Source organism: Ahaetulla prasina, chromosome 4 (assembly GCF_028640845.1).
Source record: "Ahaetulla prasina isolate Xishuangbanna chromosome 4, ASM2864084v1, whole genome shotgun sequence".
Classification (NCBI taxonomy): domain Eukaryota; kingdom Metazoa; phylum Chordata; class Lepidosauria; order Squamata; family Colubridae; genus Ahaetulla; species Ahaetulla prasina.
This window is the reverse complement of record NC_080542.1, coordinates 29,981,000-30,125,178: the sequence shown is the minus strand read 5'-3', so window position 1 is coordinate 30,125,178 and position 144,179 is coordinate 29,981,000. Positions and strand designations below refer to the sequence as shown.

At 37.7% G+C, this 144,179-nt stretch overlaps 6 protein-coding genes across 6 annotated transcripts in view; 4 read left to right on the top strand and 2 right to left on the bottom strand.

Annotated features, from left to right (window-relative positions):
* The window catches only part of LOC131198144 (vomeronasal type-2 receptor 26-like), a 10,446-nt gene extending 2,734 nt beyond the window's left edge, over positions 1-7,712 (top strand). The window contains exons 3-6 of the mRNA XM_058182649.1: positions 1-230; positions 968-1,195; positions 5,221-5,347; positions 6,811-7,712. The exon at positions 1-230 is cut by the window's left edge and continues 532 nt beyond it. Of these exons, the coding sequence (XP_058038632.1) occupies positions 1-230; positions 968-1,195; positions 5,221-5,347; positions 6,811-7,712 (1,487 nt within the window). The remainder of the gene's footprint in view (positions 231-967; positions 1,196-5,220; positions 5,348-6,810) is intronic.
* A 32,368-nt stretch (positions 7,713-40,080) lies between these two features.
* LOC131198143 (vomeronasal type-2 receptor 26-like) lies at positions 40,081-52,313 on the bottom strand. The gene is made up of 5 exons (XM_058182648.1): positions 52,083-52,313; positions 50,381-51,229; positions 49,353-49,580; positions 41,952-42,093; positions 40,081-40,982 (listed from the first exon to the last, which is right to left on the bottom strand). The coding sequence occupies exons 1-5, from the start codon at positions 52,311-52,313 to the stop codon at positions 40,081-40,083; spliced, it is 2,352 nt and encodes a 783-aa protein (XP_058038631.1).
* A 7,285-nt stretch (positions 52,314-59,598) lies between these two features.
* Positions 59,599-69,406, bottom strand: LOC131198142 (vomeronasal type-2 receptor 26-like). Its single transcript, XM_058182646.1, has 6 exons — positions 69,395-69,406; positions 68,618-68,743; positions 65,623-66,465; positions 63,438-63,656; positions 62,492-62,618; positions 59,599-60,497 (listed from the first exon to the last, which is right to left on the bottom strand). Exons 1-6 carry the CDS (start codon positions 69,404-69,406, stop codon positions 59,599-59,601), a joined length of 2,226 nt encoding a protein of 741 aa, XP_058038629.1.
* A 7,409-nt stretch (positions 69,407-76,815) lies between these two features.
* Positions 76,816-88,377, top strand: LOC131198141 (vomeronasal type-2 receptor 26-like). The gene is made up of 6 exons (XM_058182645.1): positions 76,816-76,958; positions 78,703-78,994; positions 79,898-80,737; positions 83,409-83,636; positions 86,560-86,686; positions 87,476-88,377. The coding sequence occupies exons 1-6, from the start codon at positions 76,816-76,818 to the stop codon at positions 88,375-88,377; spliced, it is 2,532 nt and encodes an 843-aa protein (XP_058038628.1).
* Positions 88,378-104,731: 16,354 nt separating this feature from the next.
* On the top strand, positions 104,732-112,845 carry LOC131198140 (vomeronasal type-2 receptor 26-like). The gene is made up of 5 exons (XM_058182644.1): positions 104,732-104,893; positions 107,814-108,677; positions 109,754-109,981; positions 110,665-110,791; positions 111,944-112,845. The coding sequence occupies exons 1-5, from the start codon at positions 104,732-104,734 to the stop codon at positions 112,843-112,845; spliced, it is 2,283 nt and encodes a 760-aa protein (XP_058038627.1).
* Positions 112,846-143,228: 30,383 nt separating this feature from the next.
* Positions 143,229-144,179, top strand: part of LOC131198138 (vomeronasal type-2 receptor 26-like) — an 11,853-nt gene continuing 10,902 nt past the window's right edge. Inside the window, exon 1 of the mRNA XM_058182643.1 lies at positions 143,229-143,470. Within this exon, the coding sequence (XP_058038626.1) occupies positions 143,229-143,470 (242 nt within the window). The remainder of the gene's footprint in view (positions 143,471-144,179) is intronic.

Here is a 144,179-nt window from a genome sequence, read left to right as displayed (position 1 = left end):
GATTCCAAGAATTTCTTCACACTGTAAGGCCATCTTGGGCAAAAGAAGACAATTTCATTCAGAATTTTTGGGAGCAGGCATTTGACTGCCCATTACACATTTCTGGTATAAATGAAGATAACAAGGTATTGTGCACTGGGGATGAGAAGTTAGAGAGTCTGCCAAGAATATTATTTGAAATGAGCATGAGTGGACACAGTTACAATATCTATAATGCAGTCTATGTTATGGTACATGCTTTGGATGTCTTACTCAAGTCCAGATCCAGATGTAGAAATGCTATAGGAACAGAACAAGTAATATTTCAGGATTTACAACCATGGCAGGTATTTTATTTTATTTCTAATACATTGTTTGTTTAATTGCACCATCATGTAGTGGGAAAGGTGGTTCATATAAAGCTATTTACAATGATATTATACAGCATTGTTTCACCAATCAATTTTGTTGGCTAAAAAAAGACTTCCTCTTGAAGAAAATAAAAGCTTTTACATTAGTAATTATATAACTACTAGGGTTACGCATTGTAGATGATCCATGTGTGCAATGAGTACAGGTCACTTTGTCATGGAATTTGAGAAACACTATTTGATTATCCATTCTGATGTGCATTCAGATTATAAACATATATGATGATAATTAGTTTGGTGTGATGGTTAAGGCACTGGTCTAGAAAAAAGGAGAAATTTCTTCTACTCCTAATTAGGTACAAATCCACTTGGTGACCTAAGAGCTAGTCACTCTCTCTCAGTCCTAGAAAGAGTGTAATGGCAAACCAATTCTGCACATCTTGCCAAAAAAACTGCAGACTCTGGTCCAGATAGCAGTCAACACTGATTTGAAGACACCCTCAATCTTCATTTGTATTTTTCAAAACAGGATAGTTCAAGCTTGAAATAACTTTCTGTATTTGTTTGATTTCAAAATTTTGCTGTTAATTTCTTTCATTTTTTAAACAAATATATAGTTTAATTCTTTCTTGAAAAGCATCGTATTCAACAACAGTATGGGAGACACTATTGCATTTGATGAAAACAGAGAATTGATTACGGGTTTTAATGTTGCAAACTGGATTACTTTCTACAATAATTCCTTTTCTCGAGTCAAAGTTGGAACATTAGAAACTCGGGCTCCATCAGGCAAAGAATTAACTCTTAATGATGATCAAATTGTATGGCACAGAAGCTTTAACCAGGTGAGAAGAAGCTGAAGATTCTCAACCAATAACAAAAGTAAGACACCCTTTGGAGCAATTGTCAAATATAATTGAAGTAATTGAAGAAAATGATGGCTTTTCAAACTGATGAGGTATAACAATTTCTATATATGCAATTGAGCACTGATATGAAGTTGGCAGGTTTATGGCAAATGTTTCCAATTGTGCTTGGGAAGCATAGATTACCAATGTCACTACTATAGATAGTTCTAGATTTATGATTGGTCACTTAACAATCTTTCAAATTTAAAATAAACCCGGTCCGTGGTCAATAAGGCTCCCCTGATTTGTGACCTTATTCAGAGGGAGTCCGCGGACTTTATGGGCATTACGGAGACCTGGTTGGGCACAGAAGGGGGTGTACCCCTGGTTGAACTGTGCCCTCCGGGTTTCCGTGCATTCCATCAGTCGAGGGCCCAAGGTAGGGGTGGGGGGGTGGCGGTTGTGATTAAAGAAAGTCTGGAGCCGAGGGAGTCCACTGTTCCTCAGATAGCTGGTTGTGAATCCCTCCTTGTGAAGTTGGGTCACCGGAATCAGATGGGGCTGTTGATCACATACCTGGCTCCTTGCTGCGTGACTGCAGCCCTACCTGAGCTACTAGAGGTGCTTGCTGGCGTGGCGGTTGAGATTCCCAGACTTTTGGTCTTGGGGGATTTCAACTTGCCATCGGCCGGCTTGTCGTCAAGGGTGGTTCAGGAGTTCCAGGCCTCCATGACGGCCTTGGACTTGATTCAAGTAACTGATGGCCCTACACACATTGGGGGAGGCGCGCTAGACCTGATTTTTATCTCTGGTCAGTGGGTAAATGATCTGGATTTAGGAGATATAGTGAAGAAACCGGTGTCATGGTCAGATCATTTTCTTCTTCGCCTAGACTTTTGGACCGCCGCTCACCACCGCAGGGAGACGGAGCCAATGCGTTGGTTCCGTCCCAGGTGCCTGATGGACCCAGAGAGGTTCCTGATGGAGCTTGGGCCGTTTTCTGAGGATCTTACTCACGGCACGACTGAAGAACTGGTTGCGGCCTGGGAACGGGCCGCGGCTGGGGCTTTGGACCATGTCGTGCCTTTGCGGTCTCTGACCCGGCATAGATCTCAATTGGCTCCCTGGTTTTCCGAGGAGCTGAGAGAGATGAAATGCCGGAGAAGATGCCTAGAGAGTACTTGGAGGTCTAGCTGTTCCGAGGCTGATCGGACACTAATGAGGTCTTTTACTAGGACCTACCTAGTGGCAATGAGGGAGGCGAAGCGTTTCTACATTTCCACCCTCATTGCATCGGCAGATAACCACCCGGCCACCTTGTTTCGGGTGACCCGTTCCCTCCTTCATCAAGAGGGACGGGATGACCCCTTACAAGAATGAGCTGAGGAGTTTAACGGTTATCTATATGATAAAATCGTTCAACTTCGAGATAGTTTGGACCAAGATTGCAATGATCCATCCGAGATGACAGAGAGGCATCTTGTGGAGGTTATTTGGGATGAGTTTGATTCTGTGGCTCTCGAGGACGTGGACAGGTTGCTGGGGAGGTTACATGCAACTACATGTTCACTGGACCCGTGTCCTTCCTGGTTAGTGCTGGCTGCTCAGGAAGTGACACGAGGCTGGCTCCAGGGAATTATAAATGCTTCTTTGGTGGAAGGGGTTTTCCCCGCTGCCTTGAAAGAGGCGGTGGTGAGACCTCTCCTCAAGAAGCTTTCCCTGGACCCAGCTATTTTGGGAAATTATCATCCAGTCTCCAACCTTCGCTTTGTGGCAAAGGTTGTAGAGAGTGTGGTTGCATGGCAGCTCCCCCGGCACCTGGAGAAAGCTGTCTATCTAGACCCATTCCAGTCCGGCTTCTGACCCGGTTATAGCATGGAGACGGCTTTGGTCGCGTTGGTGGATGACCTCTGGAGGGCCAGGGACAGGGGTTGCTCCTCTGCCCTGGTCCTATTAGATCTTTCAGCGGCTTTTGATACCATCGACCATGGTATCCCGCTGTGCCGGTTGGAGGGATTGGGAGTGGGGGGCACCGTTTATCGGTGGTTCTCCTCCTATCTCTCTGACCGGTCACAGACGGTGTTGACAGGGGGGCAGAGGTCATCCTCAAGGCGCCTCACTTGTGGGGTGCCTCAGGGGTCGATTCTCTCGCCTACCCTGTTCAACATCTATATGAAGCTGCTGGGTGAGGTCATCAGTGGTTTCGGGGTGAGTTATCATCTGTACACTGATGATACTCAGCTGTACTTTTCCACCCCGGACCACCCCAACGAAGCGGTCGAAGTGCTGTCCCGGTGCCTGGAAGCTGTACAGGTCTGGATGGGGAGAAACAGACTCAAGCTCAATCCCTCCAAGACGGAATGGCTGTGGATGCCGGCATCCCGGTACAGACAGCTGCATCCGCAGCTGACTGTTGAGGGCGAGTTAGTGGCCCCAAAGGAGGTGGTTCGCAACTTGGGCATCCTCCTGGATGGACGGCTGTCCTTCGATGAACATCTGGCGGCCGTCTCCAGGAGGGCCTTTTACCAAGTTCGCTTGGTCCGCCAGTTGCATCCCTTCCTTGACCGGGATGCCTTATGCACGGTCACTCACGCTCTGGTTACGTCTAGGTTGGATTATTGCAATGCTCTCTACATGGGGCTGCCCTTGAGGTGCACCCGGAGGCTACAGTTAGTTCAGAATGCGGCTGCGCGAGTAGTAACGGGAGCCGCTCGTGGCTCCCACGTGACATCACTGCTCCGTAGTCTGCACTGGCTTCCTGTGGTTTTTCGGGTGCACTTCAAGATTTTGGTTACCACCTTTAAAGCGCTCCATGGCTTAGGACCCGGGTACTTACGAGACCGCCTGCTGTTACCCTTTGCCTCCCACCGACCCGTACGCTCCCACAGAGAGGGTCTCCTCAGGGTGCCGTCCGCCAAACAGTGTCGGCTGGCGGCCCCCAGGAGTAGGGCCTTCTCTGTGGGGGCAGTGACGCTCTGGAACGAACTTCCCCCTGGCCTGCGTCAAGTGCCTGATCTTCGGACCTTCCGTCATGAGCTCAAAACATATTTATTCATTCAAGCGGGACTGGCATAATAGTGTTGAATTTTAATTGGGTTTTCTTAATATTTTAAAATTTTAAATTTAAACTTTTAATTATCAGCCTTTATAATTTGCTATGTTTTAAATGTTGTTTTAATTGTATATATTCTGTTTTTTATTTTGGCTGTACACCGCCCTGAGTCCTTCGGGAGAAGGGCGGTATAAAAATTTAATAAATAATAAATAATAATAATAATAAAATGGACTGAAAAATAGCTATTTATGACCTGCTGCTACCTCCCTTGGGCATATAGCAACTGACTCAGATTAATGAACAGATGTAGTTTCCCAAGGTTACATGACCATGATTTGAAGAGTTTTTAGCTGGTTTCCAGCAAAAAAAAAAGCACATTTGGAAGAATTGATTTCACAATGAACAGGCAATTGAATTAACAGCCATGAATCACTTTAAAAAGGTAAAAGTTCCCCTCGCACATATGTGCAAGTTGTTCCCAACTCTAGGGGGCGGTGCTCATCTCCATTTCAATTTACTTTACTTTACTGCCATTTTAAAAATGGTTGCAAAATCAAATTTTTCACATAGTATCCTTACTTTCAATAGCAACATCTTATGACTGAAATTCTACACCCCATTGTGGTTGTAAGTCAGGGACTAGCTGTAGTGCCACGTTCTGTTTTTAAACATTCTGGCCTCAAAAGAATTTGGATTACATTTGATGATGTTCAGAAAAATAATTAACTAAAGTATTCATTAAGAATAATCCGAACAAGAGTAATCCTATGAAAAATATAACTTTCTGCCCTTGCAGGTCCTCTGCTAGAACATCCCAAAAAGTCAATGCCAATTCCTTCCCATTAACTCAAGCATCCTCATTTTTATTTTCTTCTGCTTCTTCATCCTGGTTTTGGTTCCTGATTGGGAAAAATCTATTAACACAAATATTTTATTCTCTGATTCTCTCATACCTATTATTGTTCAGGTGCGTCCTCTTTCTTTGTGCAATGACCACTGCTATCCAGGCTCCAGCAGAAAGAAGAAGGAAGGAGAGAAATTTTGTTGCTATGATTGTGTCCCCTGTTCAGAAGGACAGATCTCTGATGAAATAGGTGGGACAAAAGGATGTGAGGACTTTGGCTAACTAGCCAGCAATAATTCAGTCCAGTGTCCTAATTTATTTAAGGAGAATCGTAGGAAAAACAGCAAATAAAATAAAATAAAATAAAATATCTTCTCTCATTCTATCTCTCTTTACCTTGCTCTGTCATTTATCTCCTTCCATGCATGTTTAAAAGTAGTTCTCAACTTACAATAATTCACTTATTGTTTGAATTTACAATGGCACCGAAAAAAGGGAGTTATGCCCAATTTTAATAATTACAGCTAATTCAAATTTATGATGGTTGGGATGTCTTGGGTTTTTGTGATCAATTTTTGTATCGTTCTGACAAGCAAAGTCAATAGAGAAGTCAGATTTACTTAATAACCATGTTACTAATTTAACAACTGCAGTGATTCACTTAACAACTGTGGCAAGAAGGGTTGTAAAATGGGGCAAAACTAATTTAACAACCGTGTCATTTAACAACGGAAATTTGGGGGTCTATTGTGGTCATAAATTCAAGACAATCTGTATATGTAACTAAAATATTAAACAATTTTTTAAATAATATTGTAGGGTAATCAACAGTGCACAAATGAACTTTAAAGGGATTCATTCATAGGCCAAGGTATTAAATGAATTGAGTAATCTGAGCTATATATTTATCCATTCACTGCTGAAGAATTAATCTTTGAGCAAAAAGAAAAAGATGTGAAACTTATTTGCACTGTTTAGCTATCGCTTTCCATTTAATGGAGTTGTATTCAAATACACACACACACACACACACAAATATACAACTGGAAATATTAAATTCTATCTCATGATCAAATTAATACAAAGGACAAATCAATATGTAAGATGTGATAAAAGCATAATTAAGTGAAGTATTATTCTCTTTACATATGCAATATCATAAGAATTTAGTCTTTTCTAGTAAAGATACAAAAATATTTTGTCTAAAAAATTGTTTGATCCATTAAATTTTTTAAATTTGGTTGTTCAGATTCTTTCCCATAATTTAGACAAAATAGGGTTCTCCAATTTCTAGTTCCACTCATTCCTTAAAATATCTTATCAAATTGATCTGTTAGTACCAAATACTTATAGTATTTATTCCTACAAACCTAATTGTGTCTGAAACTGCAAATATTACAGTTACTAGTCCAAACTGGAATTACACTTAAAGATCTATTAGTAAACCCCTTATTTACAAATGAATAGAAGAGAGATAACATTTTTATTTGTTTTTGATTTTCAATCAATGTCCTGTGTGCATAATGAAGGACCTCGGGGTTAAATTTGAACTGATGTATGTTTTTGAATTTAAAAATACCGCTATTCTCTCTTCAAAAAATAGATAACTTGTGTCAACATTAATTAATTAATTAATTAAATGTACTCTATACATTCTAGACTGATAAAAAGTTTTGTATATTGGAAAGATATCCTCTTTTTACCTTTTTGCAGATATGGATGTTTGCATGAAATGTCCAGACAATGAATATCCCAACAACATCCAAAATCAATGTATTCCCAAAGTGTTCTCCTATCTCTCTTATAACGAACCTTTGGGAATATTCTTTGTTACATTGGCTATTGTTTTCACTTTGATTACAATCCTTGTGGTTGGAATCTTTTGGAGGCATCGAGAAACTCCAATTGTCAGAGCCAATAACTGGAGCCTCACTTGTATCCTCCTCATCTCCCTTCTTCTTTGCTTCCTCTGCTCCTTCCTCTTCATGGGAAAACCTGAAAAGTTGACCTGCTTTCTCCGGCAAATGACTTTTGGCATTATTTTTGCAGTGGCCCTTTCCTCTGTATTGGCAAAAACTATGACCGTGATTCTGGCATTTATGGCAACCAAACCAGGTTCTGGAATGAGGAAATGGGTAGGGAAAGGACTGGCCAATTCTATTGTCCTTTTGGGTTCTTTCATCCAAATAGGAATTTGCACTGTTTGGCTGAGTATCTCTCCTCCTTTCCCAGATACAGACCTGCATTCCCTGAAGGGAGAAATCATAATGGAATGCAATGAAGGCTCAGTGATCATGTTTTACTGTGTCCTGGGATACATGGGCTTCCTGGCTATTGTCAGCTTTAACATTGCTTTCCAAGCCAGGAAGCTTCCCAGCAGTTTCAATGAGGCCAAGTTCATCACATTCAGCATGTTGGTCTTTTGCTGTGTTTGGCTGACGTTTGTCCCAACCTACCTGAGCACCAAAGGGAAATACATGGTAGCTGTGGAGATCTTCTCTATCTTATCCTCCAGTGCTGGTTTACTGGGGTGTATATTTTCCCCCAAATGCTACATCATTTTAATGAGACCTGAGATGAATAAGAAGGAATATTTAATAAGGAGAGAAAAGTAACTATCTTTTTGTATTTTTATTTAATGAAAGATTGTTTATCATACCTGAAGTTCATTTATGTAATTTATTTATTAAATTTATTAATTTAATTATTTTTTAATTTAATAAATTATTATTTATTTATTTTATTTATTTATTTTTGTATATTAATTTATCTTGATAGAATTTGGAAAATCTCTGTGACCTTAATTTAACTTTAACTTTATTCATACTTTTTTTTTTTTTTTTAATTTAAATTTTTATACCGCCCTTCTCCCGAAGGACTCAGGGCGGTTTACAGCCAGATAAAATAAACATTCCTATTACAAAATAAATACTATTAAAATACCACTAAAAAACTTATTCAATTTGGCAATTAAAATTTAGCAAATAATAAAACCCATTAAAACCCATTAAAACCCATCGATAAAACCCAATTAAAACCCATAAAAACTAACCCAGTCCAGCGCAAATAAATAAGTGAGTTTTGAGCTCATGCGAAAGGTTCGGAGGTCCGGAAGTTGACGAAGTCCTGGGGAGTTCGCTCCAGAGGGCGGAGCCCCACAGAGAAGGCCCTTCCCTGGTGTCGCCAGACGACACTGTCGCGCTGACGGCACCCTGAGGAGTCCCTCTCTGTGAGAGCGCACGGTCGGGTGAGAGGTATTCGTAGCAGCAGGCGGTCCCGTTAACCCGCCCTATGCCATGGAGCGCTTTAAAGACGCTCACCAACACCTTGAAGCGCACCCGAAGGCCACAGGTAGCCAGTGCAGCCTCGCGAGGATAGGTGTCACGGGAGCCACGAGGGCTCCCCCTATCACCCGCGCAGCTGCTTCCTGGACTAACTGCAGCCTCCGGATGCCCTTCAAGGGGAGCCCCATGTAGAGAGCATTGCAGTAGTCCAGACGAGACATCACAAGGGCGTGAGTGACTGTGCACAAGGCATCCCGGCCAGAAAGGGCGAACTGGCGCACCAGGCGAACCTGGTGGAAAGCTCTCCTGGAGACGGCCACAAATGATCTTCAAAAGACAGCCGCATCCAGGAGAACGCCCAGATTGCGCATCTCCATCGGGGCCAATGTGACTCGCTCCCGACAGTCAGCCGAGGACTCAGCTGACTGTACCGGGATGCCGCATCCACAGCCACTCTGTCCTTGGAGGATTGAGCTGAGCCTGTTTCTCCCCATCCAGACCAGACGGCTTCCAAACACCGACAGCACTCGATAGCTTCATTGGGGTGGCCCGTGGAAAAGTACAGCTGGGTGTCATCAGCGCACAGCTGGTACCTCACACCAAGCCACTGATGATCTCACCCAGCGTTTACATAGATGTTGAACAGAAGGGCGAGAGAATCGACCGCGGCACCCACAAGTGAGGCGCCCGGGCGACCTCTGCCCCTGTCAACATCGTCTGCGATCGGTCGGAGAGATAGGAGGAGAACCACCGATAAACGGTGCCTCCCACTCCCAATCCTCCAACCGCGCAGCAGGATACCATGGTCGATGGTATCAAAAGCCGCTGAGAGGTCTAATAGGACCAGGGCAGAGGAATAACCCCTCATCCCTGGCCCTCCAGAGATCATCCACCAACGCGACCAAAGCCGCCTCAGTGCTGTAACCGGTCGGAAGCCGGACTGAACGGGTCCAGATAGACAGTTTCCTCCAGGTGGAGGGGAAACTGATATGCCACCATACTCTACAACCTTCGCCGCGAAGCGAAGGTTGGAGACCGGACGATAATTACCTAAAACAGCCGGGTCCAGGGAAGGCTTCTTGAGGAGAGGCCTCACCACCGCCTCTTTCAAGGCGGCCGGAAAGACTCCTCCAACAAGGAAGCACTCGTAAGCCCTGAGCCAGCCTCGTGTCACCTCCTGAGTGGCCAGCACCAGCCAGGAGGGCACGGGTCCAGTAAACACGTGGTGGCATTCAATCTACCCAGCAACCTGTCCATGTCCTCGGAGTCACAGGGTCAAACTCATCCCAAACAACATCACCAAGACCGCCTCAGATACCCCGCCTGAATCGCCACAATTTTGGTCCAGACCGTCCCTAAGCTGAACGATTTTATCGTATAGATAACCGTTAAACTCAGCACGCCCCGCACGGGTCATCCCGCCCCCTGGTGAAGGAGGGAGCGGGTCACCCAACAGGGCAGCTGGGCGGTTATCTGTCGACGCAATGAGGGAGGAGGCGAGAACGCGCTTCCCTCAGTGCCACTAGGTAGGTCCTAGTATAGGATCTAACTAGTGTCCGATCAGCCTCTGAACGGCTGGACCTCCAGGAACTCTCTAGGCGCCTTCTCCGCGCTTTCATCCCCTCAGCTCCTCGGAGAACCAAGGAGCCGGTTGGGATCTGCGCCGGGTCAGAGGTCAGAAGGCACGACACGTCAGCCCCAGCCGCAGCCCGCTCCCAGGCTGCAGCTAGTTCCTCTGCCGTGCCGTGAGCCAGACCTCAGGAAGTGGCCCAAGCTCCGTCCGAAACCTCTGGGTCCATCAGGCGCCTGGGACGGTACCATCGTAATGGTTCCGCCTCCCGCGGTGTTGGGTAGCGGTCAGAAAGTCCAGGCGAAGGAGAGAGTGATCTGACCATGACAAAGGTTCAATGACTATTTCCTTTAAGTCCAGATCTCTCAACCACTGACCAGAGACAAAATCAGGTCCAGTGTGCCACCCCGATGTGAGTGGGGCCATCCACTACTTGAGTCAGGTCCAAGGCCATGGAGGCCAAGAACTCCCGAGCTACTGTCGATGACGAGCCGGCAGATGGCAGTTAAAGTCCCCATGACTAACAGTCTGGGGTCTCCACTGCCACCCCGCAAGCACCTCCAGGAGCTCGGGCAGGGCAGCTGTCACGCAGCAAGGAGCCAGGTACGCCACCAGCAAGCCCATCTGACATCTATGACCCCACCTCACAAAGAGGGATTCACACCCGGCCATCTGCGGTACAGTGGTCTCCCTCGGCTCTAGACTCTCTTAATAGCAACCGCCACCCTCCACCCCTACCCTGGGCCTCGGCTGATGGAATGCACGGAAACCCGTGGGCACATCTCGACCAGGGCACACCCCTTCAGTGCCCAACCAGGTCTCCGTGGCGCCTATAATATCCGCGGCACCCCTGAATCAGATCATGTATTAGGGGCCTTGTTACCACGGACCGTGCGTTGCATAACATCAGACGAGGCCCAGGCTCTGAGGGTCTTGACCATCCGGGAACGGGAAAAGTCAGATCGGGCACGCGATCGCCTGTAAACATCGAACGTGACCCCTATGTTGATACGATCCCCTTCCGCCATATCTGCCCCTCCCACTTACCGTGCAAATAGACTCACCTCACACAAAGGAACACACTCCCCCATAACCTCCGAACCCATTTGATAGTCGCCACGAGCATGCGCTGGAACTGGTTTCCCACCCGACGGGCTACCCCTCACCCACCCTAACCCTCCCACCCCACCCAACACTACCTCCCTCCAACCCAGACCCGTCAGTTCCTACCCCTTAAAATTCCCATTAAAATTCCCTTTAAAACCCTATTAAAATAATTAATTAAAATCCCTGAGTCTCCTATTTTGGCATGCCATCTCGGGTTCCAAACCCGTCCTCAAGATGGACCTCGATAATGTGGAGGCCAGACCCGCAGAGAGGGAATCTCGAGGGCAAGAAGGTCAGCCGCTGTAAATGTCCGCATGATAAAAGTCCGGCAAACGGACCCATCCTGGACCTGTCAAGATGGAAGTTGACGCACCAGGAGTTCCGAGTAGAAGACAAGACGGGATATAGGTCTTGGGCGGTAGATGAACAAACCGCCATGATTAAGTCAGAGCTCCAACCCCTCTTCTCCAGTCCCGAGGGGTGGTCTGTGGGCACAAAGGGGGGGGGGAGAGGATATAGTCCTACAATAGTCAAGCTAGGATTGTCCAGGACCATCCTCAATTCCCCCACTGGGGACCAAAGGTCTTCAAACGATCCCCTTGCAGCCAGCCCATGGGCATCCTCAAAGATGGTAAAAAAGGTGCCTACATGGCCCGTGATCGTCCTTCAAGTTGACAAAGAGGACGAAACACGCGCCTAGTGGGCCAAGCTGCTCCACCGACGAGGCATCTCTCCAAAAGTCCGGGGGGGGGCAAAGGACGCAAAAAGCCCCCACTGACGGTCTATAGACGCCCCCCAGGTGGTAGCGAGGGCGTCCCCTGGACCCGTGGACAGCCTTCAAGATGACAAAGAAGGCGACCATCGGGCCTCTTTGTGGCCGCTAAGCCTGGCCTCCAGCTGGAATAGGCCACTCACCCGCCAGGTTTGCTGGGTCATGCCACGAATCGCGAACCCAGTCAACCACCAACAGGCTAGGCCCTGGCCAAGCCGGTCCAGCCAGGCCGCCGCCACCGCGTCACCGACACCGACTCTTCCGCTGCCGGGGAAAGAGCCTCAGGCCAGGCCGCCGCCGCCGCCGCCGCCGCCATGCCTGGATAAGGGCCAGGCTGCTCCCACACCGCACCGCAGACGAGGGGGACAAAGGGAGAGGCTCTAGGCCCTCCCAAAGCAGGGCCAAGCCAGGCCGCCGCCGCCGCCGCTGGAAAAGGCCGCCGCCGCCGCCGCTGGAAAAGGCCGCCGCCGCCACTGCCGCCCAGCCAGGCCGCTGCCGCTGCCGCTGCCGCTGCCGCTGCCGCTGCCGCTGCCGCTGTTGGAAAAGGCCCGGCCGCTGGAAAAGGCCGGGCCGCCGCCGTCGTCACCGCCGCCGCCATCGTCGGCCGCGCCGCTGCCGCTGTTGGAAAAGGCCCGGCCGCTGGAAAAGGCCGGGCCGCCGCTGGAAAAGGCCGGGCCACCGCCGTCGTCACCGCCGCCGCCATCGTCGGCCGCGCCGCCGGAGGGAGAGCGCTCCGGGACTCCTCCCAAGGGAGCCCGGAGACGCCCCGCCTCAATTTGCCCAGCCTCTGACTCCCCGAACTCTCACCTACCCGGGCGGGGGGTCCAAGCTGTCAAAAGGACCCCCCCCCACCCGGTCTGGCCCGAAATAGGCCCGTCGCCGCATCAGCTGTTCAGCGGTGCGGCCGCCATCTTGGACATGCGCACATACTCAAACTCAATATGGAGAAAAGTTCTTAAAAGGAGATAGTTTTCAAGATCGTAAGATGCATGTGTCTCATCCAATTTAATATGAATGATTATATGAATGTGAATTTTGATGAACATTATTATTTTTATTTTTTTTTGCATTTATATCCCGCCCTTCTCCGAAGACTCAGGACGGCTTACACTATGTCAAGCAATATCAAATATCAAAATTATCAAATGTATCCATATATTTGAATCTGAAACAGTTACAATGTATAAATAGGGAAATTGTATATGGTCCCATTGAATATTAAAGGAAAAGTTTTGGAATATGTTCAACTTTTGTATGTTTTTCATTATGGTTCAGTAATGGGGTGATTTATGTGACCAGATGCCTAATTTGGCTTTGGATTAATGGGAATATCCATGCTCTTTTTGTCTCATAATATATATATTTTTTTTGTTTACATTTATACCCCGCCCTTCTCCGAAGACTCAGACTAATATTGAAATAAAGTTTTTTCTAGAAAATATAAAAATGAATAAGAGAGAAGAATGAATTTGATCTTTAGAGCACATTGTTTTAAATTTCAATAATAGATACTAGAAATTTTGTTCTGAGTTAAAATATTATCATGTTGATAATATGGAAAACTATATTGGTTCTATTCTGAACACTCTGAGCAGAAAAAAAATTGAAATTACCACATCTTCTGACTGAAATTCAGTTATTTTTAATGTAGTACCCAGGTTAAAGAATAATTTGGAATTTAAGTATTGTAATTGAGAACCAACAATCGGAATTTGAGTAGGGGAAAATTATTTTATTCCAACTATTAGACTCATAAAAAAATTAAAAGATATGTGATTTGTGTATTATTGCAGTTTTTATTGCTGAAACTATAACTCATTTTCTCAAAAACAATGAAGGTGTAATGAATAGAGAAGACTTTTTTATATTTAAATGTCAATAGTTTTGAAAAATGATGTCTTACATGTTTGTTATTGGAAAAGATGAGACAAAGTGGCTCAGTGGCTTAATGATGCTGGAGATGGTCTCCAGAATTATCCAGCGATTTGAACCCTAGCACTACATAGCAGGGTGATTTCCTATTACTTGCTTCAGCTTCTATCCACCCAGCAGTTCAAAAGCATGTTTTATGCAAGTAGATAGATAGCTACCACTTTGGTGGGGAGAAGAACTGGCACTTTTTTCAGGCTGTCAAATTCATGACAGCTCTGAACCTTCCTGTTTGCACTGCCCATTTGAGGCACAGCTCCAGGAAGGGAGGGGGTCTTGGGTGATGCTGCAGGAAGAGCTGCTTGTCTTTCTCTCTGTGCGAAGCCAGCTCGCCCTACTGTAATGCACTTTGGGAAGTATGCAAGCATGTAACCCACCTATAACAGGGTGGGTTACCTTGACAAGCAAAACTAGTACTCTGCACTTGCATTGTGGTCTCCTTGCTACTGTAACAATACCATATGCTAACTACATTATTTATACTTTATATAAATGACTTTTGCGATCATATTATAAGCAACTGTAACTTGTAACTTGTAAATGGATCACAAGCTTCCTAACAAACAGGAAGCAGCAGGTGAAGCTAAGCAAGATCACATCAAATACCTGTACAATTAGCACAGGGGCCCCCCAAGGCTGTGTGCTCTCCCCACTTCTCTTCTCTCTGTATACCAATGACTGCATCTCCAACGATCCATCTGTTAAGCTACTGAAGTTCGCAGATGACACAACAGTGATTGGTCTCATTCGAGACAATGACGAATCCGCATATAGACGAGAGGTCGAATGACTAGCCTTGTGGTCCAACCAAAATAATCTGGAACTGAACACACTCAAAACCGTAGAAATGGTGGTAGACTTTAGGAGAAACCCTTCCATACTTCCACCTCTCACAATACTAGACAACACAGTATCAACAGTAGAAACCTTTAAATTTCTAGGTTCTATCATATCACAAGATCTAAAATGGACAGCCAACATCAAAAACATCATTAAAAAAGGACAACAAAGAATGTTCTTTCTGCGCCAACTCAGTAAGCTCAAACTGCCCAAGGAGCTGCTGATTCAGTTCTACAGAGGAATTATTGAGTCTGTCATTTGTACCTCTATAACTGTCTGGTTCGGTTCTGCAACCCAACAAGAAAAACACAGACTTCAGAGGATAATTAGAACTGCAGAAAAAATAATTGCTACCAACCTGCCTTCCACTGAGGACCGGTAAACTGCACGAATCAAGAAGAGGGCTGTGAAAATATTTCTGTAATTTTATGGGGTGTAATGTTATTTTAAATTTTCTGGCAAATTTGAATCACTTTTTTAAGGGTTGTTTTAATTATGGTGTATGTTTCTGTTTGTATTTTATTTGCCTGTTCACCGCCCTGAGTCCTTCGGGAGAAGGGCGGTATACAAATTAAAACATTATTATTATTATTATTATTATTATTATTATTATTATTATTATTATTATTATTATTATTATTATTATTATTATTATTATTGTTATTGTTATTGTTATTGTTATTGTTATTGTTATTGTTGTTGTTGTTGTTGTTGTTATTATTATTGTTGTTGTTGTTGTTGTTGTTGTTGTTGTTGTTATTATTATTATTATTATTATTATTATTATTATTATTATTATTATTATTATTATTATTATCCAGACCCGTACGGCTTCCAAACACCGGGACAGCACTTCGACAGCTTCACTGGGGTGGCCCGGGGTGGAAAAGTACAGCTGACTATCATCAGCGTACAGTTGGTATCTCACCCAAAAGCCACTGATGATCTCACCCAGCGGTTTCATATAGATGTTGAACAGGAGGGGTGAGAGAATCGAACCCTGCGGCACCCCACACATGAGGCACCTCGGAGTCGATCTCTGCCCCCCTGTCAACACTGTCTGCGTCCGGTCAGAGAGGTAGGAGGAGAACCACCGATAAACGGTGCCTCCCACTCCCAATCCCTCCAACCGGTGCAGCAGGATACCGTGGTCGATGGTATCAAAAGCCGCTGAGAGGTCTAATAGGACCAGGGCAGAGGAATAACCCCTATCCCTGGCCCTCCAGAGATCATTCACCAGCGCAACCAAAGCTGTCTCCGTACTGTATCCGGGCCGAAAGCCGGACTGGAACGGGTCTAGATAGACAGCTTCATCCAGGTACTGGGGTAGCTGACTTGCCACCGCACTCTCTACAACCTTCGCCGTAAAGCGAAGATTGGAGACTGGCCGGTAATTCCCTAAAACAGCTGGGTCCAGGGAAGGCTTCTTGAGGAGAGGTCTCACCACCGCCTCTTTCAAGGCAGCGGGAAAGACCCCCTCCCGCAAAGAAGTATTTGTAATCCCCCGGAGCCAGCCTCGTGTCACCTCCTGTAGCCAGTACCAACCAGGAGGGGCACGGATCCAGTAAACATGTGGTGGCATCAGCCTACCCAGCAACCTGTCCATGTCCTCAGGAGTCACAGGGTCAAAATCATCCCAAACCACCTCAACAAGACAGGTCTCGGAATTCTCGTCTGGATCTACCCAATTTTGATCCAATCCATCCCAAAGCTGAACGATTTTATCGTATAGATAACTGTTAAACTCCTCAGCACGCCCTTGTAGGGGGTCCTCCCGCCCCTCCTGTTGAAGGAGAGAACGGGTCACCCGAAACAGGGCGGCCAGACGGTTATCTGCCGACGCAATGAGGGAGGAAACGTAGGAATGTTTCGCATCCCTCAGTGCCACTAGGTAGGTCCTGCTATAGGACCTAACTAGTGTCCGGTCAGCCTCAGAACGGCTGGATCTCCAGACACTCTCTAGGCATCTTCTCTGGCGTTTCATTTCCCTCAGCTCCTCGGAGAACCAAGGAGCTGGGTGAGACCGACGCCGGGTCAGAGGCTGCAAAGGCACAACACGGTCCAAAGCTCCAGCCGCGGCCTGTTCCCAGGCCGCAACTAGTTCTTCAGTCGTGTCGTGGGCCAGGTTCTCAGGAAACGGCCCAAGCTCGTCAGGAACCTATCCGGGGCCATCAGGTGCCTGGGACGGAACCAACACATTGGTTCCGTCTCCCTGCGGTGGTGAGTAGCGGTCCGAAAGTCCAGACTTATAAACTGTTTCAACTCCTACCCTCAAAATGACGCTATAGAGCACTGCACACTAGAACAACTAGACACAAGAACAGTTTTTTCCTGAAGGTCATCACTCTGCTAAACAAATAATTCCATCAACACTGTCAAACTGTTTACTGAATCTGCACTACTATTTATCTTCTCATAGTTCCCATCACCAATCTCTTTCCACTTATGACTGTATGACTGTAACTTGCTGCTGGCAATCCTTATGATTTATATTGATATACTGACCATCAATTGTGTTGTAAATGTTGTACCTTGATGAACGTATCTTTTCTTTTATGTACACTGAGAGCATATGCACCAAGACAAATTCCTTGTGTGTCCAATCACACTTCGCCAATAAAAAATTCTATTCTATTCTATTCTATTCTTTGCGGATGATGTAAAACTATTCAACACCACTGACAATACTGCTACTCTACAAAAAGATCTTGACTATGTGTCAGAATGGTCAAACAATTGGCAAGTCCAAATCACAACCAACAAATGCTCTGTCTTACACATTGGCAAAAATAATCAGAACACAAAATACAAGCTTGACAGATACGGCCTAACAGATGACCCTCACTCTTTCAAAGACCTTGGAGTACTCATCTGAAATGATCTAAATGTCAGAGATCACTGTAACAGCACTGCTAAAAAAGCATTGAGTTGTTAACCTACTCTTGCATAGCTTCTTCTCCGGTAATATTGAACTGCAAACTAGGGCATACAAAACTTTTGCCAGACCAATTCTTGAATACGGCTCATCTGTCTGGAACCCACACTGCATTTTGGACATTAATACAATTGAACAAGTCCAGAGATTTCACAAAAAGATTCCTCTACTCTTCTGCTCACAACAAAATACCTTATGCCACCAGACTCGAAATTTTGGGTTTAGACAACTTAGAACTTTGCCGTCTTCGGTTTGACCTAAGCATAGTACATAAAATCATCTGCTACAATGTCTTACCAGCCAATGAATACTTCAACTTCATCCAAAACAATACAAGAGCACCCAATAGATACAAACTCATGGTAAACCGCTCCAAACTAGACTGCAGAAAATACGACTTCTGTAACAGAGTTGTCAATGCCTGGAATGCACTATCTGACTTTGTGGTTTCTTTCCCAATCCCCAAAACTTTAACCTTAGACTGTCTACTGTAGACCTCACCCCATTCCTAAGTGATCTGTAAGGGGCATGCATAAGCGCACCAACATGCCTACTGTCCGTGTCCTAATGTTTTCTGTTATTCATATCGTTTACATGTATTTATAATTATGTTTACACTTGTATCTGTCATAAAATATATGCTCGACAAAATAAAACAACAACAACACTAATAATAATGTTGCGTAGATAAATGGAAATTTTGAACTTATTAGACCTCAGTATCCTGACTTTGCAAAAAATCACCTGACTTGGAACTGCCTATATAGTCAGATGTTACTTTAACAGTTCTTAGATCCTTGGTTAGGACTTGAACTGTTAAGTATTTACCAGTCCCAGACTGTGAATCAAATTGAAGATTAAATCTTAAATAATAATAATAATTGGAAAAGTTATCTTCCTGGGAAATAACTAACCAAGTTGTAAGACTAGGTTTGATGGTCAAAATACCTATGAATTTAAAAATCTACTTACAATCAAAGTATGCTTTGGTTCTTTTTTAAGAAAAATATTAAAAATATCTATTTGAAATATAGTTAAATTAGAATTCAGTTAGAGAAGGAAATCATACCTTCATTGGAATATATTTTGTATACTTCCAAAAAGTTCAATATACAGTAAAATAACAAAGTTTCAGGAGTTTTTTTTTTTAAATTTGGGGTCATCAATTCTAAAGTGATATGTCTTTCAGTTTTATATTTATTTTAAGAAGCTTTTAAATTAGATTAAAAATATAATCTCAATATTTCTTTGTTTTTTCTTAGATCCACTAGAGGTGATACTAAGTATTTTCTTTACAATTACATTTCCACCTTTATACATCTTTGACAAATTTTTATATGTTAAATACCAACAATAGATCATCCTATTGAAATTTGACTATTCTATTAGACACATTTTTTGAAATCCATATAATATTAATATAATATTGATTCTTGAAACTTAAATTGTGACTCCAGACCTGTACATAGCCAAGTTTTTAAACTTCATGAAAAGCCAAAAGAGTTAGGGCTATTCTAATCTCTGAGGGGAGACTATTCCATAAGGTGGGGGGCTGCAGAAGAAAAAGTCCTTCTTTGAGTTCCATATAGTATTTGATCTTTGGCTGATGGGACCTGCAGCATGTCAGATCTGCTGGATCTGATTGGATGGATAGAAACTGTTGGAAAAAGTCAGTCCCTAAGTAACATGGTCCCAAGCCATGTAGGCTTTAAATATGACCACCAGCATCTTGAATTACACCCAGAAGCACACTGGCAGCCAATGCAGTTCATACTGTGCCAGTATGCTATGTTGCCAGCACGTTTATTACTCATGCAGCTCCTTTTTGCAGTTGGTTTCTGAAAACTCTTCAAGGGCAGCCCCATATAGAGCATGCTACAATAATCTAAGCAGAAAGTTACAAGAGCAAAACAGCTGGTGAACAGACCCTCCCAGTTTCAGAATGGGTGCAACTGGTGCACTACCCAAAGGTATGGAAAGGCTATCCTTGTCACAGCTGCTCTTCAAGTCTGAACTATGATTCTTGAAGGACCCCCAAGACTGCACACTAGGTCTGTCCTGGGGTAATTGCCACTCCATCCAGAATTAGAGATGGAAGAACCTTGTCTCTAGAAGATTCAAATAACTATAGCCACTCTACCTTGTTAGGGTTGAGTCAAAGCCTGTTTTGCCCTATTCAGACCCAAACAGGCTGCAAATACTGGAATAGGACATTCACAGCCTCACTCAAGGGGCATGGAATAGAGATATAAAGCTGAATGGCATCTTAATATTGACTATAGAAGTAAAGGTTTTCCTGTCAGTCATGTCTGACTCTAGAGCACAGTGCTCATCTCCCTTTCTTGGCTGAGGAATAAGCAAAGCATTGTCCAAAAAACAATTTCTGGTGGAAATTAATTTATGTGAGTCTAGAACTTTAATACTGTGAATTTATGCCTTAATCTAGAATGAAGTGTTGTTTCATAAATAACTTTATAGATAAATTAATAAGTTTCTGTATAAAAACTGGTGTTTATAAGAAAGACAAAACTTCACTTTAAAAAGACACAATAGGCCAATATCATTATTGAATAATGACTACAAATTGTTTACAATGAGTCCAGTTGATAGACTGAATATATTTGATTTTAAATATTTTGGTAAATTCATTGAATTGAAAATAAAGCATCAATGGTTAAATTAAAAGACTTTGGTACAGTAGCAGATTTCAAAATTAATAAATAGAAGACAATGATGTTTATAGACATATGAAAATAGGAGATGAAAGAAAATAGATGAAAAAACAGCTTTTACAGTTGAAAAGAAAGTATAATATCTGGGTATTTTGGTTATTTATATAGAATACAGACTAACAGATCTGGAAGGGACCTTGGAGGTCTTCTAGTCCAACTTCCTGCTCAAGCAGGAGACCCTATACCTGGGGTTTCAAACTCGCGTCATCATGTGACATATTGGGACTTCCCCCCCCCTTCATTAATTAATGAAATAAAGGCATGGCATCTAAAGTCAAAGCAAATTACAGTCCCTATATACATGGATCTAGCCCATTTCTCAGGAGAGATGTGCAAAATATTGAGACTTGGAGAGGCCTTGATTATTTTCCCAATCATCAAAATTACAGGTTCCTTTGTTAGCATTACTGAAGATATTAAACTCTATCAACTCTATCGATTTTCAGAAAATCAGCCTAATAACAGGAGTGCTTGTATCTCTGTTCAAAATATCATTTGTTGGATTGTGTATACAGAGCTGCAATTTGAATCCTTTCTATTCTAAACCTCATAGGGTATTCCAAGCAGTCTTATCACCATTCTTCCAAAATTTCTGTAATTTTCTCTCTCTATTTCTTACTGTAATCCTCATAAATGGAAGAATTTGCTTTGTAAGACACATACTGGAAATTCTCTCCCTTTGTTCTAATTGCTTAGATCAGTTTTACCTTTACAATGTGGATAGATCATGGAAGAGAAATGAACAAATGAATGCCTTATTGGCTTTAAGAAGCAGTTGTCCATGCAGAATAACATTAATCTAATTTAAACACAAAGAGGAAAATTATCCCACTGTTATCTTCTTCCAAAGAAAGAAATGAGGCTATGAAAGTAATTTCTCTAATTTTTATTTTTTAAAAAACAGTGGCATTAGTTCAAAACCCATTAAACAGTTGGAAAAAGGAAGAAGCACAGATGAACAAAAATTGTAATCTGTTTGAAAGAAAAAATTCCAGTAGTGCATAAATTATATTAGAGGCAATACATATAAGGATAATCAAATGTGATTCCATGGAATTTAATGGTTTAGAGGTGGGATATTTTTCTGTATAGGAGTATCTAGTGTTTCTCAGGCTGGAAATTGTCAACAATAGGATGTGGGTAATAGCAATGATACCCCCTTGTGTTCCTGTTCTGTATTACATGCAAAACATGTGCTATGAATTGTACCATAACTGATGACCGACTTCCTATACCCCATCACTTTGCTCATCCAGGGGATGTTACCATTGGGGCAATTGCCTCTCAAGCTTTCTTCTTTCACAACAGCCCTTCCTTTACAAAAGAGCCCTCTCGAATGTTGATCAATGAAGTGATGTAAGGAATTTTATTTTTTTCTCTGCACTCTAGTAAATATCAAAGAGTTGGGTGAGTGGGGGGGAAGAGTTAAGGCACAGAAGTATAAAGTGATAAGTCTTAATTTTCATAATCATACTGATATTGGGAATTTTCAGTTAATGAGTTTGCTCTCTCTGAAGGATAAATATTGGTGACTGAACTTCATTTGGCTTCACAGATTTCATGAGATCCATATACAATTCTTCTTCTTTTCCAACTTTTGTAATAGTTTAGGATAATTTGTCAATTTGTCAGTTATTGGTGACTGAGAAAATCATAGCTATGATTTGTATTCACAACAACATGTGAAGATATTTGTGTTCATAATGAGTGAAATAAGCTACTGTCAGATATTAAAATTCTATGAGTCAAGAGAAAATGATTTGATAATAAGGCCACATGTAATATAAAAGAGTAACTTTTGGAAATAGATTCAAAGATAAACAGGTTTTCATTTTCTGAACAATGACTTCTCTGCGAGGATAACCTGTAAGGCTATCTTGAGCCTACTTTACATACAGCAGAGGTTTGTTCCCAACTTTACCTGTGATTTGAAAAAAAGTTTTATTGCTGCCATTGGAGGACATTTGACAGAGACCTCATCCATCATGGCCACAGTTCTTGCCAACTACAAGATTCCACAGGTAGGATCTTGAGATGGCCTTCTTGAAATATTGGCTTTCTTTAGTTCCTTCAGTTATTCAGGCTATTTTTCAGAATTGACTTTCACATTGCATAATCTGGGAGTACACTGTATTGTACTTTCAAGTATAACAAATAAACTTTAAGGATGATTAAATGTTTATAAACTTGGTGTTCCCCCCCCCAAGTATTGAAGATTGTTACATATTTCTAAAACAATAAAAATAGGAATCCAAATCAAGATAAAATTATAGTTAAAAGATGGAGAGGGAAAGAACAGAATATACAGGAGGAGAGATGGGATTGGCTCTTAATTCAATAACAATCTCTCCCGTTAGGGCCCCAAGTCATCTTGCAGAACCAGATTTTCAGGCCCGTATGGAAGGTAGAAGGGAGGGAGATAATATCACCTTAAGAGCAGGAGCCAAGGCAGAAAAGGCCCTTCTAGATACCTCCAGCTGGAATTTCCTGACTGATGGGACCCTTTCCTTTGCATCTTTTTAAAGTCAATCCCACCCTCTCCTTGTGTAAAATGAAGAATATCAGCTTTAAGTTATGAGACTCTTCTATGTTTTTGTATTAAAAATTAGAATTCATATCTGACCTATCCAGTGATAGGATTCAAATAATTTAACAACCAGTTCTCTGCCCTAATGATTTCTTCCAACAACCAGTTCACCGGGGGAGGGGGGAATTAAAATAAAGATTAAAACAGAAAGGGAGTTGCTTAAGGTTAAAATGTTAAAATGGTTATAAAATATTTGTAATTTATTGTGATGATGCTAGTGTAATATTGGAAGATGGAATATATGTTTGTTATCAAAGACTAGAGGTTAAAAATACTGAACTTGTTGGAAACTTCAATGTACCAGACTGAAAACCCACAAGAAAATATACCGGAGTGAGGAAGATGGACTGACTATATTTAGAACAATTATTGGATGAAGAAACATCAAATATTTTACGAACGAACATTTCCTTCTTTTTTGTTTTTCTTTATGGAGAAGGAGAGTTGAGGTTTTAGGGGAGGGATGGGAATTTATGGATAATTAGCTAAGAAGGATCTTGACAGGCTTGAACAACAGGCCCTATCCAACAAAATGCAATTCTGTGAAGGCTGATTGGTAGTTGTATAATTGAAGGAAGGGCATTACAACTGACAATTTCATCCTTGATGTAAATTACAGTTTCACATTTAGAGTGGTGCAATGCTGTTACTATTTTATATTCAAAGATTTTAATCTTAACTGACAGTTTGTGATCATCCTCTGTGTGTGCTTCCTGAAGTACCAGGACATTAATGGAATAATTCAAAAGGATCTTTGCCAAATATTCATTATTGGCTCTGCTGATGCCTTCAGTGATAAGCTGGTGGATGATTAATTTAGAGTTAAAAGTTCATGTATGTAATGCTAAGCCCCCAAAAGGACTATTTGATTTCATGCGTTTGTAATGACCATGAGGTGCAAGAGGGTAGTATGGCTATTTAGGTCAGAGCATTTTTAGGCAAATTAAATCTTGTTTTTCAAATAATTATTTTGTTTTGATGACCATTCACTCTATTTATATTTCACATTAAACATTTGAAATTCATAACCAAAGGAAAAACTTAGAAAAATCAATACTTGTACCCCCCCCCCCCAGTTCAGCGTCATCCCTTTCATTTTCCTATTGCATCTGTTGGAATTTTAGTGTTGTCTCTTCTGACACTCCTCCTATTACTCATTGAATTTTTGTAAAAAAAAATTCTTGTCTTTTGGACAGAATTCAGTTGAAAACTCTGCTGTTTAAAAGTAGAATAAAATAGAATTATTTATAGGCCAAGTGTGATTGGACACACAAGGAATTTGTCTTGGTGCATATGCTCTCAGTGTACATAAAAGAAAAGGTACGTTCATCAAGAATCATAAGGTACAACACTTAATGATAGTCATAGGGAACAAATAAGCAATCAAATCATATTAGGAAACAGTCAATATAAATTGTAAGGATATCAGCAACAAGGTTACAGTCATACAGTCATGTATGTATGTATGTATGTATGTATGTATGTATGTATGTACCATGTTTCCCTGAAAATAAGACCCTGTCTTATATTTTTTTGAACCCTGAAATAAGCGCTTGGCCTTATTGCCATGTACTCAAAAGCCTGATTGGGCTTATTACTGGGGAATGTCTTATTTTGGGGGAAACAGGGTATGCATACATGTATGTATGTATATATGTATGTAAGTAATAAACAAACAAACAAATAATTTCTATTCTATTTTCAAAAGCTATTGTTTTAGTAGAATATTGTTTAGATAATTTTCTGATCACTTCCTGATATATTTTCTGAAGTAAATCAGAAAATTCCCTTCTTTGCAGGTTGCTCTAATCATCATCTCCTCTCTCCATTTTTTCCTGCTTTTCTAGCAGTCACCATTAGAGTACTATAATACAAAAATAAAAGTGTTTCAAAGTTGCTCCCAAGGAATTCAATAAATTACTTAAGAGAAGCCAGTGCCTACTGCAATATTTCTTTGCTTTGTCACATGTCCATTATTAGTGATAAAAGGCCCCTCCTTTACTTTTGCATTTCCAACATTCATCTGAAATACCTTTAAATATTCTTGACAATTTATCTGGTGTTAAATACCAATGATACATCATCTTATAGAAATTTTCTTTTTAGTTTAAAGTAAATTTGTGAGAGTTAATGAAGTTAATATCTTGTTAATATCTTGAAATATTCATCTATTTCAAACGCATCTACCTCCTGCTGTTTGTAAAGATTAGAATAAAATTATGAAAAGACTTTTTGATAAATTCATTATCTGATATTACATTATTACCTTAACAAATTTTCTCAATTATTCCCTTTTCCCTTTCCTTTCTTAGTTTATATGGCAACTTCCTTGTTTATTTGTAAACTCAAAATGTCTTTGCTTCACATAATTCAATTTTGTTTCTATTTCTTGAACTGCTTTCATAGACAATTATTGTAACGATTTAATTTGATGTAAGGTTTTAGAGTACATAGATATCTTTTGCAATTTCTTTCTGTTTAATTTCTTTCAATATCTTTTGCATCTTTTCCTGGGATTTTTTCTTCTCTAGACAATTGTATTGAATAAAATAACTCTTCATAGCAGCTTTACTGGCATTCACATCTTAATACAGAATATTGTCAAAGTGAATATGAAAATAAAACCAGAAAAAATTGTTTTGGAGTTAATGGGAAAAGATTTGGAAATTTTTTGGGGAACTTTGCTGCTATATATGTTAACAGTACCAAGATTACTTTATGCACTTTGAGTTCCACAATGGATGAATGGCTGTAGAAATTGATAGAGTTAGCAGAGATACCCAAACTGACTGCTTTGATTAAAGACAAAAACAAATACTTTTGTTTCTACTTGGAAACTGCTTCTAGACTTTGTGGTCAAGGTGGGGGGAAAATGACACTTTGACTTTGAAGTTTTACCAATTAGATAGATTTGTTATAGAATAGTTTATACTATTATGTAAAAGTACAAAATTGAGGTTGTTGTTATTTTACTGCACAAAGAGAGTCAGAAGTCAATGCCTTTTCTTTCTTCCCACTCTTCCTACACTTTCCCCTTTCCCTCCCCTATCTTTCCTTTTTTTTTTTTGCATTTTTGTGTCTTACATTACTAATAAAGAAATAAATGAATATTTTTTTTAAAAAAAGATGTCAGTGCCAATTCACAGTGTAAAGGCAAGGCAAGTCCACTAGGCAAAGGCAAGTTAATGAGACCAAGGCATGGAGGCAAGTCTATGAGATAAAGACAAGTCCAGAGTTCAGGAGGCATGATCTGAAGTTCAAGATACAGAATCTAGTCTGAGTATCAAGGCAAGAATCATAATGGCTGATGAATACATAGCAAGGAAATGAATATTGTTTCCAGTGTTGTTTTACTCAACTCACTGAGCTAAATCGATCAAGTGAAGTGAGGCTAGTATGAGGCTAGTTCCCAGTGTGATCGATCAAGTGAGGTGGGGCTAGTGCCTAGCAGGTAGGCTGACTGATCTTCACTGTGCCTGTCTTCTTTCAGCCCTATGAACTCTGGGAACATCTCCACTGAGCAGCTCCTAAACTCAGCTGGCTATTTATCTGATTACCCCCCTATGTTTGGCCCCTTCTCTTCTAGAAAGCGGGGGGGCATATTGTGTTTCGGGGGTGCGCGCTCGCTGTTTAAGAGCAATCGCATGCTCCGCCCCCTCAGACTTCTCCCGTTCCCCGAGTGGCCAGATTCCTCAGAGCTTGGACCTTCGGCTGATGCTATACAATGCAAGGTCCGTGATGAATAAAGCCCCCTTGATTTATGATCTTATTCAGGGGGGTGCCACGGACCTTATGGGCATTACGGAGACCTGGTTGGGCACGGAAGGGGGGGTTCCCCTTGTTGAAATGTGCCCACTGGGTTTCTGAGCATTCCACCAGCCGAGGGCCCAAGGTGGGGGTGGGGGGGTGGCGGTCGTTATCAAGGAAAGTCTAGAACCGAGGGAGACCACTGTACCTCAAATAGCTGGTTGTGAATCCCTCTGTGTGAAGTGGGGTCATAGGATGCAGGTGGGCTTGTTGATCACATACCTGGCTCCTTGCTGCGTGACAATAGCCCTGCCCGAGCTGTTGGAGGTACTTGCCGGGATGGTGGTTGAGACCCCCAGACTTATGGTCATGGGGGATTTCAACTTGCAATCAACCGGCGTGGCATCTTCGCCAGCTCGGGAGTTCATGGCTTCCATGACGGCCATGGACCTGACTCAAGTAGTTAACGGCCCTACTCACATTGGGGGAGGCACACTAGATCTGATTTTTGTCTCTGGGCAGTGGTTGAATGATCTGGAACTAGGAGATCTAGTCATCTAGCCTTTGTCATGGTCAGATCATTCTCTTCGTCTGGACTTTCGGACCGCTACTCAACACCGCAGGGAGATGGGGCCAATGCGTTGGTTCTGTGCCAGGCGCCTAATGGACCCGGAGAGGTTCCTAACGGAGCTTAGGCCATTCCCTGAGGATCTGGTCCATGGCACAGCCGAAGAGCTAGTCGCAGCCTGGGAACGGGCCGCAGCAGGGGCTGTCGTGCCTTTGTGGCCTCTGACCCGGCGCAGAGCTCAACCAGCTCCTTGGTTTTCTGAGGAGCTGAGGGAGATGAAGCACCGGAAAAGACACCTAGAGAGTACCTGGAGATCCAGCCGTTCGGAAGCTGATCGAACACTGGTTAGGTCACATATTCAGACCTACCTAGTGGCATTGAGGGAGGCTAAGTGTTCTTACGTTTCCTCCCTTATTGCATCGGCAAATAATTGCCCGGCTGCCCTGTTTCGGATGACCCACTCTCTCCTGCAGCAGAAAGGTGCGGGACGACCCCCTACAGGGGTGTGCCGAGGATTTTAGTGCGTATCTACACAATAAAATCGCTCAGCTTCGGGACGGGTTGGACCAAAATTGGGTAGATTCAGGTGAGACGTTGGAGCCTTGTCTTGTTGAGATCGTTTGGGATGAGTTTGATCCTGTGGCTCCTGAGGACATGGACAGGTTACTGGCCACCACATGTTTACTGGACCCGTGTCCATCCTGGTTGGTGCTGGCCACACAGGAGGTGACACGGGGCTGACTCCAGGGGATTATTAATGCTTCTTTGTTGGAGGGTGTTGTCCCTATCGCCTTGAAAGAGGCAGTGGTGAGACCACTACTCAAGAAGCCTTCCCTGGACCCAGCCGTTTTAGGTAATTACCATCCTGCCTCCAACCTTTGCTTTGTGGCGAAGGTTGTAGAGAGTGTGGTGGCACGGCAGCTACCCCAGTACCTGGATGAAACGGTCTATCTGGACCCGTTCCAGTCTGGTTTTCGGCCTGGGTATAGCACAGAGACAGCTTTGGTCGCGTTGGTTGATGATCTCTGGAGGGCTCGGGACAGGGATTATTCCTCTGCCCTGGTCCTGTTAGATCTCTCAGCGGCTTTTGATACCATCGACCATGGTATCCTGCTGCGCCGGCTAGGGAGTCTGGGAGTGGGAGGCACCGTTTTTCAGTGGTTCTCCTCCTACCTCTCTGACCGGACGCAGACGGTGTTTATTTATTTATTTATTTATTATTTAAATTTGTATACCGCCCTTCTCCCGAAGGACTCAGGGCGGTTCACAGCCAGATAAAATAAACAATAATATTACAATATAAATACTATTAAAATACAATTAAAAAACTTATTCAATTGGCCGAAATTAAAATTAGAATAAATGATAAAAAACCCATTAAAAAACCCACAAATTTAAAAACTAATCCAGTCCTGCGCAGATAAATAAATGTGTTTTAAGCTCGCGACGGAAGGTTCGGAGGTCCGGGAGTTGACGAAGTCCTGGGGGGAGTTCGTTCCAGAGGGCGGGAGCCCCCACAGAGAAGGCCCTTCCTCTGGGTGTCGCCAGACGACACTGTCTCGCTGACGGCACCCTGAGGAGTCCCTCTCTGTGAGAGCGCACGGGTCGGTGAGAGGTATTCGGTAGCAGTAGGCGGTCCCGTAAATAGCCCGGCCCTATGCCATGGAGCGCTTTGAAGACGTTCACCAGAACCTTGAAGCGCACCCGGAAAACCACAGGCAGCCAGTGCAGTCTGCGCAGGAGAGGTGTTACATGGGAGCCACGAGGGGCTCCCTCTATCACCCGCGCAGCCGCATTCTGGACTAACTGAAGCCTCCGGATGCCCCTCAAGGGGAGCCCCATGTAGAGAGCATTGCAGTAATCCAGACGAGACGTCACGAGGGCGTGAGTGACTGTGCACAAGGCATCCCGGTCTAGAAAGGCGCGCAACTGGCACACCAGGCGAACCTGGTGGAAAGCTCTCCTGGAGACAGCCATCAGGTGGTCTTCACAAGACAGCCGTTCATCCAGGAGAACGCCCAGATTGCGCACCCTCTCCATCGGGGCCAGTGACTCGCCCCCAACAGTCAGCCGAGGACTCAGCTGACTGTACCGGGATGCCGGCATCCACAGCCACTCTGTCTTGGAAGGATTGAGCTTGAGCCTGTTTCTCCCCATCCAGACTCGTACGGCTTCCAAACACCGGGACAGCACTTCGATGGCTTCATTGGGGTGGCCCGGTGTGGAAAAGTATAGCTGGGTGTCATCAGCGTACAGCTGGTACCTCACACCGAAGCCACTGATGATCTCACCCAGCGGCTTCATATAGATGTTGAACAGAAGGGGCGAGAGAATCGACCCCTGCGGCACCCCACAAGTGGGGCGCCTCGGGGGCGGCCTCTGCCCCCGTCAACACTGCTCATGCATCGTCGGAGAGATAGGAGGAGAACCACCGATAAACGGTGCCTCTCACTCCCAATCCCTCCAACCGGCGCAGCAGGATACCATGGTCGATGGTATCAAAAGCCGCTGAGAGGTCTAATAGGACCAGGGTAGAGGAACAACCCCTGTCCCTGGCCCTCCAGAGATCATCCACCAACGCGACCAAAGCCGTCTCAGTGCTGTAACCGGGCCGGAAACCGGACTGGAACGGGTCTAGATAGACAGTTTCATCCAGGTGCAGGGGAAACTGATATGCCACCATACTCTCTACAACCTTTGCCGCGAAGCGAAGGTTGGAGACCGGACAATAATTACCTAAAACAGCCGTGTCCAGGGAAGGCTTCTTGAGGAGGGGCCTCACCACCGCCTCTTTCAAGGCGGCCGGAAAGACTCCTTCCAACAAGGAAGTGCTCGTAATCGCCTGGAGCCAGCCTCGTGTCACCTCCTGAGTGGCCAGCACCAACCAGGAGGGGCACGGGTCCAGTAAACACATGGTGGCATTCAATCTACCCAGCAACCTGTCCATGTCCTCGGGAGCCACAGGGTCAAACTCATCCCAGACAATATCACCAAGACCGCCCTCAGACGCCCCGTCTGAATCACCGCAATTTTGGTCCAGACTGTCCCGAAGCTGAACGATTTTATCGTATAGATAACCGTTAAACTCCTCAGCATGTCCCTGCAATGGGTCATCCCGCTCCCCCTGGTGTTGACAGGGGGGCAGAGATCGACTGTGAGGCGCCTCATGTGTGGGGTGCCGCAGGGGTCGATTCTCTTGCCCCTTCTGTTCAACATCTATATGAAGCCGCTGGGTGAGATCATCAGTGATTTTGGGGTGAGTTATCAAATGTACTCTAATGGCACGCAGCTGTACTTTTCCACCCCAGGCCACCCCAACGAAGCTGTCGAAGTGCTGTCCCGGTGTCTGGAAGCCGTGCGGGTCTGGATGGGAGAAACAGGCTCAAGCTCAACCCCTCCAAGACGGAGTGGCTGTGGATGCCGGCATCCTGGTACAGTCAGCTGCAACCACGGCTGACTGTTGAGGGCGAGTCGTTGGCCCCGATGGAGAGGGTGCGCAACTTAAGCATTCTCCTGGATGGGCGGTTGTCATTTGAAGAACATTTGATGACCATCTCCAGGAGAGCTTTTTATCAGGTACGCCTGATCCGCCAGTTGCACCCCTTTCTTGACCGGGATTCCTTATGCACAGTCACTCATGCTCTTGTTACTTCTCGCCTGGACTACTGCAATGCTCTCTACATGGGGCTCCCCTTGAAGAGCATCCAGAGGCTCAGAATGCAGCTGCGCGGGTGATAGAGGGAGCTGCTCGTGGCTCCCATATAACACCACTCCTGCGCAAGCTGCACTGGCTTCCTGTGGTCTTCTGGGTGCACTTCAAGGTGCTGGTTACCACCTTTAAAGCACTCCATGGCTTAGGACCGGGCTACTTACGGGACTGCCTACTGCCGGTTGCCTCCCACTCCCAATCCTCCAACCGGCGCAGCAGGATACCATGGTCGATGGTATCAAAAGCCGCTGAGAGGTCTAATAGGACCAGGGCAGAGGAACAACCCTATCCCTGGCCCTCCAGAGATCATCCACCAACGCGACCAAAGCCGCCTCAGTGCTGTAACCGGGCCGGAAACCGGACTGAACGGGTCTAGATAGACAGTTTCATCCAGGTGCAGGGGAAACTGATATGCCACCATATTTCTACAACCTTCGCCGCGGCGAAGGTTGAGACCGGACGATAATTACCTAAAACAGCCGTGTCCAGGAAGGCTTCTTGAGGAGGGGTTTCACCACCGCCTCTTTCAAGGCGGCCGGAAAGACTCCTCCAACAAGGAAGTGCTCAGAATCGCCTGAGCCAGCCTCGTGTCACCTCCTGAGTGGCCAGCACCAACCAGGAGGGGCACGGGTCCAGTAAACACATGGTGGCATTCAATCTACCCAGCAACCTGTCCATGTCCTCGGGAGCCACAGGGTCAAACTCATCCCAGACAATATCACCAAGACCGCCCTCAGACGCCCCGTCTGAATCACCGCAATTTTGGTCCAGACTGTCCCGAAGCTGAACGATTTTATCGTATAGATAACCGTTAAACTCCTCAGCACGTCCCTGCAACGGGTCATCCCGCTCCCCCTGGTGTTGACAGGGGGGCAGAGATCGACTGTGAGGCGCCTCATGTGTGGGGTGCCGCAGGGGTCGATTCTCTTGCCCCTTCTGTTCAACATCTATATGAAGCCGCTGGGTGAGATCATCAGTGATTTTGGGGTGAGTTATCAAATGTACTCTGATGGCATGCAGCTGTACTTTTCCACCCCAGGCCACCCCAACGAAGCTGTCGAAGTGCTGTCCCGGTGTCTGGAAGCCGTGCGGGTCTGGATGGGAGAAACAGGCTCAAGCTCAACCCCTCCAAGACGGAGTGGTTGTGGATGCCGGCATCCTGGTACAGTCAGCTGCAACCACGGCTGACTGTTGAGGGCGAATCGTTGGCCCCGATGGAGAGGGTGCGCAACTTAAGCATTCTCCTGGATGGGCGGTTGTCATTTGAAGAACATTTGATGACCATCTCCAGGAGAGCTTTTTATCAGGTACGCCTGATCCGCCAGTTGCGCCCCTTTCTTGACCGGGATTCCTTATGCACAGTCACTCATGCTCTTGTTACTTCTCGCCTGGACTACTGCAATGCTCTCTACATGGGGCTCCCCTTGAAGAGCATCCAGAGGCTCAGAATGCAGCTGCGCGGGTGATAGAGGGAGCTGCTCGTGGCTCCCATATAACACCACTCCTGCGCAAGCTGCACTGGCTTCCTGTGGTCTTCTGAGTGCACGTCAAGGTGCTGGTTACCACCTTTAAAGCACTCCATGGCTTAGGACCGGGCTACTTACGGGACTGCCTACTGCCGCCGTTTGCCTCCCACTGACCCGTGCGCTCTCACAGAGAGGGAATTCCTCAGGGTGCCGTCAGCCAAACAATGTCGGCTGGCAGCCCCCAGGGGAAGGGCCTTCTCTGTGGGGGCTCCTACCCTCTGGAACGAACTTCCCCCTGGACTTCGACAACTTCCTGACCTTCGGACCTTCCGCCACGAGCTGAAGACGTATCTATTTTTCCGCGCAGGACTGGCATAGAATTTTTAGATTTTATTATTGGGTTTTTAATTTTAATTGGGTTTTATGGTTTTAAATGTATCTTAATTTGGGGGCAAATTTGAATAAATTTTTTAATTATTGTTTTATTTATTTATTTATTTATTTATTTATTTATTTATTTATTTATTTATTTATTTATTTATTCGTATTTTTATACCGCCCTATCTCCCTAAGGACTCAGGGCGGTGTACAGCCATATAAAAACACATAAATATACAAAGTAAAACATTCATCTAAAAAACTTATTATAAAGGCCAAATATTTAAAATAAACATATAAATAATAAAACCCAATTTAAAACCAAATCTAAAATTTAGTCATTTAAAAAATTTAAAACCCTAGTCCAGTCCTGCGCAAATGAATAGATATGTCTTAAGCTCGCAGCGGAAGGTCCGAAGGTCAGGAAGTTGACGAAGTCCTGGGGAAAGCTCGTTCCAGAGGGTGGGAGCCCCCACAGAAAAGGCCCTTTCCCTGGGCGTCGCCAGTCGGCACTGCCTGGCCGACGGCACCCTGAGGAGTCCCTCCCTGTGAGAGCACACGGGTCAGTGGGAGGCATTTGGTGGCAGCAGACGGTCCCGTAAGTAACCCGGCCCTATGCCATGGAGCGCTTTGAAGATCATTACCAGAACCTTGAAGCGTACCCGGAAAACCACAGGCAGCCAGTGCAGTCTGCGCAGGAGAGGTGTTACATGGGAGCCACGAGGGCTCCTCTATCACCAGCAGCCGCATTCTGAACTACCTGAGTCTCCGGTGCTCCTCAAGGGAGCCCCATGTAGAGAGCATTGCAGTAGTCCAGCCGAGATGTCACGAGCATGAGTGACCGTGCATAAGGCATCCCGGTTCAGAAAGGCGAACTGGCGGACCAGGCGAACCTGGTAAAAGCTCTCCTGGAGACGGCCGTCAAATGATCTTCAAAGACAGCCGTCCATCCAGGAGAACGCCCAAGTTGCGTACCTCTCCATTGGGGCCAATGACTCGCCCCAACAGTCAGCCGAGGCTGCAGCTGACTGTACCGGGATGCCGGCATCCACAGCCACTCCGTCTTGGAGGGATTGAGCTTGAGCCTGTTTCTCCCCATCCAGACCCGTACGGCTTCCAGACACCGGGACAACACCTCGATAGCTTCGCTGGGGTGGTCCGGTGTGGAAAAGTACAGCTGGGTGTCATCAGCGTACAGCTGGTACCTCACACCGAAACCACTGATGATCTCACCCAGCGGCTTCATATAGATGTTGAACAAGAGGGGCGAGAGGATCGACCCCTGAGGCATCCCACAAGTGAGGCGCCTCGGGGCCAACCTCTGCCCCCCCGTCAACACCGTCTGCGACCGGTCGGAGAGATAGGAGGAGAACCACTGATAAACGGTGTCTCCCACTCCCAATCCCTCCAACCGGTGCAGCAGGATACCATGGTCGATGGTATCTAAAGCCACTGAGGGGTCTAATAGGACCAAGGCAGAGGAACAACCCCTATCCCTGGCCCTCCAGAGATCATCCACCAACGCGACCAAAGCCGTCTCAGTGCTGTAACCGGGTCGGAAACCGGACTGGAACGGGTCTAGATAGACGGTTTCCTCCAGGTACCGGGATAGCTGACATGCCACCACACTCTCTACAACCTTCGCCGCGAATTGAAGGTTGGAGACCGGACGATAGTTACCTAACACAGCTGGGTCCAGGGAAGGCTTCTTGAGGAGAGGCCTCACCACCGCCTCTTTCAAGGCGGCCGGAAAGACCCCCTCCTGCAAAGAAGCATTTGTATGCCCCTGGAGCCAGCCTCATGTCACATCCTGTGTGGCCAGCACCAACCAGGAGGGACACGGGTCCAGTAAACATGTGGTGGCATTCAACCTACCCAGTAACCTGTCCATGTCCTCGGGAGCCACAGGGTCAAACTCATCCCAAACAGTCTCAACAAGATGGCTCTCAGACATCCCACCCGGATCTACCCAATTTTGGTCCAGACCGTCCCGAAGCTGAACGATTTTGTCGTATAGATAACCACTAAACTCCTCAGCATAAATTATGATGTGAATAGGAGCTCATATTATAGAAATAGATTAAAATATTGTATAAATAAGTCTTTATGTGAAGAATTTATATCAGCAAATTAAAAAAAGACTAATGGAGTATAAATAAATGTACAATTGCAACCATGTTTTTTGTTTTCTTATGAATTAAGTAGATATGTGGTGGTAGAAGTTGTGATCCAGGGGATTAAATCTATTTTTAATAGGAAACAATATTTAAGCTCTGGGTTGAATCACAGGGTTCTTTGCGCAGTCTGAGATTGGTTATTTTCTTGAAAATGTTTCACTAACCTACTAGGTAACATAATTTCTACCGTGAGCATCCTAGATCTAAGATCAAAACATGCTAGAGAATTCCTGGAAGCCTAGGACTCAGACAAATTAGCAATCAAAAGACATATAGAGATAAACAACATCTAAATACCATTCAAAGGAGACAATAAAAAAACTGAAAAATCACACCATCTCATGACCAGCAATCAAAACCCATATAAACAGAGATTAACATCAAGATTAATATTAGACCAACAATTAAGCAATAAACAATATCACAATCAAGAAACTACCAACTCAGACAAATAATCATGCAATAAACATCAGCTTACTCAAGATATCATCAAGAGCATTCCCATTAACAATTGAAGGCCAATTGAAGAATTCATCTGTGCAGGACTGGCTTAGATTTTTAGATTTTTAAATTTAGATTTTAAATTTATAGATTTTTAAATTCACAGGGGTTTAGATTTGGTTTTAAGATTTATATTAATATTTTTAATATTTGGCATTAGAATAAGTTTTTTAATAGTTATTTTAATTGTATATAAATGTTTTATGTGCCTGTGAACCGCCCTGAGTCCTTCGGGAGATAGGGCGGTATACAAATTTGAATAAATAAATAAATAAATAAATAAGGCCAAACTACTTGCATAGAAACAGAGAGCATAACCCACTCCCTTCTCACACTGAATGAAGTATGGTAATAAAACACACATAAGAAAACAACCAATCTCTGAGAGCAGCAAGGATTAATTGTGAATTTGATGTGCCATGTGATAAAAAGGAAAAAAAAATCCACTCATTTCATGGACCCACCTTCTTCTTTTTCATATCAAATTGGCCTATATTGGGAGACTGGAATGGTATAATTATCCTCAGTTTGATGGCACTTCAACCAAAAAGATTAAATTTAATAAATGCAAGCTGCCAACCTTTTCCCTTCCTTCCTTCCTTCCTTCCTTCCTTCCTTCCTTCCTTCCTTCCTTCCTTCCTTCCTTCCTTCCTTCCTTCCTTCCTTCCTTCCTTCCTTCCCCTCCCCTCCCCTCCCCTCCCCTCCCCTCCCTCCCTTTCTGTTTTTTGGATTTAAATTCATGGAGGCAGAAAATGTTTCTACACGAGAAAACACATTTTTCTCAGAAAGAGATAAGTAAAGTTTTCAAGAATCAATACGATCACTTCCAATTATTTGAAATAAAAGAAAGCACCTGCCATGGTTTTAAATTATGAAATATAGACTGCAATATAGACTGCATTTTAAGTGTTGTAACTGTGGCTACGCATGTTCATATCGAATAATATATTTGGCAAGTTCTCTAACATTTCATCCCCAGTGCACAATAATTTCTTTTTTCATTTACAGTGGCCTTACAGTATGAAGAAATGCTAGGAATCCAGCTGGCTCTTTTGAGAAAACTGTGAATAATAGGGCACTATAAAAATTCTGCATATTCAAAAGTCTTTGAAATGGTAATATTTCATAATTCCAATGAGATGTATTAAGCCACATTTTACCCAAAAGTGGCCATGTGGTGAAATATACTAAAAAAATGATCATTCTCAGATTTTGCATGGACTCCATAGACTAAACACACTTTGACTTTATTATCAGTAAAGAGGTGGACATATCTTAACTCTACTGTAATTAACTGTATATATTCATAAACCTTCTGTGGTGTTCTAAGTATGAAAGCATAACAAATATTGCTGTGGAAAGCAACGGTTCAATTTTCATACACAGCAATAAGAAAAATACCTAGAGATGTGAGTCTACTTTTTGGAGGAGGTATATTAAAGAATATGCCTTGCATAATGATTTTGAGTCAAAATTAAAGATTAGTGATGAAAGAATCATTAATATGAAAGAGATGCCTACTAGAGAATAAAGGACTATTGATTTTGGGCAGATGTTTTGAAAAAGACTAAGATTTGCTTTGTTGGGATGAACTGCAAGGGGTTAGGGTTAAGGTTAAGGTTAGTATGGTAGTATTCTGTAATTCTTTGGATACAGAGAAGAGATTCTGATTGTAGTTGTATAACTGAAGGTTATATGAAGTGAATATGAAGTGCATTACAACTGACAATTTCATCCTCGATGTAACTTACAATTTCACATTTAGAGTGGTGCAATACTGTTACTAGAATTAGAATTAGAATTAGAATTTTTTATTGGCCAAGTGTGATTGGACACACAAGGAATTTGTCTTGGTGCATATGCTTTCAGTGTACATAAAAGAAAAGATACGTTCATCAAGGTACAACATTTACAACACAATTGATGGTCAATATTATAATATACTATTCAATATTAAATATACTATTTTATATCCCAAGATTTTAGTCTTAACTGACAGTTGGTGATCATCCTTTGTGTATATTTCCTGAAGTATCAGAACGTCAATTGAATAATTCAAAAGGATCTTTGCCAAGTATTCATTATTCGCTCTGCTGATGCCTTCAGTGATAAGCTGGCAGATAATTAATTCGGGACCAAAAGCTCATGTGTGTAATGCTAAGTCCTATTTATTCTCATGCACTTCTGTTTGCCAAGGCCATGAGGTGTAAGAGGTAAGTATGGCTATTTAGGTCAAGGCATTTTTAGGTAAATTAAATCTTGTTTTTTCAAATACCGTATATACTCGAGTATAAGCCGAGTTTTTCAGCACGTTTTTTGTGCTGAAAAACGTCCCCTCGGCTTATACTCGGGTCTATACGGCTTATACTCGAGTTTTTGGTTTTTAAGCCCTCGGCTTATACCGAGTATATACGGCTTATACTCGAGTTGTTTTTTCTCCTTTTTCACATTTTACCGACGGCGCTGGGAAGCCCTGCGGTGCAGTGAGAGGGGGCGGGGGCCGCCAGCCTTCTCAGCTGAGGAGGAGGTTTCAACCGGTAGGTGCCTCATTTCCCACCCTCGGCTTATACTCGAGTCCCCAGTTTACCCCAGTTTTTGGGGTAAAATTGGGGACCTCGGCTTATACTCGGATCGGCTTATATTCGAGTATATACGGTAATTAATTTTTTGTTTTGAGGGTCATTAGCTCCATTTATATTACACATAAACATTTGTAATTCATAAGCAAAAACAAAAACTTAGAAAAATCAATGCCTGTAACCCCCAGTTCAGTGTCATCCCTTTCATTTTCCTATTGCACTTGCTGAAGTTTTAGTGTTGTCTCCTGTGACATTTCCATTTGAAACTGCTATTATTCATTGAATTCTTGTAAAAATTTTCTTGCCTTTTGGACAGAATTCAGTTGAAAACTCTGCTGTTTAAAAGTAGTAAATAAATAAGTAAACAAATGAATACATTCCATTCTATTTTCAAAAACTATCAATTTAGGAGAATATTGTTTAGGGGTTTTCTGATCACTTCCTTAACATATTTCTGAAGTAAATCTGGTGTAATTCCTCTCTGCAGGTTGCTCTAAGCATCTGCTCCTCCCTTCATTTTTTCCTGCTTTTCTAGCAGTTGCCATTAGAGGATTATACTACAAAAATGAAAGTCCTTCAAAGTAGCCCCCAAGAGTTCAACAGTACCTACTTAAGAGAAGCCAGTGCCTACTTCAATATTTCTTTGCCTTGTCACATGTCCACTCTAAGTGATAAAAGGTCCCTCCTTTACTTTTGAATTTTCACCATTCATTTGAAATATCTTTAAACATTCTTGACAATTTATCTGTCGAAATAAATTGAATTCCAACAATGAATCATCTTACAGATCATCATCTTTTTAGTATAATGTAAATTTTGTGAGAGAGTGCGCAGAGGGTCAAAAATGGGACATATGATGTCAGGCAGGTGGATGGAGCCTCCCTCCGACGGCACTACCGGATTGCACGATCCAGATAACTCCAGTTGAATTTCACCACTGGATGAATGGCTGTAGAAGTTGATAGAGTTAGCAGAGATGCTCAGACTGACTGCTTTGATTAAAGACAAAAACAGATGCTTTTGTTTCTACTTGGAAGCTGCTTCTAGATTTTGTGGCCAGTGTGGAAAAAAATGACACTTTGATTTTGCGTTTTACTGATTAGATAGATTTGTTGTTATAGAATAGTTTATATCAGGGGTGTCAAACTGGATTTTTTGGAGGTCTGGATCAGCATTGTAGTTGTCTTCCATGGGCCACTCTGTGTGTGGGGAGATGGGACTTATGGCAGACAGAATGGATGTCTCCTGCAGCACCCTGCTGGCCAAAGTTGGGCACAGGGAGACCATTGGTAGCCCCTCCACACACCATTTTTGGCCTGGAAAAATTCATTCATTCAATTTTAGTTATACCATTTAGAACAAGGCTGTCAAACTCTAGTGTCACATTTTTGTCACTGATGTGACTTTTTTGCCTTCACTAAAATGGGATAGGTGTGACCAGTGCATGACATATCTGGCCATTGGGCCACAAGTTTGAAACCTCTGTTTTAGAAGTAGAAACTATTGAACATATTCTTTGGTACTGTCAGTTATACACTGCATCCTGAAATGCTCTAATTGCCTCCATAATGACCAGCAGTACAAGCAACTCTTACTTTCATATCCTGTATAATCCAGAACTAACATGTAAGATTGCGAGGTTATGTGTGGTGGCATACAAAATTAGACAAAGAATAATTAAGACCAACAGAACTTATTTGAGTAGGAATGATTTTGCCTCAGTATTCACCACTGGTCATTTTTAATGTCAGCTACTGTACTGTATCTTCCTAAAATTTGGTAGGAACTCTATAATTGACCATTTTGGGTTAGTTTTAACTAATAAGAATGAAACTAATAAGAATGATATATGTTTCTGTATATCACATCCTCATTAGTTATATTTGGATTATCTGGATATTCAAAAACTATTTTCTTCTCTTCTTTCTTTTTGCTTGTTAATGAACACAATAAAGCTTTTAAAATTTGATAAAAACAAAGAGAAATACATTTCAGGAATAATCTAACGAAGTTTTATTAAATACCAATTCAAAAAGACATTATGAAGTTGAATGTGCTAAAGATCCTAAATAATTATGCATTACAACAAAAAACAGAAATGGTTATTTTGCTTTCCTTATTAAATGTTCCTTATTATTCATCTCAGGCCTCATTAAAATGATGTAGCATTTGGGGCAAAAGATACACCCCAGTAAACCAGCACTGGAGGTTAAGATAGAGAAGATCTCCACAGCCACCATGTATTTCCCTTTGGTGCTCAGGTAGGTTGGAACAAACGTCAGCCAAACACTGCAAAAGACCAACATGCTGAATGTGATGAACTTGGCCTCATTGAAACTGCTGGGAAGCTTCCTGGCATGGAAAGCAATGTTAAAGCTGACAATAGCCAGGAAGCCCATGTAAACCAGGACACAGTAAAACATGATCACTGAGCCTTCATTGCATTCCATTATGATTTCTCCCTTCAGTGAGTGCAGGTCTATATCAGGGAAAGGAGGAGAAGTACTCAGCCAAACAATGCAAATTCCTACTTGGATGAAAGAACCCAAAAGGACAATAGAATTGGCCAGTCCTTTCCCTACCCATTTCCTCAGTCCAGAGCCTGGTTTGGTTGCCATAAATGCCAGAATCACAGTCATGGTTTTTGCCAATACAGATGAAAGGGCCACTGAGAAGATAATGCCAAAAGTTGTTTGCCGTAGAAGACAGGTCATCTTTCTAGGTCTTCCCATGAAGAGGAAGGAGCAGAGGAAGCAGAGAAAAAGGGAAACGAGGAGGATACAGGTGAGGCTCCAATTATTGGCTTTGACAATCGGAGTTTCCCGATGCCTCCAAAAGATTCCAACCACAAGGATTGTAATCAAAGAGAAAACAACAGCTAATGTTATAAATAAGATTCCCAAAGGTTCACTATAAGAGAGATAGGTCATCACTTTGGGAATACATTGATTTTTGATATTGTTGGGATACTGATTTTCTGGACAGTTCATGCAGATATCCATATCTGGTAAAAGACAAAATAATACATATTTCAAATAGATGACACTTTTTATCAACATACAATAAAAATAGCACAATTGATGTTGATAGTAATTACAAATTTTATAAAGGTAAGATAGGAATTCTTATTTTTTTTAGTACAAAAATATACAGGAATCATAACTTAAAGCTGAAATCTTTCATTAAACACAGAGATGGGGGAAGAGGTTGACTGAAAAATACAAAGCAAAGGAAAGTCTATTCTGCCCTATTAGATTTTTTTTAACAAATGATAGTTATTAATAGACTCTTTATGTACTTTACTATTATCTCAGTTTGGACTAGCAACAGGTGAACCTTAAGAGATATATGCAATATGATTGTAGAAAAAATATTATAAATACTTTAATTTGATATGGAAATTTGAGGAATGGATGGAAGAAATTGGAGAATTCAGGACTTAAGATCGTAAGACTACATTATCGTTATTGGAGAGGGAACTAGAGTAAAGTTTCATTGAAACACAAATGTTTCTTATAACCTATATATTAATTTTACTTTGAGATCACATTTCATATTTTCAATTGCAGATATCTTTTTGAACTATATAGCCATTACATGGAACCTGATAGCTGAATTATGGAAATGGATTCCCCGTTCTTTACTTTTTGTTTGGGGTAGAGATTTAATGTTCTTCAACATTGGAAGGATAAATATATAAATGAATCTATGGCTCAGATCATTCGATTCATTTAATACCAGATGTTGTTTTTAAATAATTTTACAATCCATTTATGCCCTGCTGCTTACATAGAATATATCATCGTAAAAAACTTCAGTTCAAAATGTTATATATACAGTGCAAAATAATCAAATAGATGCATGGGAGAGTAAGAGAAACTTAGTAAGAGTACTCATTATCTCTTGTTCATGTTTCGGTACTTAAAGAATTTCTGGGTTGAAATTTTGCTGATCAGTTAGCCAATGTCTTAACCTCTTTTTGTCCTACCTATTTTGTCAGAGATCTTCCTTTCTGGACAAGGTGCACAATCATAGCAGCAAAATTTCTCTCCTTCCTTCTTGTTTTTGCTTGAGCCTAGATCACAGTGGTCATTACACAGAGAGACAGGTAGCACCTTAGCAGAAATACATATGAGAGGATCAAGAGATAAAACACCTGCATTAGTTGCATTTTCTCAAACAAGGAACCCGCATGTGATGAAGAAGAAAATGGAAATAGAAAAACTTCAATTAATGGGAGAAAATAGGCAAAAAGTTAGATTATCACTGGATCTGAAAGCTTTTTTTTAAATTATTCCTAATGTATCCCAAAAATAACCCCTAAAGCTAAAAATAAAAACAGATTACCCATAACAATAAGAAAGCTACAATAAAAATAAATAAATCTCTTTGGCGTAAAAATAAAACTAGCTACATAGCCAACTTTAAAAACCACTACAAACCTTATGCCACCAGATCAAGGCCGAATGTATCAATCTCCATTGCAGACAGGAGGGGGAGCTGTTAAACTCCAATTCCTTCCAAGCCTCTACAATTTCGTAAATGCCAAAGATTTGAAATCCATCCCACCCTTAAAAGGGCCTAACGGGGAAGACTGTGATGATGAAGCTGTTAAGGCCAACCTCTTTAATACATTCTTCGGTTCAGTCTTTGCAGCAGCTACTGCCCACCGTTTTCCAGTTGCACTATAACAAAGTGTAACAACTTACTACATATTGACTTTACAGCAGTTAACGTTGAAATGGCACTACGTAACCTAAAGCCATCTCTATCTATTGCCCCGATATGCCTACTTTTTGAAAAAGCTTGCCACTGCCCTAGCTAAACCTCTAAGAACTATCTATGAGGTATCTTTCAGAACCAGCTCCTTGCCCAACTTATCGTCATTAGCCACGGTCATATCTATTTTTAAAAAAGGAGACCCTAGTCTAGTAGAAAACTACAGACCAATCTCAATGTGTTGCATCACCTGTAAAGTCATGGAATTGATTATATTCCAATCCATCACTGTCCACTTAGTAGCAATCAACCTGATTTCTAACAAGCAGTTTGGTTTCAGGAAAAATATGTCCTGTAATCTACAACTCTTACACTGCAGAAATATTTGGACCACATATCTTGACCAGGGTGAAGCAATAGACACAATTTATATAGACTTCTGCAAAGCCTTTGATTCAGTGGTGCATGACAAACTACTGCTAAAACATAGCTCTTATGGCATCTCCTGACCTCTGCACAAGTGATAGCCATGTTCCTGTCAAACAAGCAGCAAAATAGATAGGGCTCTATCAAACCTAGCACCAGTTAATAGCGATGTCCCCCAAGGCACTGTCTTAGAACCCACACTCTTTCTGCTTTATATCAATGACCTATGTGATCACATTAAAAGCAGCTGCATCCTCTTCACCAATGATGTAAAATTATTTAACACCACCAACAATGCTCCTGCCCAACAAAGCAACCTAAACTGTGTGTCAGAATGGTCACATAATTGGCAACTCCAAATCACAACTAACAAATGCTCTGTCCTATGCACTGGCAATAAAAATCAGAACACTAAATACAAGTTAGGTGGAAACAATCTCATAGATGACCCTCACTCTGTCAAGGACCTAGGAATAATTATCTCAAATGATCTAAGCTCCAGAGCTCACTGTAACAGCATTTCCCAAAAGGCTTTAAGAGTTGTTAACCTTATTTTGTGAAGCTTCTTTTCCGGTAACATTGAATTGTTAACTAGGGCATACAAAACCTTTGCCAGACCAATTCTCAAATACAGCTCATCTGCCTCGAATCCACACTGTATATCGGACATTAATATGATTGAGCAGGTCCAGAGATATTTCACGAGAAGAGTACTCCACTCCTCTACTCACAATAGAATCCCTTATGCCACCAGGCTTGAAATTTTGGGCTTGAACTGTGCTGCCTGTGGTCAGATCTAAGCATAGTACACAAAATTGTCTGCTACAATGTCTTACCTGTTAATGATTTCTTCAGCTTCAACCTCAATAGTACATGGGCAAACAATCAATACAAATTCAAGGTAGACCACTCCAAACTTGATTGCAGAAAATACAACTTCAGTAACAGAGTGGTCAACACCTGGATTACTCTACCTGACTCTCTTGTTACATCCTCAAACCCTCACTGCTTCAACCTTAAACTGTCTACCATAGAGCTCACCCCATTCCTAAGAGGTTCATAAAGGGGCATACATCAGTGCACCAGTGTGCCTACCATCCCTGTCTTACTGTCCCCATTTTTCTGTATCTACTTCCTTTGTTCATGTTCATGTTCATACAGTACTTATACTTGCTTGTACATGTTTGACAAACAAACAAAATTAAATAAAAAATAAATAAATGTTTCAAAAGATAAGAAAATCCAACATGAATGTCAATGTTCTATTTCTGCCAGAATTTTTCAATAAGTAGCCTAAATAAGACATTGCAGATATGTATTGATTTATGACTAGTTATTGAAGTCATAAGTCAAGGCATATGTGATCACATCTGATTTTACAGCTGTTTTTTTTTTAATTGAAAAAGTTTTACAAAATTCCCCCCATACCTTTTAACACAAGGCATAGTTAAAAATAAAACAAACATATGCTAAATTTTTTCCCCTCCCAACTCAATTATACTCCTACAATTCTCATCAGTTCCTAACTTCCCCCAAAACAATCAGAAATAATACATCCTAATCATTCAAAGGCAGTCTGATAACTCTTAGTCTGATATCTACTTTGAATATAGTCAATCCATTTTTTCCATTCCTTTAAGTATCTTTCTTGCGTATTGTCTTTCAAAAAGGCTGAGATTTTTGCCATCTCAGCCAAACTGGCAACTTTCAATATCCATTCTTCTATTGTAGGTCTTTTTTCTTCCAATACTGTCCTATCAGTAATCTTGCCACTGTTATTAGATTTAAAATCAATTTAGTCTCAATTACTGTACAGTGCGTAATAATTCCCAGCAGAAAAAATTGCGGCAAGAACTTTATCTTCTTTTTCAGAACATTTTGTAAAATCCACCAAATTTTTATCCAAAAGGCCTTAATATCCTTACAAGTCCACCAAATATGAAAATAGGTAACGTCATCACAATTACATCTCCAACATTTTGCTTGCATATCTGGATAAATACACGATAGTTTCTTAGGATCTAAATGCCATCTATAAACATTTTATAAAAATTTTCCCTTAAATTCTGTGCCTGCATGAATTTAACATTTCTAACCCAAATTTTTTCCCAAGTTTCCAATAATATTGGCTCCTGAAAATTTTGTGCCCACTTTATCATACAGTCCTTTACCAAATCCCTTTCAGAATCTATTTCAAGTAACACATTATACAATCTCTTTATATGCTCCTGAGACTGATTTCTAATTTGCTTTACCAAATTTTCCTCATTCTGCACTATACCAATTTTCTGATCTTCCTTCCATCTAGCACGTAGTTGCTCATATTGAAACCAAGTATAATTTTTCCCTTCTTCTTTTAATACATGCAGAGATTTTAATTGCAAATTACCTCTTTCAGTATACAAAAGATATTTATATGTAATCATTTCCTGACTCTGTTCTATATTTATATTTTCTATTGTATGTCTAGGACTTGCCCATATAGGAACCTTATAATTTAGTTTATAAGAGTATTTTTTCCAAACACGCAAAAAGAGCAGTTCTTAACACATGATTTTTAAAAGCCTTATCCACTTTTTTGTCATAAATTAAATATGCATGCCATCCATATAGCAAGTCATAACCTTCTATATTCAGAATTCTTTCCTCCGTTAAATTAAACCAATCACTTATCGCAGACAGAGCAGCTGCTTCATAGTATAATTTAAAATTGGGCATTTTTAAACCTCCCCTTTCCCGATAAATTATTTTCATTTTAACCCTCGCTTTTTTACCTTCCCATATAAATTTATTAATTCCAGTCTGCCATTCCTCCAGATTTTTATCTTTCTTAATTATTGGTATCATCTGAAAGAGGAATAAAAATCTAGGTAAAACATTCATTTTGATAGTAGCTATTCTCCCCAACAAAGATAATTGCAATTTTTTCCAAACAATCAACTCCTTCTGAACTTTTTGCCATAAAACCTCTTAATTATTCTTATATAATTTCACATTTGATGATGTAATATAAACCCCTAAATATTTAGCCTTTTTTACAATTTCAAATCCTGTTATTTCCTCTAATTTTTCTTTCTGTTGTCTGGCCATATTTTTTATTATCACTTTTGTTTTATTCTGATTTACTTTAAACCCTGAAACCTTCCCAAATCGATCAATTATTTCCAACAGAGATATACTTGAATTTATAGGGTTTGTTAAAGTAATCACCAAGTCATCTGCAAAAGCTCTCAGTTTATATTCATGTTGTCTAATTTTAATTCCCTCTATCTCCTTTACTTCTTGTATTTTATCCAATAATGGCTCTCGAGTTAAAATAAACAATAATGGTGATAAAGGACATCCCTGTCTTGTTCCTTTCTCAATCTTAAAAGGTTCTGTTAAGCTACCATTAATTATAATCTGAGCTGTTTGCTCTCCATAAATTGCCCTAATTATTCTTACAAAACCATCTCCAAATTGCATCTTTTCTATTAATTTAAATGAAAAATCCCAATGCAATCGATCAAAAGCTTTCTCGAGAAAAATAAATGCTGCTGGAATAAAATTTTTCTTTTCTAAATACTCCAATAAATTAACAATCTGCCTAAGAGTATTCCTCATCTGTCTCCCTTTTATAAATCCAGATTGATCAGTATGAATTCTTTGCTGTAAGATTAACATTAATCTGTTATCTATTATTTTAACAAAAATCTTATAATCATTATTTAAAAGTGAAATTGGCCTAAAATTCCCAGGTTTAGAACAATCCTGTTCTTCTTTTGGTATCAATGAAATAAAAGAGGTTCTCCATGAGGGGGGAATTCCCCCTCCTAATTGTATCTGATTAAATAATTCCTTAAGTGGACCTAACATCTCATCCTGTAAATTTCTATAACTTACTGTAAGCCCATCTGTACCAGGAGTTTTCCCCATTTTTAATTGTTTAATTATCAAAATAATTTCTTCAGAAGTTATAGGCCGGTTCAGTTCTTCCCTTTGTTCTAAAGTTAGATTTTTAACCTTATATTCCTTCAAATAATTATCAATATCCCTGTTCAATATATTATCTTTAAGGTATAAATTCGTGTAATATTCTAAGAAAGCTTTTTTAATTTTATCCTGTTGATATCTCTCTTTACCTTTATATTCTATTTTTTCTATAGTGCGTTGTTTTTGTTTTTTCCTTAAAATGTATGCTAACCACCTACCAGGTCTATTTGCATTACAAAAAGTATTATGTTTGGCATATTGTATATTTGTTGCCACCTGGTCAGCCATTATCATATTAAATTGACTCTGTAATAACTTTATTGCATCTTTAAGTTTTTGATCATGCGGATTATGTATTAATAATTATTGTTTCTTAGAAATTTCCTCTTCTAGATACCTACGCTGTCTTTGTTGCTTATTTCTCTGTCTATTATTAATATATATTAATACACCTCTCATAAAAGCTTTACTGGCATCCCAAACCATTTCTATCGATGTTTCCTTATTCAGATTATAATAAAAAAATTCTTTCATCTGCTTTTTACATTGATTTACATTATCCTGATATCTGAACAAATTTTCATTTAATCTCCTTGTTCTTCTGCCTTCTTTTCCATATTGCAATTCCATCCAAACAGGACTATGATCAGACAAACATCTTGGAAATATCTTAGTTTTCTTCACCCTAGAAAGCAAATCATTAGAACTTAATATAAAATCAATACGTGAAAAAGATTGATGCCTATCAGAAAAAAAAGTATAGTCTCTTTCCTCCAGGTTCCATAGGCTCCAAACATCTCTCAACTCAAAATCTTCTATCATCTCAAAAAAAGACTTAGGGAGCTTTGCATGTGCAGATATCTTTTTAGAGGAAATTCTCTTGTCCTTACATGTATCAATTACTCCATTTCAATCTCCTAATATAATACACGATTTGTAATCCCATAGAATCAACTTGTCATACAACATTCTGTAGTATTTTTCTTGTTGCTGATTGGGTGCATATATACCAAGCAAAAGGGTCTTTTTTGTTTCTAATATAAGTTCAATGGCAATATATCTTCCGTGAGTATCTGCCTCTATTAACTTGGCTGGTATATCTTTTCTCAAATATACCACTAAACCATTTTTCTTGTCCAAAGCTGAGGAAGCAAAATGTTTACCTAATTTTGAGTTTATTAAGTATTTATTATCTGATGATTTAATATGTGTTTCTTGTAGGCAAATCACATCATTTCTAAATTGTTTCAAATAATGAAATATTTTTCTTCTCTTCTGAGCTGAATTCAAACCATTAACCATTAACATTCCAAGTCAGAATTTTATTTGCCATTACTGGCCTCCTGAAGCTTTTGAACAATCAGCTGAAGATCCTCCTCCCGTATCTTCGGTCTTGCTTCTCCCACCACTTCTGTAGCAGAATCCTGACCTTTACTTTGAGTTTGTTGCTCCTTTTCTTTACGCTTAAGGGCTCCCCTCGTCACTCTTTGTTGTTGTGGTTGTTCTTTAGATGGTAACATCACTGGGGTCACCTCAGCTTCCACACCCATTTGTGTCTCTTGAATTCTTTGTTCTATTACTTCTATTTCAACTTTCAGCACAGTAGAAAGAAAATCTTTGGCCTTAAGCACAGTATCAATACTATATCTTCTTCCTTGATAATACACTGTCAAACCAACTGGAACTTCCCATCTAAATTGAATCTGGTACTTTTTAAGTTCTTGTGTAAAAATATAAAGTCCTTCCTATCCCTTAACAGCTGATTTTACAGCTGGTTTTATAATGGTTGTAATTTGAGTCACTATGGGTGTGAAATAAATCACATGGTTCATATTTGATTTATATGGTCAATAAGCGAATCAATTGTGTCAAACGTGCAGTGACAAACATGTAACTGTTGGTCTATGTAACTGGTTATAAAAGTGAATTGGCTGTTGAGGAACTAGAAATTGTAATTTGAGTGATAAGTAACCTGTTCATTCTGTTTTAAATAAAACAAAAATTAAATGTCTGAAACAATAACTACTTGTACCTAAATTGACAATTTTTCTCTCCCAGTCAAAATTGTAAGCAGCTTTCTTAAGACCTGTCATGGACACATCAGTGCTCAAATGTACATGTAGAAAATATTATACTTCATCATCTTGGAAAGCTCCAAAATATCAAAACATCATATTTTTCAACTATTTTCATGCATTTGACATGAAAAGAAGGATTTACCTTTGTTGTTATTTGAGAATCTGCAGTTTCTTCTCACCTGATTAAAGCTTGTGTGCCATACAATTTGATTGTCATTAAGAGTTAATTCTCTGCCTGATGGAGCCCGAGGTTCCAATGTTCCAACCTTCACTCGAGAAAAGGAATTATTGGGCAAAATAATCCAGTTTACAACATAAAAGTCTGTAATCAATTCTTTGTTTTCATCAAAACTAATAGTGTCTCCCATATTGTTGTTGAATACCATGTTTTTCAGGACAAGGTGAAACTATTTTTTATGAAAAAGAAAGTAACAATAAAAATTTGAAATCACAACAACTGCAGAAAAAGCTATTAAATTGGATATTCGCTTTGAAAAATACAAATGAGGATTCAGGATGTCATGGATGATGTTTATATTTTTCTGTGTGCATGTGTTTGCACATGGCACCTGCTTGCAGACGCATTCAAATCAATGTTGATTCCTGATGACTGCATGGAGAAATTCCTACAAATTTCTGAGGAATATTTGAGAGTTTTCCAATTGCCTCCTTTCTAGGGGCTGCAAGAAAGTAATTGATCCAAGATCACTAGCTAACTTTGAGCCTTAATGACTACACCAAACTGGCTCTCTTCATGGATAATCCATATTTCACAAGTACAGCCATTTCTTTCAACACATAGACATTGGATTCATTACAGAATACATTCATTACATTATAGAGTACAGGTTTAATCTACTATTCATTAACATGTTTAGCCCATTTTTCAAAACACTGAATGTATTATTATCTTCAGGAAGGAAATAAATCCTAGACAAATTATTGTAAGTGATATAAGAAATAGTGCAAGAGAATTGTGTTTGCATTTTTAATTAAAATTAGTGCTTGCATTTTTTTATACTAGGGAATACAACAACTAACTAAAAAGTTTTTCTTTCATGGAGGAAGAAGTCATGTTCCTTTCTATAGCATTCATTGGGGCAACAGTGCTATGAAACATCATTCTCATACCATTACTAGGGATGAGGGAAATATGATGGGCCAACTGCATACACAACATTTCTCTATTTGAAATAAAATAAACTACCTGCCACGGTTTTATATTATGAATTAATTGCTCTCCTTCCATTAAATGTCTATATCTGGATCTGGACTTGAGTAAAACATGCAAAGAATGAGCCACGATATAGACTGCATTGTAAATGTTGTAACTGTTACCACTCATGTTCATTTCAAATAATATATTTGGTAAATTCTCTAACTTTTCATCCCCAGTGCACCGTAATTTGTTATCTTCATTTACACTGGAAATGAATAATGGGCAATCAAATGCCTGCTCCCAAAAATTCTGAATGAAATTGTCTTCTTTTGCCCAGGATGGCCTTATAGTGTGAAGGAATTCTTGGAATCCAGGGGGCTCTTTTGAACGAACTGCAAATGACAGAGCACCATGGAAACTCTGCATATCCCAAAGTCTCTGAAATGGTAGTGAGTTATAATTCCAATGGGATGTAACAATCCACACTTTACCCAAAGGTGGCCATGAAGTCAAAGATGCTATAAAGATGATCATTCTCAGATTTATTATGGATGGTGGTGCTGCATAGATTAAACACACTTTGACTTTGTCGTCCATAAAAAGTTGATCATATCTTAACCCCATTGAAATCAAGTTTGCATATTCATCCAGATATGCCTTCTTTGGTGTTCTAAGTATGAAAGCATAACAAATATTGTTTTGGGAAAGCAATGGTCCAATTTTCTGTAAAAACATGTCTCCATAGTCATCATCCACAGCCATGATCCCAATCCAATTCCATCCAAAATGCTGAAGTAATTGAATAATACCAGTGTACTGATGGATTTCATTTGGGACCATCTGGTATAAGAATGAAAATATGTCATCATGGATTGGTGTAAATGATCCATAGGCAAGCTGAAATAATATATAGAAAATAATCAAAACCATTATGTGAAAATTTGAAATGTGTTCATCTTCATGAGCCATCCTGGTATAGTTGTTAGAATACAGTACTGTTGGCTACTATTGCTGGCTGCCAGCTGCTAGTAGTTCAGCAGATCAATTCTCAACAGCTGAAAGTTGACTCAGTCTTCCATCCTCTGAGGTCAGTAAAATGGGGACCCAGATTGTTGGGGCAATATGACTCTGTAAGCCACTTAGAGAGGGCTGGAAAGCACTGTGAAGCAGTATAGAAGTCTAACTGCTATTGCTCTTGTAACTAAGGCAAAAAGTTGACACACAAGTGTTGCTAGAAATTCATATATCTGCAATATTACCTTCAATATTACATCAGTTTAAAAGGTTGCTTATGTGTTTCTAATCCCAATTTAACTGAATGTGAAAATGTAGCACAAGATCAGAAGCCAGGCATTTATGAACTGCAAAAGTCTTCTAGTTTGACCACCTGAAGGGAGGCAAGCAGCATGTAGCCAAGACAGCATATTTTCTGTAATGGTCCACCCCCTTTGAAACTCAATGCCGGTCAAGCAGCAGGTAGAAGAGATTATTTTCTGTAGTGGCATCACCAGGTGAAATTCAATGCCAATAGGTGTTTAGCAATCTGCAATATTTGGAAGTAATTGCAAAAGGTTCCCAATTTATAAATGCATTCCTCCAATTTATCCATATTAATAATAATTGAAAGTAAAATAGCATGTTCACAGGATATTCTCTTGTGAAGCCAATTTTGTCAAGTATCCTAAAGGTGTTTTAAAATTCAATAATTTTAAAAATGTGGGATTTACAGGGAGCCATTTCAAGGGCCTACCTGTGTAATTTTATAGTTGGCAAGAATATTGGCCATAATGGATGAGGTCCCTGTCAAACGTCCTCCAATGGCAGCAATAAATGTTTTTGTTAAATCACAGGTAAAGTTGGGAACAAATTTCTGCTGTGTAGAATGTAATCTCAGTGTTGCCTTATAGGTTATCCTTTCAATAAAGTAGTTGTTAACAATGTGGAAACCCAAAGTGATGTTCGGTAAGAGTTGAGAGTTCATATTAATCTCCTTGATAGCAAATACTAAAGCAAGGATGTACTGATATGACTTAATCGAAGAACTGCAAAAAACAAACAAAACAAAACAAAAACAACCTTGGAAAGCACCTTGAAGTTCTTCTAGTCCAACCCCCCTGCTCAAGCAGGAGACCCTATAGCATTCTGGAGAAATGATTGTCCAATCTCTTCTTTTTTTTTTTATTCAAAAAGTTTTACAGAAAATTTTTTTCCCCCTTTCCCCCCACCTCCCCTCCCCCATCCCTTCACAACCCCCCTCCCCCTCCCGACTTCCCGGAACGAGCACAAGGTATAGTTAAAAATAAAACAAACATATGCTAAAAATTTTTCGTCCCAACTTAATTATACCTCTACAATCATCAATTCCTAACTTCCCCCAAAAACAATCAAAAATAATACATCATAATCATTCAAAAACAGTCTGATAACTCTTAGTCTGATATCTACTTTGACAATCTCTTCTTGAAAAACCTCCAGTGGTTGAGACCCATAACATCTGGAATCAAGCCATTAATTTTTCTCAGTCACAAGTAATTTATCCTTAGTTGTAGATTGGATCTCCCTTGGATAATTTGCCATCTGTTACTTCTTGTATTGCTTTAGGTCTGGAAAATACTTTGACCCCTCTCTTCTGTGTAACAGCCCCTCAAATATTGTTTTCATGTCATTCTTAGCCCTTCAACTAGTTCCTTCAGCCCCCTAATCATTTTTATTGCTCTGCTCTGTACTATTTTAGATGAATTGCATATTGATTTGGTGCAATGGGTGAAGCAACGTGTGTTTTTCTACTTAGTAGACAATTTCTTTTCAAAGAGAGAGAAAATTAATTAACAGAAAAATCCTAATGACATTATAATTATGAAAATTTTTGAAAGTTTGCCACTTTATAATCCTGTTGCTTAACTCTTCTCCCAACCAATAATTTCCCCTAATTCCTTCTAGTCTGAAGAGGAAAATAAAATAGATATTTTTACATTACTTCATTGATCAATATCCAAGGGGGCTCTTCTGTGAAGGAAGGGCTGCTCTGGAGGAAGAAAGTTTGAGCAAGGATTGCCCCAATGGTAACATCTCCTGGATGAACAAAGTGATGGGGTATAGGAAGTGGGTCATCAGGTATACTACAATTGATAGCATATGATTTGCATATAATAAAGAACAGGAACACAAGGAGCACTATTCTTGTCACCCTCATCCTATTATTGACAATTTCTAGCCTGAGAAAGATACATGTTACTTAAACAGAAAAATATCTCTACATCAGAAGACAGGTCTCTTTTTATAGACAGTTCTCTCTATATATAGTACAATAAATGATATTTTGAAGATATTTTCTGAAATCAAGTTTAATATCATCATTAATGCTAAAGACAAAACCTATAATTTTCATAATTCAAAAAATAATCAAATCCTCTCTAGCTTTCAGTAATATGCACATCTCTCCTGAGAAATGGGCTAGACCTGTTTATTTCAGGACTATAATTTGCTTTGATTTTTGGCGTGTCATAACCCTCTGTTTTATCACATTTTCTGAGAAATATACAAGTCTGCTTTCAGGGACAATAAAATATACAATTAATATTTGTCATAGTGATACCAGATGTTTTACCTTCTTCCAAATAATGAAATTTGTTCTGCTAGTTTCATATATTTATATTAGTTTCAAAATATCCAGCATAGTTTTAGCATTGTCCTTAAAGTCACAAACCTTCATTGATCCTCATGAATACATTTTTTCAAAAATTATTTTCATTTTCAACCTACCCAACGACCTGTGCGCTCCCACAGAGTGGGCCTCCTCAGGGTGCCGTCGACCAAACAATGTAGGTTGGCGGCCCCCAGGGGGAGGGCCTTCTCTGTGGCGGCACCAGCCCTGTGGAACGAGCTTCCTCCGGGATTACGACAACTCCCCGACCTCCGGACCTTCAGACATGAACTGAAGACTATTATTTCAGCGCGCGGGACTAGCCTAAGATAAAATGTGTTAGCAAATTTTAATGGGGTTTTTATTGGTTTTTACTGTTTTAGTGATCAGGCCATGATAATATTTAGTTTTAACTGGGTTTTAATGCTTATTTATTATATTGTTTTAATATGCCTGTGAACCGCCCTGAGTCCTACGGGAGATGGTGCGGTATATAAGTTTGATTAATAAAATAATAAAATAAATAAATTTTGTCAGCTGGATTCAATTGTGAACAGCTTGCAATCATTATTCGATAATGAGATCGATCTATATTTTCTTTTTAAATCAAATGTCATTCCTCTTTAGCAGGGGTGAAATCTGAACCAGTTTACTACCGCTTCGCTGGCTATGCATGCATGCTGCACGCCAAACGTGTGCTGCGCACGCACATGCACAGTGAGCACTGCACACCAAATGCGAGGTGCATGGCAAAAGGAGGCATGGGGTAAGTAGAACAGCCCATGTGTGTGTGCGTGTGTGCGTGGGTGTATGTGTGATCAGCTGTGGTGCGTGATCTTCAGAGCCTTTTTTTACCTTTTAAATGCATTTTTTTACTACTGGCTAGGCTGAATAGGTAGTAAAAAAATGCATTTAAAAGGTAAAAAAAATGCTCTGACGATCACAACTGTTCTGCGCGATTGTTGGAGCGTTGTTGTTTTTTTACTTTTTGAAGCATTTTTTATTACCTGTTCTAGAGAATCAGTAGTAAAAAATGCTAAAAATTTTTTAAAAAAGTTCCAACGATCACGCATGGCTCAGCTGATCGTCAGAACTTTTTTTTTTTACATTTTTTACTACCAGTTCTGTGAACCAGTAGCCTTTTTTACTATCAGTTTGGGCGAGCTGGACTAAACCGGGAGTATTTCACCCCTGCTCTTTAGGTATTTGGCCTGATAATATGTTTCTCTTAAGAAAATTAAATATTTAGGATCTACAGAGAATTATGTCTAATTATGTCAAACCATGGAATGTCATAAACAGAGATTTAATGAGACAAAACAAATTGCAGTAAACAGAAATGTCTGTTATACTAATACTGAAGTTGCTCAAGTTGTGAAAATAGGAGCCAGAGCTAAGAAAATCTGAGAGACTCCTTGAATGAATATAGGTCATAGTTTAGAATATAAATGGGGCTAAATTCCTATTAAATTGGAAAAAGACCTTTTTCATTATTTGAAAAAAATAAATTATGATGTGATCAGGAGCTCATTGTTGCAATATTAAGCCATATGAACTCCTTTGTGAGATTGCTTATGTGCAAAGATCAAGCATAAGTAACTTTGGCTAATTTTATCACGTACAAAAGAAATAAGCAGAAACTTGTTTGTTCAGCAACATCAAGGTTGCAGGCCTCTACGATGGTGTGAAATGTATCAACACTTTTGTGATAGCCACAGGACATTCCTTTTCTGATAAGGTTTCTTTTTACAAAGCTGCTTAGAAGTTTCTCCTACATACAATTATATGAGATTTGTTAACATGCAGAATCAGGATGTTTCAAGATGTATTTCTGTTGCTACGTGTAGCATGAATAGTGTAACTGTAGAACGCCTTAGACACGTGTGGGAGTGATGTCCTTGTAGCCTGTGTAGATTGCTATGCAACTGTACCACGTAGGCAATAAGCAGAGAACAAAGAGCAGCCACCTCATGGCAGAGAACAAAGAGCCACCTCATGGCAAAACTCCTCCCAAGAATCACGAGCTTTCTCCCAAAATCATAGGCTTGTGGATGTGCTTGCAGTCATGTGTTCACATGTTGAATATATGCTAATATGTAACCTCCCCTGCTTACCTTTTGTAACCACCCATTTTTATCTATACACAATAAAAGGGGGCTCTGGAATTTGCTCTGGGCCTTCTCATCCCAGACTTTCTCTAGGCTCTCACCCCGGGAAGTCCATGAGTCTGTCGTTTGTTAGCAGCCTTCATGAGAAGCCCATCAGATGCTTCGACAGCTCATAATACAGAAATGGATTAAAATATTGGTTAAATAAGTCTTTATGTGAAGAATTTATATCAGCAAATTAAAAAAAAGACTAATGGAGTATAAATAAATGTGCAATTTCAACCATGTTTTTTGTTTTCTGATGAATTAAGTAGATATGTGGTGGTTGAAATTGTGATCCATGGTATTAAATCTATTTTTAATAGGAAACAATATTTAAGCTCAGTGTTGAATCATAGGATTCGTTGTGCAGTCTGAGATTGGTTGTTTTCTTGAAAATGTTTCACTAACCTACTAGGTAACATAATTTCTACTGTGAACATCCTAGATCTAAGATCAAAACATGCTAGAGAATTCCTGAAGTCCCTGAGTCCTGAAGCCTAGGACTCAGACAAATTAGCCATCAAAAGGCATATAGAGATAAACAACATCTAGATACCATTCAAAGGAGGCAATAAAAAAACTGAAAAATCACAACATCTCATGACCAGCAATCAAAACTCATATAAACAGAGATTAACATCAAGATTAATATTAGACCAACAATTAAGCAATAAACAATATCACAAGAAACTACCAACTCAGACAAATTATCATGCAATAAACAACAGCTTACTCAAGATATCATCAAGAGCACTCCCATTAACATTTGAAGGCCAAACTACTTGCATAGAAACAGAGAGCATAACCCACTCCCTTCTCACACTGAATGAAGTGTGGTAATAAAACATACATAAGAAAACAACCAATCTCTGAAAGCAGCAAGGATTAATTTTGAATTTGATGTGCCATGTGATAAAAAGGAAAAAAATTTCCACTCATTTCATGGACCGACCTTCTTCTTTTTCATACCAAATTGGCCTATATTGGGAGACTGGAATGGTATAATTATCCTCAGTTTGATGGCACTTCAACCAAAAAGATTAAATTTAATAAATGCAAGCTGCCAACCTTTCCCCTTCCTTCCTTCCTTCCTTCCCTTAACACGATTCCCTAGAAATCCCACATTTCTTTAAATCCATGAATTCTTAAAATGTCTTTGGAATAATTATCAGAGTTGACATTCACAGGGGAGGATCTAGAAGAAAACTGTATTTTACATTCAATTATTATTAATATGAATAAACTGGAAGGATGACTAAACATTTATAAATGATATTTATAAACATTTTAAAAATGTAATTTCCTCCAAATATTGTAGATTAGCAAACACCTTCTGGCATTGAATTCCACCTGATGATGCCACTACAAAAAATAATCTTTTCTTTTTGATCTTCTGTTATGTTTTAAGGGTTTTCGCATTAAGTTAAAATGGGTATAAAAACATAAGCAAGCTTTTTAACTGATGTAATATTGTAGGTATATTAATTGTCTGCATAATTTCCAACAACACTTGAGTGCTGACTTTCTGCCTTAACTATAAGGATGAACCCATTTCATATTTTCATGTAATGGTTCTGATTATATATTGCTTTTCAGCTTGCCTATGGAATATTTTCCCCAGTACATGGTGACATCTTATACCAGATGGTCCCAAATGAAATCCATCAGTACACTGGTATTATTCAATTACTTCGGCATTTTGAATGGAATTGGATTGGGGTCATAGCTATGGGTGATTACTATGAAGACATGTTTTTGCAGAGAATTGGACCACTGCTTTCCCACAACAACATTTGTTATGCTTTCATACTTAGAACACCAAAGAAGGCATATGTGGATGAATATATACAGTTGATTACAGTGGAGTCAAGATATGATTAATTCTTTATGGAAAACAAAGTCAAAGTGTGCTTAATCTATGGAGCACTGCCATCCACACAAAATATGAGAATGATTATCCTTATTGCATCTTTGACTTCGTGGCCACCTTTGGGTAAAGTGTGGATTGTTACATCCTTGGTATCCATTTCTATGTTCTTGAGCATGGGTGTCAAGCACGCCATATCATATTGCCATCACGTTACATTTTGAGACATTTTTTCCCATCATAGACTGGGGTGGGCATGGCCTGTGTGTGATGCATCCAGCCTGTGAGGAGCCAGTTTGACACCCCTGCTCTTGAGTGATTTGTATTATTTGTAGAACTAGATGTTCTTAGAAAAGCTGGAGTTCTAACTATGTGGGAAAATAAGAAGAGTTGTGGCCTAAAAAAGACAGTACATTATTCTCAAAGTAATGGAATCTATCATCTAAGTCAGGTGTGTCAAACTCAATTTCATTGAGGGCCACATCAAATTTATGTTTGACTTTGGGGGGCTGGGGTCAGCTTGGCTTGGCTGGATGTGGCCAGCTTGACATCACCCATGTGGGGGGCACTTGTGTTGGCCAAGTGCTAAGAAGTCCTCAGATCCTCCCTCACTCTTATTATAATCTCCTTTCTTTCTTTCTTTCTTTCTTTCTTTCTTTCTTTCTTTCTTTCTTTCTTTCTTCCTTCCTTCCTTCCTTCCTTCCTTCCTTCCTTCCTTCCTTCCTCCCTCTCTCCCTCCCTCCCTCCCTCCCTCCTTTTATTGTTTTCTTTCCATTTTCCTTCTCCTTCCTTCTTCCTTTTTTCAGTTTTTGCGATTTGCAATTTGTAAACTTTTGTTATTTTTAATACAATAGGCAACCCACACTATTGGACTCTGGATTGCTTAGCCGTGCATAAATTGACCCTTGGAAAATGTGCCGCCAGTGACCCTGGATATTTTTCTATGTTTAATTTCCACAAGCCATAAGACTTACAGGGAAATCTGAATATAGACAGCAATACAAACTTTACTTATGAAGGTGAAGAATATATATAACATGCTAAACTCCAATTTAGTTTCTTTCACTTCACTTAACAGTTTTGATAGCCATAAATCAGATCCTGGAAGTTCTTTCTTGGAATATATAGGATATACCCTTCTTCTTTAATAACAATTAAGGAATCTTACTCTTGTGTTGGTCTTCATTCATACTGAGATTTTCCCAGGAATCTAGGATGCCTGCAATGGTGTAGTATATATGCAGATCTAAGCAGTGTGACCTTATGCAATTGACAGTTATGTTTTTAATTTTATTTTGTAATTGATAATCAATCTTTATTATTTTAGAAGGTTTTTTAAAACAAAAAACATTTAATATAATTGAAACAATTTAAAAGTTCATTGTCCAATAAAAAATTAATAAAGCTCCTGGCAAAGATTTGATTCAACCCCAATGTTTAAAGCTACATCAGAAGTCTTTTCAATTTCAATTAACAGAAAAGAATATATGCTAAATATAATCAACATGATGAAAAGGAAGTGTGATAGATAGCTCTTTATATAAAATTTTGAATGAAAATATGTTGTTAAATAATAAAAAAGTAAATGTGAGCTAATACATGAATGCTATTTTTTTCTAATGAGCAGATCCTTGCTGTTTAATACAGGCTGAAACAGAATTATATAGCACTTAGGGAAAAAAATGCAGCCCAATAATCCAGCACTAGAAGCCAAGATGGAAAAGACCTCCACAGCCACCATGTATTTTCCCTTGGTGCTCAAGTAAGAGGGAATAAAAGAAAACCACACACTGCAAAATACCAACATGCTGAAGGTGATAAATTTGGTTTCATTGAAAATATCAGGCAATTTCTTAGCAAAATATACCACAGTGAAGCTAACAATGGCTAGAAAACTCAAGTAACCCAGAACACAATAAAACATGATATCTGATCCTTCCTTGCATTCCACTACAATTTCTTCAGCTAGAGCATGAAAGTCAAAATTTAGGAAAGGAGGAAATGTTAATAACCATACCATACAAATTCCAACTTGAATCAGGGAGCAGCCAAGAAGGATGAAGATGGCCAGTTTTTTTCCTATCCATTTTTTCAGTTTGGATCCTGGCTTTGTGGCCATGAAAGCAAGTACCACAGTGACAGTTTTGGCCAATATGCAAGAAATAGCTACTGAAAAAATGATGGAAAAAGTGGTTTGTCGCAAATAGCAGGTCAGGATGTGTGGTTTTCCAATGAACAAGAATGAGGAGTGGAAACACAGCAGGAGGGATATAAGTAGATAGTAGGTTAGATCCCGATTGTTGGCTTTGACAATGGGAGTGTTCCGATGTATTGTGAATATCCAAAAGACCCAAACTGTGATTACAGATAACATGACAGCCAAAAAGATTAATGTGACCCCCAAAGGTTCAGTGAACGAGAGGAAGTTAATTGTTTTAGGAAGGCATTGATCTTTGTTTTTGTTTGGATAGTGATCTTCGGGGCATTGGAAGCAATCATCTGTGTCTGAAAGATAGAATATGTACTGTATTAGTATCTAGAGAAAGACATATTTTGCCCCACTATCACCACGAAATATGTGCTTGAGTAAGCAAGATTAACCAATTTATATTTTTAAAAATTGTCCTAAACCTTAATGTAAAATACAATGTGTGGGGGTATCTCTGAATTGGATGTGAGCCCAAATTTCTCATAAGATACCAAGAAAAAAAAACCTGTGAAACTAATTTCTGACTCAGTCTTAACAAGACTGAATGGCTGGGGTATTCTATTTCTGAGCGTGGGTGGCATTGCACTTTTCTCTTTCCATTTTCCTTTTCAAGGTTGGTAAATAATGTGAGAGTCTTCTTAGATGGGCAGTTGTCAGCTGTGACCAGGAAGATCTTTGCACAACATTATCAGATATGGCAATTGCTGTCTTTCCTAGACTGGGTACCCTTCAGATGCTCACTTATGCCCTAGTCACCTTGTGGCTTAAGTCTGCAAAGTGCTGCATATGGGCGTGCTCTTAAAGACCACCTGGAAGCTTCCATTGGTCCAGAATGAAATAGTGCAAATATAATGGCCATCTTCATATAACACTTCTGCTTCATGGGCTTCAGTAGCTATCATGCAATTCAAGAGTGGTTTTTTTTAAATCAGTAAAGCCATATATAGCAGATAGGGCTGATTATTTGAGGACACTTTCTCCCATAACATCTGGCCAAGATGCCTGCAAGACATCTACTCTGGGTTTTTTTTTAATTAAAAAAGTCCAGGGTTTATTAGGATCCTGGAAGGAATCCCTCCTGAGATTGGAAGGCCCCACTGTGCTATTGTTTAGAAGATCCGTGAGGTCCTGGCATTTCACCCAGGCCTTAAATGAAAAGTGATTACAGCATCTCATCGTTGGCATTTTATCCTTTATGTTGTATTGATTTCATTGTAATTTATCTATTTGAGTGACCCGGAGACAATGAAATTTCTGTAAATGATTAACTAACAATATTGTTACTAACAGAAAGAATAGTAAGCTATTCTTAAGTATATATAATTTAGGTTGTATTAATTTAACTGAATGAGGGAGAAAAGGAGGAGGAAAGGAAGAAGGTATAGTTCTCTGAGTGCAAATGCTGATTTAGAACTTTGGGGGAAGATCAAGTTGGGTGTATCCAACTTGATCTTCCAACTGATTTTTTAAAACTAGTGATCATCCCAGACCATAATGCATTAATTATCCACACGCACTTTCACATGATAAAACACATGCTATATACTGAATTTTTTAGGTTTGATAAATGGGATAAATTTCCCAAGGGACACATTTTCTCAGCCTTATTTTAGTTGAATTTTTTTTTCAAAGCTATTCATGTAGAAACACACAAACCTTTGCTATCTTGCCCATTTCTCTAAATATTGTGACTACACATTAATAAATATACACTGGCATAAGGGGGTATCTCTTTAAGGTTATATAACAAAATACCTTATGCCACCAGACTTGAAATCCTGGGTTTAGAAAATTTAGAGCTACGCCGCCTTCGACATGACCTGAGTTTAACTCATAGAATCATCTCTTACAACGTCCTTCCTGTTGAAGACTACTTCAGCTTCAATTGCAACAATACACGAGCACACAATAGATTTAAGCTTAATGTTAACCGCTCCAATCTTGATTGCAGAAAATATGACTTCAGTAACAGAGTTGTTAATGCTTGGAATACACTATCTGACTCTGTGGTATCTTCCCAAAATCCCCAAAGCTTCAACCAAAAACTCAACTATTGACCTCACCCCATTCCTAAGAGGTCTATAAGGGGCATAAGAGCACAAGCGTGCCTACCATTCCTGTCCTATTGTTTCCTTTTGTTATATCCAATTAAAATAGTTATTACATACTCATGCTTATATATATGCTTATATATTGTATAGTTATTTCATGCTTATACTTATATATACTGTGTGATAAAATAAATAAATAAATAAAATAAAATAAACTGTTGGTATATATCTTATCCTACCTATCAGATCTGAAATTTTTCCATCTGCACATGGGACACAATCAAAGCAGCAAAATGGCTTCCCCTCTTTTTTCATTCTGCTGTAACCCGGATGGCAGTTCTCATTGCAGAGAGAAAGTGGTTGTACCTGTCCACAAAGGAAAGAATATAATGACACTCCTGTTTTGATAAGCACTATGTCATTAACTCTGCAATTTTTCCTAATGTCATCCGACGTCAGATATGTGTACTTCCTTGAAATACAGCAAAATTAAAATAAAGATTATAAATAATATTATATAAATAAAATAACAATAAAATAATAATAAAATAAAAAAAAACCAAGTGAGATTGGTTCCCACCTCCTACAAGAACCTGAAGACCTGGCTCTACCAGTTGGCTTTGGGCCTGAGGGGGAATTTCATACTGGAGATAGCTGATTGACTAATAGTAGTTTCCACACACTCCTGTATATTTTTCTTTCTTGTCCCCATTTTCAGTTATAATTGATATTTTATTATAATTTTAATGTGATTGTTTAAAAAATTATTCACATATTTATGGTTACATTTTAACCTGCCCAGAGTCACCTTGTGATGAGATGGGTGGCAAACAAATTAAATAAATAAACAAACAAACAAACAAAGAAGCATTTTAAAATGAACAAAATGGACACAAACAGATGAAAATATATCAACAAATAAAAAGGGAACATAAGGTCTGGAATGTTTTCAAAACAGGTAGACAACTTTTCAAACGATCACCTGGGAATAATTTTTTTTTCATGTGATGTGTTTTGGAGTTGGTGAAATAAAGAGAATGAGAAGGTTAGTGTCAGTGACAAATAATTACCAGTGAGATAGTATTGACTGAAATTATTCAAACGAGAGAAAGCAAAATTGTCAAAGACCATTGTAAGAGAATTTCTCAGCTAACTTGACATTTCTGAAGTCAAACTGCATCTTACCTGGTTAAATGAACTATGCCATGTGATGGTATCTGTTTTAATGATGAGTTCTTTGTCCCGTGGATCCATCTTTCCCACTCTCACTCTTACAAAAGATTGGTTTGGAAAAACAACCCAGTTTAGAATATCATATCCTGCTGTTAATTCACCATTTTCATTGAAAGACATAATATGCCCAGCACTATTATTAAAAGTGATGCTCCTCAAGAAGGGATGAATCTATAGAGATAAAAGCACATTTCCCTAATCACTGTTTCCACTATATTATTCTTGTTTTTATCTCAGTTTAGGAATTCATTCATACAAGTTTAACATTTTATCTTTTCAGACTTACAATGTATTGAAGTTCTTGCCTGGGAAGGTAGAGATAGCTACGTACATGGACAGTACTGTCATCTCTACTATCCATATACAATAGATATGGGAATATCTATGATATGGAATCCCACCAGGTCCAAGGTTGACTCAGCCTTCCATCCTTTATAAGGTAGGTAAAATGAGAACCCAGATTGTTGGGGGGGGGCAATAAGTTGATTTTGTAAATATACAAATAGAATGAGACTATTGCCTTACACACTGTAAGCCGCCCTGAGTCTTCGGAGAAGGGCGGGATATAAATGTATAAATGTAAATAAAAAAAAAAGATAATCAGTCAAGAAATAGAATATTAATTTTAAACAGGCATCTGCTATTGCAGTATGAAAATAGTTGGCTCCTGAACGTATGCAGGCTAAGATGAACATCAAATATATTTCCTATCAAAATTCTTTCATCATGCCTTCTGAATATAAATAACTTGGAGCAGCCTCACCTCTTCATCTAACAGTAGGATCAGTCCAATTCAAAAGGATCAGATCTGGAATCTACTTTTTTCTTTTTCTACAAAGTTAAATTAAGAGATGAATTCAGGAGGGATATTTTCAAGAGCAATCGAGTAAATAGAGATTGCAAATATAGATTGAGATCAGTGGTTGGTTGCCCCTGGTTCGCTCTGGTTCTGTACAGCCGGTAGTAAAACTCTGCTGGCGTTTGGAGAACCGGTAGTGATGGCTGGCTGGCCATGCCCCTGAACCGGTTCTCCGATCATCAGAGGTTTGTGGGTTTTTTTACGTTTAAAAGCCTCTTTTCTTCAGCCAAAAAAAAAGGCTTTTAAAAGAAAAAAAAACCCACTGATGATCGCGTGGCTGAGCAGGGATCCTCAGAGGATCCTTTTAAAAACTTTTTTTCCTCTGGCCCACCTAATCCCCCCTCCTCACTTACTAATTAAGTAAGCTCCTTTTGGGCTTGCTTTCCTTCGCTTCTCCAATCAGTTGCATCAGCTGCAACTGACTATGGCTTCCTGCAATCCATGTGCCTTTGCTGGCTGAGGAACTCTGGGAGTTGAAGTCCACAAACCTGCCTAGAATCCATCTGATCAGTCAGTAACTGCTTTGCTGGCTGAGGAACTCTGGGAGTTGAAGTCCACAAACCTTAAAGTTGCTAAGGTTGGAGACCCCTGATTTAAAAAATATAAATAAAATAATAAAATACTTATGCAGCTTTCTGAGATTTGGTGTGTTTCTGTAGTGTTTCACTCTAACTACACAAACACACAGAATCTCACAAAGCTGTATGTGGCATTTTGTGTGTGTGTGTGTGTGTGAGTCTGTTGTGTTGTGTGTGTGTGTGTGTGTAAAGTGTGAAAGTTAGTTTTTGAGCTTTTTGTGCCTTTGTGAGGTTCCTGCTTGTTGCAGGGGCTCTTTTGGGTGAAATGCAGCTGCTTTTACATTGTGTGTGAGTCAGTTGTGTTGTGTTGTGTGTGTGTAAAGTGTGAAAGTTGGTTTTTGGTACCTCTTATTGTTTTGTATACTTTGTTTATTATTTTTATTATTTATTGTTATTGGCCACGCCCACCCAGTCACATGATGGCCAAGCCACGCCCAGTGTCACATGACCATCAAGCCACACCCACAAAATAAGCCACACCCACAGAACCGGTAGTAACAAAAATTAGAACCCACCCCTGATTGACATGTCTTAGTATTAAAACATATTAGCATGTGTTAAAATATCATAAGCAACTCTGTAAAAAACACTGGAGATGCAAAAAAGAAAATCAGTAGAAATATCCCACCTATAAAACCATCAGTGCTTTATACAATTTTTCATCCATTAGACTAAAACTGAAATAGCAAAAATATATTACCTGCCAAGGTTTCTGATCCAGAAGATGTCTATTAAATATAGTATTTCTTTGTGGTCTGGGTTTGTAGATGTCATGCAAAGCATTTGCTAAGACATAAATAGCATTGTAAATTCGGTAGCTCTGGGAAGTCATTCTCATTTCAAAAAGAACTCCTGGCAAATTGCTCAGCTTCTCTTGCCCGGTGCATTCTTTTTCATTATGACTAGAAAGTGAGCAGTCAAATGCCTGTTGCCAGAAAACTTGGATAAATTGATCATTGTTATCTGAATGAGGATCTAATCCCTGCAGAAAATGGGTGAATCCCAGCAGTTCATTGAAGTGAATTGCAAAAGATAAGGCACCATGGAAGAACATCATATCAAAACTTTTCTGCAATATGTCTGATGAGAAATCCCAATGGGCTGTCATAATCCAGATTTTATTCACTGGTTTACTTTCATTGCCTTTCAAAAGATTATATACATACACCAACCATTTAATACATGTTATAGTTCTATGATTTGCATGTAGCACAAACACATTAACTTCAGATGAAGTTAATAACATGGATTCAGGTGATGTGTGCATGAATAAGTCATAGTAGTTTAAATAATGAGATAATGTTGGTACATTTGCAATGATGGCTGGGCAGATGCCATGCTGAGAGAGCAGTGGAGTTAAGGTCTGTACAAACTTTTCTCCATCATCATCATCAGTTGCAATGATCCCAATCCAAGTCCACTGGAAATACAAAAGAAGTTGTACAATTCCTGAATATTGAACTACATCACTTGGCATCATTCTATACAAGAAAGGGAGAAATTTGCGAGCATTCATCAGTGGAGCAAATACAGAAAAGGCAATCTGCCAAGTAAAAAAAAAAGGTAAACATTAAATTTCACCAATATTTGTCATGATTTTATTTCCTTTTTGGTGATGATTATTGTAACCTGATTAGCCACTCCGCTGAATAAATCATTTGGAACAAACTCTTTGAAAATCCTATTATCTTCTTTCAGTGGAGATATTCACAATATTTCAAAAATTCAGTATGTCATTTTCTCAAACTCAGCTTTTTTTAGTATTCTCATGAGTTATCAAATCTTTGCTCTGTGGCAAAAATATATCATATGGTACAATGATCAAAGATTTTAAATCCATTTATATTTAATGACATTGCACAGAAGACATTTTTGAGACCAGGCATACATTTTTCCCATGAAAATATTGAGACATTAAGATTTGGGAGAAAAATAGAAAAGTAACAACTAGAGAATGCAAGGCTGCATGTAGTCATCAAGACCAGCTAGGAAAATGTCATATTTATTGTGAAAGATAGGAATTTTTTTAAACATATAAGGACATCATCACAAGAATTGTATTTAACATATTTGATTTAAATGTAAATTATATAAATGCAAATTTTTGTTTTATTCTGCCTTTTCTGAGAAGAAGAATGCATATTCTGTCAAATCACCCAAAGGTCAAATGCAGCCGTTGATAATGAAAATTGCCTTTTACAAATAAAAAGATAGAATATGGAAACTTTTGTGAAGCAGTCTTTGTATCTACCTGAGGAATTTTATAGAGCCCAGTGAGAGTTGCCATGTAGAAGGAAGTGGAAGAGTCCAATCCCCCAACAACGGCCATCATTTTTTTTCCTTCTCACAGCTATAATTAGGAATGGTCCTTTTCCAAGTGGAAAGAAGCTTCAAAGTATTGTAATAAGTCATTCTTGGATTGGAATAACTGTCATAGATGTGAAATCCCAGGGAAAGATTTGATAAAGTTTGGGAATTCTCATTGATCTCCTTCACTGCAAATGCCATGGTCAGGACATGCTGGTAGTTCTTCAGTTTCATGCTAAAAGCAGAATTACATTATGAAAAAAATACAGTCATTTCTTATGGAACCATTTGTTTAGTGCTATGTCAGTTTATATACAGAAAACCTTTGTTATCACCAAATGCAGTCTTAATACATATGTCTAAGTAAAGATTTATATCTGAATTTAGTAAGATCTACAGAGCCACTTTAATGGATAATTTATTCATAAGTTCTTCCTTATTTATAAAAATGTCAATGTGTATAGCAATAACATTTAGACTTATTTACCATTTCACAGTGCTATATAACCCTCTCTAAGTAGTTTAAGTCAGCATATTGCCTCCAAGCATCATTTTACTGACCTCAAAAGGATAAAAGGTTGAGTCAACTGTGAACATGGGAGATTTGAACTGCAAAGTTGTAGGCAGTCAGCAGAAGTACCCTGCAGTACTACATTATAATATAATACATATTATTCTGTTTTTCAAGTTATTCAGTATGTTCTGAGCGATGCTATATTTTCCTTTCTACTCAATGCAAAGTAGAACATTTATTCCCATATTGTTTCATGAAAATTCACATACAAATGAAATAAGAAAATTGTTAAATTTTAAGATGTCAAAAAAAAAATCCTTCTGTTTTCATTTCAATATCATCACCTGAGAATTTCAGCTAAGCTTTGCAGATAAATCCACAGTGTAATCAAGATAAAGAATAAAAAGGAATGCTGGATATGATGAAGAATAAAAAAGTATAAAATATAAAGCTATGAGAAACTGAACAACAATAATAACAACATGCAGAATAGTTTCTAGAAGTCAAGAGCTATTGCAGTAGCAGGTGAAACTTGAAAATCACAGTGAAAAATAAGAATGATTAACAGGACAAGATAGAAATAAAGAAATGGGAGAGAAAGGAAAGCTATATGGTGTTAAAATTAACACAAGCACTGAGCTGGATCTAGATTTTGGAACAGACCTCAGCTTAGGTCATACCAAACTTAAAATTCATATACCCAGATCATAATATAGACCAAGACTGATTGCCAAATATTCCATTGCAAATTGCAGAAATATTCCATTTTTGTCTATTTGTGTTTTGAATTTTAAAAAAGAAAAAAGTATCCGTACACAAGGTCACATAAAGGCTTCATTTTGAAATTTTCATTGAAAGATGGCATGTCAAATACGCAGTTGTACTGAGTTGTAATTGCTCCTATGATTAAGTCCCCTGTCTGACAATATTCATTCAGTATCTGAATGGGCTCATTAATCATACATATAGCACTCAGAGTTTTGCATTCAGTTGATTGCTGCTGCAACCACAGTATGAGCAAAAGCAATAGAAATGTTTTTGCCATTCCATCAAAAAGTAGTTCAGATTTCATACATCAATAGTGTCATCCATCATTAGTTTGGATATACCACATTGTCTTGAGTGGCTTCAGATACTTTTCATAAAGGTAAATTTTTAGTGGTGATGTGGCAAGCTTCAACAATCTCTCAGTCCATATTCCAATTACACAGAGATACAGTAGTTAATATAAGCTTCCACAAAGCGCTACTGTTGTATATGTGACTTCAGGAAAGTGTTGTATGGTTTGCCAAGTTGGGGATAATTGCTAGGTTATTGTGTAAGGCATTCTGTGATACACAGGGGAAAAATAAACATAGTTGCTCAATTTGTCTCTAAATAAGACATCTGTGGCAAGTGTAAACAATAGGATTTAGGTAGAAATAAGAACATTTCTATGCTTATCTCAGGATGAATTGGATTCTTGCAGAAAACGGTCTTTATAACAGGTAGGACAGGTTACTAAAATGGTCCCTTTCTTATCATATCTGAACATATCTTAAATAACTTAATAATTGAATCAGGTGTGATAAACATAGGAGTTGTAGTAATGTTTTCCAGTCAAGTTTGGGTTCCTATCCCTATTTCAGAGCCTTAAAGAAATTTTGCTTACCTTCTGGGACATAGTATGTTAAAGGAGAATATTGTAGCTCAGGATTGAAATGTGGGGTCCTTTCTGCTCTCAAGAAAGCTTGGTTGCTTTCTTGCAGATATTTCATTACCCAAACTAGGTAATATCATCACTGCTAGCTTCGACTACCTAGCTTGGATAATGAAATGTCTGCAAGAAAACAACCAGAGAAGATCAATGACCCAACACATAGTATATTCTACAGATCTGTGATCTGTACATTTATTATCTTTTCCCCTTATTCACTTGATATTTGTGCCTGAGTTGTATGCCATATAATAGTTGGGCAACTATTTCTGCTGTAAATAATTGGGACATATAGCACAGCTGGGACATATTGTTGCTTATGAAATTTAATTATTGTTTGTGTGCTCTTTTGGGCAGTAGAAAAGACATATAAGTAGTCCTTTACTTACAACAGTTCATTTAGTGACTGTTTGAAGTTACAATGGCACTGAAAAAAAAGATTTATGACTATTTTTCACACTTACGACTGTTCCAGCATCCCCATGGTTATGTGATCAGAATTCAGCTACTTGGCAACTGAGGCATATTTATGACAGATGCAGTTTTCCTGGATCATGTGATCTCCTTTTGTGACTTTCTGACAAGCAAAGTCAATGGGGAAGCCAAATTCATTTAACAACTGTGTGACTAACTTTACAACTTAGGTGATTCACTTGGCAAATATGGCAAGAAAGGTCATAAAATAGGGCAAAACTCATTTAACAAATTTATCACTTAGCAAAATGATTTTTTTGGCTCAGTTGTGGCTGTAAATTAACGACTACCTATAATTTACATGGGCTGTTAATTTTCCCATGGCCTGAAATACTATGCCCAAGTATTTAAAGCAGGGGTGTCAAATGCACATTGTCACAGTGGCATCATGTGACTTTTTCCCCCTTCGCTAAACTGGGCATGGGCTTGACCAGCATGTGACACATCTGGCCCATGGGCCACGACAGCCCTGATTTAAAGTATTCAATTTGTTCCAGTTCATGGGAATCAATTGTCCATTTGTACTTTTGTTTTTTTGGTAGAAAAGATTAGCATTTTAGAGTTGTCATAATTAATTATTAATTGCCTGAAACAAGAATTATCTTGCACTAACACAGCCATCACAAAATCACATTTAAATGCTACCTTCTGTGGATGCACATCTTGGTGATCCAGTCTACCTCTACCCTTATCAATTTTGATGTTGATTTCAATGAAAGAGTTTTATGTATAGCATGCACTATGATATGGATTGTATTATAGCTGCTATAGCTTTGACCCATCATGCTCATCTTAAAAAGAACACCGGGAAAGTCTCGAGTTCCTTATGGTCAGTGCATAGGTCTGTGCTCTCATATCTGAACTGGGAACTGAGCTGGGGAGGTTACATGCAACCACATGTTTACTGGACTCGTGTCCTTCCTGGCTGGTGCTGGCTACTCAGGAAGTGACACGAGACTGGCTCCAGGGAATTATAAACGCTTCATTGTTGGAAGGGGTTTTCCCCACTTCCTTGAAAGAGGCGGTGGTGAGACCCCTCCTCAAGAAGCCTTCCCTGGACCCAGCTATTTTGGGAAATTACCATCCAGTCTCCAACCTTCGCTTTGTGGCGAAGGTTGTAGAGAGTGTGGTTGCATGGCAGCTTCCCCAGTACCTGGATGAAGCTGTCTATCTAGACCCGTTCCAGTCCGGCTTCCGGTCTGGACATAGTACGGAGACAGCTTTGGTCGCGTTGGTGGATGACCTCTGGAGGGCCAGGGATAGGGGTTGTTCATCTGCCCTGGTCCTATTAGATCTCTCACTGGCTTTCGATACCATCGACCATGGTATCTTGCTGCACCGGTTGGGGAGTTTGGGAGTGGGAGGCACTGTTTATCGGTGGTTCTCCTCCTATCTCTCCGACCGGTCGCAGACGGTGTTGACAGGGGGGCAGAGGTCGACTGTGAGGCGCCTTACTTGTGGGGTGCCTCAGGGGTCGATTCTCTCGCCCCTCCTGTTCAACATCTATATGAAGCCGCTGGGTGAGGTCATTAGTGGTTTCGGGGTGAGTTGCCATCTGTACGCTGATGACACGCAGCTGTACTTCTCAACCCCGGGCCACCACAATGAAGCTGTCGAAGTGCTGTCCCGGTGTCTGGAAGCCGTACGGGTCTGGATGGGGAGAAACAGACTCAAGCTCAATCCCTCCAAGACAGAGTGGCTGTGGATGCCGGCACCCTGGTACAGTCAGCTGCAGCCGCGACTGGCTGTTGGGGGCGAGTTATTGGCCCCAATGGAAAGGGTGCGCAACTTGGGTGTCCTCTTGGATGGGCGGCTGTCGTTTGACGATTATTTGGCGGCTGTCTCCAAGAGGGCCTTTCACCAAGTATGCTTGGTTCGCCAGTTGCGCCCCTTCCTTGACCGGGATGCCTTATGCACGGTCACTCATGCTCTTGTCACTTCCAGTTTGGATTATTGCAATGCTCTCTACATGGGGCTGCCCTTGAAGTGCACCCGGAGGCTGCAGCTAGTCCAGAATGCAGCTGCGCGGGTAATAGTGGGAGCAACTCGTTGCTCCCATGTAACACCACTCCTGCGCAGTCTGCACTGGCTACCTGTGGTCTTTCGGGTGCGCTTTAAGATTCTGGTTACCACCTTTAAAGTGCTCCATGGCTTAGGGCCATGTTTTAAATTTTGGCCATCTTGAAATGTGTTTGGTTTTAGTCGTGTTTTAATTGTTTATATTGTGGATTTTATTTGGCTGTACACCACCCTGAGTCCTTCGGGAGAAGGGCGGTATAAAAATCTAATAAAATAAATAAATAAAATAAAATAAAATAAATAGGCATCCACATAGCAATAGCAATAACAATAAGCACTTGGATGTACATACATACCATACTCTCTGAGCGGTTTACAAATGTCAGTATATTTCCCCCAACAATCTGGCTTTTATTGATCTCAGAAAGATGGAAGACTGAATCAACCTTGAGCTGGTCAGGATTAAACTCTTGGCCGAGGGAAGTGTTAGCCTGCAATACTGCATTCTAAATACTGCAAAACCGCAGCTTCAAATGCTTGTTCCAGAAGATCCAGATGAATCCGTCTCCTTTCTCAATTAATGCAAATATACTGTATTTTTCAGAGTATAAGACATACCTTTTTCCCTCAAAAAAGAGGATGAAAATCTGGGTGCATCTTATATTCCAAATGTAGCACCACCCAGGTTCTCAAACAGGTTTCAGAGGCTGAAAAAAGCATCAGAAACTAAGCTTCAGAAAAGAAGCTCCTAAACAGAGCTTCAGAAAAAAAAAAAAAAAGCCCCAAACAGAGCTTGGGGGAAAAAAAAGTCCCAGACAGAGCTTCAGAGGCTTTTTTTCTGAAGCTGTTTTGGAGGCTTTCAGAGGCAGAAAAAGTTTTTTCTGAAACAGAGTTTCAGAAGTTTCAGAGGCAGAAAAAAAAAAGCAAAAAAAAAAAAAAAAAAAGCAAGGCACAAAGCTCACAACCAAGGAACCTGTTGCTAAAATTCACTTCTGGGAATAGCTGATTGGGGGGATTCCAGGAGGCCAATCCACCTGCCAATCAGCTTTTTTCTTATTTTCCTTCCCAAAAAATAACACATGTTTTATACTCCGGTGCGTCTTATACTCCGAAAAATACTGTAGGTTTTGAAGAAAATATTGAAAACCCAGCAGATTATTTTTGTGGATTGTGAATGATAATATTCAGTGGAAGATGTGGATATCCAAATCTTTCTGTACTGTCTGGGATGAGAAATTAGAGTTGGCTGTTATAATCCATATGTTACTGATGGATGCATTTATCAAGCCTTAGAGAATCTCATGATATAGCATATTACTTTCTGAGAACCAGCATTCAAAACAAAAACTTTGATATTAGAATTGGCTAATGAAAAAGCCATGCAAATTAAGAGTTCTAATCTGGGGTGCTATTCAGCAGGTTCTGACAGGTTCTGGAGAATCAGTAACAGAAATTTTGAGTAGTTCGGAGAACTGGCAAATACCACTTCTGGCTGGCCCCAGAGTGGGGTGGGAATGGAGATTTTGCAATATCCTTCCCCTGCCATGCCCACCAAGCCATGCCCACAGTAAAAAAATTTGAATTCCAACACTGGCTCTAATGACTGGAATTTCTCTAAATCATCAGACAGGAATGGTGCTTTTATAATGTTGATAGTATGGATGTCATGTCTTATAAAGAAATATCTGCACAATTTTCTCCTTTGTTATCATTGGCTGTAATGATCCCAATCTGTGTCTACTGAAAATGTTGAAGAAGCTGGACAAAGCCTAAAAATTGAAATTCTTCATTAGACAACATTTGGTAAAAGGAAGTAAGATGGCTTCTAATGTTCATTCTGGTGCTAAATTTATTTATTTATTTATTTATTATTTAGATTTTTATACCACCCTTCTCCCGAAGGACTCAGGGCAGTGTACAGCCAAATTAAAACAATTCAATATACAAAATTAAAACAACAGTTAAAATACATATTCTATAAGTGGCCGAGAATTAAAACCGTCAAATTGACCCATACTAAAATACCCCCATTAAAATTATTAAAAATTCAAAAATTTTAAAATTTAAAAATCAAGTCAATCCCGCTTGGATAAACAGATACATTTTCAGTTCACGGCGAAAGGTCCGAAGATCAGGTAATTGGCACAAATCGGGGGAAAGTTCGTTCCAGAGGGTAGGTGCTCCAACAGAGAAGGCCCTTCCCCTGGGGGCCGCCAGCCGACATTGCTTGGTGGACGACACCCTGAGAAGACCCTCTCTGTGTGAGCGTATGGGTCGGTGGGAGGTATAAGGTAACAGCAGGCGGTCCCGTAAATACCCGGGCCCTAAGCCATGGAGCGCTTTAAAGGTGGTAACCAACACCTTGAAGCGCACCCGAAAGACCCAGGTAGCCAGTGCAGACTGCGCAGGAGCGGTGTTACACGGGAGCAACGTGTGGCTCCCTCAATCACCCGCGCAGCTGCATTCTGAACTAACTGGACCTTCCGAGTGCACTTCAGGGGTAGCCCCATGTAGAGAGCATTGCAATAATCTAGATGAGAAATGACGAGATCATGAGTGACCGTGCATAAGGCATCCCGGTCAAGAAAGGGGCGCAACTGGCGAACCAGGCGGACCTGGTAAAAGGCTCTCCTGGAGACGGCCGCCAACTGAACTTCAAATGACAGCCGTCCATCCAGGAGAACGCCCAAGTTGCGCACCCTTTCTGTTGGGGCCAATGACTCGCCCCCAACAGTCAGCCGCGGTTGCAGCTGACTGTACCAGGCATCCACAGCCACTCCGTCTTGGATGGATTGAGTCTGAGTTTGTTTCTCCCCATCCAGACCCGTACGGCTTCCAGGCACCAGGACAGCACTTCGACAGCTTCGTTGGGGTGGCCCGGGGTGGAAAAGTACAGCTGAGTATCATCAGCGTACAGCTGGTAACTCACCCCAAAGCCACTGATGACCTCGCCCAATGGCTTCATCTAGATGTTGAACAGGAGAGGCAAGAGAATCGACCCCTAAGGCATCCCACAAGTAAGGCGCCTCGCGGTCGATCTCTGCCTTCCTGTCAACACCGTCTGCGACCGGTCAGAGAGATAGGAGGAGAACCACCGATAAACAGTGCCTCCCACTCCCAAACTCTCCAACCGGTGCAGCAGGATACCATGGTCGATGGTATCAAAAGCCGATGAGAGGTCTAACAGGACCAGGGCAGATGAACAACCCCTATCCCTGGCCCTCCAGAGGTCATCCATCAACGTGACCAAAGCTGTCTCCATGCTATATCCGGACCGGAAGCCGGACTGGAACGGGTCTAGATAGACAGCTTCATCCAGGTACCAAGGGAGCTGCCATGCCACCACACTCTTTACAATCTTCGCCACAAAGCGAAGGTTAGAGACTGGACGATAATTACCCAAAATAGCTGGGTCCAGGGAAGGCTTCTTGAGGAGGGGTCTCACCACCGCCTCTTTCAAGGCGGCGGGAAAGACCCCTTCCAACAAAGAAGCATTTATAATTCCCTGGAGCCAGCCTCGTGTCACCTCCTGAGTGGCCAGCACCAGCCAGGAGGGACACAGGTCCAGTAAACATGTAGTGGCATGTAACCTCCCCAATAATCTGTCCACCTCCTCGAGAGCCACAGAATCAAACTCATCCCAAACAACATCAACAAGACGCATCTCAGTCATCTCATCCGGATCATCGCAATTTTGGTCCAAACTATCCCTATGCGTGCTATATAAACAAATATAAATTGTTTATTTTTTTAAATGGGACGGGATGCATATCAGTTTGTTATATCATAAATATTTATTTGAATGAACCTGGAAAAAGAGAAGCCATATATATTTTCATATAGGTAAAATCAGAAAGAATAGAGGTACTAGAATATAAAATATGAGCAAATCCAATTCCCTACTGGTCCTAAGGATGCTATCTAGTTTGGGTAATGAAATATCTGCTGGAAAATTATCAAGACACAGAACACCAAAGATCCCTAATTTCAACCCTGAGTTATAAATATTGTCCTATATTTATCTGAAGAGTTTTGTAATTTTCTCACATACATTAGAATAATTCAGAATGTCCCTTCACTTCTTTTAAAAACATGAAATATAAATATTTGTTTTATTTTGTTTTGTTTCCCATAAAGTTGTCCATAGTAAAATATAAAGGATTACACCATTCCCCATGGACAAGTCTTTGAACATTGTAATTATTTTAAATTATTATGGTTTATTCTTCCTCTGCCAACCCCAGATGCATTTTCTCAAGCCAGTGAACTCCTTCAGTAACAGCATATAAAGTTAATATAAAGTATTGTGGTGCATTTGAAACTAAAAAATAAGCTCCAGGGTCCAATCAGTCTGATGTTTCACTTTTATCAGAAGAATTCAGTCCTGTTATATCCAATGACCTTCAGAATTTGTTTGGATCAAAAAATTTGTAATTAATCTAAGTTGTCTTTCTCAGCCTAATATATTGAGAATAGGCTGCTTATTTGGATCATACATTCTGATTTATATGTTGCAGTTCTGCACTTAAAATGTACTGCAAATTTTAAAAAGAAAGAATGAAGAGAAAATATTCATTTGGGGAAAAATAAATCTAAAACGTGTATTTTAGGGTAGCTGCATATATTCAAGGAAAAATCCAAAGAAAAATCCAATTTTATTAAAATTGTGGATTGATTGAAATATGATTTTATTATCTTTTAAACATTTACAGTGTAATATAGACTGAATATTGACAAAACAGGTAGACTCAAAAAATAGCAGTACTGGACAGTGTCTTAAAGCAATGCATGCCATGGAAAAAGGATTTTTGCTGCAGCTTTTCCTTTGGCAACTCCCCCATCTGGTCCTAACTAATTTTAAGGCACATGATAACCTCTGTTCTATGAGTGATCCCTTCCAGTTCCCATATGAGTATTCCAAACCAGGGGATATAATAATCGGAGGGATTGCTGCACAATTTGATTGCCTGCTGGAAATAAGCAACTTTGAGGAACATCCCAAAACAAAGGTGGTAGAAGAACTCATGTAAGGAAATTTTATCTGGAGATAACAGTGACTGGAAGTAGGAAGTATTATGTGTGTGATTTAATTCATAAAAAAAGCTTGAAAAAAGTATTTTTGAAATGATTGTTATTTTTAGTCTTACAGAAATAAATTTTGATTCACTTTGTTCTACATTCTATTTCTATATCATGTCAAGTTTTGCTTTTTTTCTATTTCTTGATAATTCTTATCCTACAACTTCCTTCAAGGTGGTATCTCTATTTATTATAACTTCTTTCAGACTCCATCTTCTTCCTCTCAAATAATACTAGCATTTCTATGTTTGTTTTTCGAGTTCTTTTAATTCACTTTCTTTTTTTTTAAAGGATCACAATATCATATTTTATCATTCAAATTTATATAAATTTCAATTTATATTGATTTTTTAATAATTTGTTAGGATCAAGCTAATTTGTTTAAAGGAACTTGTGACTGTATAAATATCTGTATAAATATCTACATTTTTATACATACTATTGGCATTACATAGAGTACACCTTTTCCACTGATATTCCACAGATATGAGTTTCAGTGCACAGTAATATAACACTGCCTCACTTAAGCCACTTTAAACACATTCGTTTTAATCAGTGGTGGGATTCAGCCAGTTCGCACCACTTCGGGAGAACCGGTTGTTAACTTTCTGAGCAGTTTGGCAAACTGGTTGTTGGAAGAAATCATTAGGGCAGAGAACCAGTGGTTAAATTACTTGAATCCCACCACTGGTTTTAATAAGGAAGAATCAATTAATTACATCACTTTCTTTTTTGGGGGTTAGGGGAGAACAAAATTCACAAGATATATCTTTTCCCTTTGTGTAGGGGACCAGCCTGCAATCTCAGAAAAAAGTGAATATTGGATAAATCCTTCTTTTGAATCTGTTTCCAGTGTGCCATAGCTAGAAGCAGACAGTGAGAAAGAGGACAAGGTTAGGGTGTAGTTAGGGAGATGGGGGTAAAAGGAGGAGAAGAGAAGTGAGGAGAAAAGATGAGAAATCTTATCTACACCTCTTCTATTCTGCAAGGAAATCCCAGCAAGGCATTACTTCCTTTGAAAGTTTTGATCACTGTAGCAATAGAAATATATTTTTGCCCCTTAATTTTATTAATTTTAAAAAATAAAGATCTATATGCAGGTTGTTTTTGTGGTTGCAATACCCCAAGCACATATCACCATTGGTTGGATTTTAAAACTTTTCTTTGTATTTTCAGACAATCTATATAGACATCTATATGTGAAATAAATTAGCTTTGACTTTTGGTTTTACAGTTAATATTTAACCACTTATCTAACGTTAACTGATTGTAATGACTAAGAATTTTCAGGCTTGCTTATTAGTAGAAGAGGAATTTATAGATTGGAATGTTGATTAGACTTGTTAGACTGTAAGTAGAGAAAAATTATTGATGGCAGAGACAGGTTAGTTCCATAATGCTTGAAAGAAAGATACATTTGTGTCCTTGAAAACACGAAGTCAAGCTTAATTTTAGAGCAGCATTTTTTTTTTAATTCAACATGGCTTGGAAAAATTTATAGTTTAAAATTGAGTCATAAAAACAAAAAAGTTGTTATTTGTCAAACGGTACTCAAAGTATGTCTATGAAAATTCATTTCTATGTAAGCCTATTTGTGACTTTTCAAATATTTAAATTTGTTTCTAGATGCAATAATAAACATACAAAATAATGTTGTAGTAATTTCATATGTTATATACATTTTTCCTTAGGGCAATATTAAAGAATTACCAGCATGTACTTTCGTTAATATTTGCTGTTAAGCAGATCAATGAGAATCCTAAAATATTGCCAAATATCAGCATAGGGTTCCACATTTATGACAGCTACAATAATGCAAAGATGTCTTATCAGAACACCCTGAAACTTCTGTCCTCCCAGAAGAAGACTATTCCAAATTACAACTGCAAGAAACAAACTAATTTGATAGCTGTCATTGGAGGACTTGATGCCAAAGTCTCTCTTTATATGGCTACTGTTTTAGGCATCTATAAGATTCCACAGGTATGTGCAGGTAGGCCATGAAGTTTACAATGCAATTCTGCTTGTTCAGTTAATACAAACTGAAAACAAATGTTTGTGTGAATTAAATAAAGGCACTATGATTATGGTCAAGAAATATACCTCTTCTGGGTAAAAAATAATGAGAAAAGGGGGAGAGGGGACTACTAGTCTTCTTTGGTAAATCTTTAAGGAATAATCACATTGAGAGTTTAAATAAACCAGGAATGCAATTTAAGGATAGTCTTATGGAAGCCAATTTTAGATTTCACCTCTAGCTTCACATTCCACCAAAGATTATTAGATGCAGATATAATCAGTCAAATTTACTTCTCATCCATTTTATTTGTAAAGTTTTAACAACAATTTAGCTTTGAAGAATTCTTAATCCTTGAAATGCTTACAACATTATGTAATCTTAAACTGTTTTAATAGAATTACATCCTCATGTGGATTTTGGAAAAGATTCCCATTCTTTTCTTGTTTTGTACTCCTTTCTGGAAGAAGGAGGAGATTACAGGGATTACAGGAGAATATAACTTTAGTTCAGTCATGAAAAGGGGCAATTATTTTGTATCACCAAATGTAAAATGATGTGGGATGTTCACATTTGCAAATAGTCACAGACTCAAATTACCGCCTTTGATGGTGGTTCCCCAAAAAGTATTATTTCTTGCCTCAAAATATTTTATCAGGACAGTTTTTTCAGAACTAAATTTATGCCCATTGTATGGAAAAATTATGCTTCAGAATACTAAAACCAAGTCTTTAGTTAAAAAAAGGCAATTTTCTTCAGATATGTGTTTACTGCACAGGAAATAATTGTGACAAATTATGGCCATTTATTATAATTCTACCTGTCTTTCTTTCTTTTAATAACTTTTTGTTTCTTTTGCTTTTGCTTAGATTGCTTGCTGTGTGTTTGCTCCAGTGACAAACATTAAAACACAGCTCCCTTTTTTCTACCGGATGATCCCTAGTGAAACAAATCAATACATGGGATTTATTCAGCTGCTCCTTTTTTTCCAATGGAAATGGATTGGAATTATTTCACCAGATGATGATCAAGGAGAAAAATTTGTGCAGGCCTTGATACCCATGCTTTCCCAGTATGCAATCTGTGCAGCAGTCATTGAAAGAACATTAACCCTTTCTGGTGTTTTAGAGAATTTTGAATCATTTGAACCTGTTTTTGAAATGGCTGCATCATTATCCAAATCTAATGTTAATGTCTATATTGTAAATGCAGAACCCCAAACTGTCTCATGCTTGAAATGGCTAGTATACATTTATGAGAACATACAAAAGTCAATACAACTAACCATAGGCAAAGTGTGGCTTATGACAGCCCAGTGGGATTTCTCATCAGAGACTTTTCACCGAGATTTCGATATACATTTTTTTCATGGTGCCTTGTCTTTGGCAAGTCATTCAAAAGAAGTGCTTGGATTTACAGAATTTCTGTGTTCTCTGCAACCTATCTGGTCAAAAGAAGATGGGTTTATCAGGATCTTCTGGGAACAAGCATTCAACTGCCTTTTTCCTAATTCTAATGAGGACAAAAATAATAATTCTTGCACTGGAAAGGAAAACTTAGAAAATCTTCCTGGAACTCTCTTTGAAATAACTATGACCAGTCAAAGCTACAGCATCTATAATGCAGTACATGCCATAGCACTTGCTTTGCATAAGATGTTCTTATATTCCACCGGTAGGTTAGATCCCTCAGAATTGTTACATTGGCAGGTAATGCTTTTCAAAATGTAATTCTCTTTATTATTATTTAGCCAATATATAATACCTATTGCTTCTGGAAGGTTATCAGAAAGTCTATATTTCTTTACAATATTTTGTTTTCAATCTTTGTATCTTGTCTGTGATGAAATATCTTTCTTCCCCAGCCATCATAGGCCACATAGAAGCAATGAAACTATATTCTAGTTCATGGGATTAATCCAATATTTCTTTTTTCCCCTATTCTACCTATTTGTCTGTCTATCTAATTTTCTGTCTGTCTATCTCTCATAGAGCATGGTATACAGCATATATGCAATGATGATGATGATGATGATGATGATTAACAACAATATCAATAATCATAAGTCAATTCAAAAGGCCACTTTACTTGGAATAGTTTACATGCTATGGCAACATATTTAATACTATCTGCCTATGTCCAGTCCTTGGGAAGAATATAATAGATAGATAAAAATGCTAAACTCTTGTCTAAACATCTGAATGACTTTGTAAACAGCCATAATAATGAACATCACACAAGCTGACTAAAAATAACACATGACAAAGTAGCAATAGTGGTACACTGGAATATCTTTAAGTAATGCAATTTGTCTACAAGCAAGAAATAGTAATAACATAAAACACACAAAATAATAGGAAATCAAGGAGCTAAATTCATCTAGGACTTTAGAATTTAAACAGACAAGCCATATATCACCTAACACATATATCACTTCATACCTAACAATTGCCAATATGAAAGAGAGAAAAAATCTAGATAGAGGATGCTGCAATATCTACATATAGCAAAATAGAAGAGGAAAAATTGGAGAAACATATAAAATACAAATGCTGCAAATAGAAGAGTTATGATTGGCAAAAGGAAGAAAATATAGTATCAGTAGTAATAGGCACATTGGGTGCAATCTCAAAACATTCTGAACCACCTCTTCAACACCATCAACAGTGACAAAATGATGCTCCTTCAATTGGAAAAGGCAATTTGTTTGAATTAGCTTACACTGACACTGTAAGCTGTGACACTGTAAAACTGCCTTTCTCAGGTTCTTGGGAAAGACTCAATAAAAAGACAAAAATGCGAAAACTAGTCTAAACATCTGGCTAATGTATATTAGCAGAGACTTTGGACAGCACACTAGCTACCATAGTGCAAGGTAAAATCTTTAAGCGTTAAATCTTTGCCTCTTGATGAAAGATAAAATATTCCTTTCCTTTGTTTTCTATTTGTATGAATTGTTGAGAGAAGTCAACTTGGGACTTATTGTAGCATATCTCTTTTTTGATCCTCTGAAAGAATGTTGAACAGAAACATGTTTCAAATGTTTTGTCACTGTTGTCATGTCATGACAGTTCTGCTATGAACACACTTGGAATCCTTCCTTCTCCTACATTTAGGAAAATAAGTAAAGGAAATTAATGAGAAAAATATGCAAAATCAATGTCAATTTACATGTAAATTTAATTTATATAGATTTGGAAGAGATGTTTGGCCTTACTTTTACACAGGGGTTACAGTATATCATTTATTTCCAGGGAAAACAAAAAGATTTGGGAAAATAAATACAACAGTAAACAAGATAATTGAATTTCAGTTCCACATATATCTTTATTGTATTTCAGTTGTTGAAGCCATAGCTGCATGTTTAATTCAATACCACATGGAAATCAGAGAACTGGTCCCAGGGATATTCTCTTATTCAGTTTCTATATTTCCTATACATATTCTTACATGTATTTCCTATATTCCTATATTTCCTATATTTCTATACAAAGTGACCTGACTGCCATTTTTTTTAATAATGGAAAAGGTCAGAATTGAAGATATTCAGTAGATTTCATTTCAAGCATAACCAGGTTTCAAGCAGAGGTAATATAATGTGTTTCAAATTTATTTGGAAAGTTGACAAATATCCTGTCAACCATCTCAAAACGGTAAACTTGAGTTCTCATTCGAGATTCAAATTCATCTTAAATCCGTTCTTCATGCAGTATTCTGGAATAGGGTAAGATTGTATTCTATCCCTTATAATTTTCAAAGACCAAGGTCCAAAAACACTTGAAAACTAATTTAACAATAATATTAAGTCAAATATATTACAGATAATAATTACATTTTAACTCAAAAGCATATCTCAGATGGTAGTAATAACAAAAGTATGGATTGTTGGATTTCTCTGTAGCAATTATAAAGAAATATGTAACTAACCCTTCTAAAGCTAAAATGGTAAATCAGGAAATTAAAATGATTCATTTCCCACCCTTTCATACTTGTATCATATTTGATTTGTACCCCTTGGCCTACCTTTTGAGTGCCAATGGCCAATTGTTGGGGATAGAGAAATGAGAGTGTTATTAAACTCATAGGATTTTCATCAACTTCCCAAATCCTTCTACATACCTGCCACATGAACTAATTCAGATGTATTGATTCATATTGCATAGCTTTTTATATTCTTAATTTTTAATAAGTTTTATTTAACATAATAATTTAACAATAGTGAAATAAACTACTTATTAAAATGAAGGTGGCAGGACATGTATTGCTTTTTTTGTTTTGTAGACATATTAATGTATTAATATTATATTAATAATATAATCCAAAACATGGACCACTCTAAGAAGTTTTAATGTTTAAAGTTGTTTTTCTCTTTCATTTTAGCTTCACCATTTTCTGAAGACAATGACATTTAACCACAGTGCTGGAGATACCATATCTTTTGATGAAAATGGTGAATTGGTAGCTGGATTTGATGTTATCAACTGGGTCACTTTCCCAAACAAATCTCTTCTTCGTGTGAAAGTGGGATGGCTGGATCCACAAGCTTTAAGTGGTTCTCAATTAACTCTTCACAAAGAGACCATCACATGGCACAGCTCATTTAATCAGGTAAAGAACAAATAGAATTTCAGATATGGAAAGCTAAATAGGAAAGTGCCTATTCTTTGTAATTCATAAATAATTTCTAGCCAATAGAGCTTAGAAGTAAATCAGTCAATGCTTTCTTATACTAATATGTTTTTTAAATTAGCTTTTAACTCTAAATGAGCTGTAAACAGAAAAGAAAAAAATATGTCAAGTGTCAGGAAAATCTGGAGATCCAGACAGTTCAAATGAGTATAAAGATTTATTGTAAGCTTAAGCTTTCTACAAGAATCTGAACTACTCCTAGCCAAAGAAAATTAGTGGGAGGTAAGAAGGAATTCAAGGTCTGAATTTAGATCCCTTGTGGTAGGGAGGCTCATGACTTATGTTACAATTGACCCCTTCCTCAGGCTCAGTCAGTTAATCTACAAAGTATTCTTTTGATAGAATAGAATAGAATAGAATAGAATAGAATAGAATAGAATAGAATAGAATAGAATAGAATAGAATAGAATTTTATTGGCCAAGTGTGATTGGACACACAAGGAATTTGTCTTGGTGCATATGCTCTCAGTGTACATAAAAGAAAAGATACGTTCATCAAGGTACAACATTTACAACACAATTGATAATCAATATATCAATATAAATCATAAGGATTGCCAGCAACAAGTTATAGTCATACAGTCATAAGTGGAAAGAGATTGGTGATGGGAACTATGAAACGATTAATAGTAGTGCAGATTCAGTAAATAGTCTGACTATGAATAGAATAGAATAGAATAGAATAGAATAGAATTTTATTGGCCAAGTGTGATTGGACGCACAAGGAATTTGTCTTGGTGTATATGCTCTCAGTGTACATAAACGAAAAAATACCTTCATCAAGGTACAACATTTACAGCACAATTGATGGTCAGTATATCAATATAAATCATAAGGATTGCCAGCAATAAGTTACAGTCATACAGTCATAAGTGGAAAGAGATTGGTGATGGGAAGATTAATAGTAGTGCAGATTCAGTAAATAGTTTGACAGTGTTGATGGAATTATTTGTTTAGCAGAGTGATGGCCTTCGGGAAAAAACTGTTATTGTGTCTAGTTGTTTTGCTGTGCAGTGCTCTATAGCATTGTTTTGAGGGTAGGAGTTGAAACAGTTTATATCCAGGATGCGAGGGGTCTGTAAATATTTTCACGGCCCTCTTCTTGATTTGTGCAGTATACAGGTCTGCAATAAAAGGCAGGTTGGTAGCAATTATTTTTTCTGCAGTTCTAATTATCCTCTGAAGTCTGTGTTTTTCTTGTTGGGTTGCAGAACTGAACCAGACAGTTATAGAGGTGCAAATGACAGACTCAATAATTCCTCTGTAGAACTGAATCAGCAGCTCCTTGAGCAGTTTGAGCTTACTGAGTTGGCGCAGAAAGTACATTCTTTGTTGACCTTTTTTAATGATGTTTTTGATGTTGGCTGTCCATTTTATATCTTGTGATATGATAGAACCTAGAAATTTAAAGGTTTTTACTGTTGATACTGTGTTGTCTAGTATTGTGAGAGGTGGAAGTATGGAAGGCTTTCTCCTAAAGTCTACCACCATTTCTACGGTTTTGAGTGTGTTCAGTTCCAGATTGTTTTGGAACCACAAGGCTAGTTGTTCAACCTCTCGTCTATATGCAGATTTGTCATTGTCTCGAATAAGACCAATCACTGTTGTGTCATCTGCGAACTTCAGTAGCTTAACAGATGAATCGTTGGAGATGCAGTCATTGGTATACAAAGAGAAGAGAAGTGTGGATAGCAAACAGCCTTGGGGGCCCCCTGTGCTAATTGTACAGGTATTTGATGTGATCTTGCTTAGCTTCACCTGCTGCTTCCTGTTTGTTAGGATTTGTTTCCCCCTCCTCCCAATTCCAACAACATAAAAGTGTTTTAGAATATACAGAATGTACTGCTTTATCACTTTCTTTTACATACAATATCAAATCAGATCCATTTGGTGTCCAACTTGTTGATACCCAAAGGCACTCTATAAAATGATCATATTCTAATATAGCAGGCAAAGCAGTGGTGGGTTTCAACCAGTGTAACAACCAGTTCGCTTTGTGCATGCTCTGTGCAAGCAAAAACTGGGGGGGGGGGGTGTACAAAATAGTCATAGAAAATGAACAAAGTACATTGCCCTGGGACTTTAGAATTCAGACAGACAGACACCTGCCACAAAACACTCCACACTTAGTAATTGCTGATAAGAAAGACAAAAAAATTCTGGATAAAGGATGTGGCAGTATTTGGAGACAGCAGAATATAAGAGAGAGAATTGGGCAAGATAACTGAATACAAGGACCAGCAAATAGGAATAGAACAACTCTGACAAAAGAAAGCAAAGATAGCACCAATAGTATACAATCCCAAAACAATTGGAGCACCACTTGAACATCATTGACAAAATCAACATCAGTCAACTTCAAAAGGCACTTTACTTGGAACAGCTTACATTCTATGATGATACCTTTAATACCATCAAACATCAACATCTGCCTATGCCAGATCATTCAGAAGGACTTGATAGATGAATGAAAATGCCAAATCCAATTTGTATCTTGCTGACTGTATGAGAAACCATAATAATATAATATTTAGTGTGGGGGCTGAGGACTACATCATTTATACAGAATAATCAAGATTATTGGTTAAAGGGGCATGTAATATTACACATTAAATATAATATAAAATTTGAAAAGTAGAGAAAGCCTGGGAACATTAGCTGTGATTAATATCTGTTTAGAAATTGTGGCATTGACCTAATGTTGAATTTCCAAACTCACCTAGATTTTAATTTTTTCACTCAGTTACAAAAAAATGCTCCCCAGATTAAAAAAGTATTCTGCAGTATGTAGGCTACTATGTTTTAAACGACATGCTTATTTGTTTATTTGGTCTGTGGATAGATCCTGCCTGTTGCTCTGTGTAATGAGAAATGCCATCCAGGTTACAGACGAAAAAAGAAGGAAGGACAACCATTCTGCTGCTACGATTGTGTTCCCTGTCCAGATGGGAAGATTTCAGATCAGAATGGTAGGAAATATAATAATTAATATTATGAATTATAAATTGAATATACACAGGTAGAAAAATAATTTTGAATGTTAAAAAACTCACACCAACAATGTTTAAAGCATTGCTTCATTCTCCAGAATCTGAAGAAACCAAAATATTTATAGAGTATTATGTATACCCCCAGAAAAAAGCATCACTGTCAAATGGAAGTTTGGTAAGTATGTATCTAGGGAACAGAGAGAGCCAGAGAGGATAGATGATAGATAGATAGATAGATAGATAGATAGATAGATAGATAGATAGATAGATAGATAGATAGATAGATAGATAGATAGATAGATAGATGAATAGATATCCCAAGACAAAAAAAGAGCTTTCCCTCCCTCCTATGATATGATTACTTTTTCTTTGATTTAGAGTTTGGGTCAAAGCAATGAATTGTTACAAACCATAATTAGAAACCATTAACGACACTAGTGAAAATCTATAGTAGGTTTAGAAAACAAAATGCTTATTAAGTATTAGGTGTGAAGAACAATCTCTCGCCATGTGCCATTTGGTCAACTCTATAAAATAAATACATAACATTCTTAGAAATGTACGTATTTGTAAAGTAGCAGATCCCAGAAATTGGCTCTTGATTGCAGGGTAAAATGTCCTGAATAGAATTAAGAGAAAATCAGTCATGGTTAATATTCTGACACTTCAAACTTAATGTCTGTTTCTTGTCAAAAATTTCTATGTAAAACCTGGCAGAAAAGGCCCTTCAATTCATTGCATTAAATATCTGCTTATATTTATTTTTAGACATGGACAACTGTTTTCAGTGCCCAGAAGAACAATTTCCAAATGAAAACAAAAACAAATGTATTGCCAAGAGATTACGTTTTCTCTCTTTTCTGCATCCTTTGGGGATTAGTTTAACATTTTTTGCTCTCTGTTTTGTTTTGCTCACAATTCTGATACTAGGAGTTTTCACCAAGAACCAGAACACTCCCATTGTCAAAGCCAACAACCGGGACCTCACCTACTGTTTGCTCATCTCCTTATTGCTTTGTTTTCTCTGCTCCTTGTTATTTATTGGCCAGCCACAAATAGTGACTTGCTATTTGCGACAAATTACTTTTGGTATCATCTTCACAGTGGCTGTTTCTTGTATATTAGCAAAAACAATAACTGTAGTTCTAGCTTTTATGGCCACCAAGCCAGGATCTGGGATAAGGAAATGGGTTGGGAAAAGATTGATCACTCTCATCCTGTTTGGTTGTTCGTTCATTCAGGCTAGTATTTGTTCTGTATGGCTATGCACAGCTCCTCCTTTCCCAGAGTTTGATATGTATTCCCTTCCTGGAGAAATTATAATGCAATGCAATGAAGGATCGCTTGGTATGTTTTATTATGTCTTGGGCTACTTGGGATTTTTGGCTATTGTCAGCTTCACTGTGGCTTTCTTAGCCAGGAAGTTGCCAGATACTTTCAATGAAGCCAAGTTCATCACTTTCAGCATGCTGGTCTTCTGCAGTGTCTGGCTGTCCTTCATTCCTTCATATCAGGGCACTAATGGAGAATATATGGTGGCTGTAGAGATCTTCTCTATCTTGGCATCTGGTGCTGGATTATTAAACTGTATCTTTTTCCCTAAGTGTTACATCATTATCCTAAAACCTGAACTGAACATCAAGGAACAGTTGATAAAGAGAAACACTTAAGCAGAAATTTCAATGTGTAATAATCTAAAATATTATTAAATTATTCAAATATTCCATTACAGATACTACTTTTTTTTCAAGTTTTGAGGCATTCCTAATAATATAATCCTTTGTTGAGATCTGTAAATTATAAAATTTGCAAATAAGGTAAGAATGACTTGGTGAACTTTTAAAGTAATGTTTGAAGTTTTTCCTGTGAAAATTGTTAAAATGGACCATAACTTGGACCATAAAGAAAATTTAAAAATAATATTTATTTTAATTAGTCATTCTAATCTACGAAGGAGTTGTAATCTAAAACTCAGAATATGAATTTTGATCGATCCCTGTGGAGTTTTGATTAAAGTGCATAGAACTAAAGCATTATACATTTCAGTGTATAAAACATAATTTACAAAATGTATTATGATTCAATACAGAACTTTCATATTCATTTCAAAAAGATTAACAGAATTTAACAGGACCACTAAGCTATTTGATAATATGGAAAAAAGATATATCATGGTATATTCTTAAGGAATTTTTACTGAAAATTCTTCCAATTTCTGGAAGCTAAATTTAAAAAAAGAATAAAAAAATTACTGGATAATAAATTGGATATGATTCATGTAGTATTCAAAGAAATAAATGGTAACCCAGAAATAAAATATAGGAAGAATGACATCCTATAAATACATCTTACATTTTAAGTGACACTGTTGTTTATCAAAAAGAAAAAGTAAATAAAGGAACAACTTTCTTATGATCATTTTGGTTTAAGATCAAAGATGAAAAAAAAATCCTAAAATTAAAAGAGTTAATTAAAACTGAAAACCTAAATATAAGTGTTTTGAAATAAATCTCTAGTGGATTTTGAGACAAAGAGGGAAATATTTAATTTTGTGAGATCTACACCAAACAAAGACTGCATATTATCAGATCCAAGAGTCATTCTTTCTAATTCAAAGGGGTCTTGAATTATGTGCCAGGGTTGTACTTCAATCTGATTGATATTTAACACAAATGAAACAGAAGAGAATCCATGTGTCAGGGTTCCACGTAACACCCCCAATTAAATAAACCTCTGAGGCTTGAGTTTCCTCAAAGTTACATTTTATTAGAGATGTCATATTGTCACATCTGGGAAAACCTGAATCTGAAAGTTTCCAGGTTTTCCCCACCAAAAGAAAAGTTCAAGTCTCTGCCTAACACCCACAAGTTTATCACATGGTACAATCAAACATGGTCCCAACTGGAGATGCCTCCTAGATCCAGCCTTCCAGGTGCAGGGCAAGTTGTCTTTGACTTTCTGAGAAAGGAATGTTATTGAACTATACATCACTCCTGCTCCATACAATCACCCTCCCAGTTTCCCACAGTAGTAAATATGGCAGGTCTGAAGGCTTAATGCAAAAGATAGCTTTCAGGCCTGACACCATGATCAACCTGAGACTGGAGATTATGGATGAAATTTAAGAAATAAATTTAAGAAAGGATATGAAGGTTTTGAAAGAGGTCAGGTGTCTGCCAGGTGCTATTGCCAGCAGACACAAGAGGCATATTCTTAAGATAGTCAAGAATGCCAGTAAGGATTGTGATGTTGGTGCTATTATACATCTTGGCACAAATGATCTGTCCCAAAAGGATGCACTTTCTGTGCAGAATGATTTCCAGAGCTTAGGGTATGAACTTAGTAGTATAGGTTGTAGGGTTATCTTTTCAGAGGTTTTACCAGTATATAAGGAACAAAAAGGTAAAGGCCAGTGTGTAAACGAGTTTATTATGTGGCTAAAAGTGTGGTGTAAAAGGGAAGGCTTTGGTTTTATTAGTTGTGATGTCTGCAACTGGTCCAATGAAAAACTGTACAAAAGAGATGGATTGCATCCATCAAAGAAAGGGACTGAGTTACTTAGCAATGCATTCACAGATTTTCTGGATAAACATTTAAACTGAACAGTGGGGACAGAGAATTAAATGATACAGAAAATTTCTGTCCCCGGCAATCCAAAATTAATAAAATTAATAGGGTTATCAGTACATGTAACATAGATGTCTGTGTGGGTAAGATTATCAGCCTTGCTATCAAGCAAAACCAAGCATTTAATAGTGAGTGCCATACCATGTACACTAATCAAACAGGTGGCAAGAAAGTAGGGTTAGTCAGGCACAACACAGGTTATGTAGACAGTAAACACAAGGTCAATCAAAATGGACTCAAATGTCTATACGCCAATTTACAGAGTATGAGGAATAAACAGGGTGAATTAGAAATTCAAGTAAATGAAGGCAGATATGATATTGTTGCCATTACAAAAACTTGGTGGGATGAAACCGACAAATGGAACATACAGTTAGAGGGATATAAATTATTTAAAAGAAATAGACCAAATAAAAGAGGAGGTGGAGTTGCACTATATATAAGAAATAATTATATCTCTACAGAAATAGAACACAACAATGATGAAAATTATCTTGAATGCATTTGGGTCAATATAAAAGGGAGAAAAATGATATTGCCATAGGTCTATACTATAGGCCACCCAAAAAACAGAGGAAGTAGATGAACTTTTTGCTAATCAGCTAGCTAAGGTATGTAGGAAGCACATCACAGTAGTAATGGGGGATTTTAATTACCCTGACATCAACTGGGAGACAAACTGAACCAAGTGGAAGATCCAACAGGTTCCTAACAAACCTAGCAGACAACTTTGTTTCCCAAAATGTAGAGAAGGCAACAAGGGGATCAGCCATATTGGACTTAATTCTCACTAACAGAGATGAAATGATAGAAGGTGTTGAAGCTACAGGAACTTTGGGGGCAAGTGACCACGCAGTATTGGAATTCAACATTAAGCAAATACAAGTAGTAGAACAAAGTCAAATTAGAGTCTTGGAGTTTAAGAGAGCTAATTTCAATAAACTTAGAGAGAGCTTGAAAAGGATTCCATGGATACGAATCCTCAAAGGGAAAACAACTCAAGAAGCTTGGGAGATTTTGAAAAGTGAGATTATAAAAGCGCAGTTTAGCACAATACCAATGAAGAAGAAACCAGAATGGATGCATAAAGAACTATCTGACAAATTGAAAGACAAAAAGGACAAGTATAAAAAGTGGAAAAAGGGCAAATAACTAAGGCAGAATATCAGCAAATAGCCCGAGCCTGTAAAGATGAAGTGAGGAAAGCGAAGGCTCACAATGAACAAAGGCTAGCGACAAAAGTAAAAAATAACAAAAAAAAAAAGCTTCTTCCAACATGTTAAAAACAAGAAAAAAGTCAAGGAAACAATTGGCCCATTGCTGGGAGAAAGTGGCAAGAAGATGAGAAGCAACAGGGAGAAAGCAGATCTACTTAACTCATTTTTTGCATCTGTCTTTACACAAAAGGAAAAAACAATCCAACCTATCAAAAACAGCACCACAAAAAACAGGTTAGGAACACAAGTTAAAATAGGGGGGAAAATGGTAAGTAAACACCATCTACCCTAGACAAGTTCAAATCACCAGGACCAGATGGATTATACCCAAGGTTCTGAAGGAACTGGCAGACGAGATCTCAGAACCACTGAACTATATCTTTCAAAGATCCTGGAGCACAGGGGAACTGCCAGAGAACTGGAAAAGAGCTGATGTAGTTCCATCTTCAAAAAAGGAAAAAACAATCCAACCTATCAAAAACAGCACCACAAAAAACAGGTTAGGAACACAAGTTAAAATAGGGAAGAAAATGGTAAGTGAACACCTGTCTATCCTAGACAAGTTCAAATCACCAGGACCAGATGGATTACATCCCAAGATTCTGAAGGAACTGGCAGACGAGATCTCAGAACCACTGAACGATATCTTTCAAAGATCCTGGAGCACAGGGGAGCTGCCAGAGGACTGGAAAAGAGCTGATGTAGTTCCCATCTTCAAAAAAGGAACAAAAAAACAGATCCAGAAAACTACAGACCTATCAGCCTGACCTCAATACCAGGGAAAATTCTGGAAAAGATAATCAAGCAACGAATCACCGAACATCTAGAAGCAAACAAAGTAATAACCAAAAGCCAACATGGGTTTGTCAAAAACAGATCATGCCAGACTAATCTTATTGCATTATTTATTTATTTATTTATTTATTTATTTATTTATTTATTTATTTATTTATTTATTTTTGTCACAACAATATATGTAGGTATCATACAAAAAAGATTATATAGTATATAAACACATATATGAGTAAATATAAGGAGGTATAAGCATATATATAGGAAGAAGAAAAGAAAAACAATAGGACAGGAATGGTAGGCACGTTTGTGCGCTTATGCACGCCCCTTCTGGTCCTCTTGAATGAATGAATGAATGAATGAATATTTTAATTTGTATACCGCCCTTCTCCCGAAGGACTCAGGGCGGTGAACAGGCAGATAAAATACAGATACACACAGTAGTTAAAAACATCCCTTAAAAAACTAATTTAAATTTGCCCAAATGTTAAAATAACATACTCCCGCATAAAATTATAAAACTTTAAAAACCCATAAATTCAATTAAAATTTAGAGATAAAAATCAGGCTAGTCCAGCCATACGAAATAAATAAGTTTTAAGTTCACGGCGAAAGGTCCTAAGGTCAGGTAATTGTCGAAGTCCGAGGAGAAGTTCGTTCCACAGGGTCGGAGCCCCCACAGAGAAGGCCCTCCCCCTGGGGGCCGCCAGTCGACACTGTTTGGCTGACGGCATCCTGAGGAGTCCCTCTCTGTGGGAACGTACTCTTAGGAATGGGGTGAGGTCAATAGTAGAAAGTTTTTGGATAAAACTTTTAGGATTATGGGAAGAGACCACAGAGTCAGGTAAAGTATTCCAAGCACTGATGATTCTGTTACAGAAGTCATATTTTCTGCAATCTAGATTAAAGCGGTTAACATTAAGTTTAAATCTATTAGTTGCTCTAGTATTATTGCAATTAAAGCTGAAGTAGTCTTTAACAGGAAGGACATTACAATAGATGATTCTGTGAATAGATGATTCTGTAATAGATGATTCTTTGACAAAGTGACAAAACTAGTAGACCAGAGGAATGCTGTCAATATAATTTACTTGGACTTCAGTAAAGCATTTGATAAAGTAGACCATAACCTACTACTAGATAAAGTAGAAAAATGTGGATTAGACAGTACAACCATCAGATGGATTTGTAACTGGCTGACCAACCGCACTAAACGTGTAATCCTCAATGGAACTACATCCACATGGAGGGAAGTATGCAGTCCTCAATGGAACTACATCCACATGGAGGGAAGTATGCAGCCCAGTACTCTTCAACATCTTCATCAATGACTTGGACAAGGGGATAGATAGGGAACTCATCAGATTTGCAGATGACACCAAGCTGGCAGGAATAGCCAACACTCCAGAAGATAGGCTCAAGTTACAGAAGGATCTTGATGGATTTGAACATTGGGCGCTATCTAACAAAATGAAATGCAACAGTGAAAAAAGTAAGGTTCTACATTTAGGCCAAAAAAACAAAATGCACAGGTACCGGATATGTGGTACTTTGCTCAATAGTAGTACCTGTGAGAGGGATCTTGAAGTCCTAGTGGACAACCATTTAGATATGAGCCAGCAGTATGCAGCAGCTGCCAAATAAACCAACACAGTTCTGGACTGCATAAACAGAAGGATAGAATCAAGATCACGTGAAGTGTTAATACCACTTTATAATGCCTTGCCACATTTGGAATATTGCATTCAGTTTTGGTTGCTGTGATGTAAAAAAGACGCTGAGACTCTAGAAAGAGTGCAGAGAAGAGCAACAAAGATGATTAGGGGACTGCAGGCATTTTCAACATATGAAAATGGTTGCAGGAACTGGGTATGTCTAGTTTAATGAAAAGAAGGACTAGGGGAGACATGATAGCAGTGTTCCAATATCTCAGGGGTTGCCACAAAGAAGAGGGAATCAAACTATTCTCCAATACACTTGAGGGTAGAACAAGAAGCAATGGGTGGAAACTAATCAAGGAGAGAAGCAACCTAGAACTAAGGAGAAATTTCCTGACAGTTAGAACAATTAATCAGTGGAACAACTTGCCTGCAGAAATTGTGAATGCGCCAATACTGGAAATTTTTAAGAAAATGTTGGATAACCATTTGTCTGAGATGGTGTAGGGTTTCTTGCCTGGGCAGGGGGTTGGACTAGAAGGCCTCCAAGATCCCTTCCAACTCTGTTGTTGTTATTTGTTATTTGTTATATTGAGTAAATGACCTCGGTTGAAATATATTTTGCAACAACAACAACAACAACAACATGTAACAGTAATACTCATTGTCATCGGGGCACTTGGTACCATGTCCAAGAATTTTACAAAACACATCAAGAGATTACAGCTTCCTGCAATAACATCAGCAGAACTACAAAAAACTGCGCTACTCGGAATATCATATATTTTAAGAAGTTACTTGGTTGATACCTAGGACACGGGCAGCAACCTGTATCAACCATTAGGACTGGTTAATGGTATTTGTGACACATTTTTAAATGATCAGTTCACTGAGTTTCATGTTTAAATAATAATAATAATAATAATAATAATAATAATAATAATAATAATAATAATAATAATAATAATAATAATTCCTGATTCTGCCACCCAACAGGCAGTTAGGCCATTTTCCTTCCCCTCCCTATTCCTGATTCTGCTACCGAACAGACAGTTACACCAAAGTGGAAAATTTGACTTGAAAATAAAATAAAAAAACTACAAGGAGATGTCAACAATCTGAAGTACTTGAAAGAAGGAAAACTAAATAACAAAAAGCTGAAAAATAGTTTACACAATAAATACAACCTGGAGGAAAAAATAATAAGTGAAATCATGGAAGAACTAAAACAACATGTAATAGCAACAGCAAAGAAAATTGAAAGATATGAAGGATGAATTAAACAATATCGTGAAAATTTCCAGTTCAGAAGAATATCGTGAAAATGTCCAGTTCAACACCTCTTCTACCAGTCCCTTGATGAAAATCAAATCCAAACTAATGTTCATCCATGTAAAGAAAAAACTTTGAACTTTTGGAAAGAACTGTGGGAAAACCCAGTGGAACACAACAAAACTGCCTCCTGAATCAAAGATATTCAACAACAAACAATACGAAACAAAATGGAAAATATTGTAATAACAACTGACATGGTTGTAAAACAAGCAAAGAAAGTCAAGAACTGGAGTGCACCTGGCCTGGACGAACTGCATGGATCCTGGCTAAAACACCTGACCAGCCTCCATCATCGCACGGCCCCTCAATTTGATCAAATGCTTCAAAATGCAACAAGCGAAGAATGGTTAATAGCTGGTCAAACATACTTGATAATAAAAGATCCAGAAAAGGGCATGGAGCCAAGCAACTATCGCCCAATTACTTGTCTGCTAAGAACATTCAAACTTTTTATAAGAATACTGGCAAATTCAGTATTCAATCATCTGATGGAAAACTGCTTGTATCCAGTAGAACAAAAATTATAAAAAATCAAGAGAAACAAAAGATCAGCTGCTCATTGACAAAATGGTACTAAAAATGCAAAACGAAGAAAAGTAAATTTAAATATGGCATGGATTGATTACAGGAAGGCATTTGACTCATTATCCCACTGGATTAACATCTATCTGGAAAACTTTGGAATCAGCAAAAATATTTGTACATTTTTGAAAGCAAATGTGCAAAAATGGAAAACAGTTTTAACAGCAAATGGGGAGAACATTGGTGAAGTCAATATTAGACGAGGAATCTTCCAGGGGAATTCACTTTCACCACTACTGTTCAACATCACATTAATTCCATTGACAATAATCCTATGAAACACAAAACTGGGATACCAAATCTCAAGCCAACATGGCAAGATAAACCATCTACTCTACATGGATGACTTAAAAATGTATGCGAAAAGCCCCACTGAACTTAAATCAGCAGCAACATCAAAATGAACTTTGGATCTGAAAAATGTGCTGAATGATCCATGCAGCAAGGAAAAATGGAAAAAATAGAAGGAATAGAACTGGGAAATGGAAACATAGTAAAAGCATTAGTAAAGGTTTTCTAACATCTGTAGTCATGAAAACCTTTGAAAGGCTAGTGCTTTCCTACCTGAAAACCATCACGAATCCGCTCTTAGACCCCTTGCAATTTGCATACCGAGCAAATAGATCAACAGATGATGCTGTTAATATGGCTCTGCACTACATCCTACAACATCTTGAGTCTCAAAAGACCTATGCAAGGGTCCTTTTTGTAGACTTTAGTTCAGCATTCAATACCATCATTCCAGACATTCTTCTAACTAAGCTAAACCAGCTACAGGTACCGGAACAGACTTGTAAGTGGATCACAAGCTTCCTAACAAACAGGAAGCAGCAGGTGAAGCTAAGCAAGATCACATCAAATACCTGTACAATTAGCACAGGGCCCCCCAAGGCTGTGTACTCTCCCCACTTCTCTTCTCTGTATACCAATGACTGCATCTCCAATGATCCATTTGTTAAGCTACTGAAGTTCGCAGATGACACAACAGTGATTGGTCTCATTCGAGACAATGACGAATCCGCATATAGACGAGAGGTCGAACGACTAGCCTTGTGGTGCAACCAAAACAATCTGGAACTGAACACACTCAAAACCGTAGAAATGGTGGTAGACTTTAGGAAAACCTTCCATTCTTCCACCTCTCACAATACTTGACAACACAGTATCAACAGTAGAAACCTTCAAATTTCTGGGTTCTATCATATTGCAAGATCTCAAATGGACAGCTAACATCAAAAACATCATTAAAAAAGGACAACAAAGAATGTTCTTTCTGCGCCAACTCAGTAAGCTCAAACTGCCCAAGGAGCTGCTGATCCAATTCTACAGAGGAATTATTGAGTCTGTCATTTGCACCTCTATAACTGTCTGGTTCGGTTCTGCAACCCAACAAGAAAACACAGACTTCAGAGGATAATTAGAACTGCAGAAAAAATAATTGCTACCAACTTGCCTTCCATTGAGGACCTGTATACTGCACGAATCAAGAAGAGGGCCGTGAAAATATTTGCAGATCCTCGCATCCTGGACATAAACTGTTTCAACTCCTACCTCAAAACGACGCTATAGAGCACTGCACACCAGAACAACTAGACACAAGAACAGTTTTTTCCCAAGGCCATCACTCTGCTAAACAAATAATTCCCTCAACACTGTCAGACTATTTACTGAATCTGCACTACTATTAATCGTTTCATAGCTCCCATCACCAATCTCTTTCCACTTATGACTGTATGACTATAACTTGTTGCTGGCAATCCTTATGATTTATATTGATATATTGATCATCAATTGTGTTGTAAATGTTGTACCTTGATGAACGTATCTTTTCTTTTATGTACACTGAGAGCATATGCACCAAGACAAATTCCTTGTGTGTCCAATCACACTTGGCCAATAAAAATTCTATTCTATTCTATTCTATTCTAAAGGATGATGGCTACAAATATCTAGGCATATTGGAAGCAAAAAACATCTTGAATGGAAAAGTCAAAGAGTCAACGCAAAAGGAATACATCAGGAGGGTCCGCAAAATATTAAAATCAAAGCTGAATGCTGGAAACATAATTAAAGGCATTAATATTTATTATTTTATTTATTTTATTTTATTTGCATTTATATCCTGCCCTTCTCCGAAGACTCAGGGCGGCTTACATTTTGAAAGCAAATGTGCAAAATGGAAAACAGTTCTAACAGCAAATGGGAGAACATTGGTGAAGTCAATATTAGACGAGGAATCTTCCAGGGGAATTCACTTTCACCACTACTGTTCAACATCACATTAATTCCATTGATAATAATCCTATGAAACACAAAACTGGGATACCAAATCTCAAGCCAACATGGCAAGATAAACCATCTACTCTACATGGATGACTTAAAAATGTATGCGAAAAGCCCCACTGAACTTAAATCAGCAGCAACATCAAAATGAACTTTGGATCTGAAAAATGTGCTGAATGATCCATGCAGCAAGGAAAAATGGAAAAAATAGAAGGAATAGAACTGGGAAATGGAAACATAGTAAAAGCATTAGTAAAGGTTTTCTAACATCTGTAGTCATGAAAACCTTTGAAAGGCTAGTGCTTTCCTACCTGAAAACCATCACGAATCCGCTCTTAGACCCCTTGCAATTTGCATACCGAGCAAATAGATCAACAGATGATGCTGTTAATATGGCTCTGCACTACATCCTACAACATCTTGAGTCTCCAAAGACCTATGCAAGGGTCCTATTTGTAGACTTTAGTTCAGCATTCAATACCATCATTCCAGACATTCTTCTAACTAAGCTAAACCAGCTACAGGTACCGGAACAGACTTGTAAGTGGATCACAAGCTTCCTAACAAACAGGAAGCAGCAGGTGAAGCTAAGCAAGATCACATCAAATACCTGTACAATTAGCACAGGGGCCGCCCAAGGCTGTGGGCTCTCCCACTTCTCTTTCTCTGTATACCAATGACTGCATCTCCAATGATCCATTTGTTAAGCTACTGAAGTTCGCAGATGACACAACAGTGATTGGTCTCATTCGAGACAATGACGAATCCGCATATAGACGAGAGGTCGAACGACTAGCCTTGTGGTGCAACCAAAACAATCTGGAACTGAACACACTCAAAACCGTAGAAATGGTGGTAGATTTTAGGAAAAAGCCTTCCATACTTCCACCTCTCACAATACTTGACAACACAGTATCAACAGTAGAAACCTTCAAATTTCTGGGTTCTATCATATTGCAAGATCTCAAATGGACAGCTAACATCAAAAACATCATTAAAAAAGGACAACAAAGAATGTTCTTTCTGCGCCAACTCAGTAAGCTCAAACTGCCCAAGCAGCTGCTGATCCAATTCTACAGAGGAATTATTGAGTCTGTCATTTGCACCTCTATAACTGTCTGGTTCGGTTCTGCAACCCAACAAGAAAACACAGACTTCAGAGGATAGTTAGAACTGCAGAAAAAATAATTGCTACCAACTTGCCTTCCATTGAGGACCTGTATACTGCACGAACCAAGAAGAGGGCCGTGAAAATATTTGCAGATCCTCGCATCCTGGACATAAACTGTTTCAACTCCTACCTCAAAACGACGCTATAGAGCACTGCACACCAGAACAACTAGACACAAGAACAGTTTTTTCCCGAAGGCCATCACTCTGCTAAACAAATAATTCCCTCAACACTGTCAGACTATTTACTGAATCTGCACTACTATTAATCGTTTCATAGCTCCCATCACCAATCTCTTTCCACTTATGACTGTATGACTATAACTTGTTGCTGGCAATCCTTATGATTTATATTGATATATTGATCATCAATTGTGTTGTAAATGTTGTACCTTGATGAACGATCTTTCTTTTATGTACACTGAGAGCATATGCACCAAGACAAATTCCTTGTGTGTCCAATCACACTTGGCCAATAAAAATTCTATTCTATTCTATTCTATTCTAAAGGATGATGGCTACAAATATCTAGGCATATTGGAAGCAAAAAACATCTTGAATGGAAAAGTCAAAGAGTCAACGCAAAAGGAATACATCAGGAGGGTCCGCAAAATATTAAAATCAAAGCTGAATGCTGGAAACATAATTAAAGGCATTAATATTTATTATTTTATTTATTTTATTTTATTTGCATTTATATCCCGCCCTTCTCCGAAGACTCAGGGCGGCTTACACTATGTAAGCATGGGCAGTTCCAGTGATACACTATTCAGCTGGAATCATCAACTGGACTTTGGCTGAACTAGAAAACTTGGACTGGAAAATGTTAAATATGTACCACACTTTACATCCACGAAGTAACATTGACATTATACCTGCCAAGAAAAAGAAATGGAAGGTTTAATACTCGCTGCTCAAGAGCAAGCACTACAAACTAATGCCATGAAAGCAAAGATTCAAAAATCTACCGACAATCCAAATTGCCGACTTTGCAACAACAAAATCAAAACTGTTTCACATTTAATATGTGAATGCAGCAAAATCGCGCAAACTGATTACAGAGCTAGACACGACCGAGTTACTAAATTAATCCACTGGTCATTATGTAAAAAATATAACTTGCCTGTATACAAAAAATCATGGGAACATAAAGTTATAGAAAAAGTTATAGAAAATGAGAAGGTGAAGATCTTGTGGGACTTTCGAATACAGACAAATCTTCACTTGGAACACAACACACCAGATATCACAGTTGTGGAAAACTGAAATGTACAATTTATTGACATCGCGGTACCAGGAGATGCCAGAGTTGAAGAAAAAGAACTGGAAAAAATCATGAAATATTGCGACCTAGCCATCAAAACTATTTATTTATTTATTTATTTTGTCACAACAGTATATATAAGCATAAGCATGAAAATAACTATATAATTTATAAGCATATATATAAGTATAAGCATGCAATAACTATATTAATTGGATATAATGAAAGGAAACAATAGGACAGGAACGGTAGGCACATTTATGCTCTTATGCATGCCCCTTACAGACCTCTTAGGAATGGGATGAGGTCAATAGTAGACAGTTTTTGGTTAAAGCTTTGGGGATTTTGAGAAGAGACCACAGAGTCAGGTAGTGTGTTCCAAGCATTAACAACTTTGGTACAGAAGTCATATTTTCTGCAATCAAGATTGAAGCATTTAACATTAAGTTTAAATCTATTGTTTGCTCTTGTATTGTTGTGATTGAAGCTGAAGTAGTCTTCAACAGGAAGGACATTGCAATAGATGATTCTATGAGTTAAATACAGGTCCTGTCAAAGGTGGCGGAGTTCTAAGTTTTCTAAACCCAAGTCTGGTGTCATAAGGTATTTTGTTGTATTATTATGTACTAGATGGCTATGGATGAAACATGTAACAGTGATACCCATTGTCATTGGGGCACTTGGTACCATGTCCAAGAATTTTATAAGATACATCAACAAATTGCAGCTTCTTGCAAGAACACCAAAAGAACTGCAAAAAAACTGGGCTACTTGGAACATCATATATCTTAAGAAGGTACTTGGTTGATACCTAGGACGCTGGCAGCAATCCGTATCAACCATCAGCATCAGCCAAATGCATTTGTGATGCTAAGTTCAGTTGACTTAGTTTCATGTTTAATGAATAAAGTAAATAATATAACAACAATAATAATAATAAACAGTAAAATGAAAGTAATGTTTGTTAAGATCATGTATAAGCAGCCATTAATTTATGATCAGTTATTTTGCAACTGTTCAAAAATTACAACTAAACCAAAAAACGTTTTCAATTTTCTCATCAAGGACTATAAAAATTCAGAATATTCGATTTCTTTTAAGGAGTTAACATGAGATTTAACTATTCAGCTTGGTTTTATTTCCCCCCTCCCTAAAGTTGCCAATGGTAAAATACAAGTCTTTGAACATTGTAATTGTAATAAGTCTTTGAACATTGTAATTATGTTAGATTACTATAGTTTATCCTTTCTCTGCCAATCTCAGGTGCATTTTCTCAGGCTAGTGAACTCTTTCAATAACAATATATGAAAATTTATATAAAATATTGTAGTGCATTTGAAACTAAAAAGTAAGATCAGCAAGATAGTCAGGGTCCAATCAGTCTGATATTTCACTTCATCAGAAGAATCCAGTATTGTTATATCTGGTGACTAAGGATCTTCAGAATTTGTTTGGATCTAAAATTTAGTAATGAACTAATCTAGGTTATATTTCTCAGCCTAATATATTGAGAATATGCTGCTTACTTAAATCTTGTACTCTGATTCATATGATACAGTTCTACACTGAAATAATATTGCAAATTTTAAAAGCTGCCACAAAGAAGAGGGAGTCAAGCTATTCTCCAAAGCACCTGAAGGCAGGACAAGAAGCAGTGGGTGGAAACTAATCAAGGAGTGAAGCAACCTAGAACTAAGGAGAAATTTCCTGACAGTTAGAACAATTAATCAGTGGAACAACTTGCCTGCAGAAGTTGTAAATGCTCCAACACTGGAAATTTTTAAGAAAATGTTGGATAGCCATTTGTCTGAAATAGTGTAGGGTTTCCTGTCTGGGTAGGGGGTTGGACTAGAAGACCTCCAAGGTCCCTTCCAACTCTGTTATTATGTTATGTTAAAAGGAAAGAATGAAGAGAAAATATGCATTTTGGAGAATGTATCTAGGGTAGCTACATACAGTACATTCAGAGAAATATCCAAAGAAAAACCCAATCTTATTAAAATTGTGGGTTGATTGAAATATGATTTTATTATCCTTTTTAATTTTACAGCACAATATATGGCACAATACATGGCAAAATATGTAAAGTTGAGGAATAGACTGCACTTGAGCTAAAGCAATGCATGCCAGGGGAAGAGTACTTTGGCTGCAGCTTTTCCTTTGGCAACTGCCCCATCTGGTCCTAACTAATTTTAAGGCACATGATAACCTCTGCTCTATGAGCGATCCCTTCCAGTTCCCATATGAGTATTCCAAACCAGGGGATATAATAATCGGAGGGATTGCTGCACAATTTGATTGCCTGTTGGAAATAAGCAATTTTGAGGAACATCCTGAAACAAAAGTGCTAGATGAACTCATGTAAGGAAATTTCATTTGGGGGCAGCAGTGATTGGAAGTAGGAATTTATGTCTCCAAGTCAAAAACTAGGACTATTCTGAATAATCTAGTTCATTAAAGAACATGGAAAAAGATTTTTGGAAAACAATTATTAATAATCTAAAAAATAATTTTAATTTACGTTCTTCTGTAATATATTTTATATGTTACCAAGTTTTGCTTTTTCTATCCCTTTATCACTAATTATCTCACCACTTCTTCCTACATTATGTGCTTATTAATACTTCTTTCTGATTTTATCTTCTTTCTACCAAATACCAGTTTCATTTCTATTTTATTGTTCTAATCTTTTGAAGTTCACTTTCTTTTTTTCAACAGACAATAGTATTATCTTTTATTCTTCAAATTTATATACATTTAAAATTTATACTGAATATTTATAATTTGGGTTCAGATGATCTGTTAATCTTTCTAAAGGTATCTAGGTCTGAATATATTTCTATGTCTTTTGCATGTTCTATTGGCATTACAGAAATTCTATGCTTTCTATTGATGTTACACTTGTATGAGTTACAGCTTGCAATAATATATGTAATACACTCTCCATTAAGTCATCTGAAAATCAATTAATTTTAATTAGAAAAAAACCCAATTTTCTGCAGCATCTTTTCAGGGGTGAAAAACAAGAACAAAATTCACAGGGTACATCTGCTTTTCCTTCATGGGTGTGAGTGCCTACTATCTCAGAAAAAAGATCTCAGATCTACTATCTGAGAAAAAAGTGAATAATGAATACACCGTACTTCTGAATCTGTTTGCAGCGTGCCATAGTTGAAAGCACAGTGAGAAAGAAAGGAGGGCGTGAGAAAGAAATCTTAGCTACATCTCTTCCATTAAAAAACAACAACAACAACCAACAAGGCATTACTTCTCTTGGAGGTTTTGATCATTGAAGCAACAAAAATATATATTTTGCCGCTTTATTTTATTTTATTTTTAAAAATGACCTAGATGATACCAATGCAAGTTGTTCCTTTGGTTGCAATGCCTAAATTAGAGCATACTGTAATTAGTTGAGATTTAAAACTTCTTTTAGCACTTGTAAACAGTCCATAATCTATACTTTTTGTTGCTTTTGAACAAAACAGTTATATGTAAAATAAATTAAAATGAAACAAATTGACATTTGATTTTACAGTTAATATGTAGTAACTGTATCTTCAGATGACCCTGTTGAAGACTAGGCATTTTCAGAACTGCTTGCTATTAGGATAGGGATCTGGAAGTCCTGTTGATCAGACTGGTAAACAGAGAAAAAAATAATGGCAATTCAGTTCCACAATGCTGCCAAGAAATCTATGTTTATGTCCTTGAAAATGCTATGAGTTAATCCTAAACTGAGACAGTCTTTTTCTCATTCAGCATGGCTGGGAAGATACAGTATGCAACTTAACTTTTAAATTTATCCACAAAAACAAAGAAATAATATTTTTGTGAAAAAGTATTTAAAGGATGTCTATGAAGAATATGTAAGAATATGTACATTTTAAACTTTGTTTCTAGACACAGAAACTGCATACAAAATAGATGTTAGTTACATCATACATTATATAAATCTTTCCTCAGGGCAATGTTAAAAAATTACCAACATGTCCTTTCGTTAATATTTGCTGTGAGGCAGATCAACGACAATCCTAAAATATTGCCAAATATCAGCATAGGGTTCCACATTTATGACAGCTACAATAATGCAAAGATGTCTTATCAGAACACCCTGAAACTTCTGTCCTCCCAGAAGAAGACTATTCCAAATTACAACTGCAAGAAGCAACCTAATTTGATAGCTGTCATTGGAGGACTTGATGCCAAAGTCTCTCTTTATATGGCTACTGTTTTAGGCATCTATAAGATTCCACAGGTAGGTGTAGATAGGCCATGAATTTTAAAATGCTGCTAAATTTATTTTTAAGGAATAATCACACTGACATTAGAAATAAGTCAGGAATGTAATTTAAGGACAGCCTTGTGGAAGCCAGTTTTCTGTTCTCTTTAGTTTTACATTCCACTTAAGATGATAAGATGCAAATATAACCAGCTACATTTATTTCTCACCCACTTTAACCCTCTGGTTTTTAAAAACTAACTTCACTTTGACGAGTTCTTATACCTTGAAAATATTTGTACCATAATATAATTTTGAGTTGTCCTATTAGAATTATATCCTCAAGTGCATTTTGGAAACAATTCCTGTCTTCTCCCTTTCTTTTACTCTTTTTTGGAATTAGGTAGTTCAGAAACATCACTTTAGTTCAGTCACGAAAAGGGATAGATTCTCAATCTTAAACAAGTACAAAATGAACCTGGGCATGTTCACATTTGCAAATAGACACAGTCTCAATTTTTCTCCTTTGATGGTGGTTTTCCAAAACTGTGTAGTTCTTGCCTGTAAAACTTTGATTAGAGCTATATATATTCAGAACTAACATTTTGCTTATTCTATGGACAAAATATGCATCACCTTAGGATCAATGCTTGAGTAAAACAGATTTTTTTTTTCATCATTGGAAATCTGTGTTGATAGGGAGTAAGAGATCCAGCCTATAACCGCTCCTTTGTGGGGTACTGCAGGACTTGGTACTCTCTTTGTGTTCTTTTTAACATTTACATGAAGTCACTAGGTAAAAATATCCATTACCATGGGATGAGATACCATCAATATGCTGATGATGCTCAGCTTTACACCTCCATTTTTGTGTTGATATGGCTGCCCTTTTGTGGTACATAAAGGATGTAGGGGTCTGGATAGGGGGCAATAGGCACCAACTGAACCCTGGTAAGATGGAATCATTGTGAATATGCAGAGCCTCAAGATTTTTCTTTTTAGTTATCATTTTTATTTCTGGATAAGGGGGAACTACCCAAACAAACCTGCTATCAGACTTGAAGGTTCTGCTGGACTCATGATTGCTGCCCGAAAAGCAGAAGACAATCATAGCTAGTAGAGTTGCAACAACTGCATTCATTTCTGGATTGTGAAGCTCTGCTTTCAGTCACTTATGCCATCTCATTATTGCTACAAACTCATCATGGGCTACCCTTACAGAGTATTTGGAGGCTATAATTGGCCCAGAATTCAACAGTACAGACAGTTTTTGAGGCCTCTAGAGTGGCATATATAACATTAATATTAGGAAAACTGCACTGGCTGTCAATCTGTTTCTGGGTCCAATTCAAGGTGTTGCTCCTTACATTTAAAGTCCTTTATGGCATAGGTCCAGGAGGATCCGTCTTTACCCAATGGATAGACTGATCCCAGACATATTGGCAGAATAGATCTACTGCTGTCCCAACTGGCCAAGAAATTGTGGCTGGTGGGATGCAGGAAAAGAGCCTTTTCTGCCAAATCCCTTTGGAACATCTTGCTGCAGGAAGTGAGATCTGGTCCAACCATTCTGACCTTCAGGAAATGTCTTAAAATTAGGCTATGCTGGTTGGTATAGGGCCCTAAAGGAGAAGCTGTTGGCTGTAGGTGACTAGTAGAGTGACAGAGAAGCCATTAACACCTCTCTGCTCTAACCCTGTGGTTTTTCAGTTTGTTTTAATCTCTTGTAATTTAAATATAATTTTATAGTTGCAATTGTTTATATATCTATATAGTTTATTATATTGTGAGTCACTCAAGGTCACCTCAAAGTATGAGATGAGTGTATATCAAATTTATATGATGCTCATCTTGCACTTTGAAGTAACTTCGAATCAGTGGTGAAATCTGAATTGGTTTACTACTGGTTCACTGGCTGCGCATGTGTGCTGCACGCGTGCATGCGCAGTGCACATTACGCACCAAATATGATGTGTGCATGCAGTGCACGCTAAAAAGAAGGCATGGGGTAAGAAGAACATGGGGAGGGTGATCAGCTATGGCACACAGTCTTTTTTTTTCTTTTACTTTTTAAAGCATTTTTTTAACAAACTATTCGGCCAAATAGGTTGTAAAAAAATATTTTTAAAAGTAAAAAAAAAGGCGCTGATGATCGTGCAGCTGAGCTTTGATTATCAGAGCCTTTTTTTAAACTTTTAAAAGTATTTTTAAAAAGAAGCTGCAAGCAGACAAGCGGGAAAGTGGGCAAGTGGGTGACCATGCTATTGGGTGGGCATGAGCGGGGAGGGAGGGCAGGAATTTTGCTACCGGTTCTCCAAACTACCCACCATCATCACTAGCTGATCCGGTCCAAACTGGGAGCATTTCACCCCTGCTTTAAATGGCTTACAATATAGTCTAATCATATATCTAATATAGTGTGTGTGTGTGTGTGTGTGTGTGTGTGTGTGTGTGTGAGAGAGAGAGAGAGAGAGAGATGTATACAGACACACACACACACACACATACTCTGACCAGTTGTGCCATAGTTTCAGAGATACTTGTTACCTAACAAGGGAGGCAGAATGATCACACTTGGGCAAATAAGCAGTGGGAACAGGAATGATTTTGACTTCCAGTTCACTTCTCCATTGACTTTTCTTATAGGAAGTTGTCAGAGAGCACTGAAAATGATGATTTTGTAACTGTGCCTGTCTACCATAGTGTGCCAGTGTGGCAGAAGTAGTGAAGTCTCCACAACTCTGTGAAATTTCTATCCATTGGAAGTAATCAGTCCCAGCTTTTTATGCATTCTTTAAGTTAGCTGATGTATTAAAATAAAATGTTGTCCTATGTTCTACCCGATTGAAGGTTGCAAACAATGAAACAGACATGGGAATGTTAAAGCATATGGAAAATTTAGAATCAACTGTTATCATTTACCCTTCTTTTGTTCTTTTAATATATTTTTGCTTAGATTGCTTGCTGTGTGTTTGCTCCAGTGACGAACATTAAAACACAGCTCCCTTTTTTCTACCGGATGATCCCTAGTGAAACAAATCAGTACATGGGACTTATTCAGCTGCTCCTTTTTTTCCAGTGGAAATGGATTGGAATTATTTCACCAGATGATGATCAAGGAGAAAAATTTGTGCAGGCCTTGTTACCCATGCTTTCCCAGTATGCAATCTGTGCAGCAGTCATTGAAAGAACACTAACCATTTCTGGTGTTTTAGAGAATTTTGAGTCATTTGAACCCCTTGTTGCTATGGCTGCTTCATTAGCCAAACCCAGTGTCAAAGTCTATATTGTAAATGCAGATTCTCAAGCTGTGGCATGCTTGAAATGGCTGCTATATCTTTATGGAAGCTTAGAAAGTCCAACACAACTAACCATAGGCAAAGTGTGGCTTATGACAGCCCAGTGGGATTTTTCATCAGAAACATTTCACCGACAATTTGATATACATGTTTTCCATGGTGCCTTGTCTTTGGCAAGTCATTCAAAAGAAGTGCTGGGGTTTACAGAATTTTTGCGTTCTGTTCACCCTACCTGGTCAAAAGAAGATGGTTTTATCAAGATTGTCTGGGAACAAGCATTCAACTGCCTATTTCCTAATTCTCATGAGGGCAAAGAGAGCAATAATTCTTGCACTGGTGAAGAGAACTTGGAAAGTCTTCCTGGGACACTCTTTGAAATGACTATGACTAGTCAAAGCTACAGCATCTACAATGCAGTCCATGCCATAGTACATGCTTTGCATAAAATGTTCTTATATTCCACCCAGGTTAAATCTTATCTTCCATCTAGATTAGATCCCCCAAAACTGCTACATTGGCAGGTAATGCTTTCCAGGTAAATATGTTTATTTATTGGTAAATGCAATATGCAACAGGTGTTATTTCTGAGAGGTTATTATGGAGTCTAAACTGTTTTACTACATTCAAACTTTTCATCTTGCCTGTGATAAAGTACTTTTCTCCTATACAGCTATGTTTTGGGACTAATTCAATATTCCTCTTTCTCTTTTCCTTTCTTTTGTCCTCCATTTCTCCATCTCTATATCTCTGTCTGCCTAGTCTCTCTTTCTTGTTCTCTCTCGTTCTGCCTCCCTCCCTCCCTCCCTCCTACCTCTTTCTCTCTCATTTTTTTTGTTTGCACTGCCTATTCTTGACTTGTTGGCATTTGTTTTATACCAACCAGCATAGCCAACAACCAAGCTCAGAAAGTACCAAGGATATTCTCTTGCTCTCTCTTTCCATCAATCTCATAGTGATTAGATCTAGATATATATATGCTATATACCGCTAGGTATATATATGCTATATACCGCTAGGTATATAGCATATTTGCAAAAGCAGACCACCTAGTTATCTGCTGCAAGAAATTAGCACAGATTGACTATAAGCATGGCATGACAAAGTAGCCACAATCATGCACTGAGATATTTGGAAGAAATACCATTTGCCTGCAAGGAAGATCTGGTGGGACCACAAAACAGACAAACTGGAAGAAAATGAAGAAGGTAGAGTTAAAATTTGAACAGACAAATATCTGCCACATAACATCCCAGACTATATAAATAATTATTGGGTGAAATAATTTAAAATTATTGAAATGCATGAAAATGAAGGTATTGTATGTTTTTCTTGTGAATTTCTCAATCCTTTTAGTGGCTAGCCACATAAACTGAAACAGTTTATATAAAACAATTTCTATTCAAATAGGTAACTTTTTATATTCTTAATTAATATTTAATATATATTTAACATCATATTAAGAGAAAGTTCTTATTACAATGAAACGTTGAGCATACATCCTGCTTCTCCATTTTGTAAATTATATAAATGAGATCAACCAAGAGACATTTTTTCTCTAGTTACAATGTTTTAAAATTGTTTGTTTCTTTCACTTTAGCTTCACCATTTTCTAAGGACCATCTCATTTAACAATAGTGCTGGAGACACCATATCTTTTGATGAAAAAGGTGAATTGGTAGCTGGATTTGATGTTATCAACTGGATCACTTTCCCAAACAAATCTTTTCGTCGTATGAAAGTTGGATACCTGGATCCACAAGCTTTAAGTGGTCATCAATTAATTATTTATGACAAGACCATCACGTGGCATAGTTCATTTAATCAGGTAAAGTATAAATAGAATTTCAGATGTGGAAAGCTAAATGAGAAAGTACTCAGTCTTTGTAATTCATAAATGATTTCTACTCAACAGAGTTTAGAAGTAAATCAGTGAATATATTTTATACTATATGCTATCATTTAGAACAAACAGCTTTTAATTCTAAATCAAAGTCAGCTGCAGACTGACAAGAAAGTGGAAAAATATTCATTACTCTCTTGATTTGTTTAAAATAACTATTTTCCAAAAACATGAAATTGTTTTAGAAGATATTCTTTTCTCACTTTTTTGACATTCAAAATCAGATTCATTTGGACAAGGTCCAAAAAAGATGACTTTTTATATTTAGTGTATGGACTAAGGGTTACATCATTTATATAGAGTGGTCAGGATTCAGTTAAAGGAGAACTTGAAAAGCTTTCTTTGTTTTTTGATAGTGATATCTCTAGTTTAAGATTCAATATTTTGGGGAGTTGAAGACTGGGGAAATCCTGGAACCGTTACCTGTTATTACTTATCTGGTTAGGGAGCTGTAGTCATTGACCTAATGATGAATTTCCAAACTCACCTAATGCTCATCATTTCTACTCAGTTATAAAATGCTCCCTAGATTAAGAAAACTATTCTGTAGCAAACAGACAATTATGTTTTCAAGGACATGTTTATTTATTTCTTTGCCATATGGATAGAGCCTTCCTGTTGCTCTGTGTAATGAGAAATGCCATCCAGGTTACAGACAAAAAAAGAAAGAAGGAGAACCATTCTGCTGCTACAATTGTGTTTCTTGTCCAGATGGGAAGATTTCAGACCAGAAGGGTAGGAGACATAATAACCAATTATGAATTACAAATTCAATGGACACTGATATTAAAAAATGTTGGTACTAATGTCAGTACAATAATACTCTCACATTAAACAATTTATACCAATCATTAAAACATGTATTCAATACCAGAATTAACAAAAAAGAAAAATGTTTCTGGATAAACTTCCAAAATAAGGCACCATCAACAATCAGAAGTTAGGTTAGTAGGTAGATGATAGATGAGATAGATGATAGATAGATAGCTTGGTAGCTAGCTAGCTAGCTAGATACTAGATGATAGATAGTTAGAAAGATAGCTAAATAGCTAGATGATAGATGACAGCTAGATGGGGGGGGACTCCAAGAGAAAAAGAAATAATTGACCAGATAATTTCCGTTGTTGCAGAAATATTTTCTTTTTCCAGTAGAAATCTACAGTGCCAATGTCAAAGTTTGTTGACTTTACGCATAAGGCATTTACAAATATTTACATAGGATGACTATCTTCCTTTCTCTAATATAATACATCACTTAGAAAGAGCTATTTAACAGTCAAAAGTTTAAATATCTAGAATTATGTCTTGGTTACTTCTTTCTTGGTAGAACATTTGCTGCACTAGGCAAAGATAACATTTGCCAGATCAAAATATATAAAGTGCATGACTCCTTTGACAATATTATATATAGACTGCATTATGTGAAAGAAAGTTTAATCTTTTATGGATGAATCTTTTTCTTTGATTTAGAGTTTTGGTCAATGCAATAAATTATTACAAAGTATAATTAGAAATCATTAAAGTTGCTAGTGAAACTTTGCTTGCAGTAAGCTTAGAACACAGAATCCTTATTAGTATTTGATGTCCACTCCAATCTACAGGTAGACGTGAAGAAGAAGAATCTGTTACAGATATCAGTTATCCATTTGGTCAGTTCTATGCAGTTAAATGTATATACTTGTAAAGTAGTAGAGCGCAGAATTCTTGACTTCAGGATAATATGAAGAAAAAAATGAAGGGAGAATCAGCTAGGTTTAATATTCTACCTTTTCACAATTTTTGTTTCTATAAATTTTATTCATATTTGAAATAAAATTTCTATGCAAAATCTGGCAGAAAAGGTCATTCATTTCATTACATTATATCTCCACTTATATTTATTTTTAGACATGGACAACTGTTTCCAATGCCCAGAAGAACAATTTCCAAATGAGAACAAAAATCAATGTATTGCAAAAAGATTACGTTTTCTCTCTTTTCTGCATCCTTTGGGGATTAGTTTAACATTTTTTGCTCTCTGTTTTGTTTTGCTCACAATTCTGATACTAGGAGTTTTCATCAAGAACCAGAACACTCCCATTGTCAAAGCCAACAACCGAGACCTCACCTACTGTCTGCTCATCTCCTTATTGCTTTGTTTTCTCTGCTCCTTGTTATTTATTGGCCAGCCACAAATAGTGACTTGCTATTTGCGACAAATTACTTTTGGTATCATCTTCACAGTGGCTGTTTCTTGTATATTAGCAAAAACAATAACTGTTGTTCTAGCTTTTATGGCCACCAAGCCAGGATCTAGTATAAGGAAATGGGTTGGGAGGAGATTGATCATTCTCATTCTCTTTGGTTGTTCATTCATTCAGGCAAGTATTTGTTCTGTATGGCTATGCACAGCTCCTCCTTTCCCAGAGTTTGATATCTATTCCCTTCCTGGAGAAATTATAGTGCAATGCAATGAAGGATCGCTTCGTATGTTTTATTATGTCTTGGGCTATTTGGGATTTTTGGCTATTGTCAGTTTCACTGTGGCTTTCTTAGCCAGGAAATTGCCAGATACTTTCAATGAAGCCAAGTTCATCACTTTCAGCATGCTGGTCTTCTGCAGTGTCTGGCTATCCTTCATTCCTTCATATCAGGGCACTAATGGAGAATATATGGTGGCTGTAGAGATCTTCTCTATCTTGGCATCTGGTGCTGGATTATTAAGCTGCATCTTTTTCCCTAAGTGTTACATCATTATCCTAAAACCTGAACTGAACATCAAGGAACAGTTGATAAAGAGAAACACTTAAGTAGAAATTTCAATGTGTAATAATCTAAATTATTATTAAATTATTCAAATATTCCATTACAGATACCACTACTTTTTTTTTCAAGTTTAACTGACTTTTGTAAAGAATAATATAATTTGAAATTAAGGTAAGAATGACTTGGTGAACTTTTAAAGTAATAGCTGAAGCTTTTACTTTCATTTTTGCCCAATGATTTCATGTAGATGTTAACAGAAGCTGTACCACATAAAAAGGGGGGCATGAGTTGAACCTCTTGCTACTATCAATACTGATTGGGACTGACTGTGGAAGAAGTGAACTAGAACAAAGTTTGCCACTCATCCCAAATTCCCTATGATAGCTTTAAAGTATACAATGGTTTATAGCAGGGTATCAAACTGGCAGCTCGCAGGCTGGATGCATCACTTGTAGGCTAAGCACATCCCAGCTCCGTGAATGGGAAAAACATCACAAAATCTCATGTGACAGCAATGTGACAATATGAGTTTATCTATAGTATCAAAAACTGTCAATAAGTCAAGAAGACAATGATGGATACAATCTCCATCCCACTCTCACCAGAGGTCATCTATGATAGCAACAAATGCTATTTCTGCCTCGTACCCTAGCCTGAAACTTGATTGAAAAGGGTCCAGCTAATTTGTTTCCTCAATGAAGCTATGGAGGTATAATGCCACTGCCTTCTCAGCCAACTTCCTAAAACAATAATGGCATTTACATTCTGGAGGATCCTATCAACTTCCACAGGTTCAGCAGAATCAAACCAATCCCATGTTGATGATGTTGATAAAGTTGATGATGTGACTTATGCTGATATCACTTTGGTGGCTGGAAATATAAAGCACTTAGAGAATCTTTCATTGAAGATGAAAGAAAAGTGCAAATTAGTCTGTTGGAAAATATTAAAAAGCAGGCATAGTCAATTGATTGTCATAGTCAATCTATTCTAAGAGTTTGAAGTCACAACAAACCTAATCTTCTTAGGTTCTGAATTTCATGGGAATAAAGACTGTATTCAAAATGGTGCACAATGTTGAGACTGCATCTGTCCATGGTTGTACATGCAGTTGTTAAACTCTGAGAATGGATTAGATAATATAAAATGATGCCTTTGAACTGCAGTGCTGGAGAATATGCTTTAGAATATCTTTGTGCATACAAAATACTACAGTACTAGTTAAAGAAAACCTAAGTATTCACTTGAAGCAGTAATAAGTAATCAGTATATTAGATACATTATGTGAAGGCACTAAAAATAAGCTGAAGCTTTGAAAAACTGAAGGCAAAAAATTGAAAGAAAATGAGATAGAAAATACTGGCAGAAATCCTGTTGGAATGGTCTCATTGGAACAGTGAGTTAGAAATGATTGAATGATTGAACAATAAAGTAAAATAAAGGTCCTCTTGACAAAAGAGTCATATTTTACCCATGAACATTTATAGATTCTCAAGAATAGTGGCCATGTGAGGTGAAAAATCAGAATTAAGTCCTCCTCTTATATCAATTGGATTATAGTTCAGGGCTGTCAAACTCTGAGCCACAGATTGGATGCATCACATGCTGGCCACACCCCCGCCCGGTTTAGCAAAGGGGAAAAAAGTCCTGATAGATCACATGATGTTGCTGTGATGTCATGAGTTTGACATCCTTGATTTACTTGATTACGACTGAAGTTGCCACAATTGTTTTCCATCTGTATAGAAATTTTAAAATGTTCTGAAAAGTCATCTTTTCATTGCAACAAAAGAGAGAAACGACAAGGAGGCTCTCATAAACATTGCAAGATGGTTCAAGTCTGTTGCAGTTCACTTCAGCCTAAAAAGAAACCTACCTGCATATTTATTAGCAAATCTGCAAGAGTTGCAATTTATGAGTTCAAGTCTGTAAAGGGCTTGTGATTTTAAAAAAGAATCAAGTCAGTGTAACAGAATTTTCAAACATTATGATGAATCAAGTATGTCCCAAACACTAAGATAATCAATGATAAAATAAAATCATATCACTCTTAGAAAAAAAAATGTTTTATTTTTTAAAAAACAGTACCTTTTTAAATAAATATTCTATAAACTGGTTTAAGAACTGATCATGCTTAAGTCCTTAAGACTTGACCTCCAGACTTAGGGTTGAAAATGAAATCTGTTTTACAAATTTTAGTATCTTCCTTCACTTTGGTTATATATAGTAGCTCTTAATTTACTCTGGTTATTCCTAGATTCTATTTTACATTGATTTCAATTAAGGGAGTGCCTTAATAGAACTCTAATTTGTACCTCTTTTTACCCTGCATTTTACTCTCTATTGCCAGCTGTGTTTTCTAATGTATTGTATTTCATTTATCAGAGATCTTTTCAGGGTTACATACTGAATACTTTGTGAATAAATATTTTTGTTACTTACAAGAGAAGCAGGAAATTCCACAATTTGGGGTCTATAACCACAGAAACAATTTACATCCTAGCAGATATATTTTTTTTGCCTCAGTCATTAAAAGCTTTATGTCATGGGCCAGGATTCAGATTTAGAAACTGACTCCAATTCTGATAACATTGCTCCAATCAAGGAGGATAGCTGGAATATCTAAGTCATGATTCATCTAAAAATACTGTATACTGAGCAATTACAAGCATCTTCTGATCGGTTGGAGTAACTGGATAATGAGGTGTGACCCCTAAGCCCCAAGTCCTGAAGAATGAAGAACTGAGCAGAGCAATTACAGTCAATGAGGTTTCCCACTTGGCAAAGGGTGAGGATCAAGCAATTGCATCCAGCCAACCTGCAGACAGGTTTATGTAGCTGCTCTTTAATCTTTCTTGAAAACAACCATTTAGAACTATTTTGGACCATTCTATTTCTGCTTAAACTTCAAATGGACTTATTTAGGCAAGCTTTCTTTGCACAGATTTACAATCTTGATGGCCAGCTGTTGTTGGCTAGCTATTAAGTCATTGATTGTTGTTTGCTTGTACCAGTGTGCCCTTGGGTCCTAAATACCTAGTAAGCTGGTGGTAAATCGGAAATCCTATTGACTGACAAGGGGCAGTTTCCCAGGCTTCAATCATTTCTCTATCACTTCTAGCTGACAAAAATGCCTTACATGAGCCTTTGTTTCAGAATTTTCATCAAAGTTGCTTACAGATAGTCAGTCCTTCACTTACAACCACAACTAAGATCAGAATTTCCATTGCTAAGTAAGGAAAGTGAGTTGTGCCCAATTTTACAATCTTTTTTTTTGCCATGGTTGTTAAATGAATTGTTACAGTTGTTAAGTGAATCACACAGTTGCTAAGCAAATCCAACTTGCCCCATTGACTTTGCTTGTTAGAAGCTATCCGAGAAGATTGCAAATTGTGATCATATGAACCTGGGATGCTACAATTGATGTAAACACATGTGGTTGCCAGGTGCTGGAATTTTGATCATGTGACTGTGAGGCAACTGTGACAATTGTAAGGGCAAGAATCAGTTGTAAATTTCTTTTTTCACTGCCATTGTAACTTCAAATGGTCACTAAACAAATGACTGTAAATTGATTACTGCCTGTATTTCAAACAGGCAATCAAACTGTGAACACTCACTCTGATCATTATATTCCCTATTCTGCAATGCTCTTACAGGAACTGGAAGAGGTCACTCATAGAGCAGATGTTATTTTATGTTTTCAATTTAGTTAGGACAGAGTGGAATAGTTGCCAAGGGAAAAGCTGCAGCAATAACACCCTTTCCATGCCATGGATTATGTTACACACTGTACAAACTATTGTTTATTTCTTGATTCTACTTGTTTTGCCATTAATCTTCATTAGGCTGTGTATTTTCAAAGTATGCATAAAATTGTATTTCAATCAAACCAATAAATTTAATAAAAATTATTTGGATGTACATCATCCAAATAAACAGATTATTATCAATATTTTAGGATGAGAAAGACAATTTATATTATTTCATTACAAAATGTTAGATCCAAATAAATTGTCAGATCCATTACTTGTAACAATATTAAGTTTTCTTCAGAAAGTAACTGACTTCATTTTGCTTTTTTCTACATTTTTTTTTACTTTAAGTGCACCATAGTATTTTACATAAACATAAACTTTCATAAATCTTGCTATTTATCAATATGGTTTTTTTATATTTTATATTTTTGTTTTTACTTTGGTGTTTTATTTGTTGTATGTCACTCAGTTACTTTTGATGAGATGGCTGGCTATATATTATTTATTTATTAATCTATCAAATTTATATAAATAAAACTTCATCTAACATAGATTATATGTCAATCAATCATTCAATAAAATATTGCAAGTGAAAGTATTAGCTGTCTTGATAAAATGCCCAGACAGAGGATAAAATGCAGAAGGGTAAAATAGATTAATCTGACATAACCACAATGTTCCAAGTTACATTCTCAAGGAATGATGCAGTGTGTTGTGTTGTATAATCTGCAACAAATACCTATAGTTAAGGAAAGCCCATAAATAGGTCATTTTATCTTTTTCGTTTTATTATTTCATCTCTTTTGTTTAGTTCTGGCTTCAGCAAAATAATATAGCATTTGGGGAAAAAGATGCAAGCCAGAAGTCCAGCAGTAGAAGCCAACATAGAGAAGATTTCCACAGCCACCATATATTTTCCCTTAGTGCTCAGATATGTAGGAATAAAGGATATCCAAACACTGCAAAAGGCCAACATGCTGAAGGTGATGAACTTGGCTTCATTGAAACTGTCAGGTAACTTCCTTGCAAAGAAAGCCACGAGGAAGCTCACAAAAGCCAGGAAACCCATGTAACCTAGAACACAATGGAACATGGCAGTTGACCCTTCATTACACTCTAACACAATTTCTTCAGCCATTGAGTGCATATCAAAATCAGGGAAAGGAGGAGTAGTAGCCAACCAAATAAGGCATATACCTGCTTGAATAGAAGAACAGAAAAGAATTATAGCATTGGCTAGTTTTTTCCCCATCCACTTTCTCATTCCAGATCCTGGTTGGGTGGCAAGGAAAGCCACAATCACAGTAACATTTTTTGATAGCACACATGAAACAGCCACTGAAAAGATGATTCCAAAAGCCATTTGGCGGAAGAGACAAGTCAACTTATGAGGTTGGCCAATAAAGAGTGATGAAGACAGGAAGCAGAGGAGAAGGAAAACAAGGAGGATGTAAGTGAGGCTCCTGTTGTTGGCTTTGACAATAGGAGTGTTGCGATACTTTATAAAAATCCATAATATCCAAACTGTGATGAAAAAAAAGAAATATGCAGAAATGGCTAATCCCATTCCCAAGGGTTCCTCATAAGACAAGAAGGAAAACATTTTAGGGATGCATTGATTTTGTTCCTTGTTAGGATAATGATCTTCTTGACAGGTGTTGCAGGCATCCATGTCTAAAAGAAAGAAAAGTTGAACTGTAAATGTTGTTGTTTTAACCATTCAGTCATTTCTGACTCTTAGCAACTTTATAGGCAAATGCTCTCTATGCTGCCCTGTCAAGCACAGCTTCTTTCAGATGTTGGATGTTCATTTCTGCATCAGTTTTGATATCATCAGATCAAATGTGAATAAGGTTTTACATGTTTTTCAGATGCAGAATTTATGCCAAGGTATGTTCTTGATATCCATTATGGAATCAGAATCCAAACAAGTATGGTTATTCCTATAGGCTGATGCCATAACAAATTGAATAATACTTCCCCCCCTAAATATATGCTCATAGTAGTACTTTGTCCACAGAACTTGGAGGAATAGGACTATTTGAAAAGCACTTAGATATCTAGTGATGCCATCAACTGGGAAATGAAAGATTAAGATACGAATTCTAAAAGATTCTCAGCAAAACGTACTGAAGCAAAATTACAGAGCAAGGTGAATTATCTTCAGAACATTGGAATGTGATAGTTCCAAACGAATTCACTAGGTATTATTCTTAGATATGTCAACGTAAATTTTTTTTTAAGAATATAGGAAACTGCCACTTTTATCTCATTTCTTTTTTATTAGAACTGATCTACACAGAAGGCTTAACAATATCACAGATAGAAATATTATACCTGCTTGAGGAGAAACCTTTCCTTCTGGACATCGAACACAATCATAGCAGCAAAATGGCTCCCCTTCCTTCTTTCTCTTATGACAACCAGGAGGGCAGATGCAATTGCAGAGAGAAAGGGGTATTACCTGTTTGAACAGAATGAAGATGATACTACCAAGAAATAAATTATTTTCAGAATCTTTAGTTTTAAATGTAATAAATAGTTTCTCATTTCACAAAAACATCATTTTTTTGAGTGTTGTTTCTTTGCTTTGAGAAGAATAGAGCATATGGAGGCATGATTTCTGACATGATTTCCATTAGTTTATATACCCAAGATAGTAGCCACAGCTATATATAGTAATTTATAATACATTCAGTGAATTTTTAAGACAATTGATTTAAATTGCCAATGGATCCACTATTTATATGGCTGCTATAAATCTTATTTCATCCCTATGATTTATTTATTTTGTCACAACGGTATATATAAGCATAAGCATAAAATAACTATACGATATATAAACATATATACGTATAAGCATGAAATAATTATACGAGTTGGATACAATCAAGGGGAACATTAGGACAGGAATGGTAGGCACGTTGGTGCTCTTATGCACACCCCTTACAGACCTCTTAGGAATGGGGTGAGGTCAATAGTAGATAGTCTTTGGTTAAAGCTTTGGGGATTTTGGGAAGAGACCACAGAGTCAGGTAGTGCATTCCAGGCATTAACAACTCTGTTACTGAAGTCAGATTTTCTGCAATCAAGATTGGAGTGGTTCACATTAAGCTTAAATCTATTGTGTGCTCATGTATTGTTGCGATTGAAGCTGAAGTAGTCTTCAACAGGAAGGACATTGTAACAGATGATTCTATGAGTTAAGCTCAGGTCATGTCGAAGGCGGTGGAGTTCTAAATTTTCTAAGCCCAGGATTTCAAGTCTGGTGGCATAAGATATTTTGTTGCATTCGGAGGAGTAGAGAACTCTTCTTGTAAAATATTTCTGGACATGCTCAATTGTATTAATGTCTGAAATGAGGTGTGGGTTCCAGACAGGCGAGCTGTATTCAAGAATTGGTCTTATAAATGTTTTGTATGCTCTGGTTAGTAGTGTAATATTTCTGGAGAAGAAGCTACGTAAGATTTTTTTATTATTATTATTATTTTTACATTTATATCCCGCCCTTCTCCGAAGACTCAGGACGGCTTACATTGTGCCATTCTATTTGTATATTTATATACAAAGTCAACTTATTGCCCCCCCAACAATCTGGGTCCTCATTTTACCTACTTTATAAAGGATGGAAGGCTGAGTCAACCTTGGGCCTGGTGGGACTAGAACCTGCAGTAATTGCAGGCAGCGGTGTTTAATAACAGGCTTTTTAAGATTAAGTTTACAATTCTTAAAGCCTTTTTTGTGATGTAGTTGCAATGAGCTTTGGCACTTAAATCATTTGATATGAAAACTCCAAGGTCTTTAACGAGGTGAGGGTCATCTACAAGGTAATGTCTATCGAGCTTGTATTTAGTGTTCTGAATCTTTTTTCCAATGTGTAAGACAGAGCATTTGCTGGTTGAGATTTGGAGTTGCCCTATTTTTGATCATTCCAACACAAAGTGAAGGTCTTTTTGAAGGGTAGCCGTATTGTTGGTAGTGTTAAATAGTTTAACATCATCAGAGAAGAGAACACATTACTTATAATATGGTCACAGAGGTCGTTAATGTATAATATGAAGAGTGTTGGTCCTAGAACGCTGCCTTGGGGGACACCGCTATTGACAGGAGCAGGATTTGATAGGGCACTGCCTATTTTGACCGCTTGTTGCCTGTTTGAGAACACTGTTATCCAATTATGGAGTTATTATGATGTTCCATTCATTGGAATATTATTATGATATTATATTCTATATATTACATATTACATTATGATGTTCCATTCATTGGGTAGGTTTAATTAGCAAAGTATTATATAATGTCACTTTTAGAAAATCTTTTATAAAGAATGTTTGATCCTAGAAATGGTAAGAAACTCCCACCTGATTAAAGTTTTTAGGCCAGATGATAGAATCCTCATTGATATTGAACTCTGTACCTTGACCTTTCCAGGGATTCATTTTTCCAACTTTTATTCTAACAAAGGATTTATTAGGAAAAGTTATGACATTTGTAATATCAAACCCAATAGTAAATTCTCCATGCTCATTCAAGTGAATGATTTCTCCAGCTGTGTTGTTAAATGAGAAGTTCTTAAGTATGAGATGGAGCTAGGAGAACAAAATTTATAACTAGTTAGAACAATAATTCTAATTTAGAGAGCTGATTTTTTATTTATGGCTCAGTTATTTATAGCATAATTCTAGGCATGCTTACTTAAATGTTTCAATCCTCTCTGCTCCATAATGGTTAAAACAAGATATATTAATCCAATATTATTAGATTACAAAAATTAACTAGTTGTTTAAAGATATACCGTAATATAGATTCTTTTGAGCTGAGTGCAAGTCCCAATGACTGCATGTTTATTGGATGCTCTTGGCAATATTATGGACTTTGCTTAGAAAAAGGGTGTTTAAAAATATCTGTTTGTGTCTTCTGTATATTAATTATTCAAGTTAGAGCTTCAAAGAAAAATACAAAATACCCCACTGATTTACTTAATACATTGTCTATTGGATTGTCCATGGTCATAGTATATTTCCATAGGTATTGTCCATGGGCATATGTACATTGTCCCGGGATCCATATGGGTCCCTGGGTATATTGACCATGGATACATTGTTCATGAGTACATATACATTTTGTCCATAAATATATGGACACCACATGTTGCCACCAGAAATCTTTTTAAACAGGTGTGTAAACATAATGCACACTGCATAATGCATAATGTGTAAACAATTGAAGAATTGTTCCTGAGGAGCATATAATTAAATCTGATGAAATGTTTCTTGGCTGAGATCTAGTGTGTGTTTATGTAAAATATCAAGCCAAATACCCTCATTATTCTTCTGCTCACAATTATCTACTGTAATTTTGTATCATTGTAAAGTACATTTATTTAAAGTACAAAAGTTCAATATAAAAATAATACTGAACGACATTGAAGATTATTGTGGAGGAACTGCACGCCAGTATGTTCTTCAAAATATTAAGAGAGGAAATATATATCTGCAAATAAGCAAACTTTATATAATCAATTGAGCAATAACTTTTAAAGACAATGGCCTGTAATGACATCTTAATTTAGAACTTGCCATAGTTATTTAAGAGCTATTACCTGCCATGGTTGCAGAATCCCATTTTCTCTTCCCCTTCTGGCATATCTTCTTTTGAATGCTGAAATGCTTGACCCAATGATACGTATAGAATTTGCCAAGGCATAGACTGCATTGTAAATACTGTAACTATGGCCAGTCATGCTCATTTCAAAGAAAGGCCCAGGTAAGCATTCTAGTCTCTCTTCCCCAGTACAGCTGTTGTCAATGTTCTCCTGAATATCAGTGTTTAGAAAGGAACAACCAAATGCCTGTTCCCAAAATGTCTGAATGAAGCCATCTCTCTTAGCCAGATAGGGATTTAGGCTTCGAAGAAAAGGCTGGAACTCTGGTATTTCATGGGTGTGAGGTGTAAAGGCTAAAGCACCATGGAAGATTTCTAGATTCAAATCCTTATGTAGGACAAGTGCTGCAAAATCCAACTGCACTGCCATAACCCATACTTTACCAAGCAATTTCTCATCATCAGTATGTCTCGAATTCAGCACAATCATCAAAGATAACATGGTCTTAGTTTCTCCATGGACAAAAATAACATTGGCCTTACTCTTTATAATATCTAGTAATATGTTGTGCCATTTTATCTGTGCATTTGCATAGTCGTCGAAAAAAACTAATACAGAAATCCTTGCAATGAAGGCAGGACAGATGCCATTTTGAAAAAGTATTGGAAGCATGTTCTTCAAAAAAAGCTCTCCAGCATCATCATTGAAGATCATTAGGCATATCCATTTCCACCTGAAATGCAGAAGTAACTGGACAATTCCCTTGTACTGATGAATTTCGTTTGGTACCAGCTGGTAGAGAGAAACAAAATGGGACTGATCCCTCGTCATGGGAGCAAAATCACCATAACTAAACTGGGATTGAGGAAAAAATTGAAATCATTGTTCTATAAACAAACTAGAGAGTCAGATAATATATCTATATGCTTGTATTTTGAAATGTTAAGGTTTGTTTTTTAAATTATTTCTGTTTCCTTCCGAATAAAAGTTGCAAAATAATGTAAAATCTCCTTATTCTAGTACTCAAAAGATTTTGAAAGATGTTTGTTAGGTTTTCACAATTGATTTACTCATATAAATAGTATATGGTAAAAATAACTAAGCACACCTGCAAATTATAAGGAGGTTTGTAATAAGGTCACAGCAAGCTAGGATGCTGGATCATGAGCAGCAAAATCTTTCTGGAAAAAGGAGAGCTTGTAAGATTGCCCCTAAGTGATTTCAGAAACTGAAAGTCAAAGGATTCCATCTTAACTCAGTCATAATGCAACCTTTATAGACAAAAAGCTCAACTGAGCATCATTTCTTAATTACCTTTGGAATTATTTTTTATTCCTTTTCAAATATTAAGAACGTCTGGAATGATTAGGTTTTATCACATTCACATAGAAATAGTACTTATACTATTGCTTTTGGAATAACAAAACCAGACTAGGTATCTGGATGGATTTATTATAAGAATTTAAAATTAATTACAAGAACCCTTGCCTTTAGTAAAATGTAGTTTTGGTTTTGGGGAAAAGTACATGAGATGTCAGAATTTTGAATGTCAGACATTAAGGGAATCAGAAAAAAAAAGCTAAAGATTACAATTAAAGGGAAAAAAATAAAAATGGTACCACAGAATGGATATTTGTATGGAGATTTGTGAACAAAGGACTCAAAAATTAATTTTAAATATATCTAATATCATAGATCAATGATATACAAAAGATATTACAGGAGAGGAAAATGCTATATTGGATAAGACGACTTGATTTGAATGTGGATTTAATCATGACAAATTACAAGACTGATATGAAAAAAAGATGATATACTGGATACATAAATGAAATTGGTTCACATTTTAGTATTTGTATTTAGTATATGCAGTGTATTTAGTATTTAGTATTTAGTATATGCAGTGCTCACCAGAACAACTAGACACAAGAACAGTTTTTTCCCGAAGGCCATCACTCTGCTAAACAAATAATTCCCTCAACACTGTCAGACTATTTACTGAATCTACTATTAATCGTTTCATAGTTCCCATCACCAATCTCTTTCCACTTATGACTGTATGACTATAACTTGTTGCTGGCAATCCTTATGATTTATATTGATATATTGATCATCAATTGTGTTGTAAATGTTGTACCTTGATGAACGTATCTTTTCTTTTATGTACACTGAGAGCATATGCACCAAGACAAATTCCTTGTGTGTCCAATCACACTTGGCCAATAAAAATTCTATTCTATTCTATTCTATTTAAAAGGGACGTGCAAATAAAAAAACTAAAGAGCTGATTTAGATAACTTTTTTTTACTGAATTTACAAAAGAAATCTTAAAAAAGAAACCCTGTAAGAAATTATTTAAATAATTAAGAATCATTCAGCACTTGTATGCTTTGTGAGTGTTTAAATGTGCACATATACTACATTGCTTTGAATAAATATTTATCAGGTTCTGCTACATTTTTGTGTTGCCTATCTATTTTAAACTCTTGGCAACCAATTTTAAACAAAAACTTTCCCCAATTTTCTTTCACAAGAGTTTTTAAAAGAGAATGGAACATAAGTTTAAACCATTTTCAGTAACTACACTCCTTTCATTTTAGAATCCAATTTATTTATCAGCTTACTAAATTGAGAGCCTTTTCAGCAATTTGATTCATTGCTTCTCTATGAAGCAGTAAGGAGATTCAATTCCACAAAAAGTAAGTAATGTGAAGGTAGATGAGGGACACATCTATTGCAGGCTCTGAACTTGCCACTACAAGAAATTATTAAGAAAAGCATGATATTTGATTAGACTATTAGTCTAATACCAGTCACAGTCAATCAGATGTTTAGATGGGATTGGCATTTTTATCCAGCCACTGAGTGCTTCCCAAGGACTTGGGATAGGCAGATGTTTGATAGTATTACAGTTATTGTCATAGAACATATGCTGATTATTGTTATTGTTAAATATGAGTGCTTTTTAACATCTTTATGAAGAAACTTCCATTCAATTCCCTTTCTGACAGGAAAGTAAACATCATAATAAATTGTGACAAAACTTGTCATTCTACTTTCTCTTTATACCTGAGGTAACTTATAGGTGTTCAAAATGGCAGCCAAATGCCGGGAAGTATCAGTACCCAATCCCCCGATAACTGCAATCAGACTGCTCTGATTATTGCACTTATAATTAGGCATTAGGGTATGCATTGCTGAGAAAAAATCTAGGGCGATGTGATAGTATCTCCTGGCACTGAAATAGCTCTCCGAAATGTGGAAACCCAAGGAGACATTTGTCAAGAAATGTTGATTTTCATTGATTTCAGTTACTGCAAATACCAAGGCTAGCACATGCTGATAATTCTTTGTCACAACTCTGTAAAGAAGAAGGGAGGAAAGAAATTCCCAGTATTAGCAATTAAAGAAATTGGATAGTTCTATGAACTGTCTTCTGTCTTCAAATTGTTCTAATTCTTAGTACATATTGTTACTGATTATATATAGAAGTTCAAATAAAGCAAATAGTAAAATATTTTACTAGTGACTCTACAAATAGGAATGGTATTTATCAAGAAGGTGAGAGGGGAAATGAAAACTTAAAGAGACATTATTATTAATATGCTGGAACTACACTGTGAGGCATTGAAGTGAATAAATAAGATTGCAATGAAGAGTATGGTTTTGATGGAAAGATTATATAGCAATAATTTATATTGCAAGGAAAGGCATGGCACTAGAAAATATGACAGAACAAAAAAAATTGCTACAAATACAGTAGTAAGACAAGGGAATCAAGAGCATAAGAATGAAAAAGTGTTTTAAAAGAGATAATATTTACCAAAAAAATCAAGAACGTTTAAAATGCAATGCAGAATGTACTTTCTTTTTTTTTTTTTTTTATTATTATTATTATTTTTTTTGCAACAAACAAACAAAAAGAAAATACATTATTACACCCTTGTGCTATACATAAAAGGAAGATTTGGGTCTTCGGATATATCCTCATGATTGCCAAAATCCACGTTCTCGAGGTACAGGTACTGAAGCGTCCAATGTTCCAAGCGCAAAGTCCACAAATGGTTTCCAAGTCTTCCAGAAAATATCTTCTTTATACACACCACTTCTAATTTTAATATCACATGTCATTTTATCATTTAAAGCTAATTTCCACATTTCAGAATTCCACTCTTCTATTCTAAAAATCACATCCAGTTTCCAATATCTAGCTATTATAATTCTACCTATTATAATCATAATTCTAATCAATTCTTTTTCATATTTTGTTAATTCTATTTCCTTAATTACCAACAATAATATAGTTTCCACTCTCAATGTTATTACTTTCCCCATCATTTCAAATATCATTTTCTCCAATTGTTGCCAAAACTTTTTAACCTTATCACAATTATACCACATATGTTCATAAGTCCCCAATTCCATCTCACATCTCAACATTTTTACTAGTTTTTTATCCATTTGTGACAATCTTACTGGAGTCAAATACCATTTCCAAACAACTTTATAATTGTGCTCTTTAATCCTTATAGATAAAGTTCTCATAATTCTACTCTTCCAATTCACATTCCAATCTGATTCTGGTATTTCAATATTAAGATCTTTTTCCCAATTTGTCCTCATCACTCTTTGTAATTTTTCATCAGAATTTATAATCTTATAAACCCTACTAACGAGTCCTTTAGCCCAATTTCATCTTTCATAATCCGAGATACTAAATATTCAAATTCAGTTTCACATCTATTTATCGAATAATTTTCCTTTAGTTTTTTGTCCATTTTCTATCTGTATTTTTCAAACCAACTTAACCCTAATTTTTCAATAATTTCTTTATTCCTCCTTTCATTTCCATAACTTTTATCCAATCTCTAATAATTTCTATATTTTCCTCTTTAATCACTTCATTACGTTTTATATTATTTTTAATCGCCAAATTCCAGTTGTCTCCCCAAAAGATTATATCCGAATTAAAATTTTAACAAATTTGTTCCACATTTTACTTAATCCCTTTAACCAATAACTTCTACTTACACATTTTAAATTTGCTTTATCTAAAAACCACCTTGATCCAAATTTCTCTATATCCCTTAACTCTAAATCTCTCCAATAATTATCTTCACCTTTAAGTATTTTTACCACTATCCGGATACCATACGCACAATAATAATTAAATAATTTGGGGATTTCTAATCCACCTTCCTTTTGATTTTGATACCACATTTTCTTCACTAATCTGGGTCTTTTGCCACCATTGCAAAATTTATCCAGTTTTTTCTGATATCCTTCAATATCTTTCTCTGTCAAATTTAGTGGTAGCATCTCGAATAAAAAGTTGAACTTGGGCAGCAACATCATCTTACACATTGCAATTCTACCAAACCAAGACAACTTTAAAATTTTATATTTATCTATCTTCTTCTCAATTTCGCTAATCACCACATCATAATTAAGTTTTTCAATTCTTTAACCTTAAGTGAAAGCACTATACCCAAATATTTCAATGTGTTTTAATCCTTATCCCAAATTGCTCTTGCATATTCTCAGACTCATTACCATTACTATCCATCAATAATTCTGACTTTGACCAATTTACTTTCAATCCTGTCATTTCTTCAAATTCTATCAAATGCTTATATATCTTTTCAAATCTTTCTCTACATTTTCAAAATAATTAAAGTATCATCCGCATACAAATTTATCTTATACCCTTATATCCTTCTAATTCTTCATCTTTTCTATCATTTTGTCAATATTTCCATAGCCAATAAAAATAATGTTGGGGACAGGGACATCCTTGTCTCGTACCAGCTTCTAATTTTATCTCTTCAGTTAATATTCCATTCACCTTCACTCTTGCACTGCTCTTTTGGTACAATTTTGAAATAACATGTATAAACTTATTACCAAAGCCTAAAGCCTCCACAATTACTTTAATTGTTTCCCATTGTACAGAATCAAAAGCTTTAAAAATATCCAATGATACTATACCAATTTTATCACCATTATATTCAGCTACATCTATAATATTTAATACTCTTCTAACAATATCACTCATGTATCTACCCTTCACAAAACCTACTTGATTATAACTTATATATCTATCTATAAATCTATTTAATCTATTACTTATAATAGCAGTAAATATCTTTGCATCCTGATTAATTAAAGAAATGGGCGATAGGACTCAATCCTTTCTAAATCTTTATCTGGTTTAGGAATTAGGGATATCACCGTTCTATTCCATGACGAAGGTACTTCCCACCATGTAATATTCCATTGAATAATTTTGCAGTCTTGGTATTATTAATTCTTTAAATTCTTTATAAAACTCAACAGGTAATCCATCCTCACCTGGAGCTTTCCCTAATTTTAATTTTTGTATTATTCCATTAATCTCATCTTGTGTTATATCTTCTTCCATCAATTCCTTATATGTTTGATCAATTTTCACCACATACTTTTCTAAATAACTCTGCAATTTTCCCCGATTAATTGGTTTCTTTGAATATAGATTCTGAAAAAAGTTTCTAACCACTTCACATTTCTCTAATTTTTTATAACATCTTATACCTCTATCATCTATCAAAACTCCAATTTCTCTCTTCTCTCTTTTATCTTTCGCCATCTTTGCCAATAATTTAGAATTTCTATTACTAAATTCAAAAAAATTCCTATTTAAAAATCTCAAATTTCTTTTTACTAACTCTGTATCTTCTTCTATCATTTTATTTCTTAACATATTAAGCTCCTGAAGAATTTTTTTTTCTTTAGTAAGCAAAAATTGATTTTCCAATTCTTTAATCTTATTTTTATCTCTTTCCATTTTAATTTTATAATTTTTATATTTCCTACTTGATAATTTGATACTCTCCCCTCTAAACACCGCTTTCATCGTTTCGCTTCAATTAAAAGATTGTCGTCCCTTGATCTTCATCAAGACCCTCTGTAAAATTGGTTTGACTGCTGTCCTTTGATCTTCACTAAGACTCTTTGAAAAATTGGAATCCCAGTTTGAGAAATTTTTTGGTTTTTGTTTTTTTTTCAAAATGACTCAACAACTTTCAGAAACGCAGCAAATTGCTGCAGCTTTAAATAAAATTGGGGAAAAAATAGCAGCACTATCAGAGCGTATAGATAATTTGACATTTAAACTGACATCCGAAGTGCAAAATTTAAAGCAAGATATGGATGATAACTTTGCTAAACAAAAAGGGGAAATGACAATGATTAAAGATGAAATGGAGCAGCTGCATGTGCATGAGGCAAAAGTAGATCGGCAAATTGGCAAAATATTTTATAAAAATGAGCAGCAAGATAAGAGAATTTGTCTTTTGGAGGAAGAGATGAGGAAATATAATTTTGTTATCAGAGGAATCTCGGAAGAAAGGGAAGATAAATTGAAACAGCGGGTTTTGAAATGGATTAATGATTTGGATACGCAACTTACGTTCACAATAGCAGACCTGGCAAGCGTGTTTAGAATTGGATATAGAAGGCAAAATGGTTCTAACAGGAATGTGCTTGTCAGGTTCGCAAATCTTGGTGATAAGTTGGAAGTTATGGCCAAGTTAAGAGAGTTGGGAGATGCTTTGAAGTTTGAAGGGAAGACTATTCAAGTCTTCCCGGATATATCAAGAGAAGAAAGGGCATGGAGATTTTTTTTAAAACCAATTACAAAAGTTTTGAGAGATAATGGAATTAAATACAATTGGAGGCCACCACAACAATTGAAATTTTTTTATAAAGGAAGGATGCGTACAATCACCCCAGATATAGATGCATTATTATATTTACGGAGCTTGGACTGATTGAGATGGAGGATTTAATGGAGATAAAAGATCAAATGCTTCAGATGGGTGGAACATACGTGGAAACATCAATCTCAGAAGAAGAAAAAGGGGCTATTGGAGGCAAGACTCAAAGGGTTAAAGAGGAAAGAAATATCACCTGTGTTGGTTGAACAGAAGAAGAGTCGTGAGGATACAGTAGGAGAAGAAGCAGATAAGAGTCTTGGAAAATATGAAGCTGAATGCGGTCATCGCTATCTTTTTTGAGTGATGAATTTAAATAGACAGCCCGAAAGAAGTGCCCGGGCATTGGCACGTCCCTCTCCCCATTCTCTTTATAGAGGCGAAACCGATGAGGATGTGGGGAAGAAGATTGTTTGTACTTTATTGTTTGTTTTGTTTTGTTTTTTTGTTTTCTTATTGTTGTTTATATGGTAGTTTAATGTCGGGTGGTGGGGGCACAGAAAGGAAGATGCGGGATAGGATTAAAAATTTATATTTTAAATGGGAGTTATAAAAATAATGTCATGGAATGTGAAGGGTACAGGAATCAGATTAAAAGAAGAAGATTGGAGCTTAAGATTAAAAGGATTTACCAGACATTTTATTTTTACAAGAAACCCATCAGAAATCTGAAGATTCAAATAGAATGTATATAAAAGGTATGCAAATATATGAAAAGCATTTGGAACTTCAAAAGCTAGAGGAGTTGCAACACTGATATCAGATAGGGTGTACTTTGAAAACATAAGGTAATTTTGGATGAAGATGGAAGATATGTAATAATTGTTGGAAATCTTAATGAGGAAAAAGTGACACTTGTTAATTTATATTTACCGAATGAAAAACAAAGAGAATTTCTTGAAAAAATAACAAAAATTTTGGAGAATGAAAGTGTAGGGAAAGTAATTGTGGCTGGGGATTTTAATTTAATCAGAGATAAAATAGACAGTACTAATCCCACCCGCTGTGGAGGAGCAAATAAACTGGGGATTTTAAATATGTGGATGCTTCGAAACGGCGTGGTTGATGTGTGGAGAGAGGTTAAAGGAATTGAGAGAGCAGAATGTACTTTCAATGTTTACTGACTGAATCATAGAATCCTGGTCAAGGAAGAAGGGGGAGACTAAATTACAGGATGTCAAACAAAAGATTTCTCATCTCCATTTGAAAGTATCCAATGAAGTCCATTATCTATTTAAGTGGCCAGCTAATGTATCACAATATAATCAAAAATGATTTTATCATTCATAGGTTTAACAATGAATCTGCTACTCTTTTTTTTTTATTTGCATTTATATCCCGCCCTTCTCCGAAGACTCAGGGCAGTTTACACTATGTCTTAAAGATTGTCTTTGGAAATTCTGAGTCATGCAGGTCATGGTTGTCCCAAAGATACTTTTTCAAGAGGCAACTGGACTCTTAAAGATTAATTTATCTTTTTAGAGTATAAAATTTGATGGATCAAAAAACTTATATTCCATTAGATTTATAGAATAAATGGATTCATGAATGAATGAATGAATACACACACACTTATAAATGGAGAGTGAGAGCAAAAAAAAGTTCCATGTATCTTGTATATATAATTAAATGGGTTTATACATTCTAAAAGTAAAAATTAAACTTTTAAATCAACAATCCAGCAACTTGTTAATATTTGAGATTAATAATCATACAGAAATAGTTGACAGTGTATGAGGAAAACTGCACAAATAATATTAAAAAGAACTGATTCATTTTAAACAATGTTCAGCTTCAGGAAAAAGAAGAAAAATATACAGATTCTTGCTGCAGGGATGAAAGCCAAAGTTTTGGAGGTCTTCTGATTTAACAGAGAGACAAAGAGAAATTTATAAGATTTGTATTCCTATTCATGTACATATCAATACATATTGGTAAAGCGGAAACCACAGTTTCCAGACTTACAAAGCGAGTATGATTTAATAAGAAGCTGACAGAACATACAAAGATCCAGGTCTATAGAGCCTGTGTCCTGAGCACACTCTTGTACTGCAGTGAGTCTTGAACCCTTTACGCACAGCAGGAGAGAAAGTTGAACACCTTTCATATGCCCTGTCTCTGAAGTATTTTTGGCATCACCTGGCAGGACAAAGTTCCAAATAACGCAGTCTTGGAATGTGCTGGAATTTCTAGCATGTATACACTACTGAAACAGCGATGTCTATGCTGGCTTGGGCATGTCATGAGAATGGCTGATGGTTGGATTCCGAAAGATCTGCTGTATGGAGAATTAGTGCCGCCCTGAGTCCTTCGGGAGAAGGGCGGTATAAAAATCGAAATAATAATAATAATAATAATAATAATAATAATAATAATAATAATAATAATAATAATAATAATAATAATAAAAAAAGTGCAGGGAAAGCGCTTCAGAGCTGTTATATCACAGCTGTGACATAAGGATATCTGCAAGAGGGACCTAAAAGCTCTGGGAATGGACATTAACAATTGGGAAAACCTGACCTCAGATCGTTCAGTTTGGAGGCTAAAGATACAGCATTGTTCAGCAGGCTGAGGCAAAGAGGCAGTCCTGGAACCAGTAAAATCTGGGGGCTGGGCAGGGGACAGATATATCTGCTCTCAGTGTGGAAGGGATTGCCACTCTTGAATCGGCCTTTTTAGTCACACTAGATGCTGTTTTAGGATCTCTTTCCAGAGCACGATACCATAGTCTTTTGAGACTGAAGGATGTCAGTGATATTCATATACAGTATATATGTGCTAAAGGGGAAACACTTTCTGCCTAGGTATCACATATAGAAGAACTACATAGAGAGAAGGTTTTCTGAAGGTTTTATTTAAAACTTGTCTATATACTTCTATTCTGTATTCCGTTGCTTCCTCAATCAATGTTCTGGAGCTGGAGACTGAGATCATAACAAAGGATAAACATTTTTCTGATTCTAGATCCATATGATAAGGTGAAATTCAGTGGCTCTTCCATATTGAGGAGCCCAAGCGAGCCTTGTTGCTTCAGGGAATCAGGATGAAGGTGTCTGCTGACTCTTAAGAAGGCAAAGTACTGTGAATTTGGGATCAACTTTGGCAAGGCTCGCCTAACTCCCTGGGGCTATAACACCAGTGGAGGACCTTAACAGACCACTGCTTCCATGAAGGTGATACTGGTTAGGCTGAATTCCAATTGAGTAAGGATTGTGGCTTCAAAGGGGATAAAGAGATTTCTCTCTGATATGAGCAAAAAGGATGACAAGTGAGGAACAAAGCTTAAGCTTGGTAGTCAAGGTCTGATTTTTTTTCTGAGTGACTACAGCTGGAAGTCAATATAAAAAGTGAACAATAGCAGAACCAGAGAAAGATAGAATAGAATAGAATAGAATAGAATAGAATAGAATAGAATAGAATAGAATAGAATTTTATTGGCCAAGTGTTATTGGATACATAAGGAATTTGTCTTGGTGCATAAATGGGTTTTTCTTTTTCATTTCAAAAGATTTGTCTGTTCTGTAGCAAAAATATTACTAGTCCAGGTAATTTTATTATCTTGTAAGAAACCAAGGAAAAAGAACAAGCAAAAAAGTAATCAAAACAATTTACAGACTATGGAAGAAAGAAGAAGAAAAGCAGATATGTCTCTGACAAGCACATAATTTTTGCCCAACTTAACAAATAAATGCTTTAACAGTCTTGAGATAATTATATATATATATATCTACATCTCTACATCTCTACATCTCTACATTTATATCTATCTATATCTAAAACTAATACATACTTACATTGGAGAGTCAACATCAGGGGCAGGATATTCCTTAAAAGAAAACTGATCTATAAATACTATCATTTGAGAACTGGTGCCACCAATCACAAAATCACCACTTGTGAAATATTTATGAGGAATATAGATCCTGTTCTGAGTAGCGCAAATACCATCAGTATGTTCCCGGAATTCAAGACGTGGCATCTGCATAAGAGAAAAAAATAGTATTTTCAGCCACCCCATCTTGCTTTTCAGATCCTTCTAGGTGCACCACTCTGACTTTGTAGTTCTATTATATCAGATGTATTGTTCTGCTTGTCCATCTTGAAAGGCATCTGACTTAGGTATTGAAATATTTGAAGCTTTTGACATGTTTTCTCCCCTCTAAAAATATAATAAATAAAATAAGAAAATGATCGAATAAAAACTAGAGTGAACGAATACTGGATGAATTCTAGTTTTCAGTATTGAGAAAAGCTTTTAAATAATTTTTTTTTGCAACTTTACTGTATTATAATGTTGCGATTTCAGCAAATCCTCTTGAGGGTTAGAAGAAAATTTGATGTGGGAAAGCTTATTGAGTCATTCATAAGCTCCAGAGATTTTTGTGACAATTATGGGATATAAATGGAATAAAAAAGATATATGATTATTGTCTCCCTAGAAATTTGGCCTAAATGCCATTTTCCTTACAATACATCACAGTGAAAAATAATAATAATAATAATAATAAAAGTTAATTGCCCTGAAGGAAATGTGTTCTGATTTTCAGTTGTAAAGTTACTTAATGAAAAATATCCTTGAAAGGAACTATAGAAATTTTTGTTTGTTATGGACCTACTTATTGCATATGTGCTAGTTTGCCAAGAAATTTCATTTTTAATTCTGAAAATTCTTTTTATTTTTATCATCCATCTTGAAGATGTAGTGAAGAGTTTTGTTTTTATTGATTAGGGCAAAGATGGCAACTTTTTAAATTATGTGTGCATATGTTTACTTGATAGTTATATTTGGCTAATCTAATCTTATAGAACACCAGATGCAGAACATAAGAAACCTGGCATCATTAAAACTATCTGGTAGTTTTCTAGCAAGGTTAGCTACAAAAAACTCTCCAAAGCTAGGAAACTCATATAGGACATAAGAAAATATGCTCAAAGTTTCCTCAGTACACTCCAGCTTAATTTCTTCATCTGAGTACATACCGTGTTTCCCTGAAATTAGGACCTGTCCCAATAATAAGCCCAATTGGGCTTTCAAGAGCATGTGCTAAAATATTCCCCCCCCAAATATAAGCCTTCCCTCAAATATTTAGATGCATGCGCAGCTGCCATGCAAACAACATAGAATAGAATAGAATAGAACAGAATTTTTTATTGGCCAAGTGTGATTGGACACACAAGGAATTTGTCTTGGTGCATATGCTCTCAGTGTACATAAAAGAAAAGATACGTTCATCAAGGTACAACATTTACAACACAATTGATGGTCAATATATCAGTATAAATCATAAGGATTGCCAGCAACAAAGTTACAGGGAATTATTTGTTTAGCAGAGTGATGGCCTTTGGGAAAAAACTGTTCTTGTGTCTAGTTGTTCTGGTGTGCAGTGCTCTATAGCATCGTTTTGAGGGTAGGAGTTTAAACAGTTTATGTCCTGGATGTGAGGGAACTGTAAATATTTTCACGGCCCCCTTCTTGATTTGTGCAGTATACAGGTCCTCAGTGGAAGGCAGGTTGGTAGCAATTATTTTTTCTGCAGTTCTAATTATCCTCTGAAGTCTGTGTCTTTCTTGTTGGCTTGTAGAACCGAACCAGACAGTTATAGAGGTGCAAATGACAGACTCAATAATTCCTCTGTAGAACTGGATCAGCAGCTCCTTGGGCAGTTTGAGCTTACTGAGTTGGCGCAGAAAGAACATTCTTTGTTGTCCTTTTTTGATGATGTTTTTGATGTTAGCTGTCCATTTTAGATCTTGTGATATGATACAACCTAGAAATTTAAAGGTTTCTACTGTTGATACTGTGTTGTCTAGTATTGTGAGGGGTGGAAGTATGGAAGGGTTTCTCCTAAAGTCTACCACCATTTCTACGGTTTTGAGTGTGTTCAGTTCCAGATTGTTTTGGTTGCACCACAAGGCTAGTCGCTCGACCTCTTGTCTACATGGCACGAGGAGGTGAGCCTGGAGAGGAGCCTGGCAGGCAGGGGAGGAAGGAAAAGGGGAGCCTGCAGTCCCAACAAGCGGATTTTGCAAGCAGCCTCTCTCCCTCCCTTCCTGCCCTGATTGGAAAGCAGCACCGGAGGCTCCCACCTTTCTTCCCCTGCTGCCTGCCCGGCTCCACACAATGGGAGGGCATGGAGATGTCCCACCACTTCCCCGTGTGGAAAGGAGCCCCCCGTGGTTGGATGTCAATTGGCCTCCATGGATGCCAAAAGCCCTGCAACAGAGGAGGAAGAGCAGGAAGAGTGTCTCGGCTGGGCCTGGGGTTGCCAGGGGAGAGGTGAGGGAGAGTCACATTCCCCTTCTGCCTGCTGCCTGAATCCCCATTGGCAAACCTTTCCTTGTGTGTGTGAGTCGGATGCTAAAAATGGCCTCAACCTGCTAGGACTGGAGCTCTGAGACAGGATTTGATAAGAGGAACTAATTGAAAGGTTATTCAGCATGGGTGCTGACAGCCAAGATCCTTCCCTGTTCCAGCGCTCTCTCTCTCTTTTTTTTCTCTTTATAATTTGCTATTGGCAAATGGGAAACAGAACGGCTTAGAGGGGAGGGGACGCAGTGAGGGGGCCACTCTGATGAGCCCACCAGCTGGGTTAAACACTCAGGCAGTGAAAAGGGGTGGGGGTGTGGATAAGGCAGTCACAACAATGATGCCGACAATGATGCCAAGATGCCAGAGTCCTCGGGGTGCCCGCTTTGGCATCTGACTTAGCCAGGCGATCCCCAATAAGCAGAAGCCGCTTCTCCACTGCCCCCCCTCCCCACCTGCCATTCTTCCTCGCTGGCTGAGATCGGCAGATTCGGGGAGCTGAATGCACTGCAGTCACCTAGGAGAAGAATGTGAGAAATGGGCTCTCTCGCAGGCCTCCTCTCTCTCTTCTTCCAAGTCCAGCTTACTGAATCTGGTCTGCCGAGGTTTAGGGATAAGACTCACCAATAATAAGTCAAGGCCCTGTCTTATTTTCAGGAAAACACGGTATAAACACCTGAGCATTTGAGATACTACATGCTAAGCCAATTCTTTCAAACCTCTTTCAAACCTCCCAATTAATGCTTGTATTTGGAAAAAATCAATTAAATTAAAACTCTGGGCAAAGCAATCTTAATTTAATTAGGTGACGCTTTAAGTTAAAAAAGGAAACATTTATGTCGATAGAGTATAGGAGTTAAAGCATCTTGGAAGATTTTAGTGTCCAAATCCATATGAAAGGCCAATCTTGCCAAATTCAATTGTACTGCCATAACCTATATTACACCAGTTTCTCATCATGAAATTCACTTGCACTAAGTATTATTATTAAATATAACACAATTGCATTTTCTGCATGGATAACAATAGCATATGACTTAACATCTAGTCATATTTTGTGTCATATTTTCTCATAGAGGAACAATTTTTAAAAAACTGTAAACTTTTTTTGATGATGGCAGAAAAGATGCCATTTTGAGAAAATATGTAGGTTCTTCCTAAAATGTTTTTCACAACATTATCCAAAAACTTTAGGCATACCCATTTCTATCTGAAAGGCAAATGAGAGGAATATCGTTACTGAACTGAGAAATCTATATTTCTAGCCTGTGAACTCTTCCTACTTAGAACAGTCTATACATATCCAAAATGACAGCTGCCTTATGGAAAATATCAGAACCTTGTCGATCAGTTACTGCTATTAAGTTGCTGTGAATGTTGCAATTATAGTTGGGGGACTAATCTTTATTGTGTAGAGAAAAATATCTAACAATCTGACAGTCTTACTGGAAGGAAGAAATTGTCAAAGATATGGAATCTTAACGAGGTATAAGGTTTTGGTGACTTCATTTGAGCAGTACAAAGACTAAAATAATTTGATAATTCTTTGCTACTCTCTTGCAAATAATACACAAATATCAATTGATTGGCACCTCAATTAACTATCTAGCTTGTTCAGACTTTCATAAATCAATGCCTGTACATTCATACATAAATATTGAACAAATAAATTCAGAAATGTTGTATACTTCTACAGATTACGATAACTCAAAGTTATACTAAGTTACAGATATGCTAATGATAATTGTTTTATTTTGCAACACTGTGTTGAATAATTCATAATTAGTTATAGAACACGATGTGTTAAGCAATAAAATCAGGTTTTATATATAAAATTACAGTGTCTATATTCTCCTGTTACACTGTCAAAGCCTAAAAGTAAAAGCAAAGTATATATGAAGCGGATAGAGACTAAAGACCATTTTTTAAAATTTGCATTTATATCCCGCCCTTCTCCGAAGACTCAGGGCGGCTTACACTATTTTAAATTCATTTAAAATGAATTTCAGAATAGGATTTTATATATCTTTCAATTAAAGATAGTCTTTGATTTACAACTACATTTGGGACTGAAACTTCTGCTGCTAAGTTGTTAAATGAGTTATATCTAATTGTTTTATTTTTTTTGCTGTAGTTGTTAAGCAAATCTGGTTTCCCCCATTGCCTTTGCTTCTGAATTCATGCCAGTTGCTAAGTCCTTGAATGTCAACCACATGGCAATAGGGATATTGCAAGAATTGCAATTGCAAATAACAATGATAAGTCCCTTTTTTCAGCAGAATTGTAACTTCAAATGGTTATTAAACAAATGGTTGTAAGTCTGCTAGGAATACATTACAGAAAAATCAGAAGATCAACTCTTTTGTAAAAGTTATGAAACATATTGAACAAATCAACTTGGAAGGCATACAGCTGGATTGATCTAAAGCTTTCAGCATGTTATCATCTTACTGTTATAAAAAGAGAAGTAAACTAAGAATTTGAGTGAATCAATCCTGCTGTCTTCTTCATTTTTGAGAGAAATATAATTATTCCTGTAAAGAATAAGAGCCTTGGTGATTCCACATCTATGCCTCTCATGACCTAAGCTAAACCTAAGATAATTAGTTGTGTAAGGCATTAAGATAAAGAAGTATGTATGACGACTTTTCTGAGAAAAAGCCATAAACTTGGTTAGTAGATTCTGAGTTGGGTCAGGCTGACCGAAGTTCATTTAATAGTAGGAAAGAAGCTGACATGTTCCAATTAATTGTTTTATTAATGACATATGGAAAAGGTATTTCCATTGTGGAGATCAAATTAAGAAATATGTCACTGAATAATGCAAAAACTTTATGTAACGTTTGATAAACCCATGGCATTGGGCCGGGTTACTTACGGGACCGCCTACTGCTACCGAATACCTCTCACCGACCCGTGCGCTCTCACAGAGAGGGTCTCCTCAGGGTGCCGTCAGCGAGGCAATGTCGTCTGGCGACGCCCAGGGGAAGGGCCTTCTCTGTGGTGGCTCCAACCCTTTGGAACGAACTACCCCCCGGACTCCGTCAGCTTCCGGACCTTCGGACCTTCCGCCGCGGGCTTAAAACATACTTATTTAATTGTGCAGGACTGAGCTAGATTTTAAATTTATGGGTTTTAATTGGGTTTTATTTGATATATTATATATATATATAGTTATATTTTAATTAACGGGCTTTAAAATAAGTTTTTTAAATTGTTTTTATTCTGTATTTATGTGTTTTTTTTAATCACCTGTGAACCGCCCTGAGTCCTTCGGGAGATAGGGCGGTATATAAATATGATTAATAAATAAATAAATAAAATAAATAAATAATGATAAGAGGGGGCGTTTGGGGTATTTTATTTGCTTTGCTGATTGCTTGCAAATGTATTTAAACCATGTATTCAGATCTATAAGAGGTTCTCTCTCTTTCTTGAGAGAACCCTTTTGCAAAAGCTTATGAGAGATATATATGTTCTCTGTAATAAATCTGCTTTTTAATTGTTCATGGTCTCTGCACTACTTTCTATGAGATCAGTTTTTTTAAAAAAATCTCAGTTTCTATTCTGAATATTAAACAAATATTTTAAAACATATTTGGGGAAAGTTGTCATATTGCTAAGCTTTAGAAAACTCACATGAGGACTTGATCAAAAGAAAAAGTATTGTAGGCTCCAAAGATACCTTTATTAGAATTGTGATATGTAATTTAAATAGAAAAAGGCACATGATAACTGTCTCCTTGGGAATAATGAAACATATTGAACCAATTGGTATTCTTCATTCCCAAATACATGCCAAAAACAGTTGAAGTAAAAACAAATGAAAATATGTACTAAAGCATAACAGTACCATGTAATACAATTGTGAAATGGTTACCTGCTTAGTTTAAATACCAGTAGATTAAATCTTGGAATGAAGTTATAAGATTTCATTTGCTACATGAATAACTAATTTATATTTAATGTTTTATTCAATAATTTTATTTTCACAAATAATTTAATGCTTAATTTTGGAAAAATACAGGTTATCTTTATTATGCTATAGGATGCTATAGATCGGGAATGATATCTTTAGATCCAAATAATTCACTGTAATTAAATATGAAACTAAAACAACTAGACACAAGAACAGTTTCTTCCCGAATACCATCACACAACAAATAATTCCCTCAACACTGTCAAACTATTTACTAAATCTGCACTACTATTAATCTTCTCATTGTTCCCATCACCCATCTCCTACCATTTATGACTGTATAACTGTAACTTTGTTGCTTGTATTATGATTTATATTGATATTGTTTACTGATTGCTTATTTGTACCCTATGACCATCATTAAGTGTTGTAACTTAGAAATGTTGATGAACGTATCTTTTCTTTTATTTACACTGAGAGTATATGCACCAAAACAAATTCCTTGTGTGTCCAATCAAACTTGGCTAATTAAAAAAAATTCTATTCTATTCTATTCTATTCTATTCTATTCTATTCTATTCTATTCTAGTCTAGTCTAGTCTAGTCTAGTCTAGTCTAGTCTAGTCTAGTCTATAAAACCAGGAGATGCCAGGCAGATTTGCAAAATGAGGATTAGAACTTCACAAACATATTCTAAGTTTGCATTGTTGCTGGTCTTACTTTTTCCCTTTGAACTCAGATATCTGGAACATTCTGTTACTGTAGAACTTTTGTTTCTACTCTATACTATTCAAAATAGTATAGAGAAGATTTTACACATTTATGGAACTTAATCTTCTGTACTAGAAATAATCCATGATATTACAGGTCTGATCTCTACACAGGCCTATTTCATCCACAATATCATGTTCTGAACACTCCAAACCACAGGGTAGTTCATTTGAAAGTTTAACTACTAGAATGCTTCCAAAATATGACTGGAATGGATAGATTGATGTAGTCCAGAGAAGAAATGTTTTGGAATTTTCAAAAACTTACATTACTGAGCAGGAAAAAAAAGTACATCAATCTGTTATTGGAAGTGCATTAAACATTATGCTTCATTAAGCTACATATTTTTGCATATGTTCAAAGGCTGTTGTTTCTGGCTAGAAGTAATTGCATATATTAATTTCATTGTGATGTTATCAATATATCATAAATCACTATGTGAAAGTGGTCTATAACTATGAAGCTATAATTGACTATCATACTATAAAGGGACACTGTGTGAGATGTCAAGAGTGGCGTTCCTCAAGGCAGCGTCCTTGGACCAACACTCTTCATACTATACATTAATGATCTTTGTGACCATATCTCAAGTAATTGTGTTCTCTTTGCTGACAATGTCAAACTATTTAACACCACTGATAATACATCTATCATTCAAAAAGACCTTGATCATCTAACCGCTTGGTCTAAAACTTGGCAACTCCAAATCTCAACCAGCAAATGCTCAGTCTTACATATAGGAAAAAAGAACCCAAACACTAAGTACTCGCTTGATGGACATTACCTTACAGATGACCCCCATCCCATTAAAGACCTTGGAGTTTTCATGTCAAATGATCTAAGTGCCAAAGCCCACTGCAAATACATAGCAAAAAAGGCTCTAAGAGTTGTAAACCTAATCTTGCGTAGCTTCTTTTCCAAAAACATTATACTACTAACCAGAGCATATAAAACATTTGCTAGACCAATTCTAGAATACAGCTCACCTGTTTGGGACCCTCACCATATCTCTGACATCAATACAATTGAACGTGTCCAGAAATATTTTACAAGAAGAGTTCTCCATTCCTCTGTAAACAATAAAATACCTTATCCCGCTAGACTTGAAATCCTGGGCTTTGAAAACTTGGAACTCCGTCGCCTTCGACAAGACCTAATTTTAACTCATAGAATCATCTATTGTAATGTCCTTCCTGTCAAAGACTACTTCAGCTTTAATTGCAATAATACAAGAGCAACCAATAGATTATTTAAACTTAATGTCAACCGCTTTAATCTAGATTGCAGAAAATATGACTTCTGTAACAGAATCATCAGTGCTTGGAATACTTTACCTGACTCTGTGGTCTCTTCTCATAATCCTAAAAGCTTTAACCAAAAACTTTCTACTATTGACCTCACCCCATTCCTAAGAGGACCATAAGGGGCATAAGCACACAAACGTGCCTACCGTTCCTGTCCTATTGTTTTTCTTTTCTTCGCCTGAAGATGACGAATGTGACTTCGTCGAAACGTCGCCAAGACACTTCCAATTTTACGCGGGAGAAAACCTGAATAACCAAAGATCTACATACAAACACCCGCGAAAACCTCAGAAAACAAATATATATATATATATATATATATATATATATATATATATATATATATATATATATATATATATATATATATATGCTTTTACCTTTATATACTATATAACCTTTCTGTATGATACTTACATATATTGTTGTGACAAAAATAAATAAATAAAAATAAAATAAATAAATAAATAAATGTTTTGCAAATTATGGCTAGCAGGAAGAGCTGAACTTAACCAACACTCTTAATATGACAATTTGACTTTTTAAATTAAATATCAATTGAAATATTGAATGTATGTGTATTATATAACTATATCTTTCCAAATGCAGATTCTCATTTCACTGCTGAATCTGCCTTGCTTCAACATAACAGACACTATTCAAATTCCAATGTTCAAAAATTTTGGAGCCAAATGTAACAAACATGTTTCTGAGTAGCAGTTTTGCAGAAACCTCATTAACTGATTAGCAGTTATTTCCTCCTGTATTTATCAAATGGAATGATTATGATTAATTCAGCTCTTGCCAATTCCCTGTAGAGATTTAACATTTGTCTAACATTTAGATTACTGAAACAGATAGTAAATTTTCTATATATAACCCTTGCAATTATTCTGAGTTATAAATATTATTATATACCTGCCAGGTAGGACTATACCTTAACAAAATACCTTTTCTTAAAAGTAATTTGTTCTTTCAGGAAATTAACTATATTCAAGTATTATCAGTAATGCCTAACTGTGCAAACATTGGAATATTTGCAAAAAAGATGATGATTTTAGTGCTTCTGCCTCATACAGTATGCAAAGGAAATGCAGAGAGCTGCACTGTAATTGAACCAATTCCTATTCTGCACAAATATTATCAGTCAGGTAATTTCATCATTGGTGGCATTATTCCTCAAATCCTTAGGCCATATAATCCAATAGACTTCAGTGACCATCCTCATCATGCCATGATTGATGACCTAATGTAAGTAATTAGGGTTTTTCCCCCTGATATCTCCTATTTAAGGCCACAGGCTAATCTAGATCTAATAGAATTATTATAAATCATATATTTACTTATAGTAAACCATTCAGCATTCTTTAATCCTCATTCCATAGGAGTAAAATTAAAAGGTTATTATAACAACCCTGAACCATGGTTCAAATTTAGCGTAAAAACTAAAAACTAAAACTACCAGTAATCAACTTTAAGAATTTAAAGGAGGAACACTAGAATCTTTTCATGTCCTGGAACAGAAGATTTAACACAAAAATAATTATTCCATATAATATATTGATATGACTTTATGAAGTCACCATAATGTTTACAGTATTTTTTCCTAATATTCTGTATTATTTTATAAATTTATAAACTATTTTTCTTATAAATTAATTTTATCCATTTGAAATATTGTCAAATCATTAAATTAATCAAATTATCCCTTCTGTTAACATTTTGTTAACTATCTTATTTTGCTTATATTCCTCACTTGTCTCTGTTGTATAGAAGCACATCGTCATGACATTGTCTTCTTCCTTTACAGTTAACTCATAATAAGACTAAATACAAGAAAACAATAGCTTTATAATTATTTATGTGTAGTGTAAATTGAAGCCATACTTTTTATTAAACCTTCTTGGCAGGGTCATTCGTCAAGATTCCCAGTAATACTGTAATTATAATTGTTCGTTGC

Excerpts from the sequence above, each read along its gene's own strand:
- LOC131198143 (XM_058182648.1), bottom strand. The coding sequence starts at position 52,313 with ATGAACTCTCAACTCTTACCGAACATCACTTTGGGTTTCCACATTGTT. Across the intron at positions 51,230-52,082 it reads CCAACTATAAAATTACACAG|CTTGCCTATGGATCATTTAC; the intron begins GTAGGCCCTTGA and ends ATATTATTTCAG. Across the intron at positions 49,581-50,380 it reads ATAATATAAAACCGTGGCAG|TTTCACCTTGTCCTGAAAAA; the intron begins GTAGTTTATTTT and ends CATAAAAAATAG.
- LOC131198142 (XM_058182646.1), bottom strand. Across the intron at positions 66,466-68,617 it reads TTACAACTCAGTACAACTGC|ATTGCCTTTTCTGTATTTGC; the intron begins GTATTTGACATG and ends TTTACTTGGCAG. Across the intron at positions 60,498-62,491 it reads AAAAATTTCAGATCTGATAG|ACACAGATGATTGCTTCCAA; the intron begins GTAGGATAAGAT and ends TCTATCTTTCAG.
- LOC131198141 (XM_058182645.1), top strand. The coding sequence starts at position 76,816 with ATGAGTGATCCCTTCCAGTTCCCATATGAGTATTCCAAACCAGGGGAT. Across the intron at positions 83,637-86,559 it reads GGCACAGCTCATTTAATCAG|ATCCTGCCTGTTGCTCTGTG; the intron begins GTAAAGAACAAA and ends GTCTGTGGATAG. Across the intron at positions 86,687-87,475 it reads GAAGATTTCAGATCAGAATG|ACATGGACAACTGTTTTCAG; the intron begins GTAGGAAATATA and ends ATTTATTTTTAG.
- LOC131198140 (XM_058182644.1), top strand. The coding sequence starts at position 104,732 with ATGTCTTATCAGAACACCCTGAAACTTCTGTCCTCCCAGAAGAAGACT. Across the intron at positions 104,894-107,813 it reads GCATCTATAAGATTCCACAG|ATTGCTTGCTGTGTGTTTGC; the intron begins GTAGGTGTAGAT and ends ATTTTTGCTTAG. Across the intron at positions 109,982-110,664 it reads GGCATAGTTCATTTAATCAG|AGCCTTCCTGTTGCTCTGTG; the intron begins GTAAAGTATAAA and ends CCATATGGATAG.